Source organism: Paroedura picta, chromosome 6, assembly GCF_049243985.1.
Source record: "Paroedura picta isolate Pp20150507F chromosome 6, Ppicta_v3.0, whole genome shotgun sequence".
NCBI lineage: Eukaryota > Metazoa > Chordata > Lepidosauria > Squamata > Gekkonidae > Paroedura > Paroedura picta.
Genome location: NC_135374.1, coordinates 88,165,340 through 88,279,331, shown reverse-complemented (window position 1 = coordinate 88,279,331; position 113,992 = coordinate 88,165,340). Strand labels below are relative to the sequence as shown.

General features: G+C 42.9%; 4 protein-coding genes and 1 non-coding gene across 8 annotated transcripts; 4 read left to right on the top strand and 1 right to left on the bottom strand.

Moving 5' to 3' along the window:
- The first annotated feature begins 16,981 nt into the window (after positions 1-16,981).
- On the top strand, positions 16,982-52,004 carry RFX8 (regulatory factor X8). Its single transcript, XM_077343543.1, has 15 exons — positions 16,982-17,105; positions 17,832-17,955; positions 19,683-19,744; positions 21,088-21,171; positions 26,948-27,011; positions 29,412-29,504; positions 30,447-30,524; positions 37,458-37,571; positions 39,624-39,774; positions 42,297-42,355; positions 43,540-43,696; positions 45,044-45,138; positions 45,948-46,062; positions 46,977-47,257; positions 51,632-52,004. The coding sequence occupies exons 1-15, from the start codon at positions 17,056-17,058 to the stop codon at positions 51,779-51,781; spliced, it is 1,677 nt and encodes a 558-aa protein (XP_077199658.1). The 5' UTR covers positions 16,982-17,055; the 3' UTR covers positions 51,782-52,004.
- A 1,948-nt stretch (positions 52,005-53,952) lies between these two features.
- Positions 53,953-71,894, top strand: CREG2 (cellular repressor of E1A stimulated genes 2). Its single transcript, XM_077343542.1, has 4 exons — positions 53,953-54,505; positions 58,966-59,135; positions 64,448-64,561; positions 67,184-71,894. Exons 1-4 carry the CDS (start codon positions 54,035-54,037, stop codon positions 67,329-67,331), a joined length of 903 nt encoding a protein of 300 aa, XP_077199657.1. The 5' UTR covers positions 53,953-54,034; the 3' UTR covers positions 67,332-71,894.
- Positions 71,895-77,705: 5,811 nt separating this feature from the next.
- On the top strand, positions 77,706-98,165 carry RNF149 (ring finger protein 149). Of its 3 annotated transcripts, XM_077343538.1 has the most exons (9): positions 77,706-78,253; positions 85,465-85,589; positions 85,680-85,715; positions 88,685-88,753; positions 90,146-90,228; positions 90,655-90,751; positions 93,896-94,091; positions 94,757-96,578; positions 97,497-98,165. In XM_077343538.1, exons 1-8 carry the CDS (start codon positions 77,821-77,823, stop codon positions 94,813-94,815), a joined length of 1,098 nt encoding a protein of 365 aa, XP_077199653.1. In that variant the 5' UTR covers positions 77,706-77,820; the 3' UTR covers positions 94,816-96,578; positions 97,497-98,165. The 3 variants fall into 3 exon arrangements, with proteins under 3 accessions (XP_077199653.1, XP_077199655.1, XP_077199652.1); XM_077343540.1 differs by lacking the exon at positions 85,680-85,715 and having other exon boundaries at positions 77,707-78,253; XM_077343537.1 differs by having other exon boundaries at positions 77,707-78,253; positions 85,465-85,715.
- LOC143840875 (small nucleolar RNA SNORD89) lies at positions 96,994-97,101 on the top strand. Its single transcript, XR_013232465.1, has one exon. It is a non-coding gene; the product is annotated as a small nucleolar RNA SNORD89 (small nucleolar RNA).
- Positions 98,166-99,122: 957 nt separating the features above from the next.
- Positions 99,123-113,750, bottom strand: CNOT11 (CCR4-NOT transcription complex subunit 11). 2 transcript variants are annotated; one of them, XM_077343535.1, is made up of 7 exons: positions 113,018-113,745; positions 110,758-110,922; positions 103,891-104,043; positions 102,230-102,432; positions 100,697-100,899; positions 99,996-100,092; positions 99,123-99,458 (listed from the first exon to the last, which is right to left on the bottom strand). In XM_077343535.1, exons 1-7 carry the CDS (start codon positions 113,532-113,534, stop codon positions 99,261-99,263), a joined length of 1,536 nt encoding a protein of 511 aa, XP_077199650.1. In that variant the 5' UTR covers positions 113,535-113,745; the 3' UTR covers positions 99,123-99,260. The 2 variants fall into 2 exon arrangements, with proteins under 2 accessions (XP_077199650.1, XP_077199651.1); XM_077343536.1 differs by lacking the exon at positions 99,996-100,092 and having other exon boundaries at positions 113,018-113,750.
- Between the last annotated feature and the right edge of the window lie 242 nt (positions 113,751-113,992).

Below are 113,992 nucleotides of genomic sequence, written 5' to 3'. Positions count from 1 at the left end.
GTAGCCCTGGGCCAGAAAAAGGCAGGGCGAGCAGCGAGAGTGGAGTTTCACAGTGAAACTAAGTCCCTGAAACATGATTGGGTCTATTAAGTTAACAATGGCTTGTGATATTTTACCCAAAGATGCTCTATTAAAGTAACTCTTATTACAGTAAAGTAGCTCAGTGAAGAAAGCAGATTTCTCTCAGGATGGAAATAAACCTAGATTGGCTAGTTAGATCTCATTCATGCGAAATGGATAGTTAGATCTCATTCATGGGTTAATATCTGGTAACCCCATGCTTAATTTTAGGAAGCGGAGAGCATGAGAAGTGGTCTGGCCAAATAGCCCTGCGTTATTTATTTCAGATATTTTGCAGCAGTTTCATTTCTCGTCCAGTTCCCCCCCATCACCATCACCACCACCTTGTAAGCTCTCCCATTTCTTTGGCTCTCAGGCATATCGTCTGTTGTATGAATACCAACCAGGATAACAAAACAGAGTGTAATTCCTGATGAGTTGCACTGTTAGTCTGCAGCAGCAACATAAGCCAGGAGTTTCGTATAATCGCACCACGGAAAATATTTTGTTAATATTGAAGGTGCCGCTGGAATCCTCTTTCACAACACAACATACAAAGTTTCAAGTTCTCCAGAACTTGCCACCAGACTGGCTATTAATTGGTTTTAATAGAAGATATTATGTAGGGTGTGTGCATTAATTTGCTATGGAGCAACGTGGGGAAAATCAAGGTCTATTAATTCTAACTGCCAATCTCCTGAATGCTTACACACTTTCCCATTAAAATTAGGATTTGTGAGGAGAGTACTCTGCTATGATCTCCCCCCCCAGCAAACGCTGGCAGGGGCTCATGGGAATTGTAGTCCATGGACATCTGGAGGACCACAGGTTGACTACCCCTGATATAAAGGGTAGGGTTTTGGCGCAAACAGAGTGAAGAGGGGGATATTCACTCTGCCCAATGCTTCCACGAATATTTTATTTTCACTAGACTCAAACCAAAACTGCAATTCCTCTTACTTGTAGTGATAAAAAGAATGAGCGGCAGACAATACTCTGCCCCAGTTGCTCAGCAAAAACTCAAGTTGCTCCAATAGGGTGGACACTTGAAATGTAATTAACATTTAATTGGGTACAGTTATCATATGAAAAGGGTAATTTTTATCCTGTCTTGTCATTTGCAAAAAGTACTCTTTCAAAGGATATTTGGTATTATCTTAGGGTTACTACAGATTTTTTTCCTGTTGAATTTATAGGTTGGCTTGCTTTTATTTTTATTATTGTTGCAGATTATTTGACTTGCAGGAGGGCATTTTGGGATAAGACGCGACACACCAATATTGGGTATAAACAGGCCACAGCTTTATTACCTCCCCACGGGAGGGTTGGCAAGGGAGAAGGAGCCCGACCTAGCAGTCAGTGAACTGCACCGCATTCCCAGCAGGGAGAGCAGATCCCCTTGCCTACTGGAGACTGCTGCTAAGGGAGGCAACCTATGTTAGGGAGCCAAAGGGCACCAACCTCAATTAGAAGAAGAAGAGTGCTGTTTCCTATATGCCGCTTTTCACTACCCAAAGGAGTCTCAAAGCAGCTTACAGTCACCTTCCCTTTCCTCTCCCCACAACAGACACCCTGTGAGGTGGGTGAAGCTGAGAAAGCCCTGATATTACTGCTCAGTCAGAACAGCTTTATCAGTGCTGTGGCGAGCCCAAGCCCCTGGCCTCCCAGCCAGGTAAGCCGTGCTTGTTTACATGCCGCCTCTCATGAAGGCCCCAGACCTCAGGGAGTCCGTTCTTACACTGGACTCACTGCCAACAGGATCCATCCCATGCAAACCCGCAACTGTGACAAATTATTAACTGTGACACATCCACCTCAAATACTGTAACACAGAATGGGAGGGAAGCTGTTCCTTGGTGCCTGGGCACAAATCCATGCATTTTGTGCTTTTATAGGCACTGTGGGTCCTGTCTTGCCTCCTGATGTCTGCGTGCTGCAAGCATGCAGCACACACAACAGAAAGGCCAGTGGGGCGGTCGCCTCCAGCCGCCCTCTGCAGCGTCAACAAGCAGCCAAGGCAAGTCTCAGTTGTGTTTTATGCTTATTTTAATTAGTTGTTGTAAGGCACTTCAAACTTGAAGAAAAGTGCCATATAGGTTTTAAAATAAAACAACATTGGCCCTGTAGAGTTTCTGTTGTCCCTGGATCACCCGGTCAAGAATGCTGACTGACCATATCTTCCTGTTACTCACTGGTGCCTCTTTGCTTACCATTTTGTAATAGAAAAAGTATTTTGGCAGCTCAGCATTTTGCCAGTGCTGAATTCACCTGAGGGAGGTCATAATCCTAATTATATTATTTCCCATTCATTATTGTTAGGTCATTATGGGAAGCATCCAGCATCTTATGACCTTTCGGAAAGCTTTTGGAAATACCAACTGTGGGACAGCTAAAAAAACTCCCTAAATATTTGTTTTACTTAAGCTGCCAAATATCCCTAGAAGAAATCACCAGGCCTGCTAGGGCGACAGGCATACTTTATTACTTTAAAACACCATGTCCATGAATTCTACTCTTTAATTAAACCATTGCATGGCAAAGCAATGCAGGGATGTTATGTTTATGGATTGGCTTTTTTCAGAAAGCCCCAAAAGAACCCCAGTAGGTGATCCTCACCTGAGGCCAGAATCCTTCATTACTGTTTCCCATAAAGAACATACAAGAGATGCATTGACCCTGCCTGGGGAAATTATTTAGCATATGTTTCAGGGAAAAGCCTGCAATAAGCATCATTACAATAGTTCTCCTGTCCCTTTGGGGAGGTTTAGCTCAACCATCATACCAAAGTTCCCCCAGAGTCGCAATCTTGATCATCCTCCCAAGCTACTGTAAGGATTTTATACATATTGAATAAAAATGTGTGATCTAAGGATAGATACAGATTTTTGTTCTGCTTTTCCTCTAAGGCAGTGGTCGGGAACCCCTTTTCGAGTCAAATGACCTTTTCACAGAGGTCGTGGCAGGGCAAGCAGCTTGGCCGGGGGGGGGGGGGGGGTGCCATCTACACAATAGCCTTGTGGGGTAGATTGAGATAGAGCGTTTGTCTGTCTGGAGTAGCGGAAAAGAGCAAGATCAGCATGGTGGGACAAGAGGCAGAACTGAACTGAGAAGCCCCAGAAAAAAAAACAATTTCTATACAATCATGAACACTAGATCTTCACGCCATTGGTCAGTTTTGGTTAATTTCTGTACAAGAACACTTGCATGATTTTACAGTTGGGGGTCGCCACAACATGAGGAATTGTATTAAAGGGCCGTGGCATTAGGAAGGTTGGGAACCACTGCTCTAAGGAATGCAGCATAAATGCTTTTCCTGTCTGCCATTTTGCACCCTCAGCAATCTGTGAGCTAGGACAGTCGCTTTAATTCAGTCTAACCTAAGCTCACCCTTCAGACTTCAGAGCTGACTGGAGATTTGACCTCAGTTCTTCTCAGCTCTGTGCCACACTGATTCAGAAGACTGAATACCCAGGAGTGCTTTTCTGCAAGGGCCACTTTTCCTAGGCTGGACCCAGACCTGGTAATGTGCCTGAAGCCCAGACTCAAACCACAATTTGTGCAAAGCAGCACACAAACCCATACACAGAAGCAGGCACTTTTTACACTGTTCAGTTTGCCTTCTGTGCAGAAATCATTCAACACATTATCTCTAACAAGACTGCCAGTGTAACATGTGAAGCTGAAAAATGAAAGAACCTGTCCAGAAGCATTGCTGCCAAACACCGGAAGGAACCAACTGGGACAATCACCGCCAGGTGTTAACTTCTTGCTGAATGCAGATGAACATTTGGCAGAACTGGTCATATGCGGCATCCTGCCCCAAGTGTTGAGGGAAAGGTTGCCAAACTTCTGTATCAGAACAAAAGGAAACAAAAATGGGAGGAGGAAAGAAAGGGGTACAAGGTGATTCTCACCAGTTGGCAGGGTATTGTAGCTGACCTGCTTTGCCAAAGTAATTTGAGTACATGATACAAGTCAAATAGTCATCTGCATTAAGAATTGTGCATTCTTTAAGGCAGGGGTAATCAACCTGTGGTCCTCCAGATGTCCATGGACTACAATTCCCATGAGCCCCTGCTAGTGTTTGCTGGCAGGGGCTCATGGGAATTGTAGTCCATGGACATCTGGAGGACCACGGGTTGACTACCCCTGCTTTAAGGCACACAGGTTTGCCAGGTGAAGAAAGATCTGATCATCCACAAGCCAAGCTTTAGATGTCTTGCTGATCACCTCAAACAGGTGCCAGACAGCTTTGGAGCTGTTCTGTATCTCTGGTATTTGCTTAATTTCTTTTAGCCTTGCAAGTAACTTTTTCATCAGTGTAGTAAGTGAAACCAATTTCCCCCCCAGGGTTATAGACGGTTGAATCAAGAAATTAAATGATACAGGAGACCACTATGGCTCCCTTAATGCCATGCAGAAATGCAGAGGCATGACATAAACTAATATCTAACAGTAACATAAAACTTTTACTGATGGATTAATTTGCCACAGTCTATTTATATGATAGAAGAAGAGTTGATTTTTATATCCCACTTTTGTTTTTATACCCTGTTTTTCACTGCCCCACTTTCCAGTACCTCAAGGCAGCTTATGATCACCTTCCCTTCCCCACAACAGATACCCTGTGAGGTAAGTGGGGCTTAGAGAGCTATGAGAGAACTGCTCTGTGAGAACACCTTTAACAGGACTGTGACTAGCTCAAGGTCACTCAGCTGGCTGCATGTGAAAGAACAGGGAATCAAACCCAGCTCTCCAGATTAGAGGCCACCACTCTTAACCACTACATCAAGCTTCCTGTGGAATGGCAAGCAGACAACATGTGGAAGCAAGAGAAACTTGGGCTCCTATTGAACTGCAAATTCATCAGATGCTGTTGTTTGCACTGTAGTGTTTGAATAAATAAACAATAACCCTGCAAACAGGCTAGAGCTACCTGTGAACAGCCAAACAGTCCACAACCAATCAGCTGCCCTTTTGCAGCTAGCAAGCAGAACCTGAGCTATGTTGGTGGGTATTTGAGCATCTGTAACCTGTATTCATCCTAACAATTGCTGCCAGCCAGCACCTAACTAACTGAGATCTTATTGTTTACAAGGAATTCAGTCTGAGGATGGGTTGTAGCTACAGAATAAATATGCCAGAGAAAGAAAGAATGCTGCAGAATACAAAGTCAAATTTAAAGGCTCGATGAGTCGGGTTCTCTGCAGTAAACTGGGTGTGCATAGTAGGCCTATAATGAGCCACTGAATTGGAACTAATAAGATTTATTAGTGTAGCATCTACAGGATAATTTCTGCTTATCTTAAATCTTCTAAGGTATCAACATTTCCATGATTCCCACAGCTTCTCAGGTTTGCCTTTGGATATCATCTATCAACTGAATATCCTGAGAAGCAACTCAGAATTTCTATAAAAGGTAACAGCAACTCCATGTAATCATTGCTTTAGAAGAATGTGTCATCCCCAGCAAATTATTTCCCCTGAACCGAGGAATGCCAAGTGACTCAGACTTTGACAATCATTGCATGTTTCGCTCCTGAGAAGCTTCATTTCGGCTGCTGGAGGAATATCTTTCTGCTCCTTCCATTTCCTGGTATTGCTCAGATGCCCAATCAGCCACAAGGTGTCTAAAACAAATGCCTCCTCTACCGTGACACACTGTCCCAGTGAGAATGGTTATTGCTTAACCTTGTCCCTCATCACTAGACATTGCAATGATGCTGATGTTTTGAGTTCTCTCACAGTCTAGTCCAAAACATGTTTGACTAGATGCAAGCTCTCGTAATATAAATGGGATTTACTTCCAGACGAGGTTGCATGTCCAGATGAACATTTCGGCCTTTTATATGTCGGCGGAAACATTGCCATATTGCACTTTGAAATTAATAAAGTTCTCACTGGATACATGAGCCCACAGTTCTGCAGAGGGTGAATTCAAGCCTTCAAAAAGAAAGGTTTGTACGTTCTTGAGCACATAGACTATCTTCTTGGTTATGCAACTCTGTAAAACACCATGTGCATTGGTATCTTCCCTCAGTATAAGACAAAATTAAAACATTAAATTATTACTGATAAATAAGGGAGAAGCAATGTTGAGAGTGACTCTAATCAGGTCTGATTCAGATATAGGGAGGCATTTAAGAAGCCCCAGGTGAGATGCCTCATTTAAGTCATAGCCAGAGCGATGTTGTAGGTTTGTTCTGCATATAGTACACAAATAAGAGTTTTTGTTCCCATTTCAAGCTTCTATTAAAACATAAGCTGATGCATTCTTAATACTGACTACATCAACAAAACATTATGCCATCTATTATTACCACATGGATAATTAATGGAGAGCAATGATGTTAAACTTCTAGTAGCAAATAGAGTCTTCCTTTCTATTGGTTCTGGGGTACAACAGTACCAACACTCACAGCATACTATTCCCCCCACATCGCTCTTGGAACCCCACTGATTGTGACTTTAGATTTCACAGTTAATGTTTCTAAGAAGCTTTAGGAGGTGCAGCACTAGATCTCGTAAACAGGGCTAATTCATTATTGCTTTCGCCTGAATGATGAACCTGAGAGTTTTCTGCTGTCAGATCTAGAGGGTATGAATTATCAGGGCCATTCCACACCTGTAAAATAAAGTGAAAGGCTTACCTTTTATAGATGCCATATTTTTGGCGTTTTGCACGATGTTGCCAACATCCAGAGTCCCAGCAGCAAATGAGCAGATATATCCTCCATTTTAAACTAAAAGTTGGGGAATCCCAAAAAGTGGATTCCCCCAACTATCTGGCACGAGCGAGAGGAGAGCACCCAGCAAGCCATATGCCAGGGAAATGTGCAGAGCCGAAGTAATGCTATCTCCACCTCCGGTGCCCAGCCTCACACCCGCCTCCCTCTCCCTTATACTGGGGACAGGGATTTTCTTTCTTTTTTTTTTTTAAGCAAACTACCTGGAGCAACAAATATGCATTAAATCACCCAGGCAAAGCAAAAAAAAAAAAATCCCCCACCAGTTAACACACTAAGCATACCTCTCTAACCCTCCCCCCCAAAAAAATCAGGAACAAGCTTGCTTCAAGGCTAATGATTCCAAAATGGGTGGCATTTTAAAAAGCACTATGCATCTATGATTATAAACAGAAAAGTTTTACTTAAAAAAAATTAGTTTGCATTGCGGGCCCTTTAAAACAGGGAGAAAGGTGAATTGCTGCCTCGGTTGATTGACAGGTGGAAGAGAGTCACGAGTATAGTGCGTTCCTCTCCTCCACCATTTCAAGCCAGCGTGCAGAGTGCCCAGAAACGTGAGAAGGTGCCAGAGGGAAGGGAGAGAGCCAAGAGATGAGGAATGGCTGGAGCCATGTTATTTAATAGTGTTACGCCATGGTGTGTGATGCTATTTTTTTCAATGTGCAGAAATGCCCTCAGTATGCTTGCAGCATATATTGTATTACTTTCTCTAAAATCTAGTACCTGTGACTGCTGACCATTCAAAGCCATGTTACTCTTGGTTAGTGTTTTTACTTTATCCATTCAACGGTAAAAAAAGGCCTGCATGATTAATGCACAAAGTAATGGATTCATTTAAAGCTAGTCTGAGCATAGGCATTGGGAAATAAAATGCAAGCTGGTGATTAGACAGGCAAACTGGAACAATGAGGAACATATTGCAAAAACCATAAAGACCAACAATCAATTAACACCCCCCCCCCCAAAAAAAAACAAACATTAGAAGCAGAAAACCATACAGGGAGGTAGTGCAGCCCTTGGATGACCAAGAGGTAAAATTATAGGGAAATGATGGAGAAGCTAAATGATTGATTGTAGCTATAGTCAGCTGGGGCTTTTTGGCAAGGACTTGCCTATGAGGGGCAGGATTGCTTAGCTTTTCCTGTTGTATTGGAGTCTATGGGCTATACCATGAGTTTTGATGGAGTATCTTTCTGCTGTTTGTTTGTTTTTTTGCGGGGGGGGGGACTGACTAATTCCTGCCATACTCCTGGGTCTGCCCCATTCTCCACTGGCACAGCAGCTTGTACCAGCATTATTCTACAGCAGGTGTAGCCAAACAGTGGCTGTCTAGATGTCCATGGACTACAATTCCCATGAGCCCCTGCCAGCATCTGGCAGGGGCTCATGGGAATTGTAGTCCAAGGACATCTAGACAGCCACTGTTTGGCCACCCCGTTCTACAGCGTACTTAACCAGTGCATCTAGTCAGATTCCAGTGTACTCCCCCCTCCCGATTGCACTGCTAGTTAGCAGCATCCCAGATAATAGTAATAGATAGCCACTTTTCTCCATGACAAAGTTCAAGCTGAAAACTGTGCAATCCATTTTATTAAGACCAACTAAAATAATAATGCAAAATAGTGTGCAAGTGTATGATTTATCCAGAACTCTTTATCAGACTGGAGATTGGAAAATGGGGTGCCATGATTTTTTAGGCCATGATCGTAAGGGCTCTGTCTCCATCCTGGATAGAATAATCAACTGACTCTGGTGTGCATAAGGTGTGGGTCAGGGTCCCCAGCATAAGAACCCTCGTGGCTGTCAACATCTTTTCAGGCACCCATCCAGTGTTTTTCAAAAGTCAGTGGAGCTTTGGTCAGCAAGACTTTGGATTGTCTGCACAGATTTTTAAAAACATCGCTTTGGCGGCAGCTGCCATCATAATACATGGATCTTAACGTTGTAACTGAAGGTGAGCTGGGGCAACCATTTTGTAGTTGGCTTTACTTCCCCCAGCAACAATTTTATGGCAATCATTTTGTAGCTTCCCCCAGCAACAATTTTATGGCAGTCATTTTGTAGCTATGCCCAGCATGGCGTATCAGAATTCCAAAGGGGCCAGTAGAGCCAAAAAGATTGAGAACACTGTGGAGGTGGTGTCATGACACAACAGAGGCTGGATAGACATCTAACGGAGAGGCTGATTCTGTGAAGTTTTAAGGGGGTGGCAGGTTACAGTGGATGAGCGATGGGGTTGTGTCCTGCATAGTGCAGGGGGTTGGACTTGATGACCCAGGAGGTCCCTTCCAACTCTATTATTCAATTATTCTATGACATTCTAGGTGGAAGAACCATCAACATATGACAATATACAGACCAATACTTGGTCAAGTGTGTATCTGACGAGAGAAAACTGTCAGGTCACTTACAAGGCTGAGAGACTTTTAAGTATGGTCAACCAAAATCTCTCTCTAAACTGACTAATTGTTGCTTTTATTCAAAAACCTTTCCTAATTTATATGAATAAAGCAACTAATCACACAGTCCTCAGGAAGCCTATTTTTGCAACATATAGCATATTAATCAGATGCTCAACTGTTTGCTTTTGAAGAAAATTCATGCAATTATGTTATCTGTCAAGTTAAGACTAAAAATACTACATACATATATAAGGATGAAATAAAAGGTGTTTGTTTATGTGAACAAATGCATTTTATCTGTGGAGGTTTGAATTGAGCAGTTTGTTTGTTTGTTTGTTTTACTTGAATGCTGCCCCCTCCCTGGACAGAAAACAGGCAGGGAAGAAGAAGATAGCAAATGGCTTTCCAGGTTCACCTCAACTACCTCTTAAGATATACTAATAGGTCCAGCTAAAGAAAACTGGATGGTCAACCACCACCTGACACCATTCTCCAAACAGGGAAAAGAGATCTGAAGAACTTTAGACTAGATACTCTCCAGCAATAATATCTAGGAAGTGCGTCTTTGACCCAGCCTGGCTAAATTAGGGAGTGGAAGAAGAGATATGATAAGAACTCTTTGCATCAAGGAGGAGCTCTTCCTTTCTTTTTTTTGGTGTGGGCCCACTAGAGGAGACAGAGTTCTTAACTGAGGCCTGGGGCAGGCAGCCATTGACCATGTCCTTGCCTGGAGAGCTGAAGGAAATGTCAAGATACTGGAAAATCCGCAAAGACCTATACTTTCCTAATGGAATCTCTCCTGTAGTCTAAGGCCTCAGTTGGCATGCATAGAGAAAGGGATGGAGGAATTGCCTTTTACCTAATTCTTTTGGATCCCTTGCCACCAGGTTTGCCTGTGGCAGGGAGAGCCCTTCCCGTGGCATGCAGATCCTGAGGCCAATTTCTCATGCACTGCAATTTAAACCATGCTGTAGGCAGAAGTGGTTTAAGGATCTGTGGGGCCTGTTGAACCGGAGTCAGTTTAAGAATTTGCGGGGCCCAAGCAGAGTACAATTGTGGTGGGAGCACCAGACCAATGACGGAGAAGCCCCCCTCCCAAGGTGTCACTCCAAGTGTCCTTAAAGCAGGGAATGCAGAGAGTAGTCAGGATGTGGCCCTGATCCACGGGGGAAAGGCACCGCATGGGGTCCCTGGAAGTTCAAGGCCTGTACCACGTGCTACATGGATAAACCAGAAGCCAAGCCATCCCCAGGATCAGACTGGCTTTTTCCTATCCAGTCTTTTTCTTTGGGGATCAATTGAAACCTAAAAAAAAATCAGCATTTCTGAAAAATCTCAGAATCGAATACCATACCAGTATTGGGATCTGTAATATTTTTAAAATCCCGAAAAACCAATTGGGTCCAATAGACCTGAAAAAATGCAGATTAAAAAAAAAAATTGCACACCCCTACTCTGTAATTAGCTGCTTTCTAATGAAGTATGTTGTTTAGTCACCCTTGGTCTCTATAGTGATTCAACCTAATTACAACATTTTTTCTGCTTGTTGAAAGGGTACTAAACCTATCTTTTAGGGAGATTTGTTAACAACAACAACAATCTATTCATCCAGGTTTCAAGGCTGACATAAGCTTGTCCGGACTAAGAGAGGTGATTAAATGTGTTGCAACAGGCAAAAAATTAGCCCAGGCCCATTGTAACATCACTCAAAGAAATAGCAAAGCTGTAAAGCAAAAGATATCAGCTGAAGACCACAACTGAAGCAAGAGATCAAATGCTTAACAGGCGGGAAGCGGCTAATAAATGAAAGATGTTTGTATGTAGTTGTGAAAGGGGCAGGATTACAAAAATACAGTCAACTCTGCTGAAAGAGACCTTTTATATTGAACTTTCCAGGTGGTTTCTCAGAGGCCCAGAATCCAGCTTTTCAAAATATCTTACTTATTATTCAATACATTTGTAACCTGCCTTTCTTCCATGGGATTCAATCCAGTGCCCCCCGGAAAATGCTGCTGAAATCAAATTAATTCTGGTTTGTTATAACGTGCTGTTGTCCCTGTCACTTACCCACCTACAGAATCATGACTGCTGGGTGGCCAAAATTCTATACTGGTCCTGAAGCATTGGTCTCCCACCTGCCCCTCTCACAAAATTACATGCTTTAGCTCTTGACAACAAACACAGCAGAAACCATCTCTTTAAATACAAAGAAGTGTGTTTGAATTTTATACTGTGTCTATGTATGCTTTCATCTAAAATTTCATTTAACAATGGTAGTTCAATCATTCTCAAATCAGGAACTGTGATCAAGTGGCCATTCAACAGGAGCTATGGCCAAGTCACCCCGTTGTAAGTATGGTATGCCAAAAATAGTTCAGCACAAGCAGAGATCTCCTCTAAGTCTGGAGGTCAATCCGTTCTAAGCAAAGGCAAGACTCCACTGATGGCATTTTCATTAGCAAATAGTTTGGGAATCGATGGCATCGGTCCTTAAGGATTTGCTTAAAATATGCTAATATTATTAGTTTTCTCTTGTATACCAATGTATAGATTGGACAGTTGTAAGAGACAACTCTTGCCTTATGCAAGCCTTTCCAATTCAGCCCACATCAGTAAATCTAGAAATAGGTGGATCCACAGCATTCCCCTTTGATCTCCCTGAGCTCCTCCTTACTAGAGCCCCTGTCACAAATAGCTTTTGTACGTGCAGGCCCCATGATCCCCAGCACAGCATTTCTTATGGTCAAAGAGAACCCTTCCTTCCTTTTCACCACCAGAAAAGTTGGCTGGATCCAACCAACCAGATGCTTGTCTCATTCTTCTCATGTTTTAATCCCATTTTTTGTTTCTTTATCCATTCATAGCTAGCTATTGCCCTGACCTGGTTGGCCCAGGTTGGCCACATCTTGTCGTAGAAGCTAAAAAGGGTTGACCCTGATGGAACTTGGATGGAAGTCCATCAAGGAAATCCAGGATTGCTAGCTAGAGCAGACAATGGCATACCACCCACGTTTGTCTCTTACACTGAAATCACCATTAGGGGTGTGCACAACAAAATATTCAAGTTGAAGATATACATTGAAATCACTGGTTCAGGTTAGGGATGTGTGCCTCGGCTCACCTCGGCTGCCTCGGCAATCACCGAAGCTCAAGGAGATGTGTAGGAGGCCAGTGCCACAGCGTGGAGAGCAGGGGCAGTGGCGGCAGCACACAGGCAGCTGCAGTTCTCTTTCCTTCCTTCCATTGTGGGGGCAGAGTCATTTTGTTCTTTTCAAGTCTTATGGCAAAACTGAGAACCAGGGCACCTTGCTTATAGAATTTGTCTCCTTGGCCCAATGTGCTTGAAATTTGGAGTTTCCTGTTTCAGTGCTTAGACCCAACCTCCTTAGCATCTGCCAAGTAGTGTAAATACAAATATGTGTTTTCTGATTATCAGTGACTTTGGAATCAGTTAGCCAAGACAGAGAGTGGAAAGGTCTTTTTTTTGTACAGAACTATTTAATTGGGGAGGGAAATATGGTTTTCAGATCTTTATACATGTCTCTTTTTATCCCTAATTGAGACTATGAGTACAAATGTTTGATGCAACAAGCCATACAGAACAAAGGTTGCTATTTCAGGAAGAACCAGTAGATGGCCCCAGACTCTTTGAAAGCTCCCTATAGCTCAGATTTGGTCTTTGTTGGTCTTAAATGTGCCACTGGACTCTGATTTTAATGTATAACTCAGTCTTTTACGGACAAAAATTTAAACTACTAGCTCACTGATGTGGGCTGAGTGAGGGGCTGTCTCTCAATAAACAAGCTGGATTACAAGTTCACTTTCTGGACTCTGTTTATGATCTTAAATGTAACAAGCTCTGTTTTCCCCCTTCCTAGCCTGCAAAAAGTCCTCATGACTCTGCCATGCATTTGTGCTTCCTCATTCAATGGGAGACCAAGTTGTTTTCAATACACATGGAATGTGAGCTGTTGTACTAGTGCATACCCAAATATCTTTGGTATAATTTGCCAGGATACAGGTTTCGAGACCTTGAGGAAATGAAAGTGACCTGGATAGCCCAGTCTTATCAGATCTAGAAAGCCAAAGAGGGTCGGCCCTGATTAGTACTTGGATGGGAGACTCCAAAGGATTTTCAAGGTCATTATACAGAGGAAGTGACCTTGAAAATCCTTGGGAGTCTCCCATCCAAGTACTAATCAGAGCTGACCCTCTTTGGCTTTCTAGATCTGATAAGACTGGGTCATAGTTGAGAGCTCTGACAAAAGGTGATCCACTGGAGAAGGAAATGGCAAACCACTCCAATATCTTTGCCATGAAAACCCAATGTACAGTTCTAAAAGGCAAAACGATATGATGCCAGAAGATGAGCCCCTATTGGAAGGTGTCCAATATGCTACTGGGGATGAGCAGTCGGGGAGAGGACAGGGAGACCTAGAGGATCATTGTCCATGGGGTTGCGATGGGTCGGACACGACTTTGCACTGAACAACAACAAATACAGAGGAAGGAAAAGTCACCTTGATTGTCTCTTCCCTTGGAAACCTTACAGGGTTGTGATAAGTTGGCTGATTGTACTTTTTACACACACACACACACACACACACACACACACACACACAGAGGAATGATCATGGGTTCAAGTTCAGTGTCTGTCAGAGGAAATTAGCAAGCACAGTTGGCAAGCATGAAAAATGGATCCGCTAAAGGAGGAAGAGCAGAGGGATGACATGAAAAGGCCCTGTAGAGAGTACCGCTGTATCAATCAGTGTTCTGCAGCCAATGGCAAATAATATTTTTAAAAAGTCGCTAGTCTGGTTATCCAGACCACACACATACACTATAATACATTTACCTGTAAACAGCCTCTAAGATATATTTTGGTGAACTATTAAATTTCTCAAACAGCCATTTGCCTTCCCTAATTTTTTAAATGACATTAAAATTAGGCACTTTAAGTCCAATATTATATTTCAGATTCTTTCTCTACCTACTACAGAGAGTTCTTGTGGAATGGCATGAACTGACCTGGACCCCACTGAAAATCTGTTGACGGAAGGGTTTCTTTAACTTATTTATTCCAGGGATTTCAATGTGAAGCTGTAAAGAAAAGTTAACTTGAACACACACCCCTCCAGGATTTTTCACCCTGGAGACATCCTTATTCAGGCAACAATGGATCAACAGAACATGTAGTCCTATAGTTGTGCTCAGATATCTTTTCCCCAACACACCCACTGTCATTTTTTGTTTGTTTGGCCATCAAGTCACTTCCAACTTATGATGACCCTGTGGGGTTTCAAGGCAAGAGACATTTAGAAGTGGTTTGCCATTGTCTGCCCTGGCATCATGACCCTGGTATTTCTTGAAGGTCTCCCACCCAAATACCAGCCAGGGCCAACCCTGCTTAGCTTCTGAGTTCTGACAAATCCTATTCTGACAGTCCTATTCTATAAAATAATTTCCAGTTGTGAATCCACATCTAAATCCTGCTCCAAGTGTAACATTTTTCTATAGTCAATAAAACTGAGTTTGAATAAGGGTTTGCGTTAGCGGCATTCATGTTTCCAGTTCTATTTTAGCAGTTTTCAGTGCACAGAAATGTGCAAGATCACAACGCAGGAGGAAAATACTGTTACACCATTAAGTCCAGTGTTATTCAAGCAGTAAAATGCCACTGCCAAAATAAGGGATGATACTAAATGCAAGAAAATTAATATGGATTTTATCTTAGTGGGGTGGACAGTTCTGTACAAATGCTGTCAATAGCAGTGCCATAATTAATCCTATTTACTTTGAACAAAATGAAGAAACCCTGTGGGAAATTCAATACTTGGCGGTCTTCCAAAATAACCTTTCAAGAAGCTGGGAAAGTTGGACAATAAATTCCCTAAAGACTAGAATAAAAACAGAGCATTTGCATGGAATTGCTCAACTGAAGAATGATACAGTTGGTGGTTTTCACACCACATTAATACAGAGGATGTTACTTCAGGAACAGGATTTTGTGCCTTCTGTGATTCCAGTACAGAAAATAGACTCAAAAGATGGAGGGGGGGGGGAAGAAATTCCACATTTTTAAACAATAAAGGGTTATGCAACTGGGCATTCCTACCATTGTCTAATTCTTTACAGAAATAGAATGACCTAAATATGGTTCACAAACCACCACCACCCCACTCCTCTGTGAGGGAGATAAAATCCCATTCCGTATTTAGAGTAGGGAGCTGTAAATAAATTGCAGATACACAGCTTGTAGAGTGTTTTCACAGCTGAGATGTATTTGCCATCATGCCTTAAGAACTAAGATCTTCACGAACTCCCAGACTGCACATCTAAAATAATGCAGTACAGATACTAAGAATCATATCTTTGCAAACCTTTTGTGCAGCAATGTGGTCCCATTGTAAGAGTTTCAATAGGGAGCAGATGCAAGAACAGTTTATCCATGCAGCACATGCTATTGGTCCTGCACTTCCAGGGGCCCTGCTCAAAGTCTTCCCCCCATAGATCAGGACCGTAACGTCTCTCCACCCCCGTTTTCATTCTCTAAGGGCACTTGGAATGACACCCTTTTCCACTAGGGGGGGTTCTCTGCCCCCAGTCTGGCCGTTCCTGCCGCAATCGTATTTGGTTAGGGCCCCTCCTCATGTGGTACTCTAAGGCAGGGGTAGTCAACCTGTGGTCCTCCAGATGTTCATGGACTACAATTCCCATGAGCCCCTGCCAGCAAACGCAATGGGAATTGTAGTCCATGGACATCTGGAGGACCACAGGTTAACTACCCCTGCTCTAAGAGGTCACATTTGGTTTTGTCTGCAATGCCACCCCTCACTCTCCCCTTAAATATTGTTTTTCTTGCACAGTTCAGTTCCTTCCTATGTAAACAGTTCTGCTAAGTTTTAAAATTGAAACTATAACCATTCTTTTCAGAAGCACGTATAATTCCTCAGATACACACTAGAAGCTTGAATGAGAGATCCTAAACATTCCTACATCAGAGTAAATGCCAGTGGGACCTGCTCCCAAATGAACATAGTTTAGTAGTGAGCTATAAGTATTTTTTTGCACAGAATTTAAGAACCCAAAGACCGTTTCTGAGGGGGAAATTAGAAACTAATCCATTTCTTCGTTATATATAGACATTCAAAGGAGAGTTAAGAGAAAAGGAGTTTCCTCATGCCCTATGACATTGTTAAACAATTAGATACATTAGGTTGAATGAGGTCCATGGAGATTTTTATGTAGGCATTTAATTCAAGGGCATTTTTTGCTTCTGTACAGTTCATGGGCTGTAAATTAAGACTGGTTGATGCAAGGTCATTCTTGTGGCCACCACCATGAGGAGTCCTCTGCTATTTGAAAATCATTTAAATATACCGCACAGGATTGGGCCTGCAATGTGGAGGGTTGAGTTACTTTTCTTCCCCCCCCCCCCCGTGGGGGGGGGCTATTTCAAGTGCCAAAATAGTTTGCACTCCTCCATCCTAGGACTATTGTGTCCTTAAAGGAGGAGAGAGATTAAAGTAATGTGCTGCAAGTCCAATAACCAGCAGCCCTTCATGGCAGTCTTAAAATGACTTTTAGATGCTGGCAGAATCCTCCTGTCAGCTACAAGGATATTATTATGTCCAGTTTATCCCTTACTAATATATCTTCAAAGTCTTGGTAGCAAATTGACAGCCGTTCACAATACATTGCTATCGGCCAATCAGCCAATGCTTTGTCTTCTGTGGGCGGAGCTTAGTCAGTAGTGAACTGACACAGGCTCTAGAACATGTTTCTAAAGTAAACGGCATAGTTGTGGCATCAGGCAGGCAAGGAGCTTTTCTTGAGATTAACACAGCATGGCTGAGCCGGTTCACAACAGCAACATATACCAGCCCATTACACAATGGTAGGTAGTGATTCCAGTGACTGGGGGTGAACTGGTATGAATTCATTGGCTGAATAGTAAAAGTAATAGACGTAGGCCAATATATCTAGAAGAGAGGGCTTGGGTGTGCTGCCTGCTTAGGATCACTGGTGCACCCCATTAAAGTGTTACTTTTTTAAGGGTCCATTTTGAGGACATGACAATGTACGAGACCTCAGCCTTAAACTAGATATTTTTTTTAAAAAAAGAAAGAACAATGACAGCTAGTATCTTCTTTCCTAAATGGTATATTCCTCCTATTGCCCTGTCATACTCTGCCCAAGGTTCCTCTTGGCTCAGGGTAGACTTTCCACAACCCATATTGGGAGGTTAGCTGTCTTCAGCTCCTATCACAATAAACATGAAGTTAGATCATGGGCAATTTAAAATATGGGTAGCTTGGCTTGGGTGCTAAGCAGATATGCTATTGGCTTGCTTAAAATGATTGGAGGAGAAGTCTAGCCCTCAAACTGAAAAGACCTCCTAGTGATAAATGAGAAGATACATGGACATTCTCTCGTCTCCTGCTGAAAGAGATGCCCGCTAACTTGGAAGAAAGAACTAAAGCAACCTTACATATTACCTATTCAACATTGCTTTCCTTTTAGTACTCCACACACTTGGTACTATTTGTCCTTGAGCAGTGAGTTGGCCATCTGTCTCTGCTGCAGTGGGGGAAAAAACTATTGTCTCATCTTGTTTTTTAAGGATAGCAGATAATTTCTACGGCTGTGAAGGAGGCAGTGTACCCCGTTGTCTCCTGTATGAAATGTATGTGGAGAACTGCAGACAGGCAGCCCAGAGTCAAGTAAATCCAGCTACATTTGGAAAGGTATATACAGTGTTATGCATCTCTTCTTAGGCGATTGAAAGGAACCAGATCCTTTGGAACAGTCCATCTCTGGACTTTGGTGGAGCCACTCCTCATTCAGCAGCAAAAACCTATAAAGTATAGAAAGTAGCTCTAAGAAGAAACCAAGCTCAAAGTGGCTGTTTTAGCTTGATTTGCTTAAGTTATCAGTTTGAGGTACTGCAGCCTGTAGTGTAGCGGTTCTTAACTGCGACTGCCCCGCAACCCCTACAGCAGGGGTAGGACGGTAGCGGTGTACGTGCTCATGCAGCACGCTCGCATGTGCAGATGCGGCTGTGTGCATGCGCGCACATGACAGTGCATGTGTGCAGACACCGCCATCACTCTTGCTGTAGGGGGCATGAAGCAGTGGCAGAGGCGGCCAAAGTGGTGGCAGCATGGCACTGGCCTCCCCTAGGCTGCCTCAGAGCTTACCAAGGCGACACCACGGACAAGTGGCAGCAGCAGCTGGAGTGGTGGTGGCAGTGGCAGCTTAGCATTGGCCTCCTCTGCACTGCCTCAATGAGCTACAAGGCCAGCACCATGGTGCCACTGCTGCAACCCCTGGGAAAGGCCAAACAGCCCCTCGGGGGGTCACAACCCCCCGGGTTGAGAACCACTGCTGTAGTGCATTGGTCCTCTGATGAGGAAATATATTTGAAACTAGGATATACCGGAATCTTGTTCAGCTCAGCTTTCAGCATCAACTTTCTTCACTGTTTGAAGGAAACACAATAAAGAGACTTTATATTTGCTCTTTCTTCATTGAATTCCTAAGACATAGATTCGGCCACATGTAAAGCGTGTAAAGTCACATTGTAATTTGGTATCATGCAAATGAACTGCTAGTTTCATACAGCAAAGTCTTGAGAAGGGTACTGGGATTGTCAATAGTAGGAATTAGCAGGTAGTTGTAGCGTACTAGAAACACTGAACATGTGAAACTGCTTTATACTGAACCAGACAATTGATCTGTCAAGGCCAGTATTGTCTTCTCCGACTGGCAGCCTCTTAAAAAGCTTTTTGGATGATGTTTTTCATGTCACCTACTACTTGATCCTTTTAAATGAAGAATCTCCTGCACTGAGTCATTCCCCCCAAGTCATATTCTGATGACATAGAAAATAAACTTCTATATTTTATCAGTCTGAGTCATTCAAAAAATTGCAAAGTAATAAATCACCAGGATGGTATCCATCTTAGAGGTCTTAAAGAACTCCAATGTGAAATTGCTAATCTTCTAACTAAGATATACAGCTTGTCCCTAAGATCAGCCTCTTGGAAAGTGGCCAATATAACTCCTATTAAAAAAAAAAGATTTGGGGGAATCTGGGAAGGTACAGGCGGGTTAGCTAAATGTCTGCTCCAGGCAAATTGATGGAAAACATTATTAAAGATAATTTTTTTAAACATAGAAGGACAAGCCATTCTGAGGGGGGACAACATGGTTTCTGCAAATGTAACTATTAAGAATTATTGAACATTCTTTGAAAATGTCAATATACGTGGGCAGCAATGAGCCAATAAACATTGTTTATTGGGGTTTCCAAAAAGCTTTTTATAAAGTCCATCGCCAAAGACTCATGGGATAAGAGGGTAAGTCCTCTTATGGGTGGGAGTTTGGACTAAATGGCCCATTAGTCTGATCCAGCATGGTTCTTCTTATGTTCTTACCTACTTAAGATAACTATCTGTCTGTATCATTTAAGCTTGTTCGTTCAGTGTTCCCAGACTTAGGGACCAGAAGGCTTGGCACCAGGGGAAGCGCAAGGTATGTTCTTGTTTTAGTGATACCTTTTAGCAGACCATTAATAAGTTTATGAGGGAATCCCAAGCAATACCATGACAGCAAACTCTGAGCATGGAAGTCCTGACCTTTCTACTGTAGTATCTTTTTCGGTTATACACTCTGCCTTTCATACCCTGGAAACATTTGTTTCTCTGCTCACTGTCTATTCAACCACTCACTGTGGGTGGGCAGGTAGTTGTGAGTTCCTGCATTGTGTTGAGTTTGGACTAGATGACCCTGAGATCCCTTCCAACGCTATGATTCTATGATTCACTCAGTTGCAAAGTTCCCTGCCTAATTCCTTTCTGGTCTCCTCTGCATTCTCAGTTTTGTGGCTTGTGTGTCCCAATTGGTGTGTTTTTTTTCTCCTTCTGGTAGGTGTTTTGCTTCCTCTAGTAGTCAATTCAATAGTAGATTACTATATGTGGATCATAAAAACCTGCAGTTTAAATCTGCAGGGAGATATTCCAGATACACAGCTATGTCATATTGAATTGACTACTAGAAAGAGCAAAACATGTGTGGAAATGACTCCGCCCCCCCCAAGCAATAGGGACACACATGCAGCAAAATGAGAATTCAGAAGAGTTTCTTCTCCATTTTCTCTGTCATGTATCATACATAACTCATTGGCACTGGTCCAGCAACAAATTATTCAGAATAAGAATGCCTCTCATACTTTTTCCCATAGCATAACTGATTGTTGATAGTGTAAATCAGAGATTCCTAACCATGGGGGTCCAGGCTGTTTTCTCAGTTCCTGCTCTTCTTTCTGGCCTACATGAGGCCTAGTAAGTTAGATCTCCTCCCCACCCTCCCTGCCGCTCTGATAGCAGGGGGTAGGAATAATGAGAGCTTCCGCCATGTTGGGATTGTTTTTAAAGTCTTTTAATGGGTATTTTAATGGGGATAAGACTATTGTGACCCGCCACGAGCCTACGGGGAGTGGCGGGAAATAAATCTAATTAATAATAATAATAATAATAATAATAATAATAATAATAATAATAATAATAATAATAAAGCAAGGGAAGGGAAGTGGGGGGGGGGAGATGCAAAAGAATGTGGATAGTGATGTCACATCCATTGGTGTCGCAGGGGGGCAGGGCCAGCTGACATAACTTCCAGGGCTCCTCAAAGTCTTCAAAATTATTTCAGAGGTTCCTCCTTGGTCAAAAGGTTGGAAAAGTCTGGTGTAAATGGTTCATCACATCATTATTTGGGGTGGGGAGGAATACTTGCTTTAATGTTCAGACATTTACAGGACATTGTTGAGTGTTTGATGATAGGCTTCAGATGGGTAAATGACTGTGATTTTATTTTAGATATCATTATGATGGAATACAGATAAAGAAGAACTCACATTTCTATGCATACTATTGCTATCTCCTGGCTGAAAAAAACAAAAGGTTTGATTTTTGTTTTTCAGATGTGGGTGATGTTTGATTGTGTTTGAAGTTCGTTAGAGGAGGGTAGCAGTGACATTTTTAGGCTTAGAGACATAAATTTGCTAATGGCTGTGAAGAAATGCATATTTTCTTTGGAGGTTTGAACTGAGTAAAACTTCAAGCACGGTTTTTAAAAGTTTTTTTTTCTTTCTGGGCAGAGAAAGCCCCAACCACCCTTTTTTAGAAATGCTAGTAGGTCTAGCAAAAGACAATGGGATGGTCAAGCTTCCCTCCCCCCCCCCACAAAAAAATAAAAAATAAAAAGCAGGGAACAGAAATTTCAAAATATTAAGTACTAGAAATACTTCAGGAAGAAACTTTTTGAGATGTCAAGAAAAGCTTCTTTGACCCTGGTCAGTAGATTAGAATTCCTGTAAGCCTTATATTTAACATTTGATGAGGCATGGATAGAGGAATTATATTTTACCCTTTTCTTTTGAATCCCTTGCTCCATCTGTTGCTGTGCTATAAGGATGCTTGTGACCATTTTCTTTTTAATGAATACTTTGTAACTTGTAATCTTGGTAGTGGTTCTCTGTGCCACATAGACCTCCTGCATCTTTAAAAGGAGCACCAGGAGGAAGGAGAGCACAGTGAACTACTTCCCAAGTGCTGCACAAGACATGGTAACCAGGATCTGAATAGTGGGATACACAGAGGCGAGGCCTCAGAATTTGGAAGGGAAGCTGGGAGTCCTTACCCTCCCAGTGAGGAATTCCTACAAAGTTGGGTGGTGGCAGCAGTTAAACAGAGAGAGAAAAGCCCTTCTTGGTGTTAGGAAACCTTGGAGAGCAAGGGGGAACAGGGCCTGCAGGTCAGAGCAGGACTGTTCTGCCACAGCCACAAAATATATTACAGAATATGGTGTGTCGTTCAGCCATGGGACTTCCAAGATTTCTTTCTTAGAGGTGGTGGTGGGGGGGCACATTCAGAAACTGCAGTGCAGATTTTCAGCCTGGTGGGACAAAGGGACTGACCCAGCAAGGCTAACATGCAGTGCAGACCTCAGCATTACATGGCCAAATGGGGATGGGCTGGCAAAAGCAGTATGGGAGCCTCCTGGCTGAGCCAGTGCTAGACCCAATTGCTAGGGGGTCATCTGAAGATGAAGAAGAGTTGGTTTTTATACCCTGCTTCTCACTACCCAAAGGAGTCTGAAAGCGGCTTACAGTTCGCTTTCCCTTCCTCATCCCACAACAGACACCTTGTGAGGTAGATGAAGCTGAGAAAGCTCTGACAGAACTGCTATACTGCTGTCAGCTCTTACAGAATTGGGACTAACCCAAGGTAGGCCAGCGGGCTGCATGTGGAGGAGCGGGGAATCAAACCCAGCTGTCCAGATTAGAGGCCACTGCTCTTAACCACTACACCACTCTGGCTTCTTCCCCTTCACTCCATTCAGCCACAATAACTGCTTCTGCTTAAGGCTTTGAGTGGGGCTTTCTTCAACAGCTTTTACAGGACAACTTCATAGTGAAGTCCTATGCCACCCTGATAACATCACAGATAATATAGTTACTATAACTAATGTTACAAACATGCCAGAAGGAGTTGCCCATGCTTACCATTTCTTGCAGGGAAGAGCATTCACTCCAAACTCATCTATCTATCTGGCTCAGGGGTAGTCAAACTGCAGCCCTCCAGCAAATGCTGGCAGGAGCTCATGGGAATTGTAGTCCATGGACATCTGGAGGGCCGCAGTTTGACTACCCCTGGTCTGGCTGTTCGAAACAGGGCACAGTTTCTAGTTTAGTTGTAAATCATTTGCCATGATGACCTAAAGCTGTTAACTGGCTTCATATTTTGGTCGAGATATTTCCTTGTTTCCTTAAGCGCCTCCCCCAATTGCATCTTTCAACCTTGATTTCAATGGTTTTGAAATGGTTTTAAAATGCGATCTTATTATGTATGTTTTAAATTGTTAGTTGCCTTGTAAGGGCAGAAAGGTGGGATACAAATTGTGTAAATATATACATAAATAAATAAAATAAACCTATTAGAGTTGTGTTTATATTGGTTCCAAGCCGACTTTCCTCTTCTTCATGAGAAAATAAATACCTAGTGACTTCTTTAAGGCTTATACAAGGCTACTGAAACCATTTGGCCACTGCTATATTCATAATACAAGCGAGAAGAGAGAGCCGTAATAATACTGTTTTGTCATTGAGAGTGTTACAGGTTGGAGACACTGGGTTGTACCCTGTCCAGTTTTCTGCTGAATCTTAACTGTTCCTTGTCCTCACTGCAGCCCTGACCCCCATCTGGCTCTTGACCATTCAGACCCTTTGATGAAAAAATGGGGTAATGTTGGAATGGTTATACACACCGCCCCGGATTGTTGAAGATACTAGCTGGTTAGGTCTGGGAGTCTGGCTGGCTAAAAAGAAACAAGCAGCCAGCTGTTTGCTACCCTTTGCTATAGCACAAGCTCCACCATAGCTTTAGGATTAGAAAAAGACAAGGTGAGCATTCTCAGTTCCTTCAGCCATAAAACCAGGTGGAGACGGGGATGGATCTACAGCATCTCACCCACTGAACCTAGTTTCTTCCTCCCCCACCCCTCCCTTTAATTAGCAAGGGAAAAGTTTCTCCTTCACTTTCCAAAGGCTTGCGAAAGTAGTCCAATGGGTATCCTTTCTTTGAGCCTGATTTCTCTCCATGCTTCTCCCATGAACTTCCACAGATCTCATTTGGATGCCATTGTCTTCCCTTCTTATTCATGCCTAGTAATTTGTCGTCTCTCAAAACCTGGTCCTGTTAAATACGAGAATCACTCCAAGCTCAGGGAAGATTAATATTTGCTAGCATTGTATTTTCTTTTATATGGCAGTTTACAAGCAGATGCTTGCCTTTGTTGCATTGAGCAGATGAAAGGCACCCCCTGCTGTTTCCCTGTGTCTAGGAGCATCTACTCCCCGAAGCCTTGCATGCTGTTTGATTGGTCTTTACAATGGGGTAGTAACAGGTCGAGTGGCAGTCCCAGAGGTGACATGCTGTGCCAGCCAGCCTATTGGGGGAGAGCGCTGTTGATGTGTGTTGCTATAGCAGCTGCTACAGCGGAAGATTCATTCATCCGGGTTCTGAGAACCTCTTGCTAATCCTAGTTATCACGTTTTTAAAGATTCTTATCTGTCAAATTCCTCACAGAAATGCTTTTAAAGGTTAAAAATGGATACTAAATGGGCTCTGCAGTTGTGTGCAAGCCTCTCTCTTTGTGATCCACCAAGCCAAATGCAGCCAATTTGTCATATAAATTAGACCAGTGTTTTTAGAGCCTCCCTAAAATGGCAAAAAATAGGGGTTGTCAAGAACACAGCCAGCCATAATATGCTGATGCTGAGCTTTGTTTACTGTGCTATGTCACAGGTTGTGAAGGCCTCTTTAGACAGCTGGGACCCTTTTCAGATTGTTTTTTTAAATCCTTAGTTAACAATTTAAAAAATCTTTGCTGCTTCTAGAAGTAATGTGATTATGGAAAAACAAAAACTACAAAATTAACAGTATTATTCCCAGTCTTTGTGTAGAATCTTGTCGCTCCAGAAATAAATAATATACCCAAGTTCAGGGATGCCAAGGCCTGCTTCTCCCCCCTTTTGTCTACTGAGGCTTTAGACAAGGAAGAGTTCAAAGTTCACCCAGTTTCCTCCTGCTTTCAGAACGGAGAAAACATTGGGAGCCTAACCACCCCCTGCAGTTCCTTCTGGGCCTGTGTCAGTGTTAGGAAGTGCAGCGGGGTTAAAAACCATCCACCCAGTCCTACCCTGGGAGTCACAGTTGCCACAGCAACCTCTTCCTGATGACTGACAGAGGATTTTGATTGGTGGAGTGGCTGTATCCAGGGTTGTCCTAGAAACAGTGAGGTTTTCTCTGGCTCGACACTCTTCTACTGCAGACCACACACTGGCCCTGTTCCCTAACCTCAGTGCAGTTCCAGAGGCCAGGGCACCCACTCAGCCTTGGGGCTGGCCTGAGACTAGACAGTTGGCTCTCCTACCTTTCCTGTGCAGCATTTGATATTTAAAGGGGAAGTTGTCCGTGATTTGAAAATAACTTTTGAGTAAAGAGCACCAGCATAAGAGTATTTTCAAGATTTCAGCGCTTTTGATAGGAAATAAAACCACATCTGTGCCATCTAAGGTTGAGTGCTTCAGTGCGGTTCGGGTGCCTCGGCGATCACTGAAGCACGATGCAACCAGCACCATGGCGCGGAGAGGAGGGGTGGTGGCGGCAGTGGTGTGCCAGCCAGCAGCCGTATGCAGGTGCAGAGCTCTGTGCTTGCATGTGGCCGCCTGCTGGCGGAATGCCATCACCCCTCCTCTCCACGCCACGGTGCTGGCCTTGCACGCGCCACCTCGGGCTTCGGTGATTGCCGAAGAGGCCAAACCAAGCCAAAGCACTCAACCTTTGTGCCATCTGCAGAAATATCCTAAAAACTCGAACAAGCAATTCTAAAAGGCTGCAGAGATTATAATATATTTTTCCTCATCTTCATCACTTACCCAATACATGTTCAGAGGAGTAGGCAACATGCAGAGGGTTGCCAGGTCTGGGAGGCAGCCATTTGCAATGACATGATATCATGCCTCTCTAGGAATCCTGGCAGTTCCTGGACAGGGGTGATATCATGACCGGGGGGCTTTCCGCACTGGGATCCTTGTAGCAAATTGTTTGCTGAACGAAAAATCGCCATTTAAAATAGTGGAATTCATCGTTATGCATACCTGACTTTGTAGTGGAATCCAGTTGCGTTTCCATTGTTTCCCACAAGCTTCCGGTCTCAGCAAAAATCGCTAGAAAGGAAGCGCTATTGCCGAGCTCGTCCCGCCCCTGGCCATCAAGCAGCCAATGGGCAGCCGTTAGCATGCTCCCAAACAGCCCCTTTCCCTTTAAGAAAGGTTTTTTTTTTTTAAACACACCCGTTGCAACGAATATGCGTTGATTCGTTGCAACGGAGAGACCCATCCAACTGGCAGGTGTGTTTGAGCTGTCGTTTCATCGTTGCCACGCTCCCCCCGAGTGAAAAATAACCCCCCCACACGGGCCCGATTTTCGGCCGAAAACAGTGTAAAAAATAAAGGGAAAATACATCAGCAAACGGGCTTCTCTGTTGTTTGTGCTTAGTGACTGTAAAGAGCTCTGGGGAGGCACTGCAGCCGGGGAAGCCTCACTGGGTAAACGAAGGCTTGCCGGTGATTTGATCTCCGCTTCCTCAGAGAGAAAAAAAATGGCGATCGCTTCGCCGGAAGATCAGAGGAGAGAGCCAGGGGAAGGGACTTTGTAGAAACCACAACAATGGTAATGCACAGAACTTTCCTGCTAGTGTTGCAGATTGGTTCCAGGAGTGTAGCGCTTTCCAGAGGGTGAATCCACTTTTGGGGATTTCCCTGAAAGCGCTACAAGGAAGCGCTTTTTGCGGATCGGTTTCAGGTGTGTGGCAGATTGTCAACGACGTTGTGCATAATGGCAAAACTGTAGTGATTTCAATTGGCAACCATTGTGCGATTTTGAAGGAGTGCGGAAAGCCCCCTAGTTTTTCCCAGAAGTGACATCATGCCATCACCCCCATGGCTCTTATATTTTTCTCCTGCCGCCAAGGTGCAGTTGCGAGGGATCCCTTTTCCCTACTGGTCGACTGGTTACCTTGTTTATTTTAACATTAGGATGCGATGGTTAGCCTGTTGAGAAATATTGACTGAAGTACAGCTGTTTAACAGTCACTTTTGTTGTTCTGACACAGTGAAGAGGTCGCCAGTTCTGAAAATACCTCAAGTTATCCGAGCAAGGGCTACAGAAAGGAAACAGTGAGTCTCCCACTGTGATGGGTCAGTGAAGTGAACCCTATTGAAAATGGTTTTAAAATGCATTTTCCCCAGTTGTGATCCTCATATGAAGAAGTCATCAGGGCCTTTACCAGAGATTCTCTAAGCATAAATCTAAATCTTGAATGCCCAAGTCTGAATGGCAAAAACATTTTTCTGCTATTTATGGACTTCAGTTGTTCTAGTCAGTCACATTAGTGTGACCCAGAGTGGCTTCTCCATGCAACCTTTTGCGGTGACATAAATTCTGAGGTTCCAGTTCATGCACACTACATCAGCTGTATAGGGAACATCTCCCTTGGCCCTTTGAAAGCAATAGCCACCTTTTGAGAACAGCAGGGCTGATTTTGAAGAGCCTCATAGTATTCAAAGTACCATTTCTCTCCAGGCTGAATAAAATAGGGCTAAAAACTAAAGACTGCCACACTTCTGGTGACCATTCACAAGGTATTAGATTTCTCTCTGCTCACTTGACAGTAGGACCTGGTCAATGAAACGTCCTCCCCAAAAAGTATTATTAAGATTGTACTGCACATATTCCCATGGAGAGTCAGCTCCTAGGACTTCTAAGGCAATTGGTACAATAAATGTTATATATCAATATTTTTTAAGGACCAACCAAAACGGTTTGTAGATATCCTCCGTTTTCACAATTTTTCTTCAGTGGTTGATTCCTTATACTCTTATCAACCAATTTTTATATATAGATAGGCCACCGGCTCTGTGAAGTATTGTGGGGAATGTCAGTCAGGGGAATGTTTTTTGACTGACATTCCCCACAATACTTCACAGAGCCAGTGGCCTATCTATATATAAAAATTGGTTGATAAGAGTATAAGGAATCAACCACTGAAGAAAAATTGTGAAAACGAAGTATATCTAGAAACCGTTTTGGTTGGTCCTTAAAAAATTATTGATATATAAAATTTATTGTACCAATTGCCTTGGAAAGGTTCTGTTTTTCTCTGTATATGTTTTGAACCTTTCTTCCTTTTTCATATTGTAATTCCTAGGACTTCTAAGGCAGGGGTAGTCAACCTGTGGTCCTCCAGATGTCCATGGACTACAATTCCCATGAGCCCAGGGGCTCATGGGAATTGTAGTCCATGGACATCTGGAGGACCACAGGTTGACTACCCCTGTTCTAAGGATATAGTGGTTAGTTATTTGCTGGCACAGTACTTTCTCATGTGATCATCCCTGTGAAGGCATGAGATATCCTTCAAGGAACCCAAAGGCTCCACAGTTTCTCTTTAAATGATGCAAACAGTAAGAGAAGAAAATGTGGGAAGAATGATGGCTCTATGAAGGGAGACTAAAAGTTAACTTGATGATTCATTACAAAGTAAATAGTTGTTAAAATCAAATAAAACACAAGTCTGATGGCACCTTAAAGACTAACAATGTTTATTCCATCATGAGCCAAAGTTCATAAACCAAAGTTCATTCTCCAGATGTTTATTTGGAAGGAAATCAGTTCAGAGATGTTTATGAGAAAATCACAGAAGGGAAGAGATGGAGTTGGAGTTAAGAGGCTTGGCATCTGTCTTGTCATAAATGTATCAGGGGTGATTCTCTGTGCAAGGGACAAGAACAGATTTAGTGGTTACTAATAAGGGATAAGAGAGGTCTGAGGTTCTAACCTTTCATGATGTACAGATAAATGAAAGTGTAATGAATCAGGATAAACACAGCCAATAAAGGAAGAAGCAGTCTGAAGCATAATAAAAATAACTAACATAAGTAAAGGGTTACATGTTAAGAAGAGCCAACTGAAGTGTCTAAAACCCTATTTATAATGAGTAGGGAAAGCCAAGTCCCTGTTTAGGCCAGGATAAGACTGTGTTAAATTTCTTGATCAGTTCTGATTCAGCACTTTTGCATCCTATTTCTCCTGAAAGTTACAGTTCTATAAGAACAAACCTCAAGCGGAGAATACTTAGAAAAAGTGTTGAATTCTTGGGAGCACAGGTAATTCCTGAATTTTCATGAAATGCAAATCCATAGAATAGATTCTATATATAGCAAATTTGATTGCTCCAAGAGAACAACAAGACCACTTAGGGAAAACCAATATATGTCTTAATTTAGGTTGCTTTATGATTTTTTTGGTCACTCATTCATAGCAAATTATATTGTTCTCTTATCTGATGGCTCCATTTTTCCCTTCAGAGGCAGTGTAATATAGGGGTTTATAGGGCAGGTTCAAATCAATACTTAACATATTGCTCACAGGATGAACTTTTCCAACATTGAATTTCACATGGTAACATTATCTTTTTCTATTGCATTGAGCCTTCTAGTAATAAGTTTTTGAGTAAATTTCAATACATTTTCACTTAAATCAATGCAAGCTGTTTCCAGTCTGGTATTATTTTGCAGAAGAATCAAGATGAAGTTGGACACCCATTATTTGAATTCAAAAGATTTTCTTCGTGGGAGCAAGAGCTAGAAAGGAAGCATTCCTATAAAATGGTAGGTTGAGGCATTTGATAGCATTGCCAATCTCCAAGTGGGCTCAGGGTGGCTTCCAACCATTTATAGTTTACAGTAGTTTGAAACAGTTCTAGTATTTAAAGCTAAGAATTTACATTTTAAAACAATCCAAAACTTTAGAGATCTCCCAGGAATACAGCTGATCACCAAAGTGTAGAGGTCAGTTCATCTGGAGAAAATGGCTGCCAGGGAGAAAATGGCATTCTACTCTCCCCTTGCCAAATTCCACCCCAAAAATTATAGGAATTTCCCATGTTGGAGTTGGCAACCCTAACAATGTGACCTCATAATGGATCTTGCCACCATGGGAGGCAATATAGTCAGCTATAAGTAGTGAATTAGTGGTGCTGCTGAGAGAGGCACAGCGGCACCTTCCAGCCCTGGAGTTGTGTATGTGCATGCACAACTCCGGGGTGTGCTAGGGGATTTCATCCTCCATGCGTACATGGGAAGCAAAAAAACAGCCATGGCCTGACACAGCTGCCACTGTGCATAATCCGTCATCATGTCCAACAATAGCTTCTTGAAGCAGGAACAAGCCTTGAGCTTCTGTTTTTCCTGCTCACTATTCCCCCTTTGCATTTTGGACCCTCTCCCTCCACTCCCATGAACTGGTTAAACACCATAATTTGTTGCTCAGAAGAGGGGTGGTTGGCGTATGCAAGAATGAGAAAGAAAAGAGGGCACACTCGCCCAAAGTTTGTTCGAGTACCAATCCATGGATGGATATTATGTCTGAACTAAGTCATTATCACCTGCTTAAAAAAAAAAAAAAACATTGTATTGATTTAGCATACCAAAGCTGATTCTTTAAAAAATAATTGATGTAAGCCCCCTCAGTGTCTGAAGCCTTGATGCAGCTTACATCAATTATCAGAATATATAAACGAACTTTTAATGGATTCCCTTTGTATATTTTAGGTTACTTTGCTTGCTGATGAATATTGTGCCTTCTGCCAGGAAGTGTTGCACAGTGTGAGAAACAAGGAACTTGATCAGGTATATTTGCATACAGCTGTTTTCCTAAGTATAGATCATAGTACCTGAGTTGTTTAATGATATATGTGCTTCATTCATATAAGAAAGATCTTCCTGGAATCCATTGCTAGCAGACACTACAAATGTGTGTCTTCATTTTTAGAATTCAGGAAGAAGCAAATGTTTTTTATACAATTTGTTAACTTAGAAGCAGACAAAGAATTCAAACAATAAATTAACTTCCTTGACAATTATTTTTTTAAATATTTCAGCAAACCCCTATATGCCTGCAATAAATATACAAATCCTAATGTTACTATTCACAATATAAAATTCCATGGTTAAAAAAACACACACTTGTTAGCAATTTGAGATTAGAAATCCTGAAGAAATTGTATTATACCAACTAAACTTACTCTTCTGTCTTCACTGACTGAGAGCTCAATCAAGAACTGTTGACTCTAACTCGCCTATTCCTGCCATGTCTTCATTTCCCTGAAAAGCAGTGTCTGATTAAAATATAGAACAAAGTTTTGAGTCCAATGAAACATTTAAGACCAACTAACTTTAATTCTGGGTATAAGCTTTAGGGAACTTGGTTAAGACTTTATTGGCCTTAAAGGTACCACTGAACACAAACGTTGTTTGGTTGCTTCAGACTAACACAGCTGTCCACCTGATTAAAATACCGCCCTACTATGCACACACTGCTTACTACAGAGAATCCAAACAGTCTAATCTTTAAGCTTGGCTGGATTCTGTGCCTATTGTACACATCATTTCCCCCTCCAGAGTATTTATTCTGCAGCTACAAAAAAAATAGTTTATCTAAATTGAGGTAGAAATTTCACTTGTGATGCTTGGGGGGTGGCATCCAAAGGGTTTTTAAAAAAAAATACGCAATTGCCCTATTGTTGTTGTTGTTATGTGCGAAGTCGTGTCCGACCCATCGCGACCCCATGGACAATGATCCTCCAGGCCTTCCTGTCCTCTACCATTCCCCGGAGTCCATTTAAGTTTGCACTGACTGCTTCAGTGACTCCATCCAGCCACCTCATTCTCTGTCGTCCCCTTCTTCTTTTGCCCTCGATCGCTCCCAGCATTAGGCTCTTCTCCAGGGAGTCCTTCCTTCTCATGAGGTGGCCAAAGTATTTGAGTTTCATCTTCAGGATCTGGCCTTCTAAAGAGCAGTCAGGGTTGATCTCCTCTAGGACTGACCGGTTTGTTCGCCTTGCAGTCCAAGGGACTCGCAAGAGTCTTCTCCAGCACCAGAGTTCAAAAGCCTCAATTCTTTGACGCTCGGCCTTCCTTATGGTCCAACTTTCACAGCCATACATTGCAACTGGGAAGACCATAGCCTTGACTAAACGCACTTTTGTTGGCAGAGTGATGTCTCTGCTTTTTAGGATGCTGTCTAGATTTGCCATAGCTTTCCTCCCCAGGAGCAAGCGTCTTTTAATTTCTTTGCTGCAGTCCCCATCTGCAGTGATCTTAGAGCCCAGGAAAATAAAATCTGTCACTACCTCCATTTCTTCCCCATCTATTTGCCAGGAATTGAGAGGGCCGGATGCCATGATCTTTGTTTTCTTGATGTTGAGTTTTAAGCCAACTTTTGCACTCTCCTCCTTCACCCGCATCAACAGGCTCTTTAGTTCCTCTTCACTTTCTGCCATTAGAGTGGTATCATCTGCATATCTGAGGTTGTTGATATTTCTCCCTGCAATCTTGATCCCAATTTGTGACTCCTCTAATCCCGCATTTCTCATGATGTGCTCTGTATACAAGTTAAATAGGCAAGGTGACAGTATACAGCCTTGCCGAACTCCTTTCTCAATTTTGAACCAGTCAGTGATTCCATGTTCAGTTCTCACTGTTGCTTCTTGACCTGCATATAAATTTCTCAAGAGACAAATAAGATGCTCTGGTATTCCCATCTCTTTAAGAACTTGCCACAATTTGTTGTGCTCCACACAATCAAAGGCTTTAGCATAGTCAATGAAGCAGAAGTAGACGTTCTTCTGGTACTCCCTAGCTTTCTCCATGATCCAGCGTATGTTGGCAATTTGATCTCTAGTTCCTCTGCCTCTTCGAAATCCTGCCTGAACTTCTGGAAGTTCTCGGTCCACATATTGCTGGAGCCTAGCTTGTAGGATTTTGAGCATAACTTTGCTAGCATGAGAAATTAGTGCAATGGTGCGGTAGTTTGAACATTCTTTGGCATTGCCCTTCTTTGGGATTGGAATGTAAACTGACCTTTTCCAATCCTGTGGCCATTGTTGAGTTTTCCAAATTTGCTGGCATATTGAGTGTAGCACTTTTACTGCATCGTCCTTTAAGATTTTGAATAGTTCAACTGGAATGCTGTCACCACCACTAGCTTTATTGTTGCTCAGACTTCCTAAGGCCCATTTGACTTCACATTCCAGGATGTCTGGCTCCAGGTCAGTAACTACCCCACTGTGGTCATCAGGGATGTTAAGCTTGCTCTTGTATAGTTGTTCTGTATAATTTTGCCACCTTTGTTTAATCTCTTCTGCTTCTGTGAGGTCCCTACCATTTTGGTCCCTTATCATACCCAACTTTGCATGAAACGTTCTCTTCATATCTCCAATTTTCTTGAAAAGATCTCTGGTCCTCCCTATTCTATTGTTTTCTTCTATTTGTTTGCACTGTTCATTTAAGAAGGCATTCTTATCTCTTCTGGCTTTTCTCTGGAATTCTGCATTCAATTGGGTGTATCTTTCTCTTTCTCCCTTGCCTTTCACTTCCCTTCTCTCCTTAGCTATTTGTAAAGCTTCCTCAGACAGCCATTTTGATTTCTTGCATTTCTTTTTCTTTGGGATGGTTTTAGTTGCTACCTCTTTTACAATGTCGCGAACCTCCGTCCATAGTTCTTCAGGCACTCTGTCTATCAGATCTAATTCCTTAAATCTATTTGTCACCTCTACTGTGTATTCATCGGGGATATGATTTAGTTCATACCTGAGTGGCCTAGTGCTTTTCCCTACTTTCTTCAATTTAAGCCTAAATTTTGCAACAAGAAGCTCATGATCTGAACCACAATCAGCTCCTGGTCTTGTTTTTATTGACTGGATAGAACTTTTCCATCTTTGGCTGCAGAGCACATAGTCAATCTGATTTCTGTGTTGACCGTCTGGTGATGTCCATGTGTAGAGTCGTCTCTTGGGTTGTTGGAAAAGAGTGTTTGCTATGACCATTGTATTCTCTTGACAAAATTCTACCAGCCTGTGCCCTGCTTCATTTTGTACTCCAAGGCCAAACTTGCCTGTTATCCCGGTTATCTTTTGGCTTCCTACTTTAGCATTCCAATCCCCCATGATGATAAGCACATCATTTTTTGGCGTTGCTTCTAGAAGGTGTTGTAGGGCTTCATAGAACTGATCAACTTCATCCTCTTCAGCAGCAGTGGTTGGGGCATAGACCTGGATCACTGTGATGTTGAATGGTTTGCCTTGGATTCGAACTGAGATCATTCTGTCATTTTGGGGATTGTATCCCAAGACTGCTTTTCCTACTCTCTTATTGATTATGAAGGCTACTCCATTTCTTCTGCGAGATTCTTGTCCACAGTAGTATACCTGATGGTCATCTGAATTAAATTCACCCATTCCTGTCCATTTTAGTTCACTGATTCCTAAAATGTCGATGTTCAGTCTTGTCATTTCTTGTTTAACCACGTCCAGCTTGCCTTGATTCATGGATCTGACGTTCCAGGTTCCTATGGAATAAAAATCTTTACAGCATCGGACTGTCTTTTCGCTACCAGTTACTTCCACAACTGAGCGTCCTTTCGGCTTTGGCCCAGCCGCTTCATTCATTCTGGTGCTACTCGTACTAGCCGTCTGCTCATCCCCAGTAGCATGTTGGACACCTTCCGACCTGAGGGGCTCATCTTCCGGCGTCATATCATTATGCCTATTGGAACTGTCCATAGAGTTTTCATGGCAAAGATACTGGAGTGGTTTGCCATTTCCTTCTCCAGTGGATCACCTTTTGTCAGAGCTCTCAGCTATGACCTGTCCGTCTTGGGTGACCCTGCACGGTATAGCTCATAGCTTCACTGAACTACGCAAGCCCCCTTGCCACAACAAGGCAGCGATCCTTGAAGGGGGAATTGCCCTATTAAAGCTATGCAATAGCATCAAATAAACACTTTCCATTTAAATCCTCCTGGTTCAGTTCCTTGAATGAAAGGGAACAAAAGGAAACACACGCAAAGTTTTTATTTAAAATCCTGAAATTGACCAAACAATTTTTGAAAATAGCTAGAGCAACTGTGAAGCTCATTTTTCTTACTGCCAAGCTCTAGTGCAGGGGTGACCAAACTGTGGCTTTCCAGGCATCCATGGACTACAATTACCATGAGCCCTGCCTCACAGTAATTGTAGTCCATAGACATCTGGAGAGCCACAGTTTGGCCACCCCTGCTCTAGTGGATTCCCTATTGTGTTATCAACCACTTTGGAAAATGGAAAAGAGTCATTCCCCTCTTTCATTGCACACAAGCACTCCATAAGCACTCATGAGCAGGAGACTGGAACAAGAAAAGGGAGTAGAGGAAAGAAGGCTGGAGGTAGGGCAGGAAAGAGAATCCTCCCAGGAGGACACCCCAGTTGATTTCCAAAAAGGATCTCAGAGGCATTGTCTTACTTCTCTGACCAAATTCTGTAAATCCATTTCACTGTTATTCCCCCTCCCCCAGCAATCAGAGACTATCAATAGACTAATAAAGCTAGACTCGCATCCCTTTTAATTTGTTTTTTACAATGCAAAACAATGAGGGGAAAAGTAATCAATGGAGCCTGCACACCAAGTGGCTGTGAGAAGGAGAAGAGTGGGCAGAACAACCTGGATGTGGGTGGGGGGGTGACCTTCAAGGGGCAGCAGAGAGGTGGTGGTGGTGGTGGTGGGAACCTGAGGGGACATGTACCCTTTTGAATTACAGTCAACTTGGAAGCAAAACAAGGGGAAAATTGGCACAAAGCCTCTCTCAGAAAACCTGGGAAAACAATGATCAGAATGCAAATTGAGTGATGGTGGGGAATTAATGCAGAATGAGAAAGAAAACCAAGGGGAAACACCCGTGCATTATAGGCCATTGATAGACTTATTTAGCCAATCCTGTATCATTAAAAAGGATTCTGTTTCCACATTTTGGGCATAGCCTGGCTGCAGCCAATAGGTTTACAAAGGATTACAAAGCCTTTTGGTACTCTTCTCCCACCACTCAACATGTTAATAATATGCAGGCGCCAATCATCAAGACTGCCATAAACTTTACATAAAACTGTTAGTAAGCTTTATATTGGGTTAAGCCTTAATAATGAAATCTTATGTGTAACGGACTACAGTTCCCAAACCTTGCACCAAAAGAGTAATTACCATATTCCAGAACCGATACAGTTATTTGCATGTCCAGTACATATGAAAATAGTTTACTTTTGGTATTTACATGTAACAACAAGTATTATACAGGGAACTATATATGTTCACTAGCCTTCAAGTGTTAATAATATGACACTTTTATTATATTCTTCTTAAATAAGAAGCTAACGGAGAATGAGGTGGCATGTGTAAATACATGTTTTCAGTTTTTACCTTGCATCTGATAACCTAGATCTTTGTTCCATTTAAAATAAGATCTCCCCCTTTAAACTACACTCAATTCTAACAAAAGATTGTTTACCTGAATGAAGATATCATGCGGATTTTCAGTCAACAACTTCTTAAATGTTGTAAATAATCCTATAATCAAGTGCTTTTTAAGTGCCCAAAGAATTTTTTTTCAGTAAGTTTATGACTGCCATGATTATTATTAGAGAGCCAGTTTGGTGTAGTGGTTAGGAGTGCGGACTTCTAATCTGGCATGCCGGGTTCGATTCTGCACTCCCCCACATGCAGCCAGCTGGGTGACCTTGGGCTCGCCACGGCACTGATAAAACTGTTCTGACCGGGCAATGATATCAGTGCTCTCTCAGCCTCACCCACCCCACAGGGTATCTGTTGTGGGGAGAGGAAAGGGAAGGCGACTGTAAGCTGCTTTGAGCCTCCTTTGGGTAGGGAAAAACGGCATATAAGAACCGACTCTTCTTCTTCTTCTTCTTACCCACATATTATTAATTGGTCAAGGGGTGGGGGAAGTATGCCAAGATCGTCATAGCCCCTATGCTACTGCTGAGGTGTGAATAAGGGGCCACTTGGTTCATAGTTCATATTCTTATTCAATGTTCCGCACCATGAGGTCCAGATTCAACAAGATCTAAGGCATATCTTCTCTAGGGACCATTTATGTTGCACACGTTTTGTTTTTTGACACACTCAAGCCACAATACTGACCAAACTAGCATGTCAGATGCAGAAATTGTGGACTTCTTCGGAAACTTAAATAGCTCTCGATTATGAGATTAAATGAGTGTACCCCCCTCAATTCCCCATGCCTGAGTGCTGGCATCAGGCCTAGTGGATTAAAACATGTTGCACAAATGCAGCACTTTTTAAAATTTACAATTTATGTCCCACCTTTCTGCCTTCATGAGGGCCATCAAAGGGGCAAACACAGGCTAACATACAAAAAATCATATATTAAAAACCATTACAACCAACAAAACACATCATTAAAACAATTAAAACCGAAGCTAAAATACATAAACAAAAGCATCAAAACAACAATTAAAACATGGTAAGCTATTTTATAATAAGCAGTCTCCAAGTTAAGAGGTTATATGATTTGGAGTAGCCTGAAGCTTTGGAGGTGGGTACACTTCAGTTGCTTCGGCATGCTGCTCGTACAGTTTTATGTAGAATATAAGGAACTAGGAACCAGCCTCAGCCCGGTAGAATAGTCCAATATTTTTCCATCATCTGGAACACTTGTTTTTAAGTTCTGTTACTAGCAGTGAATTGTGAAAACACATTCAGGATTTGCTTCTTTAGGTGGAAGAGCTCTTCGCTTCCTTCTGGAAGTCTTTGCGGCCTGAAGCCATAATCTTCATGTCCCAGTTAGATGTGAGCCAGCTGTTTCGGTGCTATGACAGACAGCTATTCCAGGTACTATGTGTTATATTAAACCAGTGCCCCTAAAAGGAGGAGACCTTGAAAGGGAGCAGAAAACCTATAGTAAAGGTAAAGGTATCCCCTGTGCAAGCACCGAGTCATGTCTGACCCTTGGGGTGACGCCCTCCATCGTTTTCATGGCAGACTCAATACAGGGTGGTTTGCCAGTGCCTTCCCCAGTCATTACCGTTTTACCCCCCAGCAAGCTGGGTACTCATTTTACCGACCTCGGAAGGATGGAAGGCTGAGTCAAACTTGAGCCAGCTGCTGGGATTGAACTCCCAGCCTCATGGGCAAAGCTTTCAGACGGCTGCCTTACCACTCTGCGCCACAAGAGGCTCTATAGAAAACCTATAGCCTTATTCTAATTATAGCCCTTTAATTTGATTTTGGGGGGCAGGGCTCACAGACACCCTATTGTCTAATGTCTGTGTTGGCCTAGTACCCTTATCCACAGAGCTTTGCATACCTCAGCTGACTGTACATAAGATTATTACTACATCCAGCTATGGAATGGGGAAAATGTTTGGCAGCATGGTGAGGGGAGCAAAAGGCAGATTAAGATAAGAAGGGGACATAAGAAGGGGACAGCCCAGAGTTTGAGAACCACCACATTAGACATTTGTAATGTATTTTACATGGGGGTTCTTAGCAAGTTTATGGGACCCAGTTGCTGACTGGATCCTTTAAAGTTCTATCTAGTCTGTGCACTGATTACTCAAAGGATTACTTTGATTACTCCTTATTTCCTCCCCTATGCCCTACGTTACCTATTGAGATCTTCTTGAGAGGCCTTACTCCGAATGCTGTTGTTGTTGAAGGTCCAACCTCGTGACTACAAGATCCTCTATAACGGTGTCCATTGTGGAATTTCCTGGCTATGGAGGCCTGCATAACGCATTCTCTCTTCCCTTTTAGAAAATTAATGAAGTCTGCTGTCATCATTACTTATGAGATTTGTATCTCATTTTTTCATCAGAGTCCCCAGAACAGCTCACAACATTGTAAAATGCAGCATTCCAGTTGGTGGTGGAAAGCGCCATCAAGTCAGACCTGACTTTTGTTGACCCCATAGGGCTTTCAAGGCATGAAACATTGAGAAGTGATTAGCCATTGCCTGCCTCTGCGTAGAAACCCTGTGCTTCATTAGAGGTCTTTTATCCAAGTACTAACCAGAGCTGAGCCTGCATAGCTTCTGAGATCTGATTGGGCTTTAAGATCCACTTAAATTTTCATTCTGAAAATTTTTAAAATAGATGAACCTATAAGAAGAGATGTAGGTGGGAAGAGAGCAAAACGACCTGAAAATAATTTAAAATGCATTTTATTAATGTTTGTGTTTGTTTGTTGTATATTGTGTTTAACTGTGGTTAAACTGTAAACCAGAAAGTTGAGAAACAGCTAAAAAGTAAAATGAATGTAAGTAAATAAAAGCCTGAAGCTTTCAAATAACCTCAAAATTTTACTCCCGCTAAAATTTATGGGGAAGAAAACAGACCTAAACAGTTACAGTTAGATTATAGTATAGTGATACAGTCAGTTACAGCCTATGCATTGGTCAATTGGGCTGACTCCCAAGCATGCGTTAAGATCAAAGCAGTGAAATTTAAGATTTTCTGTTATATCCTTCAAATCTATAGTTGGTTTGTGCTGTTTGGATTTATGATGCAATCCTAAATGGTATTATACTCTTCTAATACCACTGAGATCAACTAAATTAGGGTGGCAGTGTTAGCCGGCAGGTGAAGGGAATAAAGCACAGATTGTGGTGATAAAGCACATTGAACAAGGTGGGACTTACTTCTGAGTAATCAGTTCTAGGACTGCAGCACATGACTTCAGTCCTATAGCCACATAACTTCAGTCTTGTACTCCAGGGAACTCAAAGGGACTTGCCCCCCAGAAACATGGATAAAATGAGGCTGCACTGCTGGAATTCTAAGCATTTTTACTTGACAGTAACTCTCATGGAAAAAAAATAATGGTGCTTTCATGTTGTATTCAATACATTTTTATGTGCATAATAACTATGTATTACTGTTGCAGGAAATGGAGAAGATTCTGCTTCATGATTTTCTGGAAGATTTCTCAATACAGTACCTCAAATTGGTGAGGTTATTCAGTAAAAAGATTAAAATCTGGCTACTTGCTACAATGGGAGGCTTTCCACCTATACTAATGGCCTCGAAAATCAAAGGTAGGTTTCACTGATTTGGCAAGCAATGGACTTCTGCAGATGAAAGCATCTTTTCACCACTGTTTAGGCCATTTCCTTACAGACATGTTTGATAAGGTTCTGGGGTTCTTCTGTTTTTCTCCTTCTTTCCCATCTTTGAACCCAGTGGAAGGTTTTTATTTTTATGTTTGTTTAAAGCTGTAACCAAACTGAACCTTGTGTAAAAAAGATAATGTAGTTTCAAATATTTGAAATCATGCGTCAGGATTAGGGTTGGCACTTCTGGGCTGAGAAATACCTGGAGGTTTTGAGAAAGGGGTAGCCTGGAGGGGGCAGAGAGACCTTAGCAGTGTCCCCTCTCCAATGGAGCCATTTTCTCCATGGGAATTGATCCTGGCCATTTAGAAATCAATTGTAATAACAGGAAATCTGCAGGTGGCAGCCCTAGCCAGGATGACCCTCCTTCTAGTCTTTGGATGGCCTTAAGAAGACCTTAGATGTCATTATGTTATTGGGAGACACAATCAGAAGCAGGTGTAACGTACAGGCAAAATGTGCCCACACAAAAAAGCTTCTACTGGTATTAAACTTGGTTCGTCTTAGGTTGATTCCGCATGGGCAAAAAAGGCTGGGGCAGCATCAAAATGGACCCTGGGCTAATCCACATGTCCACATGATGTTGCCACCGGGGCACCGCCCTCCTGGGCCTGGTGTAGAAAGAGCACCAGAAACCCTGCACTTCTGCTGCACCAGAAGCCCCGCTGCTGCAGCCAATGGAACCTGTCCTGCGACAGGCCTGTTTGGATCGGAAGAGCTGGGCCTTCCAGGTCAAGCTCCACCCTGCCCTATGGAGGCCTGCAGGAGGCAAGAAATGCCCTGGACAGCTTCGCGGCACTTCATGGCACCGCAGGGCACACCAGGGCATTAAAATATTTTTTTGCAGGAGGGTGGGATTGCATGGAACGTAATCCCACCTTCCACCAAAATATAGCCGCCACCGCCCCCTAGCCCCCCTGCGCGACAGAACCTTCCTGCCGCCAATGTATTTTCCAGGGGGACACATTTCAGCACCGGAAAAGATCCAGCACTGAAATGTGTCCCCCATGGGGACACAGCAAGCTGCGGAACATGCAGCTCCGCAGCAATGCACTGGCGGCAGCCCGGAGTGGCACCACTGGTGTGGAATTAGCCTTAAAGGTGCTACTGGATTTTCTGGAAGATTATGTTCAATGGGACTATGATGGATTTGGAAGGGTATAATTCTGCTTACTTCTGCACTGTACGGTTTTGGCAGCAATTAGATTTATTTATTTATTTATTTATTTATTTATTTATTTATTTATTTATTTATTTATTTATATCACTGGCATGTACTATCTAGCTGAAATTGTGTTTAATAACTGACTTCATGTTTGATTCTACAGCCTCAGAAGGAGGCTGGTTCTAAACATAGTATTTATAGCAAGCTTCGTTGATTGCCTGATCCAGCAGAGATTTTATTAATGTAATATAGCTCTCTTTCCTCCTTTTCAGCTCCCACCCTTCCAAGTTCCCTCCTTTTAAGATCTTAGAAGTTTTTTAAAACCCTGATTTTTAAAAGTAGTTATAATATGGTTACAGTGATAAAAGGGGGAAGACCAACTGAACATGCAGGACTTCCAATATGGAGTGCCAAAATAATTAAAGCTGTTGTATATGCTCAGGAATGGGGAAGATCAGGTGGTAGAATCCTCCTTGGAAGGTAACCTTTGAGCTTCTCATCATAACCTATGCACATGAACTCCCATGCCAGGGAGATGTTCTACTAGAATATGTGGTCTACAAGACTTGTGTGGTCATGAGACATATTCCCCAGGCACATGTTAGTGTGAGAATGTGGGCCATTCTTTAGTTCAAGCCCAAATTCACACTAAAATAGCCAAGGATTGTGTGGCAGCCAGGCAAGGGACATTCACAAGTGGTGTTCCACTGCCTGCTTCTATGCCATGACCTCTAGTGTTCCTTGAAGGAACTACCACTAAAATCCTTGCAGGTGTCTCATCCAAATACTAGCTTCTGAAATCTGATATCAGGTTTACCTGGTTATCCAGGGCAGGGCAGGGTTAGAAAGAGAGGACAGGACATAACTGGGGGCTCATGTATGTGGCCTCAATGGAGAAGAGCTGGTTCAAGGCCCTGGAAATAAAATGAGATAAAAGATGGGTGGTTTTCACGTGACAGTGCATTTGGAGGCAGTCTCAACCTGAACAGAGCAATGACTGGAAATTCAAACAGGATAAATAGGATTATTGGAACCGTCCATCCAAGACCAGAAATAAAACAGAGACTTACCCATATGCAGGCATGAATCTTGTGTTTGGAAAATGCTAATGTGACTGACCCACCCTACAATTAATTTATTTAGAGTCAAGAAGCCAGAAGGTGATCTGAACTCTTGGAGATAAATGGTCTACCCCTATTTAGGAACTATAGTGGATTGCCTTATTTAAAACTAAGTATCGATGGTGATTATGATCATTTGCTTTTTTTATTTCCCCTCACAGAGGTGACTGTGTTTGTTAAAAGACTACGAAGGAAAACTTACCTTGCTAATATGGCAAAGGTATGTAATGGAAAGTACAAAGTTGAAATATCCCAGGATAACTTATACAGCCTTACAGACAGGGTAGATTTACTTGCCCAAATTGCACATCACAGTTTTGAGCAACTGTGTTGAATGCTGAGGTAGACAGCACAACTAGTGTTCTCAGGAATGGTGAGGAAGAAGCTAGTACCCTCTCTTGTACCCACCGTTGTTCTTGCCACAAAACAACTGGGCTTTCTTATCGGGCTTTTTCCTCCTTGGATTGCTCTGAGCTCCCCGTAGTCCATATTTAAAGACAAATGTCTCCTTTGCAGGCCGAAAATCTAGTTACACTTTCCCCCTGCATTCTTCTCTTTTGCCCATGTTCTGTTTTACTTTCCTTCATATGTACCTATGAAGTAAACAAATAACATTTAGCCCTTCCTAACAATACCTGTTCGTTATCCTCCAAGCTAGCTTGCATCCTGCTTCAAGCAGCTGTTCCCTAATTTCTGGATAGTTAAGGGTAAGAGACTCCCACAAGATAACTTCTGACCAGTTTATCCACAAATGATTAACTTCTCTTTATTTTTTGCATTCTAATCCTTCCCAGAAAGCGATCCCTCAAATGGCTTCATCAGGTTTTAACTGAAATTCTGCTAAATAAGCCATAGACCTTTTTATAGCTGGTATTTTCTTTTTCTCAGTCACATCCCTGAAGGACTACCTGGGAACACCACAGCCCTTTTAATACAGGCATTCTCCTGCTTTAAAATTAGTATAGGAGCCCAATCCTGCTCAGGACAGTGGCACAAAGGGGAGGAGGAGGTCCTGTCTACCCCCAACCTCAACACCCTTAGCAATGTCCAGACTGTACTATGGATTCATTGGACGCTTAATATTTCAGGTAGTCACAGAGCAAATTGGAATAATTCTACCTAAAATTGCATTGTGAGGGAAAATATTGTATCCAGTTACCTCTGAGTCATGAAATCATTATGAAAGTTCTAGTAAAACTCATAATCCATGACCACATGGCCAAAATGATCTTCACAGTGACTGTTCCTCATTTCTGCCTTTCTAGCAAATAGATCATGCAATTCTTTTGAAATTCTTTTTTGGGGGGCAACAATTGCCCATCTTTTCTATAAATCAGTGAGAACTTCCAACATACTTTTTTCCTATACGTGAGTGCTATGACCTTTCTCCCTCTTTATTTGCAGACAATGAGAATAGTTCTGAACAACAGCAGGAGAGTCAGTACTTTAAAATCGGATGTGAATGCAGTCATAGCTCAGGGATTTGTGGACATTCCTGGAAACTCGTTGAAAATAACATTTGAAAATGTGGCCAGAATTGAAAGCGGCACAGAGCTGAAATGTAAAACACTTTGCTGCTACTTTTTCCCATTCAGTGGATTATTTTATTTTATTATGTGTTTTGAAGAGATTTAGGTCATCATTCATTGGCTGATACAGAAATATTTTCTTACTTAAATATGAATGTCATGTAGAATAAATACGTGTAGATCAGGCTGTGGGCAAATGTGTACTTGTCTGTCTCACCATGCGCAGTATGGTTAGCGACAAAGTGAATGTGGGTACCTTCTGCATGCATATGCAACAAAAGGCAGGCAGCCATGCCAGTTTTTCAGCATTATAGGCATATTTTCCCATTAATATTGGCGTAGGAAAATTGGCTTGCATGGATTATTTCTTGCGGTAGTGCCAATTATTGAGAGAAATTCAGCAAAATGGAGATGAAAGTAGATAAACTTATTTTGGGGGATTGGCAGTTTTGATTCTGCTCTTGCTGCGTATTGCATATTGTGAAGGGGCCATGCTGCTTTCAGCAATCACTTTTCAAGGACTGCTTGAGCAAGAATGGTCTATTCCTGCAGACTTGGTCCATGAATGGAGTTAGGATTCAACCAGTAACTCAGCCCAGTGGTTTGCCAACGGTCCCTTATCTAGGCAATGATCAGACCCATGCTTCCTTAGCTTTAGCCAGGTTGCTTTCCCATTGTACTTTTAACCATAGCCTAGGGCCATTACCAACCGGTATGAAGCACATCTACCTTGGCTGTGGTTATGTGTAACCACATAGAAACAGCATCCTAAAAATTAGTCATAAGACTCAGATAGTAAGGATTACTGGTTTTAATTGTCATTAGTGGTAATGCAGCAGACATGCAGTCTGAAGCTCTGCCCATGAGGCTGGGAGTTCAATCCCAGCAGCCGGCTCAAGGTTGACTCAGCCTTCCATCCTTCCAAGGTTGGTAAAATGAGTACCCAGCTTGCTGGGGGGTAAATGGTAATGACTAGGGAAGACACTGGCAAACCACCCCGTATTGAGTCTGCCATGAATACGCTAGAGGGCGTCAATCCAAGGGTCAGACATGACCCAGTGCTTGCAGGAAGAGGAAGGCGAGAAAGTTGTCCTCCACAAGCAGAAATCCCTCCATTCGTGGAATTGCTCTGGCAGATCCAAACCAATTACTTTCTTAGTAAAGCAACTTACAGCATAAACAAACCATGCATTGGGATCCTACTAGGCCATGGCAATAGGTCCTTGTTTTACCACAGCTAGTTTACTGGTGTTAACATAATTGTTTCAATGTCTTTTTCATTGCATTTTCATTTCAAGAATTTTCATTTTGAGAATTTTGAAATAAGCAACAGCCTTCTCCAGGCACCTCTCAGCAAATACGGGTTTCTTTTTTCATAGGTTTGAATAATTTTCTCTCTTTGATGGACACAACAACAGATATCAGGGTTTTGCTGAACAGTCTGTCCTCAGATCTTCAGGCCTTTGTGATTCAGGTACGAAATTAAGCATATTAGGTGATTTCTCTTGCATGCCCCCAAATAGAATGAAAATCTTCTATTTGTTTCACATACAAAGGAGGCAGAGCTAAAGGTGTGTCCAAGAAAGCCGCTTCTGAATGAAGAGGCCATTGACCTCAAAATAATTTTTTTCAGGCTATGCACGTTTCAGATTGATCATGGGTGGAAAATATGGTACCAGAATCTTTTCTCCCTTTGGGAGCAAAGCAACCTGGAAGAGGTGCTAGAAGAAATGCTGATTGTTAAAGAGTTAAGAAGCCCTTTCCACTATGCTGTTTTTCAATTGCAGCTCACACACACAGACAAAAGCTGGATAATAAAAGTAAACAAGACTGAGTTTCGTGTGTAGCTTATAGAATTTCCATATCTTTTTGAACCATGCAACTGCTATATTTTTCAGCTGTCCAGGCAGGTGAATCCTCTTCTGTGAAAACAAATTGACAAGAAGTTATGAGATAGAATGTGCTCAGCTCACTTCCTGCTGGTGGCTGGTGTTTATATTTGATGATTAATCACATTCATACTTGGCTAGTCCAGAAATAAATAATAGTCCCGTACATTGAAAGGAAGCACAGAATCTCAGTCTATCCATTACAACTTGACATGAAATACTTCTTCCCAGCAAAGATGGGAAACAACAGTGATCAAACTAGACTGAATTCATACCTTCAACATTAAGCTGTCAGGTTAACTTCATGTGTCCTTGTTTTATTATGTCAATTCTGGTTAGTATGATACTGTTACTCCCTTGTTTGACCTTAGATTAAAGAATCCTTTCTTTTCAGCCAAGCAAGAATGCAGAAGAGTTCAGAAAGCTTGCTGCAAATTTCCAGCTGAGGTGGAACTTCCTTTTAACATCCATTAGCAAAGCAATGACCCTCTGCCACACGGATAGTTTCGGTCAGTGAGATCTTTTGTTCTGTGTGTTATCAGCTCCTGGAACCTCACATAATAATAGATCCTCACTTAGACCATTTCTGCGCTGGGAACCTTGCTCTTTCAGTTTGCCATGCAGGAACACACATCCGGGGTGGACGAGGCATATTGCTCTCTGATGTTACATGTTATAGGAATCCAGCAGGGGAGCCGCTGGCCTGATTTGTATCCTATGTCTTGTCTAGTTGAACCAGGGCTGGTTTATCCATGTAGCACATGCTACGAGCCCTGCACTTCCAGGTGCCCCATGCAGTGCCCCCCCCCAATGGAACAGAGTTGTAGCCTCTTTCCTTCTCCCCTTTCTCTCTTTAAGGACACTCAGAATGACACCCCTTTCAACTCTGGGAGACCTCTCCACCCCCAGTCTGGCTGTTCCCACCACAATTGTAATCTGCTAGGCCCCTGCAAATTCTTAAACTGGCTATGGTGCTATAGGTTATGCAAATCCATAAACGACTCCTGAGTTGAACCCTCAGTCCTGTACACCCAAATCCCATAACGTCTACCTGGAGATGCTGATGTGCTGGCCAGTAGAAAGAGGAGCAGGCACTATTGTACTTGGCCAGATGCAAGCTAAACTCCCCAGGGAAACATCAGGTTCTCATCTTGGGTCCACTGTGCTGATGTGGATATGGACTGGGCATCATCCATGGCTGTCATTTTCTCCCACACTATGAAGCCAGTGTCTCAAAGGTCACCTTGGGTGGACAATCAGCCTGCCCCCCCCATACCCAGCAGCATGGTCTGTTGCTCCACCCACGTGAGTGGTTGTCCATCTCCCTACACTATGGCATGCCCTTCTCATCTCTGTGGACAAGTCAAAAGTGATGGTGCCAAAATTCTTATCTCTGCCTGCTTGCTGTTGCTTTTATCCCCAGGTTCCTGGCATTTGTTCAACATGCTCCTGCTTGAATATGTTATTCACATTCTGCAAAGCCACGTTGAGGAGGAAGGAGATGGAGCCCTGATGGAGCTGCAGCAGGATAACACTATTTCCTCAGCAGCCTCTCTTCTGGATGATTTAGCTATGGGACAGCATGAGGTTGAAGATGTTCCACCAACCCACGCCATGCTGACTCAGAACCAAAGAGATCTCACCTTAAGCACCATTATTCTGAAAGTCCTGAGCTGCCTGGTAGATGCTGACACAGGCAACAAGGTGAAACTGCACCTTCACCCTTGCTTCTTAGTAAGAATTTTACTTTGGAAATCTGACTCCAGGAAATGGCAGCGTGTAGCAGGCACAGAATGGATGTAAAATCCTTCTGTGCCAGTGGCAGGATGTGACCTGTGTAACTTACACCAAACTATAACTTTCAGTTAGCTAGATAAGTTTCAGTGATCCATTCACATCTACCTAATAATAATAATAATAATAATAATAATAATAATAATAATAATAATAATAATAATATCATGTCATTTTGCATTGCTTATGGCAAGTAACAATATTTAAAAACATATGCAGTTAAAAACATTAACATTTTACAATTTTCATAATGCCCCAGCTAACATTTCCCAGGTTTTGTAAGGAGCCAAATTAAACCTAATGCGCCTGACTGCGTCTGTGCATCAAATCCTTGAGGTGTCTTATCTTTGGGGCTAAATCTCCACTAAAGCGCAATAGACAGAGCCCCCGCCCTTACCCCCACTCCCTTCCACCACTGCCATGGCCTGAAGTCTCCTGGTGATGGTGCTGCTAGTGACTGAGCCCCAGGTGACAGGAAAATTTGGTTCTGATATTTGTTGCTGCTGCTGTTTCCAGCAGAGGGAACCTTCCCATTCCTCTTTTGTGATGCTCTTGTTCTCTAGCAGCAGCATAGAAGAGGGAGGAAGCTGCGGCTTTCTTTCTTATTCCCCCCTGCTGCAAAAGTAAAGCACCGGGAGCAGAACGGTAGCCCTGAGAGAGGGCTGAGAAAAGGCTCTCAACAACAGCTCAAGACATGAAGGCAAGAATGCAGCTTTGGAGTCTTATTTATTTCGGCCATTATATGCCACTTTTCTCCCTCCTTGGTAGAAACTTCAGAAATTCCAATACAGCACTGAAACAAATAAACAAAACTATCTATCATAGACTCCTGAGTTGGCCCAATGTCCATGGGAAGCTGAGTCAAACTCACTGGCTGCTAGAAGCCCATTTGTTCTTGCTTTTTGGGCTCCTGCCTCTGGCTAAACCAAAGTTTGAAGTAGCTGCAAACAGGAAGCGAAACAGAAGATCAGCTGGCGGAGATGTTCTGAGACTTCCCCTTCCTGTGCATTATTCCTGCCTTCTCCAGAGCCCAATCCAACTTCACCCCACACGTTTTTCTTACCACACAAGCCTAATTACTCAGCCATAAGCCCCACTGTGTTCAAATAGGCTCACCCGCAGGTAGTTGTCCGTAGGACTGCAGGCAGCTGTGAACGTCAAGTAGCTTGCCCTCCTGCACATCTAGCAAGGCATGGCCTTCTCAGATTTGCTGAATCTGACAAGTGGGTTTACGTGGTTTATTCTCCAAATCCCTATTTCTCCCCCAATCCCCAAAGTTGTGAGCTTTGCAAAATAGTAGCAACTGATACTGGTCAGTGCATCTGAATGAATGTTGTCATAATGTACATGGTGGTTTTCTCTAGAAAGTTGCATATTGACCAGCTCATAGTCAGACATTTGTGTTTGTTTTTTAAACAATTAGCTGCTGTAGTAGTTTTTGAGATACAGCAAAATACAGTATTATATAGAGATCCAAGAAGGCCCCTGCCCTTTCTGGGGCTAAAGTGAGCCTCATGGCTCCCCTGCAAAACTGGAGTGACAAAGTTCAAATGCTCAGTAGCATTTAAAGACAAAATCTGACAAGTAGCATTTTCTGACACTGCATTGATGAATGGCTCAAGAGGGCCCATTATGCACGGCCGCCGAAACGGCGATTTCGGGTCACATGGAAAACGCAGAGGGGGAAGACGTGAAGCATACCGGTTATACACGGGAGGGGGCGCGACGGCGGCAAAACCCAAAGTAACCGATTATGTACGCAGCGATCCGGGCGCCGCTTCTGGTTGCGCCCCGGTCACCCGGAAGCTGCGCTTTCTTCCGCGTTTCGCTGACGCAGCTTTTTCGGTGGCATGCACCGAATCTGCGGCCGGTTGCAGCCAGCACCGTGCATTATCGGTGATTTTAGTCGCTGCCATTCCACCCCGAATGTGCGTTATTCCCCCCGTGCATAATGGGTCGAGCAGGGCAACAAAGTGTTGAGCCACATCTGAGTAATATGATGTCCTACTGCTTTTACGAATGTGGTCTTTTCTGTTGGTTCTTGCCCCATACTGCTTTGGTTCATTCTCTGATTTCTGCATGCATTTTTGTACCTTTAGTTTCACTTCAGGTCTCTGCCCCCCCCCCACACACACACACACTTCTGTCCCCATCCCTGCCCTATTTCTTCTAGTTATTTTGAGAACACTCTTTTCTTAGTGTTTTGCTAGAAGCCTATTTTGAGTTGGCTTTTTCCCTCATGCAAACTGCTTCTATTGGCTTTCTTTGTTCTCCCCACCCGCACCCCCCTCCAGCCCACAGTTTAGAGCAGTGGTCCCCAACCTTTTTATCACCGGGGACCGGTCAACGCTTGACAATTTTACTGAGGCCCGGGGGGGTGAGTAGTCTTTTGCTGAGGGACGTTGCCGCCTGAGCTCCTGCTCCACTTGCTTTCCCGCCAGCACCCCTGATTTCCCGCCACCTGCTGGGGGGCACTGCCAGGAGCAGCTGTGCAGTGCCATGACAAGGGGGAGCCCCAGCCATGGCAGCCGCTGGAGAGCACCAAAGGTGAGCACCAGAGTGACAGGGCACCCTCCTAGCAGCCAGGGAGGTGGACAAGGAGGAGCCGCGGCCCGGTACCGACTGATCCACGGACCGGTACTGGTCCCCGGACCGGGGGTTGGGGACCACTGATTTAGAGGATTCACTGTCATTTTCATCAAGCTATTCCTTTCCCCCACCCTGCCTTGAAGATGAGTGTTTTGGTTTCTTTAGGTCGACCTCAAACAAATGCCTGGTGGAGGAGCTCCCTTTTGCAGGCCCTGCAGGTTCCATCAGGGCCGTGATCTCCTCTGGGAGCTCATTCCACCAGGTGGGGGCCAGAATGGAGAAAGCTCTGGCGCTGGTTGAGGTCAAGCGGGCTTCCTTGGGGCCAGGGACCACCAGGAGGTTGGAGGTTGTACCTGTATCATTTTCATGTTTCATGTAAATCGCCCTGAGCCTTTGGGGAGGGCAGTATATAAATACAATAAATAAATACATAATAAATAAAATAAAGCACTAAAACATCAATACATCAATATGGTGTTATAATGATGATTGTTTAATTTGGTTCTCTGAATTCCCACCTTGCATTGAAAAAAAAAGAAATATTTGAATGCATGACACATAGATGACCATTGCATGTAGATTTTTGTTTGTTTATTTGATTTCTATAACCACCCCTCTCAGCATAGCTGTCTCAGGACAGTTTACAATTCTGTTCACTATAGCCGACATTTGCTGGGAGGGGCTCATGGGAATTGTAGTCCATGGACATCTGGAGGGCCGCAGTTTGCCCACTCCTGCTATAAATGATACCTGAACACCCTGTATTCTTCTCCCATCCTAGACTGACTAATGAGCAGACAGACTGATTGCTGTATTTGGCAGCTATAGTGAACAGAATCATTTTAAAGGATTTAAAATTTTAAATTCTTAATATTGAAGTGCATGGTTTAATTGAATTGTTGTAAACTGTCCTGAGACAGCTATGCTGAGAGGGGCGGTTATAGAAATTGTAGATATATTTTTTCACTTGTATATCCTTTTTTCCTTTCTGTTTTAAAACTGTAATTAGGTGCTGAATTTTTAGGGGTTTTTTTTTCCTCTCTCTTGTTTTTTACGTGCTTTTTAAAAGTAAATCTCTAGTCCTTTTGCAGAGATACAAGGAAAAAGACACATCTCTGCGAGGAAAAGGGTTCAGGACTTACTTTTAAAAATGAAAGCTGAAAGTTTGGATAACCTGCTTAAACTTTCACTATAACACTACATTGATATATTGACATTTTAGTGCTTTTCAAAAAAATGCAGGCACAATTTCAATATAAACGTGCACAACAATTAACAAAGAAGAGGATTGCTGTGATGCCAGTGGTGATGACAGCCCAGTCCCTTGAAAGTCCTCGTTATTTAAGAAAATAAACTGGAAGGAAATAAACTGACTCCCCAACCAAATGCATGGGGAGAGCAGATGTGTGGAAGAACTGTGCTCAAACCAATTCCAGTGCTTAACAGATTGACTCCAAAGAAAACCAGGAGTAAGCTAAATGAGGCAGAAGAACCCTCACTTCTCTTGGATCTTATCCACCCCCCTTTAAATTGATTTTCTTTAGGCCCCCTTCATTTGGTCTTATCTGAAGAAACCAACACCTGAGAACAGAAAGCAGATAAAAATTAAGTGCAGGGAGAAGAGGAATGCTTATTCTCCACAGTGATGCTAATGACAATGCAATGTTTGTTGTCTGTGTGTGTTTCAATTTGCAGCTCATCCAGGTTGTTTTAGAAGACAAAGCTTCTAAAAGTTCCGTCAGGGTGAATCTTCCCATTGGGCAGGAAGTGCTTGTTACTCTGAACGATGGGCAGAAATTTATCATCCACACTTCTGATCCTCAGCAGTACTGCAACAGTGTTTAAAGAGACCGGGCACATTTAGAAGACGGCTTGACAAGTATTAGCAGGAAATGTACATAGTTAACATGAACATCGATTTGCACCATGTATATGTTTTGGAATTAAGTAGTTTAGGATGCAAATTTTTGAATTCCTTATTATTTGGTATATTTCAGTTGTCCAGCTTGCATACTTAGTATTTATTTTTCTCTTAAAGCATTCTTACAGTTTGAAATAAGAAGTGAAACCAAAGCAATAAAGAAGTTTGATTGAAGTTATGGGGATACATTGTGGTGTTTCTGTGAGTGAATGGTTGAGAGATGACATTTCCACTTCATCTTCCTTTATAATGATAAAGGATATTAATCCAAAAATAATTTATGCTAGTTGAGTCCCGTAAGTGAAGTTTTCAATTTTATTTGTTGAAACAGGGGCCACCTTTAACAGTACAAGCAAAGGGAAATAGCAGCCTACAATTAAGATAGCCAGTCTGGGATTGTAGCAAGACTATGATCTGGGGCAGTAGTCTCCAACCTTTTAATCACCAGGGACCGGTCAACGCGTGACAATTTTACTGAGGCCCAGGGGGAGGGTAGTCTTTTGCTGAGGGATGTCACCGCTGCCGCCTGAGCCCCTGCTCCACTTGCTTTCCTGCCGGCACCCATGATTTCTCGCCACCCGCTGGGGGGCGCTGCCAGCAGCAGCTGCGCAGTGCCACGCCAAAGGGGAGCCCCAGCCATGGCAGCCGCTGGAGAGCACCAAAGGTGAGCCAGGGGCAGAGTGGCAGGGCACCCCCCCCTAGGCAGCAGCCAGGGAGGTGGACAAGGAGGAGCTGCGGCCCGGTACCGATTGATCCACGGACCGGTACTGGTCCCCGGACCGGGGGTTGGGGACCACTGATTTAGAGGATTCACTGTCATCCATCAAGCTATTCCTTTTCCCACTGATCCACGGACTGGGGCCAGTCCCCAGACCGGGGGTTGGGGACCACTGATCTGGGAGATCCAGGTTCAAATCTCAATTCTGCCATTAAAGTTTGCTGGGTGACTTTGGGTCAATCACTCTCTCAGCATAACTTCACAGGTCTGTTGTGATGTTCAAGAATGAGGTCAAACTGCTTTACCCACTGGGCTGAACAGCAGGACAAATGTCTACATACAAATATAGATTCAAATGGGTAGCCCTGTTGATCTGAAGTAGCACAATAAAATCAGAGTCCAGGGGCACCTTCAAGACCAACAAAGATTTATTCAAGGCGTGAGCTTTCGAGTGCAAACACTCTTCCTCAGCTATGATGTCCCTTTATGATAGTGGGAATATATAGCAAAAATTAATTCTGTTAAATTTGTAAATGGTGTCACACATCCAAATACGGCCATATGATAATTCTTTGCCAAAACAGCCAATCAGTCCCCTGGAACATACAAATATGTCTGGCTGAGGCCAAACTGGTGTCCCTCTTGCCATGGTGTTTCTCCTGGAAGGGAGAAGATGTGGCTTCTCATGAAACTCCATTAAGCACTCAGCTGGTGACCCTGAATGTCTGAATGTCCATTTCATATATAAGCCAAACAAATGCCCTGAAACTACCTATAGGTTTTAAAATCTAAGTTGCACTGCAATTAGATAACTATGTATGTCCTGAATAACAAAAGTCTTTGTTCTACTGCTGCTAAGGATACATGTGGCCTTACTTAGACACCCAAAACATTACATATTGCATTCTAAAAGCTTCTATTGTTTCAATAACCGTTACCAAAGTTGGAAGGCCAGCGTTGTCCCCATCTCTCACATAAAGTTTACACAACCAGTCTTCTGGTAACAAAGATCAATTTATCTGGATCAATAGCTGCTTTGGAAGCTGGACTCTTTGACAGTATACCACACTGAAGTCCCTCTCCACCCCAAATCCCGCCCTCCTCAGGCTCCACCCCCAAAGTCTTCAAGTATTTCCTAACCGGGAGCTGGCAACCCTGGTAGTAGTCTGAGTCTATAACAGGGAAAATAAATGCGTTCTGTGGCCCTGACAAAATGTATTCCAGCCTAATCGCTTGTGAATCAGAACGCACTTCAGAAGACCTCCGCACCGAATGGAGTTGGCCAGCCTTTCGGGGCCTCCTCCCCGCCCCCGTGTTGTTTGCTGGGCGTGGGGCTCTCCGGGCGCGGGTGCCGCTTTCCGCCACGGGAGGGCGCCGCTCTCTCGGCAAACCCTCGGGCTTGTTTGCGTCCAGGCGCCCAGCTCGGTGAGGATCGCCGCAGCGGAGGCTCCGCTCCAAAATGCCCGGGGGCGGCCGGCAAGCGCCGGTGGGGGAACGGGCGGGCTGCGCCTCCTGGCTCTCCTGGGCCCTTTGCGGCGCTCTGCTCCTGGCTCCGGCGTGGGGCTACGTGATCGTGAATTCGGTGTCCTGGTCGGTGCCCAACGAGGTGGAAGAGGAGCTGGACAGCGCCTCCAACGAGGAGGTCCTGCCCGCCCTGCTGGAAGACACCACGAGCCTCTGGAAGCAGAGCTACCCGGCCTCTGTTTACAAGGAGGAGGAGGAGGAGGCGGCGGCGGAGGGAGCGCGCACCGGGCCGGGCCCGGGGAAAGCCAAGCAGGTCTCTTCGCCCTCGCGGATGTTCTCCTACCGGCGGGGGAGCGCCAAGGAAGGCGGCAGCCTCGCGCCTCAAGAGCAAGCCGCCCGGACCGCCCGCTTCCTCGCCCATTATCACCGCTGGGGCTTCTTGGCGACCCAGTCCGCCCAAGACCAGGTAGCGGCGCGCCGGAAGCAGCAGCAGCAGCAGCAGCAGCCCCTTGCCCCCCAGTGGGTGCGCACGACAGCTTCATTCGCCCGCCAGCTTTGCTCTTTGCAAAAGCCGAAGGTGGAGAATGAGCTAGTCGTGCTTCAGCCGCTTCGGAGCAACCTGGTTCCACCCCCCAAAGCGGCCTTTGCTGTAGATAGGTTGCTTGCACGGGGGATACCTTTACCTTTACCTTACATATAGGTAAATCAGCCGGTGCCTGAGCCCCCTTCCCAAGGTGTGCAGGCGAATTCGCATTATTCGTTGTTAGGGATCTGCCTCTTTTTACTGCTTAAGGGACTACATGCTTTTCTTTTATGAAAAAGGAGGGTGTGTGTGAAAAATTTGAATGAAAATATGGAACGATGTAGGACTAGCTTGCTAAGCTGACACCTGGTTTGATTGAGTTGGCATTTCTGTTTGTTTCATTACCAGAATGTCTCAGATTTTTCCAGCCACTCAAAATAGAAGTGACATTTCCTCCAATATGGCCTTTTCAGCTTGGTTGCTGTCAATAAGAGAAAAAGTTCTTGATGGAACATCTCAGGACGATGCTTATTTATCAAATTTGGCAGCAAAAGAGGTGAACCATTGGGAATGTTTGCCCCACAGTACTGTAATCTATGACCTCCAGCGCCCCAGTGGAGCATTCCTGTGCTAGAGGGGCTCTCTCAAGGCATGACGAAAAGTGTCCAGCTACAGACAGCCAAATATGACCGGGGTCAAAAGCAGTTCTAAAAGACAAGCTCACCAGACAGTGTCAATCACATAGCACTATTGTTTCTCATATCCAAGTTCTATAAATCCTCACTCTCATTTCTGACAGAGTCAGAGGGGTAAAAGTTAGCCAGCATAGGCCAGCTCAAAGTACTGATAAGAAAACAACCAAAGTGGTTGTCTCCTTTGAGGCCATGGAGAGAGAACTTACTGGTAAGAATTATAAATTAGTTTCAAGAAGCAAAATATATGTGAATTTCATAGATTTAACTAAGTAATGAGGTCACAGGGGTAATGTAATTTATTGGATGTTAAAGCCACAGGCCTTAGCATCACATGATAGCCGAATTACAGCAATAAAATGCAACAAAAATACTGAAGTAAGAATACAATGATGGAGAAAGTATAGCCATGAGAGAAATAAAATCCAGACTTATCTGCTCTAAGAATTGGCATGCACAAATAATTTCCTTAGCTTAATTGATGATAACATGACGGAGACAATCCTAAGAATAATGGAGGAGTTCATATTCACCAATAAAAAGCTGAGCCAGCTTGGTGTGGTGGTTAAGAACAGGGGCTTCTAATCTGGTGAGCCGGGTTTGATTCCCCCTTCTTCCACATGCAGCCAGCTGGGTGACCATGGACTTGGCCCTGTCCTGTTAGTGCAGTTCTCACAAAGTGGTCCTGTCAGAGCTCTCTCAGCCCCACCCTACCTCACAGGGTATGTGTTGTGGAGAGGAAGGGAAGGCTATTGTAAGCTGCTTTGAGTCACCTCTGAGTAGTGAAAAGTGGGGTATAAAAACCAATTCTTCTGATCTGGTCTTCTACTTCCAAGGGAATGTGAAATAACCTGATACAGCCTGGGACAAATGGAATCATATAATGGACAATGAAAACAATAATGATGAAGATCTTCAGAATGACTGAGAGCACAAGGACAGAGACGCTAATATGAGGGAATTTTGTTGTATCTGCCCTGAAGATAGGTGGAGGGCATTGTTTGAAAGCAGGCATTCATGAATTCTCTTAGTGGGGCGTTAGAAAGATCTACTAGATACCATGATAGGGTTTTAACTGATTTAAGACATGGATACCATATAGAGAACCTGGATTTTTGTATCAAATGTCATGACTTGCCTCCTTTTCAGTGATGCATTTACAGAGTCTGTTGAAGTCCCAAGTTTTCACAACCTCTAAAGAAGGTAAAGAATAGAGTTGGAAGACAGGAGGCAAGACTTTAGTCCAGTAGTTCTTCATATAGAACTGAAATCCGTATTTGTAGAAGTGAAACTTGCAGTGTTGTAGCTTAGTCTTTTACCCCCTATATCATGCCAGCTTGTCTTTATGAGTTTAAATTTGACTATTAGTAATATTAATGTAAGAGTTCCATATTCCATAACTTGGAATATCTACATATATTAGCCACCTATATTTATTTCAACAACCTTGTCATAGTATCATGTTACAAAAAAAGCAGATTTGTCACCCATATGGTGGTTCGCATTTGATCAGAGTGGCAATTACTTCAGAGTACAGGAATTAAATGTTGCAGTTCTGTGGAGCAGCTGAACTACAGGGATTTGGGGGGGGGGGATGAGGAGTGGACATCAACAGGTTACAAAAAATTATTAGTTGAACTGAGCTTAACATGTTCCAGGGCAATACATGCCAATAATAACTGTTCCTAATTAAGGGTTAACAGTTCTATCTGAAAGAGTTGCACACTTCTATGGACATTGATATTAACAGGCCTTGATGGGTATGATACTATTTGGGATAGTACTGTTAGTCCTTAAGTAGAGGCTGCACTTAATGATTTAATTGGTAACAGTATTGGAATATGTTCAAAGATTGCAACAGATTATCATAGTTTATTTCCCAGGAAGTAAAGAAATTTAATAGACGGTTAGTGATATTTTCACCAATTTTTTAAAAGCAAAATGCATTGGGCTCACTCTTGTTTATTTTTACCTGTTGAGGCCCCAATCTTTCCACTTTTCTTTCTTTCTGTTTATTCTTCCATTCCAAATTAAGCACTTTTGAATTATGTTGACTATGGTAGAGAAAAGTGGTATAAGCTTCCCAAGGAAACCAATGGGATGTATGATAGTTTTGGAGGGTAGTTTTCATTGAAAGAACTAGATTTGAGCCCAGGAGCACCTCAAAGACCAACAAGATTTTCGGGATAAGCTTTCAGGAGTCAAAGAATGATATTGCTGCATGGCCTAAAATGAGTTTTTCTGCTTGTGGGTTCCCCTACCCCTTGCCAGTTGCCAATGGTATCTAGCAACCCTGGTCAAAGCTCTCTCTCTCTGGAATGTATGAGTAATTCATTTTTGAAAATGTTTTAAGACCTCCAGAAGAGCAATGTTAAAGGCAACACTTTTTGCATCTGTCAGATCCAACTAATGCTAATTGATAAAACTAATACTAGTTGATATCCAACTAATAGTTGATAAAAGAAATCATTAATAAAATATCACTTGCTGTACAGTAGAAGTCTGTAATTCCACCTCTGGTTTCTAATAACATGACTGAACCAGGAAGACTCATTGTTTGTGTTTTTGCAAGATCCTTTGATAAAAATGCTACCTGGTGGATTATTAGTGGTTTGCTGACTGTAATTACAGTATATAGGCCAAATTCTAAAGAACTGCACAAGTTCTTAACACCCACTGGAGATCTGTGTTTGTCAAATTAGAAGTTCCACTTGCTTCCTGTGATGGACAGCACTTTTTAACAGTTTAGAAGTGCTGTACAGACAGTTGAAAGACTGTAAAGGGTTAATTCTTTACAGAAACAGAGAGCCTTGAGTGACAGGCTGCTCCAAGCAATCTGATTGATTAGCATCAGCTGAGTGAGAATATCTTTAGAGCAGCCTTTTTCAACTTTTTGACCGTGAAGGAGCCCCTGATACAAATGTTCAGGCTTCAAGGACCCCCAGAAGTAATATGTCAGCTGGCCATGCCTCCCTGCCCTGCCCCCTGGAAGTGGCATAACCACCCACACCCTTTGCCCTTCTTTCGCTTCCTCCCCCTGCCTTTACTACTACTATGGTGGCTCCACCTTTTGCCAGCCAGAAACAAGAGTAGGAGCTGAGAAGACAGCCCGGACCTGCCATACCATGCCAGAACTGACTCCCTTCCTTTGATACAACCACAGCCAACCTCCTGGTGGAGGTAACCAGTTCCCTAGCTTGTGCCAAATCCATTTAGGCAGGAAGGGAAAGGCCACAGATCCCCTTCAGAGCTCCCACAGACCCCTGGTTGGGAATCCCTGCCTTACAGCATCATATCTGAGGAAGTATGCATGCACGAAAGCTCATACCTTGAATAAAACTTTGTTGGTTTTAAAGGTGCCACTGGATCTTTTTGTTCTGCTGAGGAGTCAGTCAGTCAGATTTCTGCCTTGAGTGAGTTAAGAGCAGTTTAACACAGAGAACTGAGGGGAAAGTTGGCAAGGAAGGTTGGGAAGTAGGCAAAGACTCCCATTTGGACCAAAGAAAGGGGATAGATATTCTAGAGAGAGAGAGAGAGAAATTCCCTACCCAGTCAAACAGGGTGTTAGCTCTGAAGAGCAGAAAGATCCCTGATTTGGTATAGTTAGAAACTGCCTTTAGAGACCTTAAGGGTCAGTTTGCTGCCATGCATCTATTTAGGAAATAATGTATTTTTTCGTCAAAATTCTGATGATTTGCATTTCTTTTTCAGATGCAAGGAGCCCCATTTGGAAATTGTTTATCTATCAGTGACGGCCCTGCAGACAATAGCTCTGGGACCCCTTTCTTTTATGTGACTCCAAAGGACAACACTGTAGCAGATCTGATGAGAAACTCCATTGCTTCACTGACACTGCCAGAGGCAGAAGGGGATTTCTGCAGGTACCATCAATGAAAAAAAAAATGCAACGGTCCCCATTCCATCCCCCCCTTCATTTCCTTTCCACATGCTGCTGTTCCTATTTTGCTGTGGGACCATAGCTGGGATCCTAAGCCTTGTTTCACTTTGCATTGGAGCTTTCTCTATGGCAAACGTGGTCTTCCACTATGGAACATATTCCTCCAGCATATTCCTCCACATTCCTCCACATGGTGCTGTTCCTGTTTTGCTGTGGGAACATAGCTGGGATCCTAAGCCTTGTTTCACTTTGCATTGGAGCCTTCTCTGTGGCAAAAGTGGTCCACCACTGTGGAACATATTCCTCTAGCAAGTTCCATTTATGTATTACCAACGTCTTCCAGTGCCCATGGTAGCTTTGCGTGTAACATGTCATGTTTGCATGCCATAATTTTAAACTCACATAGATGCATGGTCACTGTGGACGACTTTTGACTGCACTACATCCGGAATCCAGATTCCATTCCCACCCCCATGGGCAATGGGTGATCAGGGTTGTCAAACGACTACCAGTGTGGAGGGTCCATATGACTCAATCCTGCCATGTAACAATCAACAATACTCAGATAACTTCAGATGCCGGAAGTAACATGTGAATACAAGCAAAAATGGCAGGGCCACTGTCACCCAGACAGGCTATGGGATGATGCATGGGTGGATATAAATTACCTAGACAAAGGCATTTAACCACATGCAGGAATCACATGGGGGGAGGGAAGAGGGAAACTATTGATATTTTAACTCAAAGCTTTGAGATAGAAAAATGAAAGAGAACTCTTTATGTCAGAAGCAACAGCAAGGAGGTCAACAGCACCCTGCAGCATAAAGCCAAAGAGTAAGAGAAGCTTTTCAGATTATGAATTCTCCTTTCCACTGAGATTTCCTTTGACGTACCATGCAGATTAGTAATGCTAATACAAGCTTACCAGCTCATTCCTCGAGGGGTGGATTAGAAGCCAAAGACGATACGCAGGAGACATATAACTTGTTATTTTCAAAACATAAAATTAAAGTAATGTGACTTCTGAATCGTGGTCTGGATGATAAACATTGCTATTTTGGAGGGGATAGAAAACCTAGTGGATCATAAATAGTATCAGTCTGCTATCTTTTAAAACCTAGAACAATGCTCGGCTGGCTATTGTTCGTCTGCACCTGAGGCTCAACAAAGATGGAGTGGTAGAATGGTTTAACACAGTCAGTCGGACATTCCACTATCCAGTGCTATGGACAAGCGTATGAACTCCTCCTTGTCAGGCAGAGAGAGAGGAGATTCAGACAAGGAAGGGGCTGAAGCCCTACTACCTCCACAGACTGCCTGTCTGGGTATATCCATTGGAAAGCACTGCAATCAGCCAATGCCAACCGCTGAGAGTCCCTGCTGCGATGAAGTATACTTGGCCTCAACTTGGGCAAGACTCTTCTTTAGAGAGGAAATGGTGTCCATGAAGGACAAAAGCAAAGGAAAATGGCACAAATGGGTAGGGGTGATACAAAAGATCTAGCCTTTCTTATCCACATGGGTGCCACCTTGGTTTTGCTGCAGTCCTTCCCAAAACGTCACAGCAAAGCAGGTTGGGGAAAGACAGGGCAAACCCAGGAGGTGCATAAAAATGTCACAATGCTATTAGGAAGCAGGGAGGAAGGGCCCACACTCAGAAGCATTCCATGCATAAGTGACAATAGTTGTAAAAAGTTGTTTGGAATTCTTAGTCCCCACATAGAAGTATGACTGGAAGACATAACAATTAAAGCTAAAACTACTTTAAATTTGGCATGTGCACATGTAGTCTGTGGCTCTAGTTCACACTTGCAAAAGAACAAGGTAGTGGTAGAATGGATTGCATCATTTCAGATTGCAGGTGGGGAATTCCATTTATCCACACTGTAAACAACAAACAAGCACAGCAAGAAGGAATGGGGTGCTGGATTTCTACCTGCAGGGAATTTTTAATATGGAAGAGCTTTCTACAATGTCATTCTCCATTATCCTCTCTACTTGCAGCCTCATTCACAGGCTCATGTAAATCAGGCCTTAGTGGAGAACGAGAGATACACAGAGTACTTCAACTGGGCTACTCTCATACTGAAGTAGATTATTCTACACCAGCCTTTTTCAAACTTTTGACCATGGAGAAGCCCCTGAAATACTTTTTCAGGCTTCAAAGGCCCCTGGAAATTATATCAGCTGATAACACCTCCCTGTCACACACCCCAGCAATGTCATGTCACTAGAAGTGACATCACCACCTGTGTTAATAGGCAGACTTCAAGAGTACTGAGGGGGGAGAGAGTGGTTTATGGTGGGAGTAGGCATGCAGGCACCACCCCCTTCCAGGAGTAGAAACCACATGATAACTCACTCATGCTCAGTAGGGGGGGAAGGGGAGCAGTAGAAGTGATGTAGCTTCTGACCAAGTCCATTAAGGCAAGAAAGGCCAGAGACCCGCCCCCTAGGGGTCTGTGGGCCCCTAGTTGGGAATCTCTATTCTATATGCACATAAGTGATCTTGAATTGCTCACTGGCAGCTATGAATGATCCAGTAGACACCAGATAAAATGTTCCATGAAACTTTAGTAGGCAACTGTAGATTTGATATTGCGTTATCCCTGGGGAGGTATATGCTTTAATAAGCAGGTTGTCAGTCTCTTGTTTTGAGTCATTCTAGTTAGCTTGTGGGAGTGAAAGAGGAAAAGAATGTAGTAGGTGGGGAAAATGTCAGCTTCTCATCATGAGCTTCTCCTAGAATTGCACCATGGAATATGTGCGCTTGTTTTTTGCAGCATACCATGTACATGTTTTAAAATGTGTGTAACATTCATACACACACACACTTATATATAAAATTTGTATATCCTTATCCATATTTCCTCTATATATTTGTGAAACAGCCTCAGGGGTGGAACATGTCCGGCTGTCCAAGTTGGAATAGGGCCAATCAGGGTGCAGCCAGCAACGTTGGCTGCACCCTGATTGGCCCTGCCCCTACAGCTCCAGCGCTCCCTCCTTGAACGCTAGTCACATTCCTCTAAGCCACGCTAGTGACAGACACACAGAGCCCTGCCAGACTGAACACGAGCCCTTATTCCCTCCTATCACTCCTGCTGCGAGGGAGGGAGAGAGAGACTCAGAGAGAGCTGCCCCCAGCTGCTGACAGAGACACAGAGTTGCCCCTGCTGCGACAGAGGGAGAGAGAAAGAGAGAGAGACAGAGAGAGCTGCCCCAAACTGCACACCAGCCCTCCTTCCCCCCTACGAACCAACCCTAATTACCTTCTATGCCTTCTGCTGCGAGGCACACTCAGACACGCAGCAGGAGAGGGAAAGAGAGAGAAAGATCTGCACCTCCCGGTGTCCCCTGCGTCCTAGTGCCCATTGCATTCCTGCTTGCAATGGACTTTCTTGCTAGTTTTTAATAAATGTTGTGAAGAGTTTCTGGTATACACTGCTTAAAATAAGGCTAGCATCAACTAGGGCCTCCTTGTAGTCTCCCCTTCTGCTGCAGTCTGAAGAAGTCTGATGCTCTGCAACCAGAGGGAGTGTAGCAAGGGACCCCCATCCAGTGCTTACGTTCCTCCTGTGGCCAGGAGATGATGATCAAATCAGTGGCTGTGCTCCATATCAAAGCTGCTGCATGGTGCAGATTCTACTTGAGGATAATTGTTCATGAGAGCACTACCTGTTCCACATGTCATTATTCAGGTCTGATCCAGGTACTCAGTTAGAATTCAACTTCCAAGTAACAGCCCATTCAGTTTGGGACTTTGGCATACACAGAGAAGGGCCTTTGGCCATCTTCCACTGAGAGCCAGTTTGGTGTAGTGGTTAGGAGTGCAGACTTCTAATCTGGTATGCCAGGTTCGATGCTGCGCTCCCCCACATGCAACCAGCTGGGTGACCTTGGGCTTGCCATGGCACTGATAAACCTTTTCTGACCGAGCAGTGATATCAGGGCTCTCTCAGCCTCACCCACCCTATAGGGTGTCTGTTGTGGGGAGAGGAATGGGAAGGCGACTGTAAGTCACTTTGAGCCTCCTTTGGGTAGTAAAAGCTGCATATAAGAACCAACTCTTCTTCTTCTTCACCATTCTCCTGACTCAGCACAGCCCTAGGAAGGGGGAACTGCTTGCCCTGTTGGGAAACCCTATATTTTTAGGACAGGAACTGATAACTCAGTGGGGAACTTGCAACTGAGGTCTTACTGAGAGTCCTTGGGGCAGACCCAGGGAGAACCTGCGGGAAAGGTAAGTGTAATCAGTCTGGTCTCAGCCCCCAGTGGGTATGTTGGATCTCCTTGTCAGACTCCTATGGAAAACTTGAGAGACATTTAACTGAATCTTCTTGTTTCTGGGCTGCTGTTTGTGCTGTGCCTCATTCTGTTGCTATTCAGCAGCTGCCACCACACTTTAGGGGCCACATGATGGAAACAAGATCAACATTTTTAAATTGCAAAAATAAAAATCTACAAGCTCTCCCTGTGTAGTAAAGCAGACTCTTCTGGGTTAAGTTTATCCTTAACTTAAGTTTATCCTAAGCATGTTCTTTGGTATGCAAAATGCCCCCTTTCCCCTCAGTTTTTGTATAATTGAAGCTATTTGCTCAATGGCCTTTGGAAACAGGAGAGACCTTGTGCTCTGCTTGAATGTTTTGGTCCTGTGAAGTCATTATTACGGAGCTGAAGAAATTTTGCGACAAAACTAGATATTACCTGGGAGTGTAGTCTTGTTTTGATGATATTAAAGACTCTGAAGATCTCTTTGTACTTAACATTAACATAGGGATTCTTCTGTTAATGTAAGATTTATTGAGCCACACAGGTTTTTCTCCCCTATTTGGAAATAAATTCAATAAAGGTTCTGTTTCTCTCTGTACTTCCTGTTGTTTTGCCATGTTGTTTCCAGGATAACTAATTGCTTCCTGTTTTCTTGGGGCTTACTGGTTTTCTTATTAATAAGAGTTTGGTTAGCAGCTCTTGGTGAAGGAAGGGGCTTAAGTACTTTGCAGCAAGCAAAGGTAACTGCTCATTTTTATTGTGTGGTAATTAGAACACTATTACAAAATTGCAGTTGTGTAAAATTAGAGACAGGGGAAAGATTTGGTTTGCTGCTAAATAAGAGTTAGACAAGCTCCCTCAAAGACCTTTCCGTAATGTCAAAACTGCTGCCTGGGGCTGCTAATTAGCTTTTAAAACACCACAGAAGATCTTAGTTATGGCTTGTTTGTGCCCCTGAATGAGCAAAAGTTCTGATGCAGAAATCGGCAGTAACATAAAATAAACACTTGTCTTTGCATGCAGGAAAACTGTTGTTGATCCTGATGATCCACGGTGTGCCAGGCTCATTTTGACAGGCCAGATGGTTACAGTGCCTCTGGAAGAAATAGAATTCGCCAAGCAAGCATTGTTTTCAAGGTTTGTATGAATCTGTTCTGATGGAATTAAAAAGAAGCCATTATAACTGAGAATGGAAGGAACACACTTATGCCAAGTCAGACCACGGGTTCATTTAGTTCAGCATTGCCAGCTCCAGCGGAAAAAAAGCTTTCTGGGAACTCAGGCAGGGAAAGGCTGACATGATGCCCGAGATCCTTTTGGTTCAAGAAGCCAGGGACTGGGCCCAGGACTTCTGTGCACAAAGCACACTACACTGTGGTGTTTAAGTGTTGTTTGTCCTTGTGTCACTTGTTGGGGAGAGATGTGCTTAGAAGCGCAGAATTGGGTTGGGGGTGGTGCCACAATCCATGGAATGTGAGGTCCTGGGCAATATGGTGGCAGGAGAACAACACACCCGCTAAAGGGAAAAGAAAGCAGACTTTTGCAAGCTGTTGCCCTCTCTGGTTCTTCTTCCAGCCAGATGATGCTGGTGACCATACCAGTGTCATGCTGGGCTATCACAACTTGCTTTTTGCTAAGTTGATGACAGGCAAAATGGCAGCCATTCAGGATTTAATTCCGGATGAGAGGACTGACTTGGCAGGTGTCACTGAGATCTGGTTGGAGGAGATGAGAGAAGTTAATCTTTACTAAATATGTCCTCTAGGGGACTCCGTGATTCATCACCATAAGACTAGTGGGTGGGGAGGTGGTGTTTTATTTTTATGCACTTATTTATTTTTACATTTATACGCCACCCTTCCCCAGAGGCTCAGAGCATCTTACAAGAAAATTTAAAGTACAACAATTGTTACATAGGTTTTAAAACTCTAAAATTCACATCGCTGTGGTCTGTTGAGATGCTGTCCCCCAGATTAGCTGCCCAATCGAGGACTCTGCTGATTTTTAGAGTGTATTTCCAGTGTGGGAGCATAAGACTAGACTAGGATCTTGTTAGCGTACCCTCCTGCCCAAACATGTATGCCTAAGCTGGGAGGCAGAATTGAAGACTCCTAGGATGGTTGTCTTGAGGGATTTCTGTAGGCATGCTGAGGCCTGTCTCCATGACAGCCATGGGCCTTGTTGGGAGTGGCTCAGGATTTCATGGTCTCCATGACAACCATGGGGTCTGTCTCAGAAAAACTGGGGGCTATCAAACTGAAATTAAATCCAAAAAAACTGGACATGCTACTGATGGGGGGGGGAAAGACTAAACATAGGAATTTGGGTATCTCCTGTTCTTGATGGTGGTGCCTTCCTCTAAAGGAGCAGGGTTGTAGCTTGGGGGTGGTTCCTAGGCCTGGGCCTCCTGTTTTATAAATAAGTGGCAGCAGTGGCCAGGGGAGCCTTTCACCAGCTTTGGCTGGTGAGTCCACTGTTGCTCTTGCTTCTCACTGTAGTGCATGCCCAGGTCACGTCTAGATTAGTTTACTGCAATGCACTGTATCCAGGGCTGCCCTTGAACGGCTGGTGCAGAACACAGCACCCAAAATGTTAATTGGAGTTGTAGTACTACTATATTGTTCCAGTTTTGTTCCATTGACAAGGGCTCCCAGTTTGCTTCAAGGTGCTGGTATTGAGCTTTAAAGCCCTATATGGGCCAGCATATCTTAGGGATTGCCTTCTTCCATATGATCCCACCTGTTCAGTCTTCTTTGGAAGCCCTGCTTCAACTGCTCCTGCCATCTGAGGTTTAACAGTTAGGTTTGTTGTTGTTGTTGTTGATGGTTTTGCATTGCAGATCCTATTTTGGTAGAAAGTCAGCCCAGAAATGTTTTAAATAAAATAATAGTCAATTCACTATGGGAATATAAGGGCATTGTCTTTCCCTGACCCCAGAATTTTTCTGGAATAATCTCATCATTGAAAAGTAGTTGTTCATCCAATAAAAGTATTTTAAAATTCCTCTGACTGAAATTGGTAGGATTTAAATGTGCTTTAATTTGCAACTGGTTACCTAAAGGTAGAATTCCTTATTTCTCCTTACTTCAGAGTAGTACCACAGACTAAGCCTAAACATAACCCTTGAATATGTCTAGTATAAATGATGATGTTATCCATTCAGTCATGTCCAACCCTTGGCAATTCTATGGGAAAGTCTTCACCATGTGCCCCTGCCTCTGACTGCTTCTTTTCATAGTCATCCCTGTACCGTGTCAAGCAGCGCATTTGGCGACCATGTTTCACTTTGCCGCTGACCATGCCAAGCATTAATGATTTTTCTAGTGAGTTTGATCTAGCATAAATAAAATCATCTAAAATCTGAATATTTGGAGTATGTCTGTACCAAACTTTCTATGTTATATTCATATTTTACGTTCCCATTTATTCCAAAATTAATTCCAAAACATTATTTCTTTCTGTTCTCATATTGACTAGGATAGTTTTAGGGGTCCCCCCCCACCTTCTTTCCTTTTCAATTAGAACTAAAATATGGACAAGCAATTGTACACATATTCAGTCTTAAAATGTGTTTTCATAAATGGAGGGGTCACTTGCTTTCCAGTGGTTGCCACATTGACTGGAGAACAATCAGAAGTTATCAGAGAACATGACTTAAAACAACAAGCTGCTGCATGTCCTCCACCTACGAGCTGGAAGAAACCTTGTAGGCTGACATTATTGTAAATCTGCTGGGTTATCTTGTCTCTGTTCTTCCAGGCACCCTGTCATGAGAAAATGGCCTCGCAATTATGAATGGTTCTTTATGAAAATGAACATAGATCACATCTGGCTTCAGAACTGGTATGGAGGAATTAGTGCCATTGCACCAGAAGAATATTTCAAAGCAGTTCAAAGTAAAGCTTAACTGAACTTCCAAATGCAAAAACCCAGTATTTTCACCGTTACTTTGAAAACAAACTCTGTTTTATATAAAATGTCACCAGGTGTTTGTTGAACGAGATGTTGTTTGCAATTTGTTTTTGCACAGTATTCAAAATGGCTTCATCTTTCTTGATTGGAAAAGGATATTTTTAATTGAATATGAACACCAACCATTTAAGGCTGGGAACTGATTGTACTGAACATGTCTTTAGGTGTTTTGACTTTTTTGGATTTTTATACTCATGTATCCCACATAATAATCACAATATAAGCTAGTTACAATTTCTAAAACTGGAAAAAAACCACTTTAAGATGAAGTGGCTGGAATGTATATTCTGGATGTGATGTTTTTGAGGTGATGTTTTTGAAACACAATCTGAAACTTTAAAGGAATGTTTTAAATATATATAACATTCTAATTGTTAACATGATGAACTCCATCTTTTCTTAAGCATATTTTTAAAATAAGCTCACAAAATGTTTTGCTGTGATTTAAAATCATCCCTATGTCCTAACAAGATTCTTTGGGAAACTAGAAAAAGGCAAGTGTTTACTATGCTTTAACCACTCAGACTGTGGGAGCAAAAACCAAAGCTAATACATATAAGATGCTCTTTATCTAATATAAATTACCTTGTGACTGCTGTCTAGAACTAACCTTTTAAAAGTCAAGATATAATCAGTATTATTTTCAGTCTAGTGAATAAAGAAATATACTTAAATTCATTTTTAACAAGGTATTGGAACACGGAGGCAGTGATTTTAGCACTTCTATGGAACAGGAGAGGGAGCAGACTGCTGTTAGGAATATCTGGTTGTTTTCCTTCCTACAAAAGTATTAGTATATGGATGAGTGTTCCATTTTGTTACAGTGTTTCATCACATTATACCGATGTTGAGAGGTCAGCTAGCATTGCCACTGGTGAAAAAATCAAGACCGAATCAGAAGGTAGTATGTGTGTGTTTAAGGTTGCCAGATGGTATCGAAAAAAACACTGGACATATTGGATAAAAAAAATTCAGCCATGTAGGGAATAAGCAGGATGCAGCGAGAGAGGCAGGCCCCAAATAGTTGCTATATACACTTCATTCCACTCCAGTGCTGGCCAGAAAGGGACGACTCAGTGATTCTGGGGCTATAGGCAAAAGTCGATTCGGCCCAACACCTCCCTTAGTCTGACCCAACTCAGGGTTATTGTGAGGATAAAATGGATTTGGTGAGACTGTTATAAGCTGATTGGTGTCGTTATTACGGAGAAAACTGGAATAAATGAAGTAGAAATGTATACCCTTAGCAGTGCAATTCTAAGTAAAGTTGTACCCGTTAAAGTGTATTGACTTTTATGGACTTAGACGAGTATAACTTTGTTTAGGACTGCACTAAGAAATTTAAATCAAAGCAAACCCCCCCTATCCTATCTTCATTGCCTCGGGAAAGAGTTAAGGAGAAAAGCTACTGATGCTAATTACCAAGGGAAGAAGAAAGAGGAGGAACGATAGAAATAAGACAACTCCAGTGTTCAAATGCCTTTGGAAATGATTTTGGGAACTACTGCACTGTTTTTGGAACAGTGACCATTTTCACACACGTACACGCACATATACGCACTATCCAGCCAACTCGGAATGTCACCTTGGTTGTATTGACAGTTATAGGGCACGATGGGAGTTTAAGCTCTTTATCATGCCAGCTCCCAGAATTTGCTTGAACTGTACTCTCCCGCCACTGATTTTTCCCCCAGCTGCCTTGTACCAAGACAGAAAGCGAAAGGGAGAACAAGCTGGGTAACTGTGTTAGTTTGTCTGTAGCTCTAGAAAGCAGCAGTCCAATAGCACCTTAAAGTCTCAAAAAATTGTGGCAAGGCTTTTGTCAGTCACTGCTCACTTCTTCAACTATAGCTAGAATGTGAGTCCATCTGTCCTTATGGACAGTTTGGTGTAGTGGTTAGGAGCACAAACTTCTAATCTGCCGAGTCCGGTTTGATTCTGTGCTCCCCCACATGCAGCCAAGTAGGTGTCCTTGGGCTCACCACAGCACTGATAAAACTGTTCTGACTAAGCAGTAATCAGAGTAGAGTAATTTCAAATGCTGAATGACAATAGGTGAATGACAATAGCGGGCGTGATGGGATTAGGTGTGATTTGCAGTGTGGTAATAGGCATGGAGAAATCAGCATTGGTAATGAGACAATAAACCGAGATCCCGATTTAGTCCAGAAGAATGAGAGAGAGAAAACTTGTCTATTTTTTTCCCAGATGGAAATCAGAAGTGGCAGCCAGCTTGGGGGTAGTGGGAGAGGCATGGCAGACAAAGCATCTACCCACCTGAGAAGGGGAAAGGGGGGGAAAGCAACACAAAACTGAGCAAAAGTTAACTCACCACCATACCACAAAGAAGAGAGACAGGAAACTAGGCCTCGTCACATGTATAATAAATTTATACCTGCTTATTTGGGGAGAGGAAAAGTTAGTGACTAGGGTGTGATTCCTTATTTTGCTCCTTTATCTTTTCACTTGCTTTCTAGTTTAGCCCTTGGACTCCCCTTTCAACTCTGTCTCTTTGAAGTTGCCTGGTTCTTGGAATGCTTAATCAGAACATCTTAGAAATGTGTATGTCTGGTCTTTTCTTAATTAATTTCCAGGGCACAGATGGTAAATACAGAACTGCCCAGTTCAAAACCAAACAACTGAGAACCCTGGCAGGTGTGTGTGTGTTTTCCTAATTCCTGTTCCTTAGACTAGAAGCCCCCACCCCTTCTGGTGCAATTTATTTATGAGAACCCTCTGAGGCCTAGCAGAGGATTTTTGTTGTGTGGCGGGAGCTGCTGCATAAAGGGAAAGGAGAGGAAGATCCAGTGCTAACTCTCATATTTAAAATTTGTAGGATCAAGTTTTATGGCATTTCAGTCTTGCTGTGGATCTTTCTTCCTCCCTTCCAAAACCTGCAATGACGTAGTTGGTGTTCACACAGAACCAAAAAAGTTGTCCAAAACCATACGGTTAAGGAAATGTGGCCCGTGGCCCCATTTTTTGCCATCTTGTCACAGCTGATATATGGTGACCCTGCTGCCTTTTCAAGGCAAGAGGTATTCAGAAATGGGTTTCCATTGCCTGACTCCACATCATGACTTTGGTATTCCTTGGAGGAATCCCATCCAGATACTCACCAGGGCTGACCCTGCTTAGCTTCTGAAGTCTGACAAGGTCAGGCTAGTCTGGGATATCCAGGTCAACACTATTATTACATCTTAGAATCTTGGGTAAATAAGGCCCATAATAGAATGGTTTGTTAAAAAAAACATTACAGTTCCTTCTAAAGAAATTTGGAGAGGGGTTTAAATATCAAACAAGTTAATACTAAAGTTATCCTTCAAATCCTGTGACACATCCACAAGAAAGACAGAGCCTAAATTGTAGATGCAACACGGCTTTGGGTTTGTTGCTGGTTGTGGTGAGTTTATCACTGGTTGTGTAAATTGTAAATGTGTTTATAACAGACCATAAGCACAAAAGAAGATTTCTGAAAATGGAACCTTATCATTAGGATTAGGCACTGGAGAGAAACCTGTCCAGTCAGTCCTGACTCAGCACTTCACACGCTGCCTCTGCCTCTGCAGCAGTGTTTCGGGAAGGAAGTCTGCCAGAGCCTGGTGTTTATCAGACCAAATGCAGCAGATGCTGCTTTACAACCTGGCAGGTACATTTCTTGCTGCAAATATGAAGCAGATGTCTTCAAGGTGCTGCCTTGATGTGGAAACATTTAAGTGTTCTCTGATCATGCACCAAGACAGGAACACTGGTCAAGTTATTCAGCTACAAGGACTCGATCTTCCCCTGTTTCAGTTTGCAATATCTGTTTTGGTCGATGAGAGACAAACTCCCACCCTGCAACCTGAATACGTTTGCCATCACTGCACTATAGAACTAGGCATGCTTAAACCCCTTGAAATGAATTGGGTTAATTCTGCACTCGACTGTAGTGAGACGCTCTCATAGGAAGGAATGAAGATGGAGCACTTTACCAGGCACGCAGATTCCATGATGGTGAAAGCATAGTTAATTTTTGACTGTGAGGCAGTTCCTAAAAGCAAAGCTCCTAAAAGCCCATACAGCTGCTGAACCCTTAATCACAATTTTAAACTTTGCACTTTCATACCTGTGAGGTTCCACTTTGTTAGGGATTTTTTTAGGCACAAAAAGGTACCTTTGTAATTATTAGGGGGTAAGTTTCTGCATTCTGGTGTATTTGCTAAGAAACTCAATTATTGAAATCTGTGAATGTGCATGAACTGCATATGTTTTGTTGAATTGCATAATGCTTGTATAAGAACTAAGCACAGCTGGCTTGATCAGCTGCTGTCATTGAACCAAAGAAAGAACAGTTTATAAGATTACTTTCCCCCCTCGCTAGATAAAAATTATTTATCCTGTCCCCACTGTGCATTTTAATTAGTAGTGTATATTGACTAATGACAGGAATGGATGTCATAAGCAAGATGTTTTATCAACCATTTCATGTAAATAAAATGAAGTATGGGAAATTGCAGCTGGGATGTTTTGGTGAATGATATTTAACTAAGCACAACAAAATAAATTCGATCACAGCACTTTCAAAACTTAAATCTAAAAAAACTGAATTGATAAATGAGGTTCAGGAACAAAAAGGGCAAAGTAAGTAAAGTAAGTAAAGCTACATACAGGGCCTTAAGAAACAGTCAGTGCAGAGTGACCCTCCAAGTTCACTGAGGTCAATGGACATAGAGGACTATAGCTGTACTTAGGATTGTACTGTAATATAGTAATGCTCTCTCAGTTCCTGGCAAATAGATGGGGAAGAAATGGAGGTAGTGACAGATTTATTTTCCTGGGCTCCAAGATCACTGCAGATGGGTACTGCAGCAAAGAAATTAAAAGATGCATGTTCCTGGGGAGGAAAGCTATGGCAAATCTAGACAGCATTCTAAAAAGCAGAGACATCACCCTGCCAACAAAAGTGCGTTTAGTCAAGGCTATGGTCTTCCCAGTTGCAATGTATGGCTGTGAAAGTTGGACCATAAGGAAGGCCGAGCGTCAAAGAATTGAGGCTTTTGAACTCTCAGTGCGAGTCCCTTGGACTGCAAGGCGAACAAACCAGTCAGTCCTAGAGGAGATCAGCCCAGACTGCTCCTTAGAAGGCCAGATCCTGAAGATGAAACTCAAACACTTCGGCCACTTCATGAGAAGGAAGGACTCCCTGGAGAAGAGCCTAATGCTGGGAGCGATTGAGGGCAAAAGAAGAAGGGGACGACAGAGAATGAAGTGGCTGGATGGAGTCACTGAAGACACACACATTGAGAGCTGATACTTCATACTGATGAAGACTGCAGAATTACAAATCACAAACTTATCTCAGACAATGAACATGCAGCACAAAATGCAGTGCTGACCAACATCTGTAAACCGCCCGTGGCGCCGCGGGCGCCACGGACTAAATAAAACAGTAAGGGGTTCTGGGGCGGGATGAGTCCGGGATGAGGAAGGGTCCAGATTGGACCCTTCCTCATGACAGACAATCGGAGGGACCAATCGGCAGGCGCGAAGCGCCTGCCGATTGGTCCCTCCGATTCCCAGCCCCAGAAACTGCGAGCCGCGCGCAGCGCGGCTCGCAGTTGCCCCTGGCCTCACGCGGCGAGAGGCGCGAAGCGCCTCTCGCCGTGTCAGGCCGCCGCCTGAGGGAGCCCCCGGCAGTCGCGCGGAGCGCGGCTGCCGGGGGTTCCCTGCCCGGCGGCCTGACGCGGCGAGAGGCGCTTCCCGCCTCTCGCCGCGTCAGGCCGCCGCCGCCGCAACCACAGGACTCATGCAAGCCCCCCGAGGGAGCCGTCGCCCGAATCACGCCGCCGACGAGGGAGACGCCGCCCAAGAAACGCCGCCGTCAATGGAACCGCCGACCGAGGAAGCCGCCACTGCCTGAGTCACGCCGCCGCCCGAGGGAGTCCCACCAGCCGCAGGAAACTACGCAGAGGGAGCCGTCGCCCGAATCACGCCGCCGACGAGGGAGACGCCGCCCAAGAAACGCCGCCGTCAATGGAACCGCCGACCGAGGAAGCCGCCACTGCCTGAGTCACGCCACCGCCCGAGGGAGTCCCACCAGCCGCAGGAAACTACGCAGAGGGAGCCGCCACCCGAATCACGCCGCCGCCTGACTCGAGCCGCTGCCGAGGGAACCGCCAGGATGCAAGACAATGGAAGACCCACCGCCAGCTCCGGGTAGGCTGTGCCGCCTCCGCCATTGCGGAGAGTCCACCCCCTCGACCTGTTCCCCTTCGACCGCCGCCCCCTCACCCTCCAAACCCCTGATAGCACCCGCCGAACACATACAGCAGAGAAGCGTGGCCGCGGCGCCGCTTTTCGGGGGGGGGAAGCGTGTCCCTTACCCTTCCCCCTTCTCCCCTTTTAAAGCCTGCCCAAAGACTGCAGGTAGTCCCCCCCCAAACCCACACTCACTGCTAGCGCCCATTGCATTTAGAACTGCAATGGGCTTGATTACTAGTATGCTAATAATTCTATAGAGCATGTGTAATCGTCACGTGATATCTCCACCTAATGTATGCATAGAATACATTGCAGCCTTAATGTGAATTAATTACCCTCTAATGTATTTGACCACCCCATCATGCATATAACTCCCAAAGAGTAAAAGTGTTAACTTTATTTCATCTTTTTCATGCATACATAGAGCGATAACTTGGTAAAGAGCTTAAGGAAAACTTCAGTCTTCACAGTCTCTCTTGCTATTTGCATCAAATGTAGTGGTTGCTTCAAATGCTATCTTGAGCAGATGTTACAAATGTAGCTTTCAAACAGCACAAGAGGTTTAATGGTGGTTTTCAGCATCTCTCTTAGTACCCCTACGCACAACCTAGGTGACGATAGATTTCACAGTCAAATTACAGACCAATAAGAAAAAATAGATTTAAAACTCATCTGTGAAAACATCCCCAATAGGGAATGGTATAAATGCGTTGTCATTATTCTGGATTAATTAACATACACTGACAAAGATATAATATCAGTAATATCAGTTCATTAGAGAAGAGATGTAAGACCTGAAGTTGTAACAACCTCCGTTCTATTCCCAGGAGATCTTGAGCTCTGAATTGTGTGGTTGCATGCAATAATTATTACAAAGCTGAGGAAGTCACACAATGAAAGTAGACATTACCTAGGATTGTAGTCTTGTTTTGATGATGATTATTAAAGACTCTGAAGACAAGAACCTTTCTTTGTGTTTAATGTTAACTCTAGTTGGAAGACTCAAATTCTTCTGTTAACTGCAAGATTTATTCAGCCACTGGGTTCCCTCCGTTTGTATACATCCTCCCATGCATATTTCCACTTTGTTATGTTGTTTCTCAAACTTCCAGGTATAGTCAGCAGATTTCCCAGTTACAGTGGATCTCCAGACTAGAGATAGATTCTCCTGGAAAAAATGCTGCTTTGGAGGGTGGACTCTAAGGCATTATATGTTTACTGAGGTACCTCCTCTATCCAAACTCCATTCTGCCCAGTCTCCAACCCCAAATCTTTAGGATTTTCCCAACCTGGGTTAAGCAATCCTATGTTAATCAGCATCATTTTTTTTTATAAGGGCTGGATTTTGAACTGAGGAAGGACTTGAAGGATCAGTGGTCAACCTCCAGAATAGCTGGAGGTCTCCCAATATTTGAATTAATCTCCAGGTGATAGATAAGTTCACCTGCAGAAATTGGCAACTTTGGAAAGGTGGATTCATTGGCACTGAAGTATCTCTCCTCCCCATACACTGTCCTCCTCAGGCTCCACTCTCAAGATTTCTACATATTTTCCAACCCAGAGCTGGCAACCCTAGCTGAAGGACCAGCAACATTACCTCTGGTGGTAGAGTTTGCAGAGACACCAGAATATAGTGAGCATCTGTGTATAGGAAGTGAGGGAGAGAGAGCCCCAACTATCTAGCTTGCTACTATCTGCAATCATTCTTCTATTCAATAACTGTTCTGGAGGCAAGCAGGAAGAAAGCATGTGTAATCGTCTTTGTTGCTTTCCCCTGGTGCATGATATCTCACCCCCCCCCCAGCATCTGCAAATATCTTTAGCATTATTCCCCTCTGTTGTCCTTCGCAACACACCAACAACTCCAAACAAAGAAACAGCCATCCTTTTAAGCCTGCTCCCCACACTGTACTTCTGGGTCATAGCCCATCTGGGTGTCAGGTCCTGAGGTTCAAGCCAATTAGGATACTGGAGGAGATCCATTTGAAAATAATCAGGAAGTTTGCAATGTAATTATGCTAAATGCATATCTCCTCTTATGCCTCCTGCAGGATACTCTTTATATTCTGCTCAATTATGCACACTACAGATCTTGCATTTTCCAGCAACCTCATCCAGCCCCTCTTGTGCCAACCGCATAAAATGTATACAGTCATTTAAACATCCTCCTCCCCAGTAGGGCTAAACGTGTAATCAGTTGGTTTAAGACCTACAAAATAAAGAGGTGCTACAGTACTGTGGTAAAACCAAACATGTTGGACTAGAGATACTGGCTTTCAGTGTTTATTTCCATACAAAAACTGCACACAAAGAAAAACCAGCAGAGCAGGAAGAAAGCTTCTACCCTCTCTCATTGCTAGAGTGGTTTTCTAGTTGCAGGGAGCCATTTTAAATAGTGGAACATACGAAAATGTAATCTTCCCTGATCATACACTGTAGTCTCTTTGGCCTTGTCACCTTATTTCTACCTCATTGTACTCTGTGACTCTGAGGGCAATTCCACACAACGGGCAATTTCACTAAGTCTGAGCGCTATTGAAAAGCGCTGGAAGCAAAAGTGGCAGGTCTCAGTAACGCACACAGCCGGTGAATCGAAAAAAAGGCTCTCCTACTAGCGCTGTTCTCATAACATACAAGTTTCCGGTCTCGCCGAAATCGAAACAAAGGAGGCAGTATTTCCCCCCCGCTTCTTCCCACCCCTGGCCGTCAATCAAAGAGAGCAGCCAATGAACTGTTGTGTTCGTATTTCCCTTTAAAAAACTATTTTTTAAAAACACGAAAACACCAGTAGCAACACATATTCATTCATTCGATGTATCAGAAATACCTTTTTCACTGGTTTAGGAGCTGGCACTTAATCGTTTACGCACTCAGAAAGTTAAAAAAAAAATCCCCCCCCCCTCAGTGCTATTTCTGGCTGAAATTACGGGCAGTGTTGAGCAGGGGGCTGTATTGTGTTCTGAAACTTTACAGACAATTGCTTGTGGAGGGATTTCAGCCAAAGAAGCATCGCTTATTCGTTGCTTTGGCCAGTTTAAGGGGGGGGAAATGGCGATCGCGACACCGGAACCTTGGGTGCGAGAGATTAGGGAGGGACATGCTTGCTTCCGCTGTATTGAGAACGCACGTGTCTTTTTCGGATGTGTTGCAGATTGTTCTCAAGAGTCTAGCAGTTTTTTTTTAGGGGGAATCCATTTTTGTTTTTTTAGGGGGAATCTCTGAAAATTGCTACAACGAAGCGATTTTTTGCAGGAGTGTTGCAGATTGTGCACGACAAAGAATAAATAGCATGAATAACGAAGAATAAATAGCATTCAGCAACATTAACGCTGTGCGGAATGGCCCTGACTATACCACACTGAGTCTCGATCGGATTTACGCTTTAAGAAGAAATGTCTTGTCTTGTTGGCTGCTTAGTAGGGAAGGGGCTTTGACTGTATGCCTTCCCATTTCTCCGTTGTTTGAAATAGACGTATTTTAACAAGCCTCTGCTCCAGAAACTAAACGTCTGGGCCTGTTTATCTGCAGGCACTGCCTACATGCCCTGAGGGTAGGTTTCCACGGTCCAGCATTTCACTCAGTCCAGATTCCAGAGCTCTGGCTCATGTCCCAAACTCAGTCGCTGAAATGGAAAAAGGCAAAGCTCTCCATCATCAGATTGGCTGTTGTAGCAAAGAATTATCAGATGGCTGTATTTGGATGTTGTGACACAGTTTACTAATATAACAGGATTAACTTTTGCTTATATATTCCCACTGTCATGACGGTCAGTTCACAGTCTGAGGAAGAGTGCTTGCACTCGAAAGCGCACGCCTTGAATACATCTTTGTTGGCCTTAGATGTGCCACTGGACTCTGATTGTGTTCTGTTGTTGCATGAGGAGGAGGACGCGGACGGCGGGAGAGGAAAAAGTCTTTGGAGTCGTGTGAGAGCCGAGGCGCGCTTCACGAGGCCGGAAGCCGAGCCGGTTTAAAGCCCAGCCATTCCTCTCCACTCGGGCGGTGCTTGCGGGGAGCGGGTCGGCCCGGCCGGGCCTTCCGCGGCTGGGGCGGGGCGAGGGGCGGCGGCCTCGGGCGGAGCCACAGGAGCGGCCCGGCAGCGGCCGCCCCTCTCCTCCCTTTTCCCGTCAGGGGCGGGAAGCGGCGGCCGCTTCTGCCGGTGCGGCGGCGCTGGAGGGGACCATGCTGGGGGCGCCGCGTGTGGCGCTGCCGCTGCTGCTGGCGGCCTCGGGGGGCCCGCGCGTGGCCTGGGGGCTGGTGTGGTACTCGGCCTGGGTGAGCACGGTGTACACGGAGCCCGGCGCCAACCGCACGGTGCGGGCCAGCGCCGAGAGCGGCCGCTACGGGGACGCCTCGCCCAAGGAGAGCGCGCAGGGCCTCGTGGGCATCCCGCGGGGCCTGGGCGCGCGCCGCATGGAAGGCTGTGGCCCGGACGTCGAGTACGAGGTGCCCGGCGCCCCCCGCGGGCCGCCCCACGCCTGGATCGTGCTGCTGGCCCACGGCGGCTGCCGGCTGAAGGAGAAGATCGCCCACGCGGCCAGGAAGGGGCCCGCCGCCGTGGTCGTCTACAACGAGCCCCAGTTCGGCAACTCCACGCTGACCATGCCCCACTTCGGTGAGTGGAGGCCCCACCTGCGGAGGGAGGCTGCACGAGCGCCCGTGCTCCAGGGCCCCCTGCGGGAAGCCTTTCCTTCCGCGAGGAGTGAAAACCCCCTTCTCCCCAGCAGCGGTTTCGTGAATGTGGGTGGGAGGGAGAGGGATCCATAGTTATCCCCAAAAGGGTGGCCCAGAACAGAGGACAGGCTCTGTGCAAAGTTGGCGTGTGCTGATTCGAAGGGATAGATGCGGACTGAGGGAGAGGAAAGCTTTCCACTTGTGTATCTTCTACCCAAGCTTGGGGGGGATCTTCTATAATAAGAGCTCTGTTAAATCTGAGCAAAGGTGGCCAACAAGGTGCCTCCTGGAAGCCCACAAACAGGTAACCAAAGTAGCACCTTTTTCTCTGTTGCTACTAGGGTTGCCAGCTCTGTATTGGGAAATACCTGGAGACTTTGGGAATGGAGTCAGGATGGGGCAGGTCATGTGGGGTAGGGAGGGACCTCAGTGTTGTATGATGCAATGGAGTCCACCCTCCAAAGCAGCCATTTTCTCCAGGATAATTGACCTGTAATTCTGAGAGATCCCCTGGTCCCACCTGGAGACTGGCATCCCTAGTTGTCATTCATCTCCACACCCCCCCCCTGATTTTTAGAATTGCCTTTGAACATGAAACTTATAATTATTGATAGAGCCCCATTTTTTTTACAATTTTCCTTTAACGTAAAGAAAGCCACCATATCCCATAAATAATTGCATGAACATGTCCCTTCTTGCAACTTTTTTCTGTTGCAAAAACAGCAGGTATTTGTGTAAGGATTTATGTACTAAACAGCTGGTGCTCAGAAACCAGAGGAGCTGAAGGATGAACAAGCCACAGATCTGCTGGGCAGTGGTGTCTGTGAAGTCTGCTGAGCAGTGGAAGCTATTTCCCTTCCTCCCTCCCTTTATGAAAAGCTGATGATGCTGTCAGATGTTTAAGAAAAAAAAGTGGGTGACTGGTTGTTTCAGTATGAACCATAGCAGAATTAGCCTAACAACATGGCTGGATTGAGTTGTGTTTAAATTGCGTAGAAGAGCATGCTATGTGCAATTATCTGTCTTCCAAGCATTTCTGTAATACCTGTTGGCTTGGCTTGGGAGTTTGTCATAAATGTTCAGTAATCATATCTCTTCAAGAGGAAGGAGTAGGCTGCAGTTTAAAAAAGTAATACACATACTAAAGTAGGACAGAGTGGCAGTAAAAAGAAAATGCCAGTTCCTTTTCTGGCTTGTGTAAAGAGTTCCTAAAAAAATGTCATAGACTAATACTTCTTTCCTACAAGTGTGTGTACATACAAAATGTTATACCCAGAATACAACTTTGTTGGTCTTAAAGATGCCACTGGATGCAAACTTTGTTCTTCCATATTGTGTTTAGTATGGTAGCAGGCTATGAGGTATCCAAGAGATGGGTGCCTAAAGTTCTAGAAGAATGTAGAAATCCTGGGTATGACAAACTATGATCAGCTGGAGAATATTTCAGTTGTAGTTGTTAAACTACAAGCCTGGCACATGGATGAGACAGACAATAACAAGGAAGGATCTTCATGCAGCCTTATTGAGTGCAGTGTATGTTGCAGAGGGCAGATAATAGAACCGCACTGGGTGCATTGAATATGTATCCCCTTTGAGAGAAGATGTTTGAAAATAAGCTTAGGAACTCCTGATACAGGTGTTGTGTGAACTGCTGATAGCTTCCGAAAGCATCTGAAAAGGTTTTTTTCATTGATGACCATTTTCAAAGGCTCTAATGGCTTTCAGACTTACATAGTCCAGTTTTCTGCAGCAGCATTTCTATATTAAAAGATCTGTCTTGCTTTCTCAACCATTTGTGTGGAACTTCCTCATTTGTGACAAATTAAATTTGAAATTGCTTATATTTTTATGATGGCCTAGAAGCAGAGCATTTTTTTTGTACCCCACTTTTTACTAACCAAAGGAGTCTCAGAACAGCTTACCCTTCCTCTCCCCACAACAGACACCCTGTGAGGTAGGTAGGGCTGAGATAGGTCAGAGACAGTTGTGGGACTGACTGAAGGTCACCCAGCTGGCTGCCTGTGGAGGAGTGGGGAATCAAATCTGGTCCCCCAGGTTAGATGCTGCTGCTCTTATTTATATTCTGTTTTGATTAGGCCTTGACATTCTCTATTCTGTCTCAGACTCCATGTATTCCAGATGTATGTTTTGTGTCAAGTACAAGATCATACCACTGGAAGTTTCTGAGCCACAGGACTGTCATGCAGTTTTTAAGATGCTGATGAGCCGTCTTGCCCTGATCTCACCAGTTTCGGAAGTTAAGCAGAGTCAGCCCTAGTTAGTATTTGAGTGGGAGATCACCAAGGAATACCAGGGTCATTGTGCAGAGGCGGATATAGCATGCTTCATTAAACGTCTCTTGTGCTGAAAACCCTATGGGGGTTGCTGCAACTTGAAGGTACTTTCCACCATCAATCAATGTCTTAGACCTGGGGGTATCGTGGAACATCAGCTCCCATCTGCACCACCTCTATTATGTGTAGCAGGGCCTTTTTGAGGGTAGTTCTGCAGATGTGCAATAACAATGAGATTTGCTTTGTTCCCATCCTTTAGCCATTTCCAAAGACTTGGGAAAACTGTCATTTAGAATGTCTGCAGAATGGCACTTCTTTTGGTGAACGAGGGGAGGGGGATTTTTGCTGAATCCCCAATTCCACTGCCGATTCTCCCTTGGCTCCCTCACCAGGCTGTTTCTAAAGATCTCTTGGTCTCTCATGATAAGAATTTGAGGGGGGTTTGTGGGCTGAGGCAAGAGGGGGAAGTCCTGTTCTTCCATCTTCATCCCAACAGTGGTACTTCGGATCCAGCGTACTAGCTCTTTGGTCACCATTTTCAGTCGTTTTGTGGCTGATGTTGCAATAAGTAGTTGTTTTTCGGTTTATATGGTCTGTATTTGTATGCCATTTGAAGTAGTTGAAAAAATATATAGCTTGTGAGGTAGCCGCTTGAATAATTTTGGAGCTATACAAGTGCGTGCTGTAATGACAGGTGAAAATGTATGTGGTTGATTTTCTAGCAAGTTTTCCTTGAACAGGACAGATGTGAATTTCTCTCTTTTTTCCTTCCATCTTCAAGTAATCATTGTACTCCTTTAGTTATCTTTTTGTCTTTCTGATTTGGCAAAGTAAAGCATATTGTGAAGTATAGGGTTGTTGAGTCCCAAGTCAGAGTTGTGTCATAAATGATGCCTTAATGTTATGATTAAGTGACTGAGGTTATTTCAGATCTGCTGTTAACTCACTAAATAGCCTTAAGCAAGCCACTCTCAGCTCCCATCTGTAATATTAAGATGGTACTATTTGCCTATCTTAGACCGTTTACACACTGGGAACTTCACTGCCCCAGCTCTTGTGCAGGAGCACAAATCAGGGCGGATGAGGCGCACCGGGCCAGATACTCTCCCCGTGTGGTTGCAGGAAGAGGTTGGGCAACCTGCCACAACTAAACTCCAGCCTGGAACCCAGCATGAATCCTCCAGTGCATAAACGGTCTTACAGGGTTGTTGTTGGGACTAAACTAAGATAAAATGAAGTGTTTTTAATAATGAAACTGCAATATAAGTTCTTAGGTTTATTATAATACAATAAAAACTGGCAACAAGAGAACTAATCTAATGATTGAGGAAGGAACTGTTGGAAAAATCCATGGGTTCTTCATGGGTTGTTTCCTGTTCATTTATACAGATGCACTCAGCATCTCTTTAGTGGAAACTCCATTGAAATGCAGTTCTTTGAACAACTATGATCATCCTCAGAACATGCAGATAAGAACAACAGCAAAACATAAAATCCTGACTTCCGTCTTAAGTAAGTCAGAGGAACTTTGATTTTTGAATTTCTTGATATTTTCATCTTATATTTGCACTCTTAATGCACACCCATTTAACAATAATAAAATATATTTGTTGTCTAGTTTCTGCATTTGTGCAGAGTGTCATAAAATGAATTCATAAAAGGTTCTAGAATCTTTAAGATTTTCATACAGAAGAATGGCTTTTTTAATCTGTGGTGAGTTCTTATTCTTCACCTTGTGTTAGAACAACAAACATTTAGTAGAGAAAATAATTGCAAATTAGAGAATATATTCTCTTCTCTAAATATTGAAATACTAGATTAAAAGCCCATTTTATCCTGCAATAAAATGGGCACTAGCAGGGTTCCCCCCCCCGCGCCAGCCGAAGGGCAAAGGCTTCTGCGTGGGCGGGGGTGGAAGTGAGAGAGGCGTCCCACTTTCTCTGTGGGCCGGCTGCTCCAGAGCGTGGGGTAGGTGCGGCGACAGAGGATGGTGGGCGCCTCAGAGGCAGGCGGCCACGTGGAGCGGCGCAGCGGCTGCGGCCTGGGCACGCCACTTAGGGCGGCGGCCCAGGAGCGGCGCTGAAGTCCTGTCCTGTCTTTGGCCTCACTTTCAGAGGCAGGCGTTCGTCGGCGTGGCAGTGGCCTGGGAGTCCGGAGCCAGCGTGGGAAGGGTCGGGCGGTGGCTGTGGGCAGACGGTTGTCGGCAGGTCGGGAAGGGCGCGCGGTCGCTGAGCCGGGGGCGGAGGGGGACTGGCGAGGTTGGCAGGTGGCGGCATCCACAGAGGGGTGGTGGGGTCACGGCGAGGTCACAGTTTATTGGAGGGCAGTCGCTGGGCGGCGGGAGCCTTGTTTCCCCTCCGGCCAGTGACGTGGGGCCAGGGTTGCGGCTCGGGAGGACTGAAGAGTTAGCGGTGCGGCCTCTGGGAGACGGACCAAGTAGACAATAGGGAGGCGCGCAAAGCGCACCTCCCAATTGGCCACTTGGCCCTGGATTGCCACTCTGATGAGCGAATCAGGAGCTGCTTTGCAGCTCCTGATTCGCTCCTCAGAGTTTTTATCCCGGACGTGTCCCGCCCTAACTCCTCCCCAACAGCTCTTACTCTTTTATTTAATCCGCTCTGCAGGATCTTTAATCCGCAGGAGTGGATTAAAGATATGTTGAAAGAATCCAGCTACTAGTGGAAATTCCCAAACTCTATTAAAAGTGTGGAATGATACTCAAGTGATTCCTCTTTCTATAAATTTTTGATAAGGGCCTGTTTGAAATTCTTAAGGACTATAATTGTTTTCCAGATGGAAAGACTAGGGGGTAAATGCTGTGCAGGGAGGTTTTTTTTCAACCTGGGGGAGAACAGGGGAAGAAAACTTCTTAGGTAATGTTTTCATATTTTAGTATTAGTGAAATACTTTTAAAGACAAAGTTTTATTCACTCAAAATACGTCTATGAAGATTTTAATGGAATATACTACATAAGAGATGGAAAGTATTTCTGATACTCTGTATTCTTGGTGCTTGGGGGTGGGGGCAACAGTGGAAGTTCTGGAGTACTGGCCTTGCTGGTAGACATCCTGATGATTTCTGGGTTTTGGCCTCTCTGTGACATAGAGTTTTGGACTGGATGGGCCATTGATCTGATCGCTGATATTATTTTATTTTAACTATCCCTCAAATGGGAAATAATGTTATTGTTGTTATTATTATTATTATTTGGATTTATATACCACCCTCCGACAGGCTCAGGAAGGTGTACATCATAGTTAAATAGACAATACAAAAATATAATTTATTCTAAAATGTAATTACATTAAAATTTCAACATTATACTAGTCATTAAAACATTTAAACCATAATTAACAGTTGTCTTGTCCTTAACACCGGCCTCTTCCGGATGTTTCCCTTGGGCATTTCTCATAGGGGTTCTGAAGGGCCCAATAGATGTTATCAGATAACTCACCCCAACCAAATGCTTGGTGGAAGAGCTCTGTTTTGCAGGCCCTGAGGAACTGTGCTAGCTCTGATAGGGACCTCCTCTGCCAGATCAATATACCAAGTGGGGGCCAGGACAGAAAACATCCTGGCCTTGGTTGAGGCCAGACATACTTCCTTGGGACCAGGGGTCACTAGCTGGTTGGAATTGACTGAGCATAACTCCTCGGGTGGCAGAGGCAGAAACTCGGTCCCTCAGGTATGCTGGGCCCAGACCGCATAAAGGTGATTTCTAGAACCTTAAACCAGATCTGGAGTTCAACTGGGAACTAGTGCAGCTGCTGGAGCAGAGGCCAGATATGGGCCCTCTCAAGTGTTACTGTGCATTTTGGACTAGTTTCCATTTCTGGAGCAGGGATAAGGGTAGGCCTGTATAGAGCAAGTTACAGAAATCCAGCCTAAAGGTGACCGTCTCATGGATTGCTCTGGCTGGGTGCTAAAATAGCTAGATTGTAGCGGTTTTCAGCCCTTCCTCTCTAGAATAAGGCATATTAGTAATTTTACCTGTAAACAAGGCCTTTAGACTTCTGATTTTTTTATATGCTAAATTATTCACTCATATATATCAGTAATGCATTTTTGTTAATGCAATAAAATACATTTAGGGCTCTTAAGTAGTTATTGCATGAGTTTTCTGCAAAAATGCCCCCATGGCTTCAGAATTTTCAGAACATCTACGCATCCAGAGTTATGATAATCTAAAATTGTAAGATTTTTCTCACTTGGAGTTTTATTTGGCTTGTATGAGAGAAAGTGATAGTTCTAGGTGTAGGCTTGGATCCAGAGCAAGTGTTTCAAATGATGCAAGGATATCCACCCATATTGCTGGGGGCATTTCAGACTGACATTGGAGACAGCAAACTCACACTCTGTGGGTGGAAATGCATGCGCCCATGGAGGTGCAGTCTAGATCCATCTCATACTGTCCTTTCTGTAAGATCTTTTAGGCCCAGTATGTGATGAGGAGAGAATCCAGGAGGAGACAGTGGTGATGCTATCTTTGAGTGATCTGCAGGGACATCAAGTTGTGGCTTGGCAAAAAAGCAGTGGACTTGCTGGGGTCCGGTGAAATAGCAGGAAAGGAAAAGCCATGCTTGTTTGAGGAGTGGGAGGGCACTCGGTCAAAGGCCACAGTTTTGGGCCATATGAACATTTTCAAGTTTGCTTCCAAGGCTGAGGAACTTTGGTTACCCTAATGGTTTGTGGCTGTGGATGTTGGGTGAGAATTTATATGTAGTAGAAACTAATTTAGCAATTAATTATGGCAGAGTAGTTCCACCTGCTTATCATCTCATGGGCCTGGATTTCATTCAATCGATAAAAAGTGGTAAGAGAGTGCACTTGATTCCTGTTTTTCTTCCCCCTCAACAGGTACAGGCAATACAGTGGTAATTATGGTTGGGTATCCCAAAGGAATGGAGATCTTGGAGCCAGTGCGAAGAGGGATTCCTGTGAAAATGACTATTGATGTTGGAACTCGGCACATACAAGAATATGTCAGTGGACAGTCAGTTGTTTTTGTAGCTATTGCATTCATCACCATGATGATTATATCCTTAGCATGGCTTATATTTTTTTACATACAGCGTTTCCTCTATACTGGAACACAGTTTGGAAACCAGGTAATTAGTAGTGGTGATGGGGACCTATCCTTTACCGTCTCTCGTAAAAAGCTTTTGCCTAATAATAGGCAAGTGTTGAGAACTTACTTGAAAGCATGTGTGGCAACTTTATCTTCCTGCTTCATCTATGAATGCTGCTCAACCTGAATACGTTTCTTAATCCCAGTTCCTATATTACCTGTTCTTATTTGTTGCGCCAACTTGTTTTTATTTTTTAAATTGATTTATTTATTGTTGGATTTGTAAACCGCCCCTCTCTGGCAACAGTCTTGGGGCAGTTAACATTTTAAATCCTGTACATACATGGATTTAAAAATGATAGACAACTGAAATCTAATTTCCAATTTAGAATGTAGAAGAGAAGAAGAAGAGTTGGTTCTTATATGCCGCTTTTCCCTACCTGAAGGAGGCTCAAAGCGGCTTACAGTCACCTTCCCATTCCTCTCCCCACAACAGACACTCTGTGAGGTGGGTGAGGCTGAGAGAGCCCTGATATCACTGCTCGGTCAGAACAGTTTTATCAGTGCCATGGCGAGCCCAAGGTCACCCAGCTGGTTGCATGTGGGGGAGCGCAGAATCGAACCCGGCATGCCAGATTAGAAGTCCGCACTCCTAACCACTACACCAAACTGGCTCTCTAAGTGCTCTGGCCATCCTCTAAATCATAGAATTATAGAATTATAGAGTTGGAAGGGACCTTCTGCGTCATCTAGTCCAACCCCCTGCACTATGCAGGACACTCACAACCCTATTGCTCATCCATCTAACCTACCACCCCTTAAGCTTTCACAGAATCAGCCTCTCCGTCAGATGGCTATTGCTAAGTTGAGTCTTGGGTCTGAGAGCCTGGACTCCAGTTGCTGGGGGAAGTAGAAAGGACTGGGGGGGGGGTCTTTTGATGTTATTGTGTGCTTGCATTGGCCTCAGTCGTAGACTTGGTGGGAAAGTGCCGTTTTGTGTGCCGTTTTTAGAGTTAGACATACTTGTACTGTATTTGATACTCAACAAACTGATTTTTCAATTATTATTATAACCGAACATAGCTGTTTTGTTCTTCCACTTTTCATAACTGGTGATCAGTGAGACTTCCATAAATAGCTGGTAGAGAACTTTTTTCTCAGAGTCTTTTGAGATAAACTGAGAAATAGCTGAGTCATCAGTGGGACTTAATTGCTTGAAATAAGAGAAAGTATGTTTGGTTTTGGTAGGTGTTAATGCAGAAAGATATAGCTCTTCCTAGGAGAAATAAAAAGACGTTAGTCTCCTAGGGAGGCCAGTAAAACTGTACATGATATCTACATGGGCTGCCTCAAGTCTGTCTGTGAAATTTACCCCCACCGCCTTGCTTTGGTCTAAAGCTTTTTGTTGGAAGGTTAATCTGCGTAGTTGTCTTCTCTATCTGCTGCTTTTCCTTGTGTTCCTGTTTCCTAGGCGAGTATTTACTTTGTTTTTGTTCTCCTAAACCATCTTGCTTCTAGTCTCCTTTGCCCCTCAATGCCCTTACTTCCTATGAGTCCTTTCAATTTCGTCCTTAACCTGCATTTCTCTTTGTGTGTGTGCATACGTGAGTGCATGCACATGAGTGAGTGAGAAAGAGAAAGTTTTTAATACCAGCTAAATTGAAAATAAACCAGTTTTTTCCTCAATTTGGACCTCTACAAATGGAATGTTTGTTAATCTTACAAGATGTTGTACCAGTCTGTATGAGGGACGTCACGATCACAAGAACAGTAAAATACAGTCTAGAGTGAGCTATGATATATTTAAAACCCTTTTTTTGCTGTCAAGCTATTGTTATATTTTTTTTAAATTAATGTGTGCTAGCCTTTCTCCCTCATACTTCTAATACAGCAGTTGGCAAAAGCATTATGATTGTTACACGGACAAAGATAAATCCTTGTCCTTAAAACACCTTTCTCTAGTACTCAGGTTTCTGCTACATTTTGTTGGTCCTCTAAGGGTAATATGCATCTCACTGAAATGCCCTCTATTTACATTTGTAGTTTCTGGAAGCCAATTTGTGTGAATAACAAGAAAAGGATCAGTTTGTTTCTTATATATACCAGCACAACATAACTGATCATAATCAAATTATTTTATTATTTATTAATTTGATTTTATACCACCCTCCCAGCAAATATTTTAATTAGTAGCAATAAAATACCTTAGAAACAATAATATCACCTCTTAAAATCTCATTAAATCAACACTATAACTAGCAGCAACATCAATATAGTTTCTGAGTCACTCTAGATCCGTTTCCTGGTCAGGATGTTTTTGTGAGAGTATTTTTTCATTGGGGGGGGGGCATTTGATGTTATAGGATACACTGGCTGCAACCAGATGCTTGGCGGAAGAGCTCCATCTTTTAGGTACTGCAGAACTGGGCCAGTTCTGTCAGGGCCCAAATGTCTCCTGGGAGCTCATTCCACCAAGTAGATGCCAGGACTGAAAACTTCTTAATCTTGAGGGCTCTATGATGAACTTCTTAATGGGCTGGAAATACATAAACTGGGGAACATGAAATGATTTTCCTAATTCCCTTGCCATATTATATGGCTTACCACTGCTAACTTTGTTTCAGGAGAAAAATTAATGATCTGTGTAGTATTCTTTACAAGTAGAAATTATCTGAATAATTCTCCCATTTGAATAATTCTTCCAGATAGCTGAGTTTTTCACAGTGACAGTTCTGCCTGTAACTACTATACCTAAATATAGTATAGAGCCACTGAGTATTTTTGATGGGCACCTACAGTCCAACAGCATCATATATGGATGTTCCCTTTCATATGTTACATTGGTACAGAAGTGTGCTTCTCCTCTTTAGAAAGTGAAAATATTTACCCAGTGGAGGTGATAGACACTCATAACCCTTCTGATGAAGCCTTTGTCTTCAGAATACCTAGACATCTTTTATAAAATGATGCCAGTGAAATTTGGTTACTAACTTGAGTTATTTTTTTAAGGGGCACAGAAAGGAAATGAAGAAAGTAATTGGCCAGCTGCAGCTCCATATTGTGAAGCATGAAGATAAGGTAAACCAACGTAGACTGAAAGCTTTTTTGAGTATGGTTTCATTAAAATGAAATGGATGGAATTTCTGTATATATAGAACTGTTTGGATTATTGGCCTTAAGTAGAACTACAAACAAACACTACAGCATTAACTCTAATGTTCAAGGATATTTTGTGCTTATGTTTTGGAATAGGTGATAATACAGTATTTCCTCAGAGGTCAGTCTACACTCACAGAAAAGAACAGAAATGTCAGTGCAGAAAAATGGAGAACTGTCCTATTGTTAAATGTTGATTTTGTAAATCATTTCTATTTGACACAAGTTCCTATTGTCAAATTGTTTTATATGTTCAAGCCAATATGTTTATTTACAATGGACTGTTTCATGAAAGTTCCATGTACACTGCTCTGAGCCACAAGGGAGGATATAAATGCAATTAATTAATGCCATCAAAAAGGAGGGCATTATCTTATATTTAAACATTTTTTGTCTGAAGCATTTTTAAGGAGTCATTTTGTATCATCTTCTTTATATTCAGTGTAATTTTTCAAGTAAATATGGTACAATTGAGCTCTGTTTATGAATACTTTCTATGTTCATAGGTACAGAAACTGCCAAATTTTGATTTGCTAATAGTTCAGCACTCAGTACAGAGGCGAGAAATGGAACAAGAGTCTTGTAATTTGTCTACAGTTTTAGAAATTTTTTTAAACAGCTTACTATCAAAACAGGTTTACTATGAACCTTGTCTGAGAAAGAGATTTTATAAAACGGACATTGATTTGAATTGAGGCTATATATGTCATTAAAAGTCTGACCTTGTTACTAAGTGATTTATTCCCCCTGTCTCCCAGTGTTATACTCTTGCAAAGTGGTAGCTGGAGTTTTGCCTGATTCCTCTTCCTGGCTGCAGCCCCTTTGCTGCTTGGCATAAATATAATTCAAGATATCAGTCGTACCAACTCAGCTTCTCATTGTTCTCCTAGGCTTCAACAGCTATTGGAATATTTGTTGAAGCCTCTTTCATTGTATAAAAGAAATTGTAACTCAGCCACTAGCTTTAATTAAAAATACCATGGATTTTAATTATAAGCTGCTTTGAGAAAAAAAAAACTTGGCTGAACAGCAGGTTATAAAGTCATTATTAAATAAATAATAGAAAATTAGCACTAAAGCTAGCTTGCTGGCAGTTTTCCAGGTCATGCTAATTTTCTTTCTCCTTTTGAAGACTTGGCACAAATTTATTCTATCTACAGTTTCTGGAACTTCAGCTGTGTAATTCCATCGTTCTTTTATGAATGATGAAAACTTTCACTGAAATATGCTACTAAAATGTTGCAAAATACTAGTATTATAAGTGTGCTTAAGCCACTCTTTAGCTCCCTCTGTTTCATTTTGACTTTTCTTTAGGGGCTGGATGTTGATGCTGAAAATTGTGCTGTGTGCATAGAAAACTATAAAGCAAAAGACGCAGTTCGAATTTTGCCTTGCAAGTAAGTTTGTTAACTTCAGTAGACTTGTCAAAGAGGTTATGTCCCTTAGAAATATTTGAATTAACTTTTTATGTAAATAAAAGCTTTCTGCAGTATATGTTGAATGGAGAAGACCCAGACAGTATAGTTGCCTTCTAATGCTATACTGTAAAAAAAGTAATTAATTCCTCTGACGAGTTTCTGTACTCTGAAAATACCTTACTGGGGGACTTTTTATCCACAAGAACGCTCTGAATTAAAGAGGCAGAAATGATAGAACAATATGTGTCCCTTTTCTAGCTTGCTAAAAACACTTATTACTAAAAGCACAATTTGATTGTATTTAGGTTTTCTTATCAGTTAATGTTTGCTAAATCTTCCATTATAAAAAGTTCCATGAGGAGTACTCTTGTATTAGTTTTAAAGATGCTGCCCTCTGTTTTTCAGACATATATTTCATAAAACATGCATTGATCCTTGGCTGTTGGACCACAGAACATGTCCAATGTGCAAACTAGATGTTATCAAAGCTCTAGGTTGTTGGGTATGTATAAATGTATATTTGAGGTAGCCCTGAGTAAAAGATTGTCTTGTACATGGCTGAGTAGTGTGTGTTTCTCCCATTCCTCCATGTCACACTGGTTCTACTAGAGCAGATAGGTTGTATGCAGAAGGTTCCAAGTTCAATCTGCAAGTATCTCAAAAGTGCAAGGGTTTTGGTAGGGCTAGAGATGCTTGAAAATTTAGACAGCCAGTGCCCATAGGTAGCATTGGGCTAAATAGTACAGTTGTCATATGAAGTATGAGGAGGTATCTTGTACCCATGTGTGGTCTTTTCCTCTGCCTTCCTATTTACAAAGCCTGACTATTGCTACTTTACTTCTTTGTTTTGCCCCTTCCTGCTCTGCTTACTGAAGTCGCTATCACTGGACACTTTCTCAGGCAGAGGAAAGGAAATGCGGTATGCATGGAATTAGAAGAAGAAGAAGAGTTGGTTCTTCTATGCTGCTTTTCCCTACCTGAAGGAGGCTCAAAGCGGCTTACAGTCGCCTTCCCATTCCTCTCCCCACAACAGATACCCTGTGGGGGAGGTGAGGCTGAGAGAGCACTGATATTACTGCCCGGTCAGAACAGTTTTATTAGTGCCGTGGCGAGCCCAAGGTCACCCAGGTGGCTGCATGTGGGGGAGTGCAGAATCGAACCCGGCATGCCAGATTAGAAGTCCGCACTCCTAACCACTACACCAAACTGGCTCTCTTATCAGTTAATGTTTGCTAAATCTTCCATTATAAAAAGTTCCATGAGGAGTACTCTTGTATTAGTTTTAAAGATGCTGCCCTCTGTTTTTCAGACATATGTTTCATAAAACATGCATTGATCCTTGGCATGACTATTCATCCCAAACAATTACCAGATCAATATCTATTATTTATATTGTTACTTCCAGGTAACCTCTGTGTAAAGGATGTTTCCTGTTTAGATAATAAAGTTGTTTCCTATTTAAGACTATGGCATACCTGGCTTTGATAATGAGGATACACTTGATAGTCTTAAAGAAGACTGACTTCCTGATGATATCTGTTCACACTTTATAGGTATACAAGCGGAGAACCCCATTTTAAAAACAGGTGGGGGACCTCTGGAGGAGGCCCCCCTGATCTCCCAGCACCCCAGAGGCCAGCGAGAGTGGTATGGCTGGCACACAGCATGCCTGGCTGACCTTTTGTGTCCTTCCCCAGTGACTGGGAGGCTGGTGATAGCAGCATGGAGCGCATGTGGACAGCTACTCCCAGCCTTGCCTCATGGTTGCCCTTCCTTCTCAGGCCAACTGCAAGGAAATTGCATGGAGGAAGAGGACATGGGCAGGGAAGAGCCTCTGATTGGCTCTCATTGGGGGAGAGATTTCATCCTATTGGGGGAATATTCTTCTGGTGAGGGCCATTCAGAGGCTCATGTTGTCAGAAGCACTGTTCAGTTTTTACGGGGTATGATGTGTAATAAATTGTGTACACATGGAAACTATAACAGTAAGCACACATACAATAAAATCACATGGTCTGTTGGAACTGTATCGTTTTAGAATGAAGGCAGGAGGTTATTGTTTCAGCATGAAAAATCCCAGGTAATGGAAAGCTGGCATATTGGATGAGAAGCTAGGCTAGAACACTTCTGTTTGAAATGACAGCTTTCCATTGGAGGGACAGCACTTACTGTGGCCCACATGAACTCTGGCTGTGTTCTGAACTGCTGTAGTCACAGAAGTGGTGAACAGATAGATCAGCCCTTACTTTCCGTGTCATTGTTGATTGAGTCTTCCTGTGGGGAAGCAAGTAAAAATACATTACTTTGTGTTATCCATGTCATTTATTCATCTACTAAAAGGAGTGGCAGGAGGGACCCGTGGGCTGCAGGAATTCCTGGGACATATTATGCAGCTCTGTCTCAGTAAAAGTCTAGACTCTCAATGCTGGGAGGCAGGTTTACTTCCCACTATAATAATGCCTCAAAAGCAGCACTTCTAGTTCTCTGGGTACCTGCAATTTGTTGGGATTGAACAAAATCTAAGTGTGTTGGTTTCTGTTTCTTGGAGAGACCAGGTTTTCCTCCTTCTGAATAGTTTTGCAACCCCACAAAATTTCCTTTTGTCTTGAAGAATTCAGCAAGAGCCATTCAAAACTAGGCCTTCAATTTTGTGTATAACCAACCCGACTCTTATATTTTTGGATACAGTAGTAACAGAAGTTAGAGAAACTGACTTAAAGAAAGTTTATAGGATTGGATTTCAGTTCATGTTTTGTCTTGCTATTCAGCCCCACATTGGGACTGCACATGTGCAGAGAACAATTTCTAAAGGTCCAAAATGGGGCCCTCATTAGAGTTGCACATGTGCAGGTTCTTCCAACTATACACATCACATACTCTGAGAACAGGACACCCCCTTCCCTCAGTTCCTTTCTCACCACTATGAGGGGAACATGTACTTCTAGTGTAATCCATACTAGAAGTATTTCTGGCCTTGCTGTCTATGTTATTCTTCTGAAAAATTGTTTTTCATACCATTCGCCTTATTTTGGATGGCTGTCTTGTTCTTTCATCCGCGGTGAATCCGATGCATTTATTTATGGGCCCTTGACTATGGTGTCCAGGGTGTTATTTTAAAAATGTGCCAAATGTGGCACCAAGATGCCCTACTCGAATGAGCATGGACATTTTTTTGCCTGGGCAAGTCCCTACCACAGAGCAAGATAGGAGATGAAAACAGAGATGCACTTACCTGTAACTGTTGCTCATGAACATCTTGTGTGCAGGTACACATTCCCACTCTCCTACCCCAGTGCGAGCTCTCAAGCCAAATAATAATAGAAATTTTGTTTGGCTGATGTACAGGTTTATTGGTTTGCAGTTGAACCATGTGGTTCCAAGTTTTTCTGTACAGTGAGAGTTTGCGGTGGCTTGGTGCATGTGATGTGCTCTCCGATCAGGATGGGATGATCCAATTTGGAGCTTTAAAGCTAGAAATTGTTCTCTATGGCTGGCCTACACATGTACAGTCCAAATGTGTGTCTGCACACAAGACATTGGTGAATAATAGTTACAGGTAAATGCAAGCCTGTTTTCTGTTTAAATATTTTCCCATCACCCTCATATTCTTTTTGCTGAACAGTATTCTTTTTCTTTAATTTTAAAGCGAGAACCTCAAGATTTACTTGAACTTGCAGTACCTGAATCAATAAGTGGTAGCATCTCAGCTGAAAGCTGGAGTATTACTGTACAAGAAGAAAACAGAAATGATCTAAGTGATACATCAGCACCATCTGCTCATGAATCTACATTAAATGCTAGCAGGTTAAAAGATGATGTAGGTGAAGCAACAGCATTACTTGGTAGGTAACAGCGATGCCGTATGCTTAAATCTCTTTCACATTGTAAGAATGAAAAAATTTTCCTACAAAATTCCAAGCATGCTCATTTATTTTTTTAAAAAAAAGATTTACCTTAGTGTAGATGGTAGGAACAACAAAATTATCTCATGCTTACTTTTGAGAGGAACACTTAACAAAATTATCCCGCTTACTTTTTAAGAATAGATCATATGAACTTTTCTGTTGTCCTTATCAGAAGCAATAGTATGTTTTACTCATTTTGTCTATATTTGCTCCTGTAGAATGAAAAATTCACCCATCTTGAATTATACAAATGGTATTTAATAGGGTATGGCTCAACTCAATTAGGGAGAAGCAAAAAAATGGGAAGGATCTGTGAGGAACTGGGAACTTTAAGAAAATTCTTTTGTAATATTGAATAGCATTTCTCTATTCCATAACCTGCTAGAGTCTTTGGAAATCAAATCATCTTAAATATGTTTCCTGTATTATCTTGACTGTTAGTCCAAGACCAAATTGGGGTAATCTTGCTAACAAAGATCTTTTGGGGTTTTTCAGCTTGTAAAGGTTTTGATGCAATGTAAATAGAAAAAGTGTTACATATTCTTTCTACAATATAGACATTAGAGCTCACAAATGTTGTATCTTCCATATTTATTTTCCAGAAATATATGGCAGTGACAATCAGCCTGGAGAATTCCTGCCCACTGAAAACTCTCAATGAAAGCTCTAAACGGAAACTGAGAGCTAAAAACTACTTTATTTTTATTTAAATGGTATAGATACGTGTTTATGTTTCAAAAGGGCCAATAGAACTAAATTTTGTATGAAAACATTTTTCAGGAAAACACTATAGAAAGTTACATAGATATTACTTTTGCAGTAGAAAATATTTGGGGGGGGGATCCAATGCCTTTAAGTTGATTGATCTTTTCCAAGAGTATTGGAAAACAGGTTCTCTTCATTCACTTGATTTCATAGAATCATAGAGTTGGAAGGGTCCATACAGGCCATCTAGTCCAACCCCCTGCTCAACGCAGGATCAGCCCTAAGCATCCTAAAGCCTAAATTTCTGAACATTTGTTTGTTGGAACAGAGTCCGAGGGAAGGGATAGAACTGATTTCTTAAAGATGTTACAAAGAAAAATACTCTTGGATAAAGAGAAAGCTTAAGATGCATGATGTATCTTGTTTTTGTGCCAGAAAACTGTTACAGCAATCAAGCCTGGGAGGAATATACAGGCTGATTATAAAATAACACTAGGCTATTGTATTGTAGTATGCATTTATCAAACCTAAGTTTTTAAACTTTTTGTTTAAAAGATGACCTAGTTAATAAATAGACTTGCAAAACACCAGACTATTCTGGTTAGCCACATGGTTGTTGAGAAAGTTACTGTAAAAGTAAAAAAACTTAGGTTGTGCTACTCGTTTCCTGGTTGAAAGTTTTGCATTGGGTACTTAAATCCACTGCTTTTGGTATGTTTGTGTATGAAGTGTTATTTAATACTCATGCAAGTTACCTCAACTCTTACATGAGTAAAACTGAAGTACGAAATTAATGGTTTGAAGTTTATTTATTCTATTTGCAAATCATCATTGACCCATCTATATGTATCTTTTTTCGTTACTTCTCCATGTGCTTCCTTTGCATTTTCTGTATCTGAACTCAGTATTGGGATATTTGTGAAGACCACCTATAATTATGTGCTTGAGGTAGCCATTCATTCTGTTTTTGTTCTGTTGCTAAATTAACATTATGCCATTTATATAATGGGAAGCATTATGCTTGCCATGTACAAAACTAAGAAAATATCTGTTACTTCATTTCTTCTCCTGTTTAAGTAATGCCATATACTAATCCCAGAGGAAAACAGGCTGTATGTGTGTGTAGCTACAAATACTGAAAATATGTTCAGAATTTTAGTATTGCCACCTATGAATGTGTTGTAAAGTTCACACGTTGTCTAAAACTGTCCAAGTAGATATTCAGCTTTCTGGCATACATCTTAAAAAATGGGTATTTTCTAAAGCTAGAATATTCAGCGTTATTTTCCAAGAAAATACGTATTTCAAACATGGAAAGAAGCAAAAAAAGCTTGTTTTTAAGCAACTGGAACAAGTGACTCACTGTAAAGACGCAGGCCCAAAACCACCTGAAGCGCTTGCCACCACTTCTTGCACAACAACTTTGTCATATGTTGGACTGTCAAAATTTACAAGACCTGTATCTTGCTATGACCATTCAATGGAATGGACTGCTAGCCATGCCAGTATTGATGTTGGCCTTCAGAAAGGAACTATCTTCAAGTTGTTCATTGACTAATATTTCTGAGTTTTCAATACAAAGTATTAACTATCACAGTTTTAAGAAGATCACAACTTCAGCTTAATATACTGGAGGGTGACAGGAAGTGGACGCACTGGAAGCCTCCAAATCTTACCTGATATTTACAATGCAGAGCTGCTGTTGGAGAATACAGTGTGGTGAGTACAGTTTTATTTTTCCATATAAGTGCTAGCTGGGTATGTCGTACACTGAAAAGTGCACTTTTCCCAGTTACGCTCGAAATCCAGCAAGAACCATGTGTAAAATTTGGTAGCACTTGGAACCATAATTAATTGTATGATAAACTGTCAGTCTATATTTAGTAGCTATGTATAAGCTATTCAGAGGATGAAGTACAACATATGACGTATGTAGCTAGAAAGTACAAAAACCATTACAAATCAATTTTCATCTGTTCAGAAATATGGAATCAGTTTGTGGTGAAAGGACTTATGGACTTAGAACTGATTTTGGTGCTCGATATGGGTCTGCAGTTCCTGTTGTGGCCTTCAGGGTTGGTTTTTTTAAAGTAGATTCTGATCACTGGCTAAAGGTCCATGTAGCTTGAGCATTGCTGAGGGGTGATGACAATGAAAGGCCGAATTGCAGTGCCTGCAACAGTTCTCTCTCTAAAGGCACGATGACAAATCTCCTGAAGCGACTATTTTGTCTGACCTCAGCAATATCTCATGAAGTATAAAATGATTTCATTGGCTGGTAAAATCACAGTTCACTGCAATTGGCCACATATAAAATTTGTATTTTGATAACATGGACCATAGTTTTGACAATGCAACCAAATGAATTGCGTCTGTCAGGTCAAACTGCATATGATAGTTAAGACCAGTTCCTCAGCAAGGATGTTGCTGTACTATGCACTAAGCTAGATAGCTTACTACTTTAATTCTTTTAACAGAGTAAGTTGTAAAACAATGACTCTACAAATTCCCTTCTTTATGCCGTTTTAAAGCAGTTAAACCAGAATCTTCAGGTTCGTAGTCTCTATATACTGCTGGTGGTTTAAGCATATATACTACTTAATAAAAGTATACATAACTATTTCTTTTCTTACACAGGTGTTCTGGAACTCATTCAGACGAGCCCAGTTGAGTTATTCAGACTGAGCTGTAAATAACTGAAGCTGTGTGCAAACATGCTGGATTGAAAGAAAATTGTGCATCTACGTCAGTGGTTCTCAAACCTTCCTGATGCCGTGGCCCTTTAATATAGTTCCTCATGTTGTGGTGACCTCCAACCATAAAATTATGCAAGTGTTCTTTCACAGAAATTAAACCGAAACTGACCAATGGTGTAAAGATCCATTGTTCACGATTGTATATAAACTGTTTTTTTCCTCCAGGGTTCAGTTCTGCCTTGTCCTACCATGCCTATCTTGCTCTTCTCTGCTGCTCCAGACAGACGAACGCTCTATCTCTATTTACCCTGGCCAAGCTGCTCGCCCTGCCACAACCTCTGTGAAAGGGTCATTCGACCCCAGGTAGAGAACCACTGAACTAAGTCAAAATGTTCACTGGAAACAGGGCATTTTTCTAAGCTGAGGAAGCCTTTACCAGGATGAACTAAGGCCCATTTTCCACTGTTGATGTTTTCTATTGGTACACAGAAATGAAAAATGTTTGGTAAGATGTGTCTCAGTTATAAGATACAGGACTGTCGCTGGAGTGTCTAACTTGTATACTTAAATTATAACACTTATAAAAGTTGCTGTTAGTCTGTTGTAAAAAGCTGCTTATTTATAGCCTCTCAGCATAGGTTTTATTCAGTTGAAATGATGGGTTGGATCCTGAAAATGGAAAAAGAGGGAGAATTTCCTTACATGAGAATTGGGGGGCGGGGGACTTCATAATAAATGTTTTAAGTGTTTTCTAAAGTTTAATTTCTATAATTGCTTTTGTTATTCTAACTTTTGAAACTTCAGGCCAAAATCAATCAATTTGAAGAGCTGGTAATATGTGTGAAGTTGCATCATCTTTGGGTTTCTCATAGCAACACTTGATTAGACCAAAAGTTATGCTGTATTTACAGATATCACAACAGGCATTTTACTGTTATGATTATTAAATCTCCCCCAGGTAAAGGAAGTATAAAATGTTTAAGTAAAAACTAAGCTTGATCATTAAAACTCCTTAGGTTCATTTCCACAATTATAATTAAGCATGTAAACAGAAATATATGTCTGTTCTATTACAGAGGGAGAACCTCCATTTTTATATTCAGAGTTGGGGTGAATGCTCACTAAAAAGGCTAGGAGGAAGAGCTGTACCATTATTCACGCCTGCTCCTTCTATAAACAATGAAATTGATATTAGAACTGTACACTTTAAAAAACAGTTTTCCTGAGCTTAAGTCTACCCTCTATACTACATTCTGAGGACTTTACAATGGAATATTATGGGAACTTCACCTCAACACTGTTTCAGAGAAATTGTTCAGGAACATTTGATCTCTCAGCAGACAATGGCAGCTTCATCTCTTCACATGCAAGTTACCAGAAAGGGAAAATAGCACAAAGCCTGTACATTAATTATTACATGAGCTTGGGTTTCAGATATAAGAAATACTTCCAACAGTGCCAAGTTCTCCCCCAAAAATGCAATTTGTATAACTCCCATGAGCAAGTCCCCCCCCAGAGTTTCCATGCAAACTACCTCAATCGTAAGCAATGAGTGTCAAGCAGAAGCTTGTGTTCCTTATGCACCAGAAAAAAACCCAGTATTTAATACAGCACAAATAGCATCTTAATTGTAGGCAGTAATACAATCAGCTATACAAAAGTCAAACACAACCCTAATTCAAAGTACAGTCTTCTCATTTAAATCTTATTTTGAGGTCTTTGTCTCTGAAGGGTTTTCACCAGTGTCAAGTGTTTTGAGCAATCGGAAAAGGCCGGCTGCTTCTCTTATCCGACTGAATTCAATACAAAAGGCCTGCACTTCTATAAATAAGTCCTGTACATTAATGATTTTATTCCGGATCAATGATTGAAGAAAGACACAAACAAGACGTACCAACCGGTTCTGGAGAAAAGAAAAAAATGAGTAATTATAAACAAGAGTATGGCACCCAATTTATTCATTAATTATTTATCAATGTGATTTTATTAGCCGAACACTACATTTACATAATACTAGCCAGTGAAACTTGTAGCCTGCTACATTTTGCTCCAGCCACTAATGGATACTTTAGTGGCATACGTTCTGTAGTTGCTGGCTGGCTGGTTCCGAGACTGGTGGCATACAAGTCCAGTTAATACATACATTTCAATCTTCTAGTGAAAACAAAAAAGTCAACCTTGAATAGAACTGTGTTTTGAACCAGCAAGTTACTTCCAACTTATGGCAACCTTAACAGCAATAATCTTGCTCAGGCTAATTTAATGGAGTTGAATTCTTTTACCCCCCCCCCCCCCCCGGTCAGATTCCTAGAAGCCAAAGTTGTATCCATGCATCTTCAAACCCTAGATGGCCTTTTTCTCCCTGTACCATCTAAGGCCCAGTTTTTCTTCAACAGTCAGGATACAATGTTTTCTCTTCAGTAAACTCATGAACATTTACCTGCATGTACTTGTCCTTAATCTGCTCGCAAGTAGAAATACAATTGGAGATATAAAGGTGAATAAATTCTGGAGGAAGATCAACTGCTGTTGTAAGCCTGTTGAATATATAATATTTTACTATCCTTGGCTATCATTGAATTTGCCCCAGATCTGAACAGATTGCCCCAGTTCTGTCCATGGGAGAAGCCAAAATTGGTTGGATGAACCTCCTTTTCGCAGGCATGCATACAAGCAGCCTCTAACTGGACAGCTTAACATCAGTCTACCATGAGCGGAATGCAATAATACATGTGAGTATAGGTTAAAAGGGAAGAACCGTCCCCTAAATTTGTTTCATGCAGATGCTGTATCTCTGCTCCCCATATGGAGGGTTTTTTCCAAGCTGCAGCCATTTTCTTATACGGGAAAGAAAGAGAATGACAGGTGAGATTGGGACTGAAGCGACCTTTTCTGACCGCTGTAATTGTAACAAAAACTGAGTTCTGCCCCTCTTGATCATATATCAGGTAGCAGCCTGCTTTCTCTTGTAGACTTATGAGCCAGTCTGTATCTCCCTTTCATCTGCATATATAATTCACCCCAGTTTTGTTTCTTGGAAGGACAAACACGATAGAATCCTAGAAACTGGCATTTAATATATTAAAATCAAGGTATTTTTAATAATTCAAAAAGAATTATTTCAAGCAGACAAGCACTTACCTATTTACAACTTCCATTGAATGGAGAGACATATCCATGTTGACCAATACTGAGAAATACTCCGTTATCTGACTTGACTGCATCAGTTTAAGTAGCATTTCTATAGCAACTAAAGGATTGTTTTCTACTAAATCAGGCAGCTTGGCAGGAGTGAGACCAATATGGTAAACAAGTCTGGGGTCTTTCTCCAACTCTCCAAGGAGCTGCAAAAAAAAAAAGGGGGGGTTCAGAGATATACTGCTCTTAAAGTGTCCCTTTTGTCTTTGAAACATAAATGCACATTCCCCAAAACACATTAGCTGAGTGACCTTGAGCCAGTCACAGTTCTCCGAGTTCTCAGCCTCACCTACCACACAGGGTGTCTTGTGGATAGAGGAAGGATAGGTGATTGTAGGCTGCGTTGAGACTCCATAGGGTAGTAAAAAGTGGCATACAAAAACCAGCTCTTGTTTAACTATTTAAGTTTGATTAGACTACTCCAATCCCTTGTAGTAGCTCTAGGAGCAGGTCTTTTGGCTGTACTTGTCCAAAGTCACTTAGATACCACAGAGCCATGTTTACCTGCAGTTACCCTACTGAGTGCCAAAAGGTATGCATATCAAGTAAATGAGCTTGTAAAAGATTCAATTTTAAAGAGCACCTGAAGGATTTTAAATTTAAGTCTAAAGCTAGGTTTTAATATTGGGAACTTCTGTAGCAATTTGGATCCTTTCAACTTTGCTGCAGCAACCAAGACAAATCAGGTGCAGCTAGCTCTAGATCAACGGTAAGCTTGATCAATTAACAGGCCACAAATTAGGTTTTACCCTGCTCAGAAAAACTCTAAATTTCAAGGCAGAGTAGTTCTCCTTGAAGGGCCCCATCTGAATCCTTTAATCACCACCTGTTGGTCAATCACCATCCTTGCTGACTCACCCTGTTTCATTAACTATGACCTAAGATGATTACCTATAATAGAAGGGTGGAGATTTTATCATTGCTATATACTTAGGGCTAGCCTACAACAGCCAGAGCTCTGTGAGAAAGAGAACCATAAAAACAAAGGCAGAAAAAAGGATAAGAGGTGAGTGAGTTCATTAACAAGGGAAAAAGACAAGAGAACTAGTCTCTATTATCCGTACAAGACTCTGCTCAAGTTAAAAGAAATCAAAAGACAAAATTAAAGAAGTGTGTGTGGGGGGGAGAGATGGAAGTTACCCAGCATAGACTATTTACACACTGAAAGTTTCATGTGGGGCTGCAGGCTGGAGTTTTAGTCATGGCAGGTTGCCACACCTCTTCCTGGGGGGGGGGGGAGCACTTGGCCTGGTATACCTCATCTACCCCTGATTTGTATTCCTGCATGGAAGCTGGGGCAGTGAAGTTCCCAGAGCAGAAACGGCCATAGGGCAGTATTTTGTACATATCTGCCTGAACTACTAAGTCTGCAGAAGCAGGTTTGGATCTTTAAGACTGCTCACCTGATCATTAAGAACCAGACGTTAGGATGTGGCATAGATATTCTCCTGCACATACTGCAACCAATGTACATACCTGTGTTTGCTGAGGTGATGACAAGGGACTTTTGAAAGCTTTGGCCATGATGCGCTTGATCTCTACTCCAGCACTGTTTTTCACACACATTGATTTGTCCCACTGAATTGCATGGTCTGGCTCTATAGGGTTGAGCCAAGCTAGTTCATCCTCACAAATATGGAGTGGAGGTGGTGGCCGGATAAACTCAGGCCGAAAGTGACCTGAAAAATATAATCACAAATGCTCAGAGGAAAGTAGAAAGATTTCACAAAAATCTACCATGCTATGAGTTTTATCAAATCCCTGTAACATATTCTGATTCTACTCATTTTTGAGCACTGGATACAGGAAGTTCAGCACAGTAGTCCTCTCCAGGCTACCGTTCAGAACACATCATAAAATCCTTCATCTATTGCCAGATTTCCTGTGTCATATGTAGATCTGCTCTATTATGTTCATGACGTACAACTACAAAAAGTGAGGCAAACATTCTATTTCCAATATCTTTTCAACATAATGGATAAATCACAATATAGTGCATAAAGACATTTTTACATGTTCAACAAAATGCTCATCTTGAATCATGAGGTCACAGCCTAGATCTGGGCAGAGGATTTAGCAGATTAAGAAAGAGAAAAGGCTACTCTCCCCCATTTACCTGATTTTTCTCCCAGTTGTAAGCCATATTTGAGTCTCCACTGGATCATAAGAATTTCCAATTTACCACATACCTTGACGTTACTCCCGTTTTTACTTTTGGTGCCAGGCATGGAATATGTGTATAGTAGACTGTGGCACCACACCCTTCAATGCTAGGAGCTGGGTGTTCATAAAGAATATCAACTATAAACTTTGCCTGCAAGTGTTCCCTATAAAAAGTTCCAAATAGATGCATCTATGAAGTGTGAAGCAACTTACAAAAACTTGTACCTAGAACAAGCATTTAAGCATCATCAGGTTCATTCTGTCCTTAGAATCCAAGGCTGCAGTTCTTGATGTAGCTTATTTTACACTATTCACTAGGTGACTGTGGCTAATAAGTAACGGAGAGTCCATAAACTTATTTATCCTGATTGGATTCAATGGAGTGTACTTCCCAATAAACAAACTTAGGACTTGTCTCAAGTATTTGCGTTCCTGTTTCTGTCTGTTTTGACACCTCAGATTTGAGATGTGTTTCAATATGAAGAGGGTACCCTATGTGAAGTTCCACCATCAGGTACAAATTGACAGCAGCTTTTTCACAGAACCCTATAATCTTCAACTTCTATAAATAAAAATGAATAAACAAAAAAACAGCTGTGTAAGACAGCTGTTCAAAAGAGCTTCTGAAATTTATAGTTTATGTATGTCAAATATGTACAGATTTTAATTGTGTATTGTTATTGTAACCTACCTCAACTGTTTCTCAGAGAAATGTGGGTTAAAATGCACTAAAGTTTTTATAAATTGAACGTTTAGCAGTCCTCTATCTTCTAGACAAGAACAGAAGTCATCAGATAAAACTATTAATCCTAATACTGTTCAGAAAAAGGCAATATAGCTCCTGACCTGCAACTGAAGTAATTTTTAGTTTTAGTACTAACTATATTAATATAAAGAGGAGGGGAGAAACACAATTTATTATATGAGCATTAAGTTCTAACTGGGCTAAAGATTACAAAAAAGACAATGCATACTTTCAATTGGTGGTTTTGGTCCACTCACTAAAGCTTCAGTGATCTGAGAGGCAACAGAGCTGTCAAAACCAGAATTGGAAGAATCCGGGTCAGGGTCACTTAGAATACTTGGGAAGCTAGCTTTACTCTGTGTTGGCAGTTCAGACTGACGCTCTGGAAAGAAAAATGATTCACTTCAATTGCAATTAACACAAGAGCCTGGGAAAAATTAAAAGCAGTTATAAAAAGCAGATTTAATGTTATTTACTTCTCCATTCCTCTGAATTTACAATTCAGTATCTTGATAAAAAGAATGAGGGAGTATTATGTCAAAGTTGCTTTTAGGAAATGAGGAATTTTGTAAGATAAGCATATTTCACAAGTAAAATGGTTACATCTAGCTATGATAACCAACCATCTCAACAATATATTGGATTTTAATAGGATTACACTAAATTAAAAGCATTGCTTGGGAGAAAACGAGATCAAAACTCACAAATACATTGGTCAGCATTTCTCAATCAGGCAAGGAAAGCTCAGAGTTAGGTCAATTATACCTCGAAAAGCTCCGTTGTGAGAACAATGATACAATTATGATCTTAAAGTAAGAAAGGGTAACCTAGCTGTTACCTAAAGGAATAACATAAACAATATGAGATTCTTTAGATTGACTGCGCTCATGCCAAGAGACAGACATATTTGTTTTCAAAACTGGTTCTGATTGTAGCAAAGATATAAATAATTCCACCTATCTGGAATTCTCATCTGAGCAAAAGTATGCCTTCATAATTTTCGGAATTGACGTAGAAGTGAACACATTTCTAAAAAGCACAGGAATACTGTGAGAAGAAAAAAAACTCCATGCTATTCAAAAGAAAACAACTGGAGATGCTTTGTGGAGCTACATTTTCCTCTCATTTGTCAATTCCAGGAAGTCTCCTTTGATTAGAGAGGGAGTATTCTAGAAAACAGCAATTCATCTACAGGTCAGTTATGCTTAATCAAAACAATCCTGTATCAGATAAACAGTTTGTATGTACAAGATCTTTGCCAGAATACTTCTCCTTTTTCCATAAGCAACAGATAACAAAGTTGGCGGACAAGCTGTAACGTGAAAAAGTAACTACAAACAACTACATCTCAACTCGTATATGAACTCTCTACAAGCTCTAAAATTGTATAAAAAGAGTACTAGCATGTTAACCCCAATAAATCAAAAAGTATTGCTACCTTTGTTAAACAAAAATAGCAAAATGTGAAGCTGCTCTTTTTCAACATATCCATCATCTAGGTCTCTACTTGTCTGAAGGTGGTGGTTCCATCTCTCTTCCACAAAGAATTCCGCATTCTTCAGGCTTTGAGAAACCCCAGAACTGGTGCCATCATGTAGAATATGGTTGGGAAGCTTGCTGTGTACAGTCCCACCTGGGGCCCCTTCCCTTCCCACCCCCCTCCAGGCCCATCATTAGCCATTTTGGGAAGGGTGACTAGGTTGACATGACCATATATGGTCATTATACATACATACATACACACATACACATACACATACACACACATATATATATATATATATATATATATATATATATACACACACACACACATATATACATACATACACACACACACATATATAATTAACTCCCACCCATTCAGGAAACCCTTCCAGGGCCATCAAGAAACCCAAGGTTTCATGAAATTCCAGTTGAAAAAGCCTGATTTATACCTTGTTTTGACATCCTCAAGGTATTCAAATTGTGTTCCTTTTAAATGTTCTTTGAGTTTTTGAAACAACAGAGTCTGCAGGAGCAGGGCTACACAGTGAATGGGATACGATTTCTCAAAATTCTCGTAATACATTCCTCGAAGAATGAGTAGGTGCATTGTTGTAGGAAAAAATTCTAAATGCTACTTCCCTGTCCTTTTCACCAATGCCGTTTTCAATTTCTTTCTAAGGTACCCTAATGAGACTAAGATAAGTGTATTAGTGAGAGAACTGATTGCAGAGACACGTTTCAACATGTTTTGTTTGGAATGAACCTGTGTACGTATGAACTGGAACTTGTCTGCTTTGTGATCTGTTGCTTATGGAAAAAGTCTGCCAACTATGTTATCTAATGCTTTTGGACTTCCTCTCATGTATTTACTCAGGATTTAGAACCTGTCTTGTATAGCCCAGGCTATCCTGATCTCATTAGATCTCAGAAGCAAAGCAGGGTCAGCCCTGCTACATATTGGATGGGAAACCAAGGAATACCAGGGTCTCAAAGCAGAGGCAGGCAATGGCAAACCTCCTCCAAATGTCTCTTGCCTTGAAAACCCTGTAGGATTGCTAACAGTCAGCTGCAACTTGATGGCAAAAATAAACATGTATATGTCCTCACTGGACTTATTTTATGTGCCCATGCTTAGGATTGCTATGCAGTACTTATCAAAATTTATATTTATATTCCGAGAGATTTACATTCTCATACAATCCAATTTTGTTTTAATGTGTGAAATATCAGATGAACTAAATTCAAAGACGTTTCTAAGGGGAGAAAACTAATGACCACATGAAAACCATGAAAATTCAGCACAATTTACCACGGAATAGGTATCGTATAATCAAATACTGATCAGGTGCATTCCATTCTGCCTTTTTCCCTCACAAGTTTTCTTCATGCCAATGCCTGTTATTGTGCTATTAAAATAAGGTTCAGTTTCATCCCACTATTATGTTTGTTCTTGAAAAAAAAATTATAACTCATTTCTGAAGCGCACTGTAATGATGTCCAAAACAGGATAATGACTTTAAAAGCTCAAACCATCAATATGACTCATCTTAAAAACTGTGTCACGTGTATGTATTCTAGGAGATCTATCAGAGACTTTCCATTTTATACGAGATCAAAACTATTATCTCCATGTTCAGCCTTGGAAAGTTACTAAAAGCTCACATATTACAGCACATATTATCCCAAACAACATCCTACAAATACAGAGAAAAAGAACACCATCGCTGCTCTACTCTAATAAGAACTAGGCTAAAACTATGTGGGCATTTAGCTGCAGTGGCATTTGCCTCTTAAAGGTAAAGCTGTAACCCAGGGCAGACAAGCAAGTCCTATAACGTGATTTATTTGGACAGTGTCAGGCTGTAAAGTGCAATAGGGATGAGTAGGGCAGAAACTGCAAACACAACCATTAAGCATACTCTGAAAATGCCCCATGTACACAAACTATCTTCTTATATAAAATACAGAGACCCATCTTCAGGTGGTGCTTCTGTTACAAAATATCAGATTCTTCTGAATGCTCAAAGGATATGTTTTGGAATGGAGAGAAACAGCTAAAAATAACAGAGTTGCACTTACCTGTAACTCTTGTTCAGCCATGTCTTACATGCAGACTGCACAGGGTAGCTGTACAAAACATTCTCTAGCTTAAAACATTATGTAATAGGGCATCCTACCCTCCAGAGAAGCAGCGCATGTGCCAGTTTCCCTGCCATTCACATCACATGCTCTTAGGATGGGACACCCCTTCCCTCAGTTCCCACCAAGCTGGTTCTCATCTTGTAGGGACACACAGAACCAGAGATTCCAAAGTTGCAAGAGCAGACCCTAAAACTCAATGACATGAGAGCGCACAGCTAGGGGGGTGGGAACGTGTGTCTGCACAGACATTGATGAACATCAGCTACAGTTACGTGCAACTCTGTTTTCATCTTCCATCTTGTTGTACAGCCCCGTATTGGAACACTAGTGACCTATTCAGCTGAGGAGGTGGGCTGAGTTTCTCACTCAAATGAAGACTGTGGCACCGCTTTCCCAAACTCTGCCTGTTTCCTAGCCTAGCGATCCAGAGCATAATCCCTCATATAGGCATCTTCAGAGGACCACACAGCCACTCTACAGACCTCCAGAAATATCCTCAACTGATCCAGCACTTTGAACTCACTTTGTCCTGGCCACAAATGGGGAGGGGGAAATTGCCAGGGAAGGGTTAAACATATGGCAGCCATTTAAACCTAACAGCTGATGGACAGACCCACCAGGCAGTTAGGTTTAAGTGGCCAGTAACCATTTCAAGGTCGGTTTCATTTCACCCTGCTTGAAAGCAAAACTGAGAGGAGTTAAATGGCTTGCAGTCATTTCAGCTTAACAATGAGGCAAGTGTGCCAATCCCTTGTTAGGTTTAAATGGCTGTGAAGCATTTAATGCTTTTAAGGGCACTCAGTCTTTTAAATCCTTTGATTTCACTTCTCCCCAAAAGGAGTGAAATGGAGAGGTTAAATGGATTGTATCTATTTAAACCTAACAGCAGCTGGGCGCACACACACCACTGTCACACTGTAATGGCTGTGAGCCATTACACAGAAGTGAGTTTCACTTCTCCATATTGGAAGTGGAAGGGGGAGCAGGGAACAGAGGGCAACCATTGAAACCAAACTGCCATAAAAACTTTGCTCAGTGATCAGGTTGAAGTGACCTGAACAGCTGAACTGGGCAAAAGTTCGCAGAAACTGCCTTCCCTAAACATTGGTTCAGGAGACATGAACCACGCCAAATCTGTGATGAATTCTGGCTCATGAACCAGTTTATGCCTATTCCTAAATAGAACAGTAACATAAACTGGAGAACAGGGACACCCAGTCTTTTTGAGCCTGCAGGTTATGTTTGGGATTCTGGCACAGGGTTGTGGACACAATCACCAAATGCTGCCATAGGAAGCAAAGCCAACCACAAAATGGCTGCTGGAGGCAGATCCAACCCAAAAAGTTCAGTGATTTAAGATATATTTAATTCTAACAGAAACACTTTAATATTTTAAGTAGAAGCTCTTTAACAGGACACCTTTTAATCTATACAACCAATCAGAAGCCCTACTGAACAAAAGCCCCACCCACTTTGTAAAAGCATTTGGTGAGTACTAGGAAAGATGTTGGTGGACACCACATGGGGGATCCATCCTGTAGAACAAATGCCCGTTATTAATAATATGCTTTAAAACATTTATTTAGTTATATTTTTTCAATATCTTCATCTCAATTTCTACCTAGTTTACCTCTACAATACACCAACCTATCAGTATACCAATAAAGAATATACAAGTTAAAAAGTGTTTATGTTTGCACATAAATGGCAGGAGAAACACAAGCATATTTCTAGAAGAGATGTTTGGTGATTTTATATTCCTCACTATGAAATCCCTGTACCAAAACATTCACACAGGGTGAATATTAACATGAGATACAGCCTAGACTGTAGTCATACTAGAACTCAAAGTATGACCGGGATACTGGTTTGGCTCACGCAAAAGAATTTCCAGATTTCACTGTGGTTCATGGATAATATATTAAACTGGTAAACTGTACATTATAAACTGGATTTACAGTTTATAAAGAGAATCACTTTTGTGGTTTGCTCCCTACATATTCAGAGCCATAACTCTGCTTCAAATGGAAAAATATCTCCAGAAGCTTTAACCATTCTCCTTGAGTTTCATACAATTTAAATGAAAGGGCCAACCATCTGCGCAGACCTAAAAAATGAAGACTGAAGTGATGTACATTATCTGGGAAAATATAAACCAGAAGATGTTCTGGAAAATATCATGATGCACTAAAAGCACAATCTGATTTAGCATAGTCATACAGATGTATTTAGCAAAGCATTTTTAAGTGCCTTATGTTTAAGTTTATGTCCCAGCAGCAAACAGAATTACTCTATGACAAACTTTCTTGACAAGACCTGGAAGGGTTTCCAAAATGGGTGGGAATTTTTTTTTTTAATTTTTAAAGAAAAAATGTTAAAACTTTATTGGGTGATATGACCATACATGGCCAATGAGGGGCCTACAAGGGATGGGAAGGGGAGGGGTTTCAGGTGGGCACATGTGCAGCTATGCTTCTCAACCACATTCTGCCTGATCATGCCACATGATCACTTTTCCTCAAAGCCTGAAGAATGTTTCAGGGGTTTCTCAATAGTAAAAAAGTTGAGAAAAGCTGCTCTAGGACAGTGGTCCCCAACCCGCGGGCCGTGAAGGCCTTGGCGTCAGGCTGCGGCTCCTTCTTCCCTCCCCCCCGAAACGAGAAGCTCGCCAGGCCGCGAGCAAATCGGCCGCCAAATCGCCAAAGCCGATTAGCTCGCAACCTGGCAAGCTTCTTGTTTCGGGAGGGGGGGGAGAGAAGCTTGCCGAGCCGCAAGCTAATCGGCTGCTTTGGCGGCCGATTTGCTGGCGACCCGGAGGGGCCAGGAGGGGGAGCTGCGGCCGCCGGCATGACGGCGGCGCAAACACACATGTGTGGACTGCCGCACACGCGCATTTGCGCTGGGGCTGCCGCGCGTGCGCGGGCCCCCGGGCCGCCCTCTCCCCCCACTCCGCGGCAGCCAAAAGGTTGCAGACCGCTGCTCTAGGAGATCAACAAGCCTAAGACTGGAGTAACTCTTCATAGTATTGCTGTGAAATTTTAGCATATCCAAATCACTATGTTATGTTTGCTAGCATGTTCCTAGCAAAGAAAGAATTGTTGATGCTATCCATTTATTCTATTTTTCCCATGCAGATCAAGGAAATTGTCTACTTTCCTTTCTTCCCCACCTCCAGCTATAGTTTCTCTTATCTGAAATCAGCAAGGGAAGAGAAGAAAAAGCAGCTATGAACTGAAGAATTATTAATAAACCCTCTAAGGTCTCAAGAGTTGTCTCCTAGAAGTGATAAAGGGTATACAGTTCATCAAACATTGCAGAAGCACAGTATGTTCAGATTCAAGCACTTTCTGTAACCACACACTGAGTGGTACATGTGAGCTAGTAAAAGGAGAAAGAAGCTATTCATGCCATAACAGAGATAACACCATATTTCATTCTGGAGCATTCATATCTTAGGATTTCTTACCTGCTAAAGCTAGCTGAAGACCACTTATATCCACTGACTGGCCCATATTTCCTACATCCATTGAAGCAATCTGCCGTGGAGTCTTTTTAAACAGCTCTCTAGGTGGGGCCAACATCAGCTGAGAAAGGAAGAACTTTTCTGGTGGTGTTATAGGAGGCAGAAAACCTGTAGAAGGCAATTTTATACTCTTAGGTTCAACAGTTCACATTGTAAGTATGAAGTTGCTCTAACAAGTTAGCAGAGACCACTGCATTAATCAGCAGTACAAAGAAAGACATTTCAGAGGATAGCTGCATTGGTGTGCAGTAGAATAGTTAGATTTGAGTCCAGTAGCACCTTAGACATCAATAAGATTTTTGGAATATTAACGTTTGAGAGTCAAAGCTTCCTTTGTCAGACACGTTATCGCTTTATACTAAACAACAAGAAAACGAGTTGGTTCTTATATGCCGCTTTTCTCTACCCAAAGGAGTCTCAAAGCGGCTTACAGTTGCCTTCCTCCTTCTCTCCCCACAACAGAGACCCTGTTAGTAACTCAATAAGTATTTAACTGAGTTAAAAAGTAAAGGTATCCCCTGTGCAAGCACCGAGTCATGTCTGACCCTTGGGGTGATGCCCTCCAGTGTTTTCATGGCAGATTCAATATGGGGTGGTTTGCCAGTGCCTTCCCCAGTCATTACCATTTACCTCCAGCAAGCTGGGTATTCATTTTGATCTCGGAAGGATGGAAGGCTGAGTCGATCTTGAGCCAGCTGCTGGGATTGAACTCCCAACCTCATGGGCAGACAGCTTCAGACAGCATTTCTGCCGCTTACCACTTTTCTCCACAAGAGGCTTTTCATTTAACTGAGTAGTTCGCAACCAAGAAGTTTTGGAAAGTTTCTTTTAAAAAAACACTGAACTCTTCCCATCACTACCCCAATTTTTTAAAAGGACATTACAAAATCATTTTCTGGTATTGTTATCATAAAGAATGTTTATGATAATTCTTACACTAATTTTTACAGTTCTTCCCCAAGTTATAATTACAAAGTGAGTGACCATAACCGTTTCTCCTGAAACACCAAAAAATTCATAGCACAGTATGCCTTAAATTTTACACTGCTTGTGATCATCACATGAAAGGAATTGGTACAGGCCTTGTGATATGAAATGGGCCTATGTAAAAGCTGAAGGCTGTTCTGTTTTGCTGGACAGGGCTATCATGCAATCAGCACATACACCTCCCTATACCCTACAAGTGCTAATTGGTCCCTCCACAGTGTACTGAACCTTAGAAGCATAGACAAAGCACTAGAATAACCACTAATTTAAGAAATATACGCTTAAGACCTCTCAAAACATGTTTTACCTGTCTCTGTCAGGGAACATGCAGAAGCAGTGAAGTATGAATACTACTTACAACAGTTTTAGGGATTAGGGGTGTGTGCGCGTGTGTGTGTGTGTGTGTATATATATATTCCCTACATGACAGATATAAAAGGTATAGGTTCATTACATGCAGAATAGCTTACATTTCAACTTTAATAAGGTATAAGAGTTCTTAACATAGGCTGTGAAAGCACTCCTGGTCTTCCCATACACTCTCAAAATAGCCATGAATCTTCCACAACTGGATAATAATAATCAATAAAATAAATATAATAAATAAATAAAATAAATAAGAGCCCCCAAGCTGTGGTGCCCCAGGGCAAGATATATCTCAACAGGGCATCTCACGTTCATTGATTCTTACAAGTGTTGGGAAATCAAGATAAATTGTTCCAGATTGCTCAGGGTAGGCTACAAGACCCATCCATAAAACCCATCACGTGTGAGAAAGATTCAAAGTTATAACAAAGGATAAATTCAGGTGGGTAGCCGTGTTAGTCTGAAGCAGCAGAACAAAATTTGAGCCCAGTGGCACCTTGAAGACCAACAAAGTTTTATGCCAAGGATGAGCTCTCGTGTGCATGCACATTTCCTCAGATACAATGTATGCGTGCACACAAAAGCTCATACCTGGAATAAAACTTTCGTTTGTCTTCCATGTACCACTGGGCTCAAAGTTTGTTCTGCTGCTCCAGACCAACACGGCTGCCCACCTGAATCGACCAGAGCACAAAGTCAGCATTGTTTAAAACGGCTGTGTTATGGCGGGGCACCCGAAGTTTTTTAAGGGAGGGGGGACGACACAGGGCCAGAGTTTCATCCCAGAAAGGCGCTGCAGACGCTCCTCCTCTCCCGCCGAGCGCGGGCTCCTTCCGCGGAGGCGCAGTACCTGAGAGCGGGGGCCTCTCGCCGTCGTCTCCTCCTCCTGCGGCCGGGCCAGGGGGGGCGCTGGAGGCGGCGCGCTCGGGGGGCGCGGGGTTCAGGAGGTGCGCGAAGATGGCGGCGAAAGGGTTGGCGGCCAGGGGCTCGGTGCGGTACATCTCCCAGAGCAGGTAGAGGGCGGTGAGGCGCTGCGGGGGGCTGGGCAAGAGGTCGGGCTGCTGAAGGAGCAGCACCAGGACGGAGCCCACGCGGAAGTGCTCGGCCTTGCCGAAGTAGTGGTGGAAGGCGGTGGAGAGGCCCTCGAAGGTGCTGCCCCCGGCCTCCTCCGACACGATGCTCAGCAGGCTCGACAGCTCCTTCGGGGAAAGGCTCATCTTCTCCCCCGGAGGCCCCGGCGGCGGCGACACCGCCTCGCTTCCCCTGGGGCTCCTGCTACAGCCGGCGCCGCCGCCGCCCGGAATCGAACCCGCAGTCTCCGCTGCGCGGCCGGCCCCGGGACTGATGCTGGCCCCTCCCCCGGGCATTCAGCGCCTCCCCGCCCGCTGCCTCGCGTGCGCGTCCGCGCGCGCACCTGCCCGGCTCCCACCGCGGCTACTTCGACGGCCGCCACTGAGGCCGCCTTATTGCTTCAGCCTTCCGCGCGCGCATGCTTCAAGAGCTTGTTGTCCGCATGCGCACGCCAGCCTCTTCCTCCCGCTCACTTTCCAGCCTCTCCCCCCTCCCTTCCAGCAATTGCCGAAGATCCTATTGCCTCAGCGTTTCTTTCCCACTGATCACTGTCGTAAAGCGAAAGGGAGGGGCAGGGACGGCCGTCTCTAAGGCCGCGCGGGCTCCTTCACAAAGTGATTGGTCCTTTCTTTTCACACGGGGAGGAGGGATTGGCTGCTTACGGGCAGGAAGAGATCGGCTATTGGTTCCCTCGGGATAGGGAGCAAGGGGTTGCTATGCGGCTCGACTAGTTGTAATCGTTTGCAAACGGGAG

Coding starts and splice junctions, on each gene's coding strand:
- RNF149 (XM_077343537.1), top strand. CDS start 77,821: ATGCTGGGGGCGCCGCGTGTGGCGCTGCCGCTGCTGCTGGCGGCCTCG. Junction 78,254..85,464: donor GCTGACCATGCCCCACTTCG/GTGAGTGGAGGC, acceptor CCCCCTCAACAG/GTACAGGCAATACAGTGGTA. Junction 90,229..90,654: donor GTTCGAATTTTGCCTTGCAA/GTAAGTTTGTTA, acceptor TCTGTTTTTCAG/ACATATATTTCATAAAACAT.
- CREG2 (XM_077343542.1), top strand. CDS start 54,035: ATGCCCGGGGGCGGCCGGCAAGCGCCGGTGGGGGAACGGGCGGGCTGC. Junction 59,136..64,447: donor GCAGAAGGGGATTTCTGCAG/GTACCATCAATG, acceptor CTTTGCATGCAG/GAAAACTGTTGTTGATCCTG. Junction 64,562..67,183: donor AAGCAAGCATTGTTTTCAAG/GTTTGTATGAAT, acceptor CTGTTCTTCCAG/GCACCCTGTCATGAGAAAAT.
- CNOT11 (XM_077343535.1), bottom strand. CDS start 113,534: ATGCCCGGGGGAGGGGCCAGCATCAGTCCCGGGGCCGGCCGCGCAGCG. Junction 104,044..110,757: donor TCTTCAGCTAGCTTTAGCAG/GTAAGAAATCCT, acceptor TTTTCTTTCCAG/AGCGTCAGTCTGAACTGCCA. Junction 100,900..102,229: donor CATCACCTCAGCAAACACAG/GTATGTACATTG, acceptor TTTTTTTTGCAG/CTCCTTGGAGAGTTGGAGAA.
- RFX8 (XM_077343543.1), top strand. CDS start 17,056: ATGGCTGAGCCGGTTCACAACAGCAACATATACCAGCCCATTACACAA. Junction 19,745..21,087: donor GGCACCAGGGGAAGCGCAAG/GTATGTTCTTGT, acceptor ATTTTATTTTAG/ATATCATTATGATGGAATAC. Junction 42,356..43,539: donor ACCTTGCTAATATGGCAAAG/GTATGTAATGGA, acceptor CTTTATTTGCAG/ACAATGAGAATAGTTCTGAA.